The sequence below is a fragment of the Mastigoproctus giganteus genome, chromosome 2, assembly GCF_048544385.1.
Source record: "Mastigoproctus giganteus isolate SK-2022 chromosome 2, ASM4854438v1, whole genome shotgun sequence".
In the NCBI taxonomy this organism is placed as follows: Eukaryota; Metazoa; Arthropoda; class Arachnida; order Uropygi; family Thelyphonidae; genus Mastigoproctus; species Mastigoproctus giganteus.
The window spans coordinates 244,076,578-244,202,503 of NC_143576.1; the positions used below are offsets into that span (position 1 = coordinate 244,076,578).

The following is a 125,926-nucleotide window of genomic DNA, read 5'->3' on the forward strand; positions in this document are numbered from 1 at the left end:
CTACCAAACAACACTGCGGATCGCGTTCTCAATTCTTTCCGTGTGTGTGTCTACCGTCTCGGTCCTCCGAAGAAGGCAACACGTTCCACATAAAACCGGTGTTACCTGGACGCACGTGGTCGTCTAAACCTGCACGTTTTTCTCGACACCGCCAATAACGACCACGGTCTCCGATGACGTCAGCGCAATGCCAATTTAGGCCATGAGCTCGGCGGGAGAAAGGGAAGGGACCAGTTTGTAAAGCGGACAGGTAAGAATGTGGTAGTGAAGTTGCACGAACAACAGCTGTGACGGGATACCGAAATGGTGCGGGTGCTGTGAAGAGAACGCTGGAGTATCAACAAGTTCCATCAGCGCGGTTACCTAGCAACTGAGTGGAAGAAGTTGTTAAAAACAATCTTCCTCCTTCGTCTTCTATCACCTCCTTACGGTGACCACCCGATTAGGAATGGGAATTCGGATATATACGCGTCTGTTTCAGTACGGTGTGGCGTATGGGAGTCGACTTCTGTCGCTGATGTTATTCGTGAGTCAGGTGAGACTTATTGTAATTGAATACAGTGGACATCTTAGGATGTCATTTAAATTCTTTGCTGAAAGCCTCAGTCTTATTTATACTCTGGAACGTTATCCAAAGAGCCGGACTCTTCTTCATTAAATACACCCAAATCAATTTTAACTGAAAGTCAATGTCAGAGGGCCATAAAGATTTTTAAAAATGCTCTGTTTTTACTTTTTAATAGTCATTATGATGATGGTAAATGGACTCTGTATTTTAGTATTTTTTAACTGGGGAGTTATAACTCCAGGTGAGATTACCTTAGGTGGAGTGAGGCCACCAAATGGACTCTTCAAATATGTATATATAAATACACATATAGTTTTTACGTGAACACGTTATTCTCATCTGATATTTTCCCACTCCCCCTCCCGATCAATAAACTAGATTCGATATTTGCAAAAGAGTATTGATACGCCAATGGCTCACGAAGAATTTTCACCAACTGACCAGAAGGGGAAAATACGTCAAAGTAATTTATTTAATTTTATTGATAGGTTTTATTTATTTATTTTTGCCGAATATTTTGGTCAGTTAATCTTTTCAATTTTTGGGGGTAATAAAGAAATTTTATAAAGATTCTGCCCCTAAAGTATTGTTAGCCATTTCCCTCACAAATAATGAATTCACAACGCGTGTTCTTTGAAAAACAGTTCTGAATTTATATCGTAATTAGAATAATAAATGTTTTTTGTTTTACTTTGAGATAAGAGACAGATGACGGTTTTTGTTATCTGATAGCGACTTGTTGTTGTTGTCTTTGTTGTAAAGGCTTTATGGCTGCCAGGGCCATAATGCGCTAACAGCGCCTTCTACACCAACTATTTACAGGTGGGTTGTAATGGTTGTTTTGAGTTTGTGTGTCAATGAAGAGCAAGGCGTAATTTTGAACACGTCACTGCTTAAAGTTTAAAAGGCGTAAATCAGTTGTGTGCAGTGACTAAAAATGTCAACATAGCACTAAAGTAAACACAGCTGGTAGGCGTAGCCAGTTTGTCTTCACATCCTGTTTGTCTTTCTCACAAATTCGATAGCACATTTTTTATAAATTTTGACGTTAACGCTTTTAACTAACATTCGGTGTTAAAATTCTGATTTGGTATTTATTTAGGAGTTTTAGTAAGAGGAAAATGCAGCTGTTCAAGATATGTTGCATCATTTAGTTAAGAAGTTGCTATAGAAACAAGCTCGTGTTAAAAGGAAATATCGTTGGCTATCGTTGGATTATTCCGCATGACAATTCATCAGCTCACAAAACTTTTTGTATAACAATTTTTGGTAGAAAAACAATGAGACATAATATAAATTGATAATTTAGTTTCCTTCGACTTCTTTCTCTTTCCTAAGTTGAAACATTGATTGAAAGAAGAGAGTTTGTATTGGAGAAAAGCTATCTCCGCAATCCATAAAGCTGATGCCAAAGAGGAATTGGATAACTATAAGACAGTGAGTTTGACTTTTGTGGTAGGGAAGATGGTCACTATAGTTAAGGATGCTGTTCAGAACCATCTAGAAAACAGTGTATCTTGAATATATCTCAGTATGAGTTCTTTAAGGAGGAGGTCGTGCCTGGCCAATGTAGTAAATTATTATGATGTAACCATTAAACAGTTGGATGCAGCTAAGAGTTCTAGTGTATCAGTATATCCATATAGCGCAAGGAAGCCACAGGCTTTTGCTGCACCGGTCATAAAAAATGCTTCCCTCCTCATAGGTATGAGGTATGAGGTATGAGGTATTGAGGGTCTAGCGGCTCCTGGATTTCTCCCATCTCCGCGAATGTTCTATGTATCGGTGACAGTACCCTGTCAAAGCCAGAGATTTAGAAGTGTGTGGGTCATGAGTAGTGTTATATGTTGTGCCCATTGTTTATCCGGCTTATTGGCCGCCAGGCCCCTAATGGGACCAGACGTTGCCCATACCTCGCCACGTGGAGGCTAGCCGGGTGTTACCATTGAGTCAATTGTACTCTGGCAGGTCCTGCCACTTACTTTCCTGGGATTTTAGTGGCTAGGACCTAAAATAAAATTGGAACGACCGCGGTTGATTTTAAATCACTTACATTAAAGCACTAATATGGGGTTTGACGCTGAAAGCCTGTTTCTAAAGTGCCTAAAAGGTTGGGCGAAATTTTTTGGTGTATTTTAAATTTGGACGTGTAGGGCTGTGCAAGAAAAAGTGCTGGGAGGGGAGAGTGAAGGCTGGGGGGTGAAATAGGAAGAAGAGGGTCGATAGGGTAGGTGACCCCCAATTTTTCAGTGAGGCATGCCCATGCCCCACCAGAGGGAAGCAAATGGTGTGGCAGGGAAGAGAGGCGAGCAGCAAGCCGTCACCTCTCTCCCCTGCCGGGAGAGTGGGAGTAAAAGAATTGCACTGCACAAGAGAGCTGCAGAGCATAGAGCCAATATGGCTCCGTTGAGGCAGCAACTTGGAGTTTCTCTATCTTCGTTGGTCTTCTCTGTCATTGATAGCCATATTTTTTCCTCAGCTATGAACACTGGTCAGGTCCATTGTTGGTCTGTTAGCTATGGCTGTGGTTCTCTCTTCATCATGGAAGATCCGCAGCTCCATGGGGTTATTCTTGCGATCGCTGGTTTTAGATGATTAGTAGTAAGCAGGTTCCTGGGCGAGGTTCTCCTTGAGTCCTCTCCACGCGGGTTCTGTGTCTCTTTTTTTTTTTTTTTTAACTGGGGTTAACCTTTGAATTTCTTCAAGCTATCAGCCTCAACTACCTGCGAATACAACTTGTTCCACTAATCAACAACTCGCTGGCTAAAAGAAAACTTCCTACAATCTAATCTAAACCTCTTCCCCTGTAATTCTAATTTATGCCTCTTAGTTTTGGAATTCTTTATAGCAGTGAAATTCCGCCTTCATTTTACTGACCCCTCTGAGAACCCTATGAATCTCAATCAAGTCCCCTCTAAGATGCCTGGTTGCCATATTCTGTAGCCTACATGAGCGAAGGCTTTCTCATACGGTCGCTCTATTGCCGATCTCATCATACGAGTTGGCCTTCTTTGGACCTTTTCAAGAAGCTCAATGTCTTTTTTCAGATGAGGTCTTCATTCTTGGACACAGTATTCCAAATGCGGCCTTCCAATTGCCTTGAGCAGTGGGTTCATGACCTCCCTATCTCTACAGGATATTGTTCAATAAATCATCGATAGGATACCATGAGCTTTACACTGCCCAGAAAATTTCTTATCTGCCCATATCGTAATTCCCAATTTCCAACTCCCAGTTCTGATATTATAAGAGTATATTTCGATTTTAGCAAATCTTTTGATACTGTTCCTCATTGGAGAGCTACTTTTTTCGTGGAAGAAGTTGGAGTTGCTGATAAGATCCTACGATCCTTCACAGTTGTCATAAACGGTCAGTCTGCAGGGTGGACCGGCGTAACAATTGGGGTCCTTCAGGGATCAGTGTTGGGGTCGCTCCTATTTCTAATTTTCAGAAAGGATATTGACCAGGGAATCCAGGGTAGGGTATCAAAGTTTTATGATGATTTGAAGATGGCCGCTCATAAACAAATACAAATTGAAATTAAATGAACCAGCGACCTTGCACAAGATGGTGCAAAGTTCTACAGTAATTACAACATGATTGCAGCAATTTTTGCAATCAGGCTGTAATTGCTGAATATTTTTAATATGTTAGACCTTTGCTAATATGGAGAAGGACATCATTGTCTGAATGAATAACAAGTTTAACAGAAATGAAACCCGTGAAGTAACAAAGCTCTCCGTTTCCTTTGAAACATTCTTCTTCACCGGGAAGATTTAGTAATACCACCTTGAAGATAGCGACATCTGTGGATAACGTTAACATTCAGAGGACGTTAGCTGTCATTGCCTAATAGGTCTATGTATTGTCTGAAGGGTGTTGCGGGAAATAAGCCGATAACAGGAATGTTGAGATACAGTACTTTAATGACCATGGAGAGCATTAACAGATAGTACGATCCACAGACTGTTGATGGGATAGGCGACCCTGATACACCCGACTATGAAAGCAAAGGTTGTAATGAAAATGTTAAGCATCACTTCCGTTGTGCTCAGCATTTAATGAACGCCAAGATAGCATTAGATTAATGTATTTCTTTTGAATGAAGAAAACTCCTTACAGTTAAAGGAGACCAAATAATTATTCTCCATGTTTACAATTACAAAATAGGAATACAAAGAAAAATAATACATCAGACATTGTACAGAGTAAGTCAAAAAACGTAGAAAAATAACTATAATATGCGTTTCCTTTTGGGTGCAAAGAATTTAACAAGTCTGTAGATGTTTAAACTTGTTTTTCATTGCGTTACTCTTCTTACTAGCAACCTTTTATTTCCACTTCATTTAATTTTATTCACTTAAAAAAAAAAAGTATAAACAGATCAAGGTGAGAGAGAGGTGTGCTCAGCATCACTGATGAGGCAACCAGGAGTACACCAGAGTTGTGAGAGCACTGGGGTTGAAATATTGAATTTTGGTAAAGTGAGGCCTTTCTATTTATTCTTATAACTTAAGACGAGTCTTAAGACCTTAGATTCGCCCAATCCTCAGTCATTTTAATAAAACCGATGTCTGTTCTTTTATTTTTTCTGTCTACATTTTTTTCTAAACCATTTCCTTATCCCTCTCCCCGTAAGATTAATACCTCCCTCTCTCTATCTTCCCTCTCTGGAAGTCGTTGTACCAGGTTTCAAGCCAAACATGGGTTTGTTCCTAAACTTGAAGATAAGCAGCACATCAACTTGTACCCTGACCTACAAATAGGCCAAATTGGTCAGCTGGTTGACCTAAAGAAACCTTCTAAAATATATATCGAGAGATACGCTGGGTAGAGACATTGCCTGCGGTGGAAGTAGAAAGTAATCTTGCCTATCAATCACAGAGATAAAGAACACAGCCACTCGTGAAGCGGACCTGAAAGGTTATCAAAGATTCGATTATATGGATGGACTTTTTTAATGGTGTCTAAATTATACTCTTCGTGAACGTTTCGCTGTCTGTTCTGCTTAAAAAAAAAAAAAAAATAAATAAATAAAAAGCTGTCCAAGAATGCTAGATGACTTTCATTCATGGTGAGGTTTCTTGTAGATTTTGTTGTCTTAGAAATATTAGCGTACTATAAAATATAACTATAGAGTCCTCGGTGGCTTCTGTTTGAGGTTCAGTATTCTGGTATTAAAATCGATGGATATGATTGGGCGAAAGAAATGAATACGAATTCCTCTGATAGAACTACAAAACAAAAATTGCGTAGTTTTTAAAGTTGGTTTGTCTGAGAATTGAAATTCCCGGAATATTTCCATCACCACCTGAGGTAAATCAATTCAGCATCCGTCAAAAATATCTGAAAACAGTCCAGCGCATTATGGAGGAATTCGAATATGGACTTTTCTGAACGGGTGGAGACTAATGAATCTACTTAGCAACGGAGCTTCAAAAATACTTCTTGCCGAATTTAGTGTAATATAGATTCTAAAGGATTCTTCTTCTCAAGAGAATATTTTTGGTTACCAAATCAATATTTTGTTAAGGAGATGATCGTAATTAAACATTGAGAGCAGTTACTGATTATCTGTGAATAGCAGACAAGAAAATCATCGCGGTCATTCCAAGTTCAATATTTTTAGAGAGAGAGAGAGAGAGGAGGAAAATATTTGGGCTATCACATAACTAAAAAGTCTCAATAGTTGACCACATATTTAAAGATTGCACGGTTTTTGTTTGTTTAAAAAAATGGTTAAATTCTCATTAGTTAGATTTTGGTCTCTATCGCTCCCCTCCCCCTCTCTTTCAATTTTCTCTCCTCTTCGGATTTCTGTTATCCTTTCTTTTTTTCTCTTTCTTTCCTTTTGAAGTGTCGTTTCTAAAGAGCACATGCCCGAGTGCTGTTACCATCGCTGTCACTGGAGAGACCCCTGGTCGGTGAGTGCAAATGTTAACGCGGAGAAGCGTTATTTTATAAGCTGTTTCAAATATTGCACTAACCTGCGTTTGAAACGGTACCCCCCCCCCCTTTATTAATTTCTTTCCTTGTTTATTTCTCTCGTCTTCCATATTTCTCTCTTTTTCTCTCGCCCTTTCCCTCTTTCTTTAAATTTTTGTGTTCTCTCTCTTTCCTTTTTGTAGCAAATTCTCTCTCTCTCTCTCTCTCTCTCTCTCTCTCTCTCTCTCTCTCTCTCCCCCATTTCTTTCAATTTTTTGCGTTCTCTTTTTGTCTCTATCCGTCTTTCAAATTTCTGTTCTCTTTCTATTCCGATTTTTCTTTCTTTCTTCTTTCTCTCTTCTTCAGATTTCTAAATTTCTTTCTCTCTCTCTCTCTCTCTCTCTCTCTCTCTTTGTTTTTCTTCTCTCTCATTCAATTTTTATATTCTCTCTCTTTCCCCCCCCCATTTCTTTCAATTTTTTGCGTTCTCTTTTTGTCTCTATCCGTCTTTCAAATTTCTGTTCTCTTTCTTGTTTTCTCTTTCTATTGCGATTTTTCTTTCTTTCTTCTTTCTCTCTTCTTCAGATTTCTAAATTTCTTTCTCTCTCTCTCTCTCTTTGTTTTTTCTCCTCTCTCATTCAATTTTTATTCTCTCTCTCTCTCTCTCTCTCTCTTGCTCTTCTTTCATTTCCTCCTTTTCTCCTCTTCACTCCTCCTTTCTCTATCTTTCGGATTGCTTTTATTTTTCTTTCTTTCAGATTTCTATTCCAATTTTTACTTCTTTCTGTTCCCTTTTCTACCTCTTTCTATTTCGATTTTTCTCATTTCCCTTTTTTTATTTTTCTCTCCTTCCAAGTTTGTCTTGTCTTTTGTCTCTTGTCTCAAAAAAGCTCTCTTGTCTTTTATTCTCTTCTCTTTCTTTTCTCATTCTCTCTTTTTCTCGTTCTTTCGCTCTTCTCATATTTTCTCTGACTCACTCTTTCCGTGTTTCTTTCATTAACCAGCACTTTTCATTCGTTTGAAAAAGCTCTGAGTTTAAAATCTCTCAACGACTGGAGCAATTATTTCCATTGAGTTATTTTGGGTTTTCCAGCACTCCTCATATTCAGACGTAACACACACACACACACCTCATTAGGATCTTAAATGCTAATATGCTCTATGTAACCTCTTCCCCCTGTTCCATTTCTCTTTTTCTGTCTTCCCCTTCCTCTCCCCTCTTTGCACTTTTCTCTCTCTTTCTGTGCCCTCGGGGAGTAGAGTTAGTACAATCACCCTTCCCGGTGGAAAACATCTTCGAATTCCGTCGATGACACGAGGAATTTTTATGGGTCTTGTTCACAGCATGGCTGAGTTAGTCGGTCTCAGTTGAGGGTAGCATGTTTATTTCTCGCGGAAACTCGGGTTTTATTTGTCCAGAAAACAGCAAATCGACTGCAGAATACAATTTAAAGACGTGTTATTGACGGCTCAGTATGTTCTAAGTTCCTGATGCGCCTGAAACCGAACGATGAATGTTCCCATCCAATAAGGTAAATCTTGTGAACCGACTTGGCTTAGATATTGAGCAACTGTGTGCCAAATAAGACCTGGCACAGAACTGCCAATTTTCAGAAAACTTACCAACTGACAGAGAACCTCTTGATAGTTCCTTGTGCTAGTACTACCACGCTTCCTCTTTCGTTCTCTATTTTCTATTTCTGTCTTCCTTTCTGTTCTTCGAGCTCGTGAGTGCGTGTGTATGTATCGATACTATCATCCCTGGTAGGCATCTCTTTTCTGCGGCCACTGAGAGTTAATTATATGACCTGCCATCTAGTCCATAACCTCCGCTACACTGCGTTCTTTCTCTAACGACCTACAGTCTCATTAGCAGCACCACCGGGGGTATTCAGTGCACATTGGTGGTGAAAGGCATGATACACGCAAGCGGGTGGTAGGTCAAGTGTCCTCGACAGAGCAACACCTGCCGCTGTGTGACCCAGTTAACGACGGTGCCAGTGAACTTAATTTGCATAGCAGTACGATTGGAGCAAATCTCATTATGAAGTTTACATTTGGATACATGGTTGAGATGGATGTTAAACTGATGAGTCATATAAATGTATGAAATGCTGTCTATGTTGACTTTTATAGATACATTTTGCACGTGGGGATTTTACCATGTTCACGAACACGCAGAATTGACGCATGCGCACTTGTACACTTAATAAGCTCCTTCGAGAATGGAATCGTGGTACAAAAGTGAATTCATACTTCGCTAATTCGGACTGTCTTCTTTATTTATGCAGAACTCAGATCTTTGAACTTCTTTCAGAAAGGTGTACACTCATTTTGGGAAAGAAAAAGTTATTCAAAAGGAAAAATTAAACTCAAATGACAACTTTAAGGCATGATGGAGGAAAAGGGAATGCAATACAGCTTTACTCAACAGAAAATTTCCGATTTCTTCAAGAAAGGACAATAGGATTCGAAAGGGGCCTTCTACATCTAGTTAAATTTACAGTTATTAATGTTTAACACATTAATTAGTTTAATGAAGTCGCATTTTTCCTGCTGTATTTGTTTTCAACTCTTTAAATTCCATTTTGTTTTTAATATAATCATTTTCACATTTTTTTTCCCTTTCGTCATGCTTGTGTCCTAATACCATCTAAATGAACATATATTTGCTAGGAGAGCAGAAATGAAGAAATCCATAAACGAATGAGTAGAGTGTTTGAGGAAGTATCACCCAGCCATGCTACTGTTGCAAGATGGTTGGCAGAGTTCAAAAGAGGACGGGAGTCAGTTGAGAATGATGTAAGCTCTGGTTGGCCATCTGAAGCAATCAGTTCTGAAACAATTGCTATCGTTAAAGAAAATAATTTAGAAACAGAAAAATTGGTGGCTGAACTTGGAAAAAGTACTTAATGTTTCCCAGGGAAGCGTTTTAACAATAATACATGAGCATTTGGGAAATGTCCAAGGTTTACGCAACATTGGTTCTCAGAAGCCTCTCCATTCATGACCAACATCAGAAGTTGAATCATCAAAAGAAAATGTAAAATTAATTCTTGCAATTCCGAACAGATTTTTATCCCTTTTGGTTACTGGTGATGAAACTTATGACCTTGAATCCATATTAAAAAGCATGCAGTGAAAGCACAAAGGATCTCGAACCCCGAAAAAGTTTCAAACCCAACCATTATCTGGAAAAGTGTTGTCCTTAGTTTTTTTGAGGCACAATAAGGACTTATTAATTGATTACTTTGCACTTAAAACCACAATAACGGGAATATTATGCCAACCTTATGCCAAAGTTAAAAAGTGCGATTCGAGAAAAAAAGACAAGGGAAGTTGGGTAATCAGGTTTGCAATGCACCTATGCACAAAGCCCAGTTTGCACAGAATAAAATCCATGAATTTGGATATGAACAATTAAACCATCATCCTCGGTAAAGCTCATCTCTGGCACCGAGTGACTATTGTTTGCTGAGAAACCTCGTCTCGTCTTCGTGGAACTTATTTGAAAGATGGTGAAGAGCTAAAAGTAGCCATGGAAGCCTGGTTTTATGGTCTGAAGAGACAGGAACCTGAATAAATTTTCCGGTGAATTGTTGTTGTAGTATTTTAGGCGCATCAGCGACTTAGGCCATATTGCACTGTGTATTTTATGTTTGTAAGTTTTGTGTGTTCTGTGATCGATTTGTCTTTTTGTTCGGTTAAAATCCCGAGTTTTCGGGAGAAAAAACCGGGCTACCCTGACCTGAGACCAACTAACTCAGCTGAAGGGACATCAAAAATAATTTTGATGCTCCTTCAGCTTCAAATTATCCCAACTCTACTGTACATGTACATAATTTGTGCAACTTGTACTGATACAAGTATCGTTACATGTATCTCATGAACAGGTGCGGTCTCAGGATTTTCTAAAGATAGGGAGGTCTAAAGAAGTGTTTTAGGGATTCATTAAGCTTTAATCATCATGTAGCAGTAAAAAAAATCCAGATTATTTTGATTGTAACGGGGGATATGGCCCTTTAGTCCCTACTTGAGACCGCCCCTGCTCATAAACGTAGATTAAGGAAGTGACCTCTGCGAAGCATGACGAATGCAGAGGCGACACCTATTGATCAAGTGCTTACTTTGGAGTGTATTCTGTTGCTGTTTAATACATTTGTTATTACATGCCTGCCCAGAAAGTAAACACATGGTTTGGAATGTATCGGCATCGTATACAGCAGCAGATCGGTTTAAACAAATCAGAATTGGAACTGATTCCTTTGAGCGCTCGATTCATTCTTACCAACTCACTACAAGGCACGGCTGCATTGCACCTGAATGGAGAAAACCAGGGGTGGGTGGGGGAGAGAAAAAAACTAATCGTTTTAAATGATGTTAACGAAATCCTCTAGGCGCTTGTTGGACACAAATCATTTCTCTGATTTACTCCCTCCGCCATCCCCCTTCCCCCTAGTCGAACTTCATGGCTCGTTGCTTTTCCTGTAATGGTTAGGTGGGCACGCATGTCCCCTGATGGGAGACTACAGCCGATCACGAAAGCCAATGATCAGAGCTTGTCTTCTTTTTATTTATGTTTCATAGCGTTGTGTGCGAGTGGAGATGGAAGATAATTTCTCTTCCCTTTTCGTGCCAACAGTCAATACAGAAAACTCAACGCATCTTTCTACAAAGACCACTTCGTGTTCCGGTTGAAGGTTAAGTAATTACACTTAGCTTTAGACGATTTAATCCAATAGACCACCGGGATAGGGAACACAAACGAGTTTATTTGCTTTTTTTATGTATAAATTATACATATGTATTTTTTCTGTTTATTGTAGAACAGGTGCCCAGGTGCCTTTTCGTATTAGGTGGTGGTTTGATTTTATTTGAAGTTGCAAACCTGCATCGTCCACAAAGCGTAACAGGTTCGCCTTAGAACTCACAGGAAGATCAATCCTTTACCTAATTAGCAATCAGCTAATTAAACACTGTTGTATGTTCTAAAAGAGGTTCATTATAAACAACTCGGGACATTACTAATTCTGATGCCTTATACCACACGTTATCAATTAGCAAGATTATAAGCTGGGCTCTAGAAATACAATTTAAATCTACTAGCCACAAAAAAAAAAAAAAATTTACTCACCTAATTGGTGATTCATTCAGAGTGGAGGGATTCATTGATGACCTCAACTTCCCTTTTATTAGATTCATTTGACTAAAACCTCTTTCACATGATGATGTGTTGGTAAAACGGCTACAATTTCAAGCAGTTTTGAGAGAAGTGGAAACCTGTCCTTATTACTCGTTATTCTTTCAAGAATATCTTGTATATTTAAAAGCTTCCCCACACCTTTGAACTCATACCACTCTCTCATCAAATTTATTGAAACTGTTTTTTCATTATTATCAAAATATTTGCTGAAACATTTCGCCAAAATTTTAATTTCTTCCTTCCCAAGCTGTTCCAAATCTTCAGGCCACGTAATGTATCAAATACTCAGACAACTTTGGCAATTTGATTTATTTTCACCAAATCTTTTTTGTTTTATTCCTTCATCTGTTATTCTTTTTCGTTCATGATTCGAATAGTTCTCTGCATTCATTAACTGAATACCATTGTATACACCTAGACTATTACGTTACTTGAAAATTTCCTCTCAAAATGTCGTAGAGCTTCTCTCATCCTTTCAGGACATTCACGGTGCTGTCCACGTGGTATTGGCTAAGTAGCAGGTTTTCCTTTTGAAAAATCAGTGACAGTTGCTTGAATAAAGTTAAAAAATCTAAGAGGAAATGGATTCTTATTGCAAAGAATTGTCTTCATTTTCTTTCACAAGCCTTTTGATGATGCAGCATCATCTCCTTTTCCATTGCCTATTTCCTTCAAATGCATTACCACTACAAGCTGGGGCGCCTCCGTAGCCAGGTGGGCAGGAGCAGCAGTGCGTAACACACGCTTCTTGATTAGACCGGGGTTCGAGCCCGTGACCACCAAATATGGAGGATGCAGGAAGGTCAGGAAATGACCACCGCATATCCCCGGAGCAATATGGAGTAATTTAGTTGCTAATGCTTCTAAAAACCAAATAACAAAGCAAACTACAAGTTGTTAACAAGTGGTCAAAGCTCCCACTCTATGAGACACCTACCTTCTGAATGCAGGTAATCCGAAGTTAAAGATATTAGTTCGTAGCATGGCTGCTACTTTTTCCAGTTCTTTCAGTCTTTTTGGTGAATTCTAGTTAAAGATATATCATTTTTTACCACAGTTTCAATTTCAGCAACAAGCAACAATCTGACTGTTTTAAATCCTTAATAGGATTTAAAACAGTCAGATTCAACTTATGTGCAATACAGTGTGTTGATATAAATAAGATCTGGCATGTCTGTCTCTCTCTCTCTCTCTTTAATTTTCCCAGCATATTACCTGCTCCATCTGTACCAATACCTACTAACCAATAACCAGTCTTCCATGGCGAGAATAATTTGCCCATTTCACTCTCTAACATATCAAAGTATCCTGCAGCTGTTGAGTTTTGGAGAAGAATTATGGAAAAAAATGCCTCTTTCGGTTTTCAATTTTTATCTATGTATCTCATATAAAGAAAAAGTTCCTGGAGTCTTTGATTTCCTTAACTAATTCTTGACATCAGCAATAACTGACACAAATTCTTTACATTTCATGTAATTTTGGTACTCTCTACTACTGGGCCTGGACCTGTATGTACATCACGCTTATTTATTAGGACTATTAAGTTTTTGAAGGTTAATTGAATAAATCTTCAAACCTTAAAAAGGCACTTGAGGTGCTCAAACATTTTAGAATCCCTCCTTTGAATCCGAATTCTTTGAAGATTCAAAGATCACTGAATTTTTTGTAAGAATTAGATGCCTCATGAAACCTAAATGTCTCCACTTTGAAAGGTCCTCGAAAACCTTGTGGTAATCTAGAATTACTGTCAAGAGCCCCAGGATATTTTTACATACATTACAAAATGCAACTTCTTCGTAGCACAAGTTGAATTCCTTGAGCCATTTGTCTTGGAAAGCACGTCTTGCACAATTATTTTCTCTTGTGATACAACAGAAATTTTTTCTCCAGTGTTTTTTAACATTTTTTGGTGCCTTACCTTTGCACAGTTTCATAAAACCAAAAAGTGTAGTTGTTCATAATGAAGGGTGAATTTGCATAAATTATCCACAATGATTCAATGCCGAAGAGAGATAAAATTTTCGAAAACAACAAAAAAGTAGTTACAACTCCTAGGGTTCCAGACTTACTTATCACAATGTAATGTCGGTCACGGATCCGATCTTACCCTACCTCAATTTTCCACCTCCAGCAATAAGCCTTTTCATTATGTAGATACAGTGTACGATTAACGCACGAGCTAACAGGGCAGCCGCCCGGGGTGCCATTCTTATAGGGGAAAGAGAAGGATTTTTTTTTCAAAACCTCACGCAGATTTCTAGGATATCAGGGCGCCGAAATAATCTTTCTGGCCGGGAACCGGGAATACTTTAGTCCGGTCCTGTGTAAATGTTCAAGTATGTAATTACACTAAACTAATTGATGATGTGCTTTGTGAAAATAAGCTTATGCCAACACTATACACTACTCGACAAAATTAACAGAACAAAATGTTTTTCATGAAAATTTTATTGTGAACAGTGTCGTCGAAGGTAATATTTGATATAATAAGCGTCCTGGCATGTAAATTCTGAGTATCCAACAGAAATCGATCTACCACCTTACAGAGTCCCACATTATGCAAATTATTCATGCCTATAAAAACACGGGTTGCGACCACATCACTTCATTCCCATTTTTTTTTGGCTTGCTCAATGGGACAGCCACATCTCCAGTACTCAGGATGGCAAGTCATCGTCGTTTAGATGATTCTTTGAGATGGTGGACCGTTGAACGACTTGAAGCTGGGCAGTCACAAGCACTTTGGCTTAATGTTTCACGCAGTGTCGCAATGTTTCACGCAGTATGGAAGCAGTTTCAGAAGACAGGAACCATTACAAAAGGAGCTGGCCAAGTCGCTCGAAGGCTACGTCTACCTGAACAGACCACTATTTGGCTCTAACAGCAAGACGGAATCCTACGATGTCCCGTCATCAACTGTCTCTTGAGGTTGCTGTGGCCACAGGTGAAAACATTTCCAACCGAACTGTGCTAAGAAGGCTCAATTGAAGTGCACTCTACATAAGGACACCAGTGGTTTGTATCCCATTAACCCCAAGCCACCGCACAGCTCGATGATTTCATAATGTCATGATTTCAAAATCCAAGGCCCAAAAATTTCACCCCATCACCAAGCCCCAAAAAGTTTCGTTACCGCTGAACTGAACATTATCTGTTTGGCCGCCTTCTCTGACTCTTTTCAGAAACTCTTAGATGGTGTAATAAGTGCCTTCAATTGGTGATTACTTTGAATAAAAATAAATTCGATTATATCATTCCAATAATCTAATGATTTTCCATAATCGAATGATGTACTATAATTGAAATAATGATTATGACCTCTCGATTATGGCTCACTGTCATAAACAGTTTTTATGACCTAAAAACTATGGGGCTTATGGACCCGGTGTTTTGGCAGAGGTAGTTGACAGCTATTGATGAAGTTTGGTAGGGGGGGGATGGAGAGGAGTGCTTAAAGATCCGTGATCGCAATTCAAGTGAAGCATTTAATGAATAACATTAGCTTGTGTGCAGAGAAAATCACACTGTTGTTGTGAGAACATGTCGCCGCTCGCTGACGAGTTCAAAGTCGGGCGTGTTGTGCCTGAACAAATTAGACTGAAAGCTTTTCCCTTCTCCAACCCTGCAGAACTGGGAGCTCCCTTTCCACATGGCTCTGGAAATCACTACTGTACCGTATCACTGCCCATTCATGTGATTCGACACAATCGAGTAGTCCAAAGCTGCCGCCAGGGGGAGTGGACAAGAAGAGTGTCCTACTGAGCGAGATTCTGTCACGGAACGAAAAAAATTATCATCTCACTTCACGTGTGTTTGTTCATGGTGTACTAGGGGACGGTGACACTTGCAAATGACGACCCACACTTTTTCTGATATCTGACATTCGTAAACAACGTCGAGATGGTCGGATAGAAAGCAGCCATTTCGTCTCAGCGTGACCTCGTCAGAAGAAAGTCCACTCAACAAATTTCTTTTCAAGCCGATCCCAGTTTTATGCAGGCAGTCCAAGTCGAAGTACAATTTACGATTTTTTTTTACTTCTATTAGCTTCATTCAAACACCAAAGGAATGACGTCATCCTACCACGCGACACATGCGGTGCGTGACTCCCTCTAACAATGGTCGCAATGTTATCGTACAGAATTGCAGTTATCTGCAGACAGCAGACGTGTCACATGTCCAAATGAATGAAAGTCGCGTGCGATCGTTTTGTCATCTGCGATTGTCCTTTATGACGTGGCTTACACGAACATACGTTGCTTCTTCTATGAATGAGAAACAGCAAACGATGAAGACATATTGGCAAACGATCTTCGGATGAAAGTCACGAGGTTGGCTTTCGTCATTCAGTAATGCCAAACGACGTAGCTTTTGCGGATTGTTGCAATATTTTTGAAGTTTAATGTGTCGACACCCGTTTTGCGACACGAGCGTGGGATCTGCGTCTTGTCAAGCTGGTGACGCCCTTAACAAACTTTTTACTTGTCTGTCCTTCAGCCTACTTATCTGCACTTTGCTAGGCACTCCTTCTTCCCCTCTTTGTGCCGCTCTGCGGTTGCTGAAGTAATTGCTCACTTCATCCAGCGTACAAGAAGAATGCCAAAATGGAAGATACACACAGTTAGTACATTATTACTTTCCAGTCGACATTTCTGTCATTTACCGTATTTATTCGTGTATTAGTCGCCTTCCTCAATGGCTCTGCTGTGGGAGGGGGAAATGTAACGTTGTTCACTAATTAAAAATTCTTTTATAGTGGCGCTATTAATCATTTACCTGGAAAGTGGATAGTTCATGCCATCAGATGTGGACTGATTTAATTGAAAAGTGGAATACCAGGTGTGTGACGTCATTTAAGCCATTTTGAAAATTTCCTACCAATTGTCGCTTTTCTGTTTTCAGACCGTGAGCTTATGTGGCCAAGAAACCCTCGCGGAGAGCACATAAATTATGATTGCTGCCCTTCCACATCCCAGTAATTTTAAGTTCGGGTTCGAATCCCATGAAAACAAGAAGAATCTTTATAGGCTTTTTTCACACCGTCGTCGAGTTAGTCGATCTCGGATGTAACTCATTTTTCCTCCGAAACTCCGGATTTTCATCCAGAAAAACAAACCATAGCACACACAATTTAAATTGCATGTTTGCTTTATAGCCAGTATCATTTCTATCCCCTTTCTCCAAAACAGTATAAAAGTTACGATGATCACTTGTGTAAAAATGGTATTTTGGCCTTTCTAACTCTCTTTCCCTCTCCTTTTCTGCCTATCTTTTTCTTTCTCTGGCTCTTTCCTTCTCTCTGTCTATTTTCCTCTTTCTCTATCTTTTTTTCTGTTTGTCTATCGCTGTTTCCTTCTCTCCGTGTATTTTTCTCTTTATCTTTTTACTCTCTCTCACTCTCTCGTTCGCTTTCCCTCACGTTCTTTCTCTCTCTATCTCTTTCTTTCTCTTTCCTTCTCCCTTTCTCTTTTTTCTTTGTCTCCCCCTCTTTCCTTCTCTCTGTTTGCCTCTTCTCAAACTTATTTCTTTGTTACTCTCCCTCTCTCTTTTTCTCACTCTTTCCTTCTCTCTGTCAATTTTTCTCTTTCTCTATCTATTTTTCATCTTTCTCTACCTTTTTTTTCTGTTTGTCTCTCGCTGTTTCCTTCTCTCCGTGTATTTTTCTCTTTATCTTTGTCTCTCTCTCTCTCTCTCTCTCCCGTTTCGCTTTCTTTCTGTCCCCCTCTCTTTTTACGATCTCTCCCTTTCTCTCGTTAGCTTTCCCTCTCGTTCTTTCCTTCTCTCTCTCTATCTCTTTCTTTATCTCTCTCTCTCTTTCTCTTTTTTCCTCTTTCCCTCCCTCTTTCCCTCTTTCTATGTGTCTCTTCTCAAACTTATTTCTTTGTCACTCTCCCTTTCTCTGCCTGTCTCTTTATCATTCTCTATTTTTTCTCGCTTTTTACTTCTCTCTGCCTGTCTTTCTCATTCTCTGTTTTTTCTCCCTGTCTGTCTCTTTTCCTCTGTCTCTTTCTCGCTATTTCCTTATTTCTGTTTGTTTCTCTATTTTTTATTTTTCTCACTTTTTTTATTTATCTCTATCTCTCTCTTTTCTTTTTGCCCCTCTCTCTCTCTCTCTCTCTCTCTCTCTCTCTCTCTCTCTCTCTCTCTCTCTTTTCTTTGTCTCCCTCTTTTCCCTTTTTCCCTCCCTCTTTCCTTCTTTCTGTTTGTCTCTTCTCAAACTTATTTCTTTGTCACTCTCCCTCTCTTTTTCTCGCTTTCCTTTTCTCTGCCTGTCTCTTTCTCACTCTCTCTGTCTGTCTCTTTCTCACTCTTTCTGTCTGTCTCTTTCTAGCTATTTCCTTATTTCTGTCTGTTTCTCTGTTTTTTATTTTTCTCATTTTTTTTCTTTATCTCTCTCTCTCTTTTCTTTTTGCCCCTCTCTCTCTCTCTCTCTCTCTCTTTTCGCTTTCTTTCTATCACCCTCCCTTTTTACGATCTCCTTTTCTTTCTCTGTTTCTCTCTTTCTCTCGCCTCCTCTATTTGGGTTCTCTTTTTCTATTTCTCTCTCTCTCGTCCCCTCTCTATTCGCTTTCTCTTTCTCTCTCAACCCCTCTCTATTCGCTTGCTCTTTTCCTCCCTATCTCTTTCATTCCCTCTCTTTCTTTCTGTGTATCGTCCCCTCTCTTCTTCTTGCTAGTCCCGTTCTCTCTCTCTCTATTTCTTTCTTTCCCCTTTTTCTCTCACCATTATCTTTCTCTCGTTTCTCTTTGTCCATTTCTTTTCTATTCCCTTTCTCTTTTTCTCTCTCCCCTTTCTTTCTCTCTCTCTCTCTGCATCTCTCTTTCGTGCCTTCCCCTTCCTCCCTTTTTGCTCCCCCTTTGGATATTCATTAGAAACGACCTCTAGAGCAGTTCATTGACATCTCTCCACGAAGGTTCCTCCTTATCCCTATTCGACATTCGTTTTTCTCTCCTCCTTCAGTGAGTGTTCTGGGTGGTTACCTCACTCAAATGCACACTTCCTACCACATGCGGCTTTCTGGCTCTACATCCTCTTCCTGTATCACTAAAACACGGCACGCGTTTGAAGGACGCATTCATAACAGTTACATTTTTTCCTGAAATTCATCAAAAAAGGCTTCCTGTTCTACTTTCTGTCTTCTTTCACCCGCTCTGTCCTTCGCTAAGCATTCATAGGGGGATTAGCATCGGTAATATCCAAACGAACAAACTTATAATTTAATAATAAACAGGCGATCGCTGTTGGTACTTTAGCGCATGAGCATTAAAGCACAGTAACATTCCTTGAATTTTTTTTTTTAAATTATTATTATTATTTTTTTTTTTCAAAATCACAAATGAATATTTTCCGTTTATTTTTTTCAACAGATTTTTAAAAATTTACATCCAAAATTCTGAATCAAATATTATTCTGGAACATCTCTTATAATGAACTAGCGCAGGTGGCGCTTCTGTTAAACGTATTTGATTCTGTCTATTGGTGCTGTTACCAGTCAACCCTGACAAGGATGAGCACCCTCTATTTATTCGACGCTCTGTAATTTCCGAGAGCAGTTTAAATCTGAGAGTTTTTGTAAATAAAAAAAAAGAAAAAAACGAATTTTATGGTCTGCTAGTAAGTGGTTGGTAGGAAATTGTTCAGCGTGGCGGTAAATCCACTTGCATTGAATTTAACTTGAAATAAAGGCCTTTATCTTCGAGAAATAATGCCCGAATGAAGCAGAGCACGACTAATTTAGAATCCCCTTAAGGAAACGCACGGTGGTACACTTACATCTCACACATATGTACTAAATTTTGAAAGTAGTAGTCTCTATTTGAATGAATTTCTTTTAGAAAGAAAGAAAGAAAGAAAATAGAACTCTGGAAATTTGAATGACAAAGATAGGGATACGTGCCAACACCTATATCTTAGAAGATAGTGAACATTTATTGGATCAGCCTTCACAAAGTAATTTTAAGAGTTGGCAGTACCACTGAAACAGCTGTCAGAACGATAGCTGTCAATAGTTATCAAATCAAGAAAGTGGCAGCAATACCTCTTATTAAAAACTGATTTTCCACAGTTTTATGGGCCTTTTTTCAAAACCTGACTGAGTTAGTTGGTATCAGGCGAGGGTAGCATGGTTTTTTCCCCGGAAACTCGGGTTTTTCTTCCAACAAACAGAAAATCGATCCCAGAATACACGCAATTTACTGAAAATATACATGGAGCAATATGGCCCTAGTCCCCGATGCTCCTAAAAACCCTAAAGCAACAACAACAACAACTTTCCATGGTTTGTACATAGGGGATAATCTAGTACTTAAGTATATGATAACAACTGAATGTCTACTAGGCATATCATTCCCTGATTTTCAGAATTGCAAGGAAAGTTGGCCATTTAATGGCTGCCTACGAGTGAGACACTGCTGCTTCCCAGCTAGCGAAATAAATATCTGAATAAACTTCATCAGGCATAACTACACTGCTCGACAAAATTAATAGAACACGTACAAAACATGGTGTAACTCGTGATGTAGGGCGGAATAATGATCAATGACCGCACCCCTCTTCATGTTTTTGATAGGGACTCTGTAACTGAGCACACGTACCGAGAACAGATCCTCGAACCCTGTGTGCCACTTTTTAGTTGTGGGGTTGGCCCACGTTTTCTTTTCATTCACGACAGCGCCACTGCACAGAGAGCTCAAGTGGTGTAGGAATATCTTGAAACCGAAGATGTGTAACAACTGCCGTGGCCAGCGCGATCGCAGACTTAAATCCAATCGAACGTTTGTGGGCGTCGCATTACACGCCGACAGCCAAGGTCACTTGGTGAGCTGAGGTCTGCGCTAGTGGAAGAATGGGATTTGTTGCCACAGAATCTTATAGACACCCTTATATCGAGCATGGTTCACCGCTGTCACGCCTGTTTAGCCGTTGGAGGGATCATACGCCGTACTGATGTCATGTGACCACATTTTTGTGCGTCTTGTATTGACTTCTGGAATGTGACCTCTTTGTCCGTCTCCATCTTTCCTTCATCGTTATTCTATGGTACACCACCATACCGAATTTTTGTCCAACTTCATCGCAAGCTGCACGAGTTATACCACTTTTTCTACGTGTTCTGATAATTTTGTCGAGCAGTGTACGTTTATCAAAATGAGGTAGATTATAAATTTTGTGTTTGCAAGAAATGAAGGTAAGATGGATACGTAGAAAGAGGTGGACTATGTCCGAATAAATTTATAATGACCCAACACAGTTGGATTTAATCAGTTGAACAGTTAGTCTATTATGATTGGTATTGGGCAGTAAAGGAAAACAGGAAAGCTTCATTTGCCTCTATTGCATTTTGAGTCATTGGAATAAGAGGTCAAAAAGGAGTAATGTTGAAGAAGACGCGGGATGACTATTTGTATTTATATTTTATTTCAACTTATTAACAACTCAATGTGATCGAAAATCGCACAACCTTTTTTTTTCAGTTGGTATTAAAAATCTACATAAAGGAAAGTAGGTTTCCCCTTTCAGATCCTTTGTCCATAGTTCACCATGAAATTTCCCCTTCTTTTGTCTCATTTTCCCCCTACCTTAACGTCTTCAGGAGAGGATTCATTTTAGCATTTCCAGTTGGCTTGTGTTGCTTCCGGTGGGGTCCCCCACCTCCACCTCTTCTTCTGTATTGACAAGGGAATAAATATGGCACCAATATCGGTCGTTAGGGTTGGTCGAGTGTCGGGCCACGTACTAATGCTGCCAGTTCAGTAGGTAGCGTCATGCTCTACTAGATGGGATAAGCATCGCTACAGCCCGTTGCAGGCGCACAAAACCGAAGAATTTGTACCTTACAAATGAACAGAGTGTATTGAGCTACTCCAAGCCACATCTTCAACAGTTTTTTATTGTTTAAAATTTTTGGTATTGTTTTCTTTTATTTAAAATCGAATATTTCGATTAACGGATGACCTCGAATTTACCATTTTGTCTATCTTAAGGGTTATTGTCGTTAGGGAAGTAGGAAACGGTGAATATCTTTACGCTTCCTGAACAGTGCTTTGACACTGGTCTGTTCTTTGGTTCATATAAGATTCTCATTTTTAGACATACATATCCGTATTCTTGTATTCTCTGTCTCATGTGAACTCCTCTGACCCTGACCCTATGTGGCCGTCCTGGATTATAAACAGAAAAATAATAAACTTTGTGTGGCCTTCTTCCATCTTTCTACCTAATTTATCAACCTCTTGTTTCTCCCTCAACTTCTTAACCGCGGACTGAACTTAGGTGAAACACAACGGAAGAAACAATGAAATGGTATGCCTTCCAAGAACTCGAATGAGCCGAATCAATTACCACTACTCCTAACCCCCATCTCCATCCCCTTGCTTCCATATCGATGTTTAAGATAACCGTGTCCTTTTTTAGAAGTTGTTCAAATACCAGAACAGTAAAGTGATATCTCGTAGACCGACGCGAACTCCGATGGCCACTCCGAAGTATATTTTCTTGACGACCTTGGCCCGGTTACCTAAATTGACTTGCGCTCCATAGTTCGGGGCGGAGCTGTCATCACTGTAGGATGAGCGTCCTCAATCTGATCAACACCTGAAGGAAGTTAGCGGAGGTGTTCTTCAGTAATTTTGACACAACAAACCCACTTCTTCGACCAGAATGGAAGAAGATAGCTCTAGGAGCGTTTATTTACAGCGAGTGAGTAATTTTAGTCAAAGATCCTCCTTCTCACCAATCTGCAGATTCGTAATGTGGATTTGTTTTTTGGTTTCCTCAATGATTTACACAGCTGCGTAAACAGGAGTGGAAATTCTGTTTACTAATTTTCAGGAGAAAATTAGTAAACATTGTAATCTTTGTAAGAATACAACTTATAAGTAATGGGAGTGGACTGACCTGTTTTCTGGTCCCCTCCCTAGTGACGCCATGGGCTCACATAGGATGCGCACCTATAAATTATTCATATTAATACATTAGAATGGTAATAAAATTAATTTTTACGTAGTTTCAATGTCATCAATGACGTCATTAGTCTACAGATTTGCTTATATTGAGGTTTTTTCAACTCTACCAAATGTTTTCAAAATTCCTTAAATAATGACTCTAGCTAGCAGTGGGCACCACGCATCATTAGACCAATAATACGCTATACCCAGAAACTCCCTGAGATTTAGAAATATGAACCATACGGCCATCCACTTGTCAGGAATGGGTATAAAAGTACCTCTGTAGATGGCAGTTTTATAATCTGACCCTCATTCCATATTTCTATCTGTACTTCAGAATATTACATCCATGAAACATCTTAAAACATTTATAAAACTTTACTTGTACAAAATCACACATAAACACAAAATACCAATTTCTATCAGCCATCGCCTTCGTGGGTAGCACAGTTGTTAGGATCTCTGTCCTCCCAACACCGGGTGGAAAAGAGCTGAGTTAGAGTTTCCTCGATGACGTGAAGAATTTTCTTCTCCACTTTTTCACAAAGTGGCCGAGTTAGTCGGTCTCAGGCGAGGGTAGCATGCGTTTTTCTCCTCGAAACTAGGGTTTTTCATCCAGTAAACTGAAAAACGACCTCGGAACCCACATAATTTACAGCACAATACACAAAGCAGTATGGCCTCAGTTGTTGAATCGCCTATAACTACATCCATCAGCCATCTTGAAACAAGATGGTGGATAGAGATTTGTTGAAATATAAGCACAAAAATTATTTAATTAGGCGGAAGATGTGCAGACATGGTAGTTTCAAATCCGTTTTCCATTTTTGAAAAGTAGGCTAAAAATAAAATAAAAAACATTCTTCCAATACATTGGGAATCATATTTCAATCATTACTCGTGTACAAGGAAAAATAAACTTTGTTCGTGGAAAGAATGCAGTACTGCAGCTCTGAGTCCTGTTCTAGTAATGTCAGGTACGTTGGTTAGAAATTAAAGCAGGTCACACCCAGTCAGCTCCTTCCTACGGATAGGTTTCAAATTAGGGTGGATTATGCTTATTTATCAGCGTAATGACCAAACTGGTGGGAGGAAGGGAGTGGAGTGCGAAGAATTAATTTCTCTCCATTCAACATCCGGGATTTTGTTGTATACTGACACGAGAAATCCGACACTTCCTGTATGCTAAATGTCTGCCATTTCCCTCCCACTTCATTGTCTTAGAGCTGATTGTAGAGGTGCTCTAGTCGTGGTTGTCCTCATAACACCACCAAGCGATTGGGTTAAAGTGACCGGAGAATGTGAAATGATAAGATGGAAGAAAGACATAGAGGTCAGAGAAATAGGCTCGAAAAATAGAAAGAAATAGGCTCAAATGTTGTCTTTTTTTTAAATGAATGAAAATGGAAAATGGTAATCATGCAGCAGAAGAAATATATTTGCGACTGCTTATGGTAAAGTGGTTTCCATCATAAATCCACAATAACCAAGTCATTGTACATGAAGGGCATAACCTCATTCTGTACATAGCTTCGAGAAAACTAAGTTTTGCTATGTGCATCGATCTGATATTGCAGAAGAACTCCCAGGAGTTGTTTTGGTGTTGCACTACTCTAAATAAAGCGCGCTGCTCTAGTGGACAAGTACACTATCCAGTCAAAACATTATGATACCTGCCTAATAACGAATATGTCCTTGAGTCTGTAAGGCCCATGAACGTTGCAAGAGGTATGTTACCCCATGTGAACCATACTACGTTCTGTAGATCTGCGATAGTCCGTAGTGGAGAACCCAAACGTTGGATCTGTCGATCCACTTAATCCTAAAGATGGGATTCATATCCAGCCAATTCGAAGGCTAAGGTAGCACCTGGAAGTTGCTTTCCTGTTCGGCGAAGTAGCATTCAGAGTACGGTCAAGGGATATGAGGGTTCCCAGAAATTCCCACGAAAAGAACCCCAATACCAAAACAGTTCTTGTTTCTGTTGTGAGTATGGTGTTATGCAAGAACATCGGAGTGATTCCTCTCCGCAGTTTGTCCCTCTGCCCTCCATCTACCGTGCACGCGGTATAGCGGGAAACGTGATTCATTGGAAAAGACTACTGTTTTCCAGGCTTCACTGGGGGCCCATACGGACAACGATCCGTTGGATAGTGGTCTTGGAAACATCGCTGTTCTCCCTGGTTAAAGTCCGTAGTCATGTGTGAACATGTGTTGTGTCTTATGTATAGTGGCACTTAAACGTTAGTTCAACTCCACCATGGTACACTGTGATGAATACAGAGTTCTGTAAAATGACCAGATACGAGTATGGTGTTACGTCTGCGAAGTGTGTGTCTTGTTCTGTTGTATCTGGCCACTTAGCTACTACGGAGCAGCGATCACCAGGATGGCTGCTCTCTAGTACCCGTCCACGCCACTAGGAGGCGGGCCACAACAATACGCATGCAGTCAAACGAAAGTGACATCTAAGAATCCGGAATCCATTGGAAGAAAAATCATTTCCAATAGATACCAGCAGATCCCGTACCACTGGGAGCCCAACACGATGGCACCAGCAAAAAAATAAAATAAATAATAAAAAAAATAATAATAAATAATAAATAAAAAAATTATAAATAATAAAGAAAAAAATAAATAATAATAAAATAATAATAAAATAATAATAAAATAAAATAAAAATAAATAAAACAATGGTCAGTCGTTCCACCGTTTTCCGTCTATCGACTTTCACAAGACGGGAGAGCCTATGTTCATCACGACCTTCGATGAGGCGTGGGCACCGCCATTGGCCCTACTACTGCTGTTCTGGTCACTGTCCATCCACTCTTGGAACACCTCAACTCTTACCCTCCACGAACAGCCCAGAATTTCAATAATACTATCACACTTCAATCGATACTCGACAATCATCCCTTTTCCAAGTCCGTCAGATCACGTTCCTTTCCCATATTGATCAAAGTCCGTCATATGGACCGCATGCAACGAGCCTGTAGTATCACATTTATCGATTCTCACCATGGCACATGTGCCACCAGGCAGGAAGGAATGGCCGATTGCTAAAATTTAGTGTTGGTCGTAATATTTTGACTGGCCAGTATATGTGCTATGTACACACACACACACACACACACACACACACACACACACACACACACACACACACACACACACACACACACACACAGCGCATTCTTTAGAGAAGGGGATGTTAGAAGTTTATCAAACTCTAACGAGGAGCTAAATTATTTTGTAATAACTGAAGGGAAAGTAGAAGAAAAATTGTTAAAGCTAAACATAAAAAATGCGCCTGGGGTGGATGGGATATAGCCAATTATATTAAGGGAGGCAGAGCAAAGGAGTTAAGCAAACCCTTAGCCATAATTATGAGAGCATCCTTGTATTAAGGGAGCTCCCCATGGACTGGAGATGTGCGAATGTAGCCCCAACTCGCGAAGGGGATCAAAAGGTGACATGAGTAATTACAGACCTGTTGGCGTAAAGTCTGTTCCGGGTTAAAGAAGTAATGCAGGACCATCTGGTCGGGAATGCAATTATTCTGCAGTCACAGCATCGATTTGTTAAGGGGCGATCTTGTCTGACCCATCTGATTGGATACTGTGATGCAATAACAAAGGAACTGAATGCAAAAAAATATTTTTGATATCATATAGATGGATTTCAGGAAGACTTTTGATACTGTTGACTGTTATACAAACTGGAGTAATGTGGCATTAAGGGTAAGTTATTCCTCTGAATAGAAGGATGTGTAAGGACCCGTCCTTACATTAATTAATAAAATTTGTTAAATATTATGTGAATTTAACTGTAATACGAATAGTGGTTTTCTGATAAAAACAACATGGGTTAAGTAGCACTGGAATTCAAAAATACCTTCCAGTCACTCCCTGTTTAGTTGTAGTTTGTTTGTATGGAAATTCTTTGACGAGTCAGTAAAAGTAAATAACCGTGACAAATCCCCATTAAGACAGAGGCAGATGCACCATAGTAAGGGCCAAGAGCACTTAAGTTGGCTCTCTTAGAAATTTCACGGTGAAACGCCATTAGAGGTGGGCGACGTCACCAGGTGTGCGCGCGTGAGGTCACGGGAAGAGCTGTGACGTTTCTCAGTTAACCTGAACTTCCGCCTCTCGTTCTAGATGGTTCTCGTATATTCTAGGCCACGGAAGTTGGGAAGAAGACCCGCCCACGGAAGATGAGAGAAGACAAATGAGAGCACAGGAAAAGGGATGCGCAGATCTCCTATTGGCCAGGAAGAAAGTGGAGGGAATTTTGAGAGGGAGATTAGGAAGAAGTTTTCGTGGCATTCAGGGAGAAGCTTTCGTGGCATTCGGAAGACGTTTTCGGAGCATTCGGAAGAAGTTTTCGGAGGAGTCGGAAGAAGTTCTCGAAGCGGTCTGGAGAATGATTTGAATGAGTTGGAGAACGATACAAAGCAGAGCAGTAGTCTAATTTGGGTGATAGCTGCAGCCCTGAGGTAGATGGAAGCAATGATAGAAATTCTGCGTATCCCGACAGCCCGTAGGAATGTTCACCTGTAAGCATGGAAGCCGTAGCAAGGAAGAATCACATCCTGAAAATTATATAGGCAAAGCCAGTCTAATGAGTGGTCGAACCATTGACCTACTAGACAACTCCTCTATCCACGGAAGAAGAAATGCTGACCGGTAAAGAATATACGACCCTGATTGATTCCAGCCACGCAGTATCCGGTAGGGAGACACCATAAATCACCGAGATCCCCAAATGAGCGCCCCCGCATTCCAGTACCTGAATGACCGATATGAAAGGAAGCCGAGCAGAGAGGAAAGTTCCAGGCCAAACATGTAAGTGCTATAGAGTTTACCGAAATAGGTGTACCTAATTTATTAAGGAGAGGACTTTAGGAGAAATAAGTATATATATAGTTAAGGAGGGAGATTTAAGCAATGAATATATGTATAAAGGTGTAATGTATTTAAAACAGACGTAGCCTAAATTTGAAATGAAGCCCCTCATATAAATGCTTGATGGAAGGAGAGGGTATAATAGATAACTGAGAATTGTTTAAAGTTGGGAAAGGTTTTTATATTATATATGAAGTTAAAGGTTGGAATTTTGATTTATAATGAGTTGATTTGTGGAGAGTATTTCTGATTTGAGTAGGGGCTAATTAAAAGTGATATATATAAAGGTATAGGGGATTAACGGTCCTGAAGGGTAATGTTAAATTGAATTGATTAATATTTCCTGTTAACCTGATTGCAGTAAAGGTGTCTAATTGAATAAATGAAATTTTCTTACAAATTGAGACACGAACTCTGAAGGTTTTTGTGAGCCAGTTCATTGGCTGGTAGTTGTTGGTGTATTATATAGACTGTTCAGAAGAAGAGTTGGAAGAATCTATGTGAAGTGAATACCACGACCTATCCAAGTCCCTGTAAAGAACACGAAGAGACACCATTGCATAATGAATAATAATGTGTATTAGAATAGGATATCTGATGATAAAACATTGGAGTTTGAACAAAATATTTACACATATAAAGGTTAATGAAATAACAAGTCACTATTATTAGTTTCTGTATGATATGTTAATAAACATTGTTTTATTTTTCATTCATGTGTTGGAGTCTGTCATTCCGAAACTCAGCCAATCCTGTGGAGAAATACTTAAAGTAATTAAGGTCCCCTACGAGTCAGGTAATCTTCTGAGAACAAACAAGTCAGATGCTAAAGTGGGAGGATTGGACTACGGGGATGTACATATATAAAGAGGGGATATATAAGTAATAAAAAATTAAAATATTAATGCAAAAGGAAGATACAAGATACAAAAAAAAAATAACCCCATAAGTAATAAACCTTACCCCGCCCCCCACAATTGGCGATATGCCAGCCAGGAAAACTCCTCAATGGAAGGCTGTGTTTAGAAATGACAAAACAAAGATTCATTATAATCAGTTGCTGAAACTGTAAAATTCAGCTGGCGAGCCAGAAAGCGTAAGTTAGAATTATATATGTATTACTGAGTTGATTATTGTTGAATGAATTTAGATTGAACAAGTAAATAATGGTGGATTTTAGAGGCAAGTATTGATTTAGTGTTGAACTGGAAATTATTATTTATGTACAATTGAATTAATTAGTGAGACCGAACAGGGAAACTTCAAGGATAGATAGGTAAAACTTAAGGAGTTTTATAATTATTGGGTGTTGAACTTTTACTAATTGATTATTGACCAATCAGGTAAATGTTAATGATAGATTGAATTGGATTATCTAATATAGTTAAAGAATTGTAGAAAGATTAATCGGCAGACATATTGATTAGTTAAAGTTGATAGCTAGAGATTAATAGATATAAAATAAAAAAAATGCCAAGAAAGGGTAGGAAACGCGGCGAGGACTGCGAAAATTTTGGGAGAAGCGAAATCGAAGGGTTAGCTAAACATTTAAATAGCATCGAAAGAAAGATGGAGTGGATGATGGAAAGGCTCTCTTTAAGCAATGATGCTAGAGAAAATCAGCAACAAACGGAAGTGAAACAAAGATTGGGTACAGTTTCACGAACATACGAGGGGGGAGACAAGGATAGCGGTCGTAAATGGTGTTATAAGTGCCAGGACTCAGACCATTGGACCCGCTACTGCAAAGTGAAACAGGGTGCTAAAGAAAGCTGGGAAAGAGAAGAGTATTGGGAACGAGACAGGTACCCACACGTAAAAAAACCCCAGAAACATGGACAAGCACAGGGAGGAAAGGCATTGCGCAAAACAAGGGGGGTATCGGAATGAACAAGAGCGCATCAACAATGCCGTAGTCAAGAGACATGGATCTTTTAGACATGCCCGCTGCGGGAGGCCATCATTACACTCAAACACCGCCAAAGGAAAAACCATATCTTTAGGTGCGGTAAGTGATAATGGCAGTAGAAACGACCTATTATATGTGAGAGGCAGCTTAGGAGGGGTACCAGGTAAGTTTCTGGTGGACACAGGAGCCTCGAGGTCTATTTTAATGTGGGACTACCTCATTAAATACTGCAAAAGGCCGAGTAAGGGAGATATAAGATGTTGCCGCGATTTTCTTGTGGAGGGGGTAGGTGCTGGAGAAATTCACACCGATTACATTGTCAGAGACAAGGTAAGAATACAGGGGTGTGATAACTTGGTGGCCCATTCATATTTTGTGGCAAACAGAATAAACAGTCGTCGACACGACGCAATACTAGGCACGGACCTCCTAAGGAAGTTAAGAGCCAAGATAGATGTGAGAAATGGCCGCATTACCTTCGGCAGTAATACCCAGGCGAGTCCAAAGGTAGACAGGAGGCGAAAGGCAGGCGTCGGAGCCCAGTATGAGCCAGAGAAAGGGGAAACTCCAAAGGAAGCTAGTGGGAAAGAATTAGAAGGGTGTAAGGCAAGCACAGATAATAAAGTTCTGGTTACACAAAACAAATGGGAATTAAATAAGAACACCAAAACAAATAGGAATAATGAGGGAAGGTGCCAAGAAAAGGGGAGGGTGTTACACGTGGGAGTTTTGGAAACGAGAGAAAGGGTCGGTTTACATTCAGGAGAGAAAACACATGAAGGGGGAGAAAATGGCTGTGATGAGAAGGATCGCAAATTAAATGGAGCAACAGAAATTAAAGGAATCGAAGGATTGGGAAGTTACAGAACTGAAGCTTCCAGTGAGGAGAAGGCATACAAACTGAAGGAAATAAACAGGATGCAGCAAATGTATCTAGGAGCAGTATTCGACGAAAATATGGGATGGGAGTAAGTAATGAAGCTTAATATAAGTTTAAGTAATGTCTGGTATATGAGTGTAATTAGAAAGTATAGAAAGGCAATTAGAGGAGATTGGCTGTCAATTAAGTGGATCTGGGATAAAGGCATATCCGTCTGAGGAAAGAAAGAAAGAAAAAAATTTACATATGGAATATAAATTTTTTAGGGGAAGAGGAATGCTATGTAAGGACCCGTCCTTACATTAATTAATAAAATTTGTTAAATATTATGTGAATTTAACTGTAATACGAATAGTGGTTTTCTGATAAAAACAACATGGGTTAAGTAGCACTGGAATTCAAAAATACCTTCCAGTCACTCCCTGTTTAGTTGTAGTTTGTTTGTATGGAAATTCTTTGACGAGTCAGTAAAAGTAAATAACCGTGACAAATCCCCATTAAGACAGAGGCAGATGCACCATAGTAAGGGCCAAGAGCACTTAAGTTGGCTCTCTTAGAAATTTCACGGTGAAACGCCATTAGAGGTGGGCGACGTCACCAGGTGTGCGCGCGTGAGGTCACGGGAAGAGCTGTGACGTTTCTCAGTTAACCTGAACTTCCGCCTCTCGTTCTAGATGGTTCTCGTATATTCTAGGCCACGGAAGTTGGGAAGAAGACCCGCCCACGGAAGATGAGAGAAGACAAATGAGAGCACAGGAAAAGGGATGCGCAGATCTCCTATTGGCCAGGAAGAAAGTGGAGGGAATTTTGAGAGGGAGATTAGGAAGAAGTTTTCGTGGCATTCAGGGAGAAGCTTTCGTGGCATTCGGAAGACGTTTTCGGAGCATTCGGAAGAAGTTTTCGGAGGAGTCGGAAGAAGTTCTCGAAGCGGTCTGGAGAATGATTTGAATGAGTTGGAGAACGATACAAAGCAGAGCAGTAGTCTAATTTGGGTGATAGCTGCAGCCCTGAGGTAGATGGAAGCAATGATAGAAATTCTGCGTATCCCGACAGCCCGTAGGAATGTTCACCTGTAAGCATGGAAGCCGTAGCAAGGAAGAATCACATCCTGAAAATTATATAGGCAAAGCCAGTCTAATGAGTGGTCGAACCATTGACCTACTAGACAACTCCTCTATCCACGGAAGAAGAAATGCTGACCGGTAAAGAATATACGACCCTGATTGATTCCAGCCACGCAGTATCCGGTAGGGAGACACCATAAATCACCGAGATCCCCAAATGAGCGCCCCCGCATTCCAGTACCTGAATGACCGATATGAAAGGAAGCCGAGCAGAGAGGAAAGTTCCAGGCCAAACATGTAAGTGCTATAGAGTTTACCGAAATAGGTGTACCTAATTTATTAAGGAGAGGACTTTAGGAGAAATAAGTATATATATAGTTAAGGAGGGAGATTTAAGCAATGAATATATGTATAAAGGTGTAATGTATTTAAAACAGACGTAGCCTAAATTTGAAATGAAGCCCCTCATATAAATGCTTGATGGAAGGAGAGGGTATAATAGATAACTGAGAATTGTTTAAAGTTGGGAAAGGTTTTTATATTATATATGAAGTTAAAGGTTGGAATTTTGATTTATAATGAGTTGATTTGTGGAGAGTATTTCTGATTTGAGTAGGGGCTAATTAAAAGTGATATATATAAAGGTATAGGGGATTAACGGTCCTGAAGGGTAATGTTAAATTGAATTGATTAATATTTCCTGTTAACCTGATTGCAGTAAAGGTGTCTAATTGAATAAATGAAATTTTCTTACAAATTGAGACACGAACTCTGAAGGTTTTTGTGAGCCAGTTCATTGGCTGGTAGTTGTTGGTGTATTATATAGACTGTTCAGAAGAAGAGTTGGAAGAATCTATGTGAAGTGAATACCACGACCTATCCAAGTCCCTGTAAAGAACACGAAGAGACACCATTGCATAATGAATAATAATGTGTATTAGAATAGGATATCTGATGATAAAACATTGGAGTTTGAACAAAATATTTACACATATAAAGGTTAATGAAATAACAAGTCACTATTATTAGTTTCTGTATGATATGTTAATAAACATTGTTTTATTTTTCATTCATGTGTTGGAGTCTGTCATTCCGAAACTCAGCCAATCCTGTGGAGAAATACTTAAAGTAATTAAGGTCCCCTACGAGTCAGGTAATCTTCTGAGAACAAACAAGTCAGATGCTAAAGTGGGAGGATTGGACTACGGGGATGTACATATATAAAGAGGGGATATATAAGTAATAAAAAATTAAAATATTAATGCAAAAGGAAGATACAAGATACAAAAAAAAATAACCCCATAAGTAATAAACCTTACCCCGCCCCCCACAGATGGTTGAGTGGAAGATGATAGAGAGTGGTTACCAATGTGCACTGCTATCCATGGACTAATGTTATTAGAGTCCTCCTCCAGATTTCAGCGCTGGGTTCCTTGTTTTCAGTGTTTATTAATGATATTGATGAATGTATATGAGGACTAATGTCCAAGTTTGCAGATAATACAAAGGTTGGCAGTGTTTAATGACAAGGTAAGCAACTGCAAGAAGATCTAGAAAAATTAGGCCGATGGGCTGAGAAATGGCAGTGGAAGTTTGACATTGATAAATACAAGGTACTGCATATGGGTAGCAGTAATCCCAGAGTGACGTAGCAACTGTGTGGTACTACTCTTAGGATAGTGCAAAACGAAAAGGAGATCTGGGGTAATTTGTGCAGTGAGATATGAAGTTCTCTGAGCAGTGAATTCGGGCTGCTAGGACAGCTCATGTCAAGGATATGCAGGAACTTTACAGGATCTTAGCGGGGATATAGAGCTGCTGGAACGGGCAACGAGATTGCTGAAGGGTACAAAAGGGTGCTTTTACCAAGAAAGGCTTCAGTTCTGCAAATTGCAGGATCTGAGTTCTAGGCACCTGTGAGGAGACCTGATTCAGGTTTTAAGGCTTTGAATGGATTGAGTAAACTCAATGTTGATGGTATTCTTCCTTCTTTCGGTCCTCATGTAATCTTACTAATCGAGGAAGGATGGTTGCAGGAGAGATGTGCGGAAGTTTGCCTTCAATTAGCGGGTGGTTGATTGTTGGAACATACTTGTGCAAATTCTTAGAGGGGATAGACTTGGTTAGGTGGGTAGTTATTTATTTATTATTTTTAGGCTGATGCTAAACAAGCTTGCTTTCATGCATCATTTGTCACTACTAATACTAATACTAATAATTTAGGAAGTGATAAAAAGTTGTGAACATAATATATAACATTTAAATTTTATATACTTGCGATTCAAAGACCTTAGCCTCACGTCATATTAAGGATGGTAATTAACGTGTAATTTTTAGGATTATTAGAGAATCCATTTTTATAGAACCCAACCGAAAACTATCGCTGAGATAAACAGAAATTACAAAAAAAAAAAAAAAAAAAACCAACGAGGAAAGGAACAAACTGCAAAACAGTGCTAGCAAACTTCCAGGATCAGGAAAATCGAGTCTCGGAGGTTTTTAATTAACTTGTGAGTTTAAATCGGAATCCACAATACTTCGATGTCTACCTGATGTATTTATATAATGGGAACAGAGGAGTTGACCTTGGAATTGATTTATTTGAACAGTAGGAAAGAAATTTTAACTGGACTTGACACATGAGGAATTCTCTGAGCGATTCGTAGAGTCCAGTAATGTTGGGATTCTGGACGACTTTCTGATTGATTTGAGAAGTCGCCAGAAGGATTTGATGCAGGAGCAATGGACGATACTACTTCCGTGTCTTTTAACTTTCTTGAAAAACATCGCAATTTGTGAAGAATAAAATCTGTGATGTGCGACATTCATTTTTCTGATGAGAGAGAGTTTACATGTACCGTTAAATTATGATTGTGGTATTACAATTTAACAAAACTTTAGGGGCGGGAGAGAAATAAACAGAGAAAGGAGAAATAAAGAGAAGAAAAGAAAACATGACAAAAGAAAGAGAGAGAGAGAAAGAGATATAATAACCAGTCAGGGTATAATGCCAAGTTTAGTATAGCCGTAACATGATTTTGTGAAGAAGCTATGGACACAGAATCTTGCCCATCTTCTTCAAGATTCAAAACTTTCTGGAAATCAATTATCTTGCATGAAATGTAAAATCACCTTTGATTTCTATGCAACTTGCACCGACTTATTAAAAAAATTATTGACCCAAACGCCATCCATATTTCTTCAGTCTTTGGAGAAACATGGCCATCGTCATCCCAAAGAGACTGTACACGATGAAGACACATTTTTATCAATAGAAAACTTTGCTCTCTGCGTACAACACACACATCGAAAAGTCACTAAAAAAGGATATGCTTCTACATAGGATATGCAAGATTTCTTTAGAGAAGAAGGTAAAAAAAACCCAACTTTTCCAAATGGAGGGATTGTTCTTCCTGATCTTATCAACTTTGTTTCCTCCTCTAAGGGGAAAAAAAAAAAAAAAAAAAATATATATATATAATTCGTAAAATGAAAGAACTCACTTAAATATGATGTGGCGCTCTGTATAAAATATAAATATTGTTTTTCGAGAAGAGGAGAAAGAAGGATTGAAAAGGGGAAAAGATAAGGAAAAAAGAGAGGAAAAGAGAAGAGAATTAGAAAGATATAGAAGAGAAGGGATACAGAAAGGAAAAATTAAGAGGAAAGAAAAATAAAAAAGGATACAGAAAAGAAATGAAGAATAGAAGAAAGCAAAAAAGAATTAGAACAAAAATGGAAAAAAAAAAAAGTGAAGAATCTTGGAAAATGCGAAAAACACCGAAACAGAAAAGTGACGAAAAAAGAAAAACTGAGCGGAGAGAAAAAAATAAAATGGAAAAACGAAAAGGTAAAAGGAAAGAGAAAAAAGAAATTGAGAGAGAGAGAGAGAGAGAGAGAGAGAGAGAGAGAGAGAGCAAGAGAGGGAGAGAGCGATAAAGAAAACATAAGAAGAAGGATAGAGAAAAGGAGAAAAAAGAAAAAGAACGAAAATGGAAAAACAAAACAGTGAAAATGACAGAAAAAGAAAAGTAACAGAAAATGGGACAACTCAGAAAAGAGAAAAACTTGAAAAGGGACAAAAGAAAGGAAAAATATAAGAAGAAAGCGAGAGAGAGAGAGAGAGAGAGAGAGAGAGAGAGAGAGAAGTAGAAGGGAATCAAATCATCAAGAAAGAGAAGAATGATGATATCCAGCTCAGGACCCTGGGTGTGTCAAGCCCATACTCACCAGACGCGAGCCCCTGGGGTTAAATAAAAAGATTGAAAGTGAGAGACAGATAAAGAGAGGGACAGAGAAATAAAGAGAAGAGAAAAGGAGAAAGGAATAAAAAGAGAGTGAAAAGAAAAGCAGCTTGGATAACGAGAAAAAAGCAGAAAAAGAACTGTAGTAATGTTTTTAGTAGCGTTGTCACCAGCTATGGCCACAAGCTGCTGGCTTCATGCCAGTGCTCTGCTCACTCTCTTAATATGCGCGTTTTAATTTCGCTATCTGTTTCTCCAGAGCAGGTCCACGCTGGAGATATTTTTCGACCACAGATAGTCCGCGCTTACAGATCACACCAATCACTACTGCATTCTTTTACCCAGACCTCATTCGGCGTCTCATACGCGTGGGTCTTTGCGTCATTACCCCGAACATTATTGTTCTCGGCAGCCACTTGCCCGCTAATGTCCGTCTTCCACCGTATAATGGTGCTGAGTCACCATGACAACCATTTGCCAGGCACAAATCGTGTATCTCCGAAGAAGGCAATCAGACCTCTGAGCCAGGCCATTACTTCCAATTGTCACACAATCATTTGCTGTAATCACCTGCCGAAGTGCCGCTTAAATAACAACTTTTGTTTTCCCTAATTACCGAAATGGAGCAGTTCCGTCAATTGAAGGCGGAACTTGACGAAATTCTAATTAAAAAGTCTGCCGTAAATGAAAGACGAAGGTTCACCCGCTGTTCACCGTCATTACTTTTTTTCCAATTTTTTTTTCGATTACTTTTTACTTACACTGGTGTTCAAAGAAGTGCATCACCCAGGAATTTCACAAATCTAACCCGTTTTCGCGATGGTATGTTACATTAATGACTTGCATCACAAATAGAAATATAAACAAAAGATATTTATTAATAGTTAAGGTAAATATTTCTTAGCTTTGCCTTAACTTTCAAAATTTTCCAAAATGAGCATTTGCAATCTTTATACAACAGTTTTGGTAAACATGACAATTATGGCTGAAATGTTATCAGAAGCCCTCAATTTTCTTCAGTTTATCATTTTAAATGAAACACAAAATGAAAAGTTCACCAGGTGCAAACTAATATTTAGTTGAATCGCCTCTGGCCCTGATGACAGCAGCACACCGTCGAGGCATTGACAAGATCAATTTCTGAAGATAATCAACTGATAGTTCGTGGTTCCAAACACCAATTATGGCTTCCACGAAGGGTCTTTGGTTTCTTTCTGGCAACTGCAGATTCCACACGATGCCAACAGTTCTGTATAGGATTCAGGTCCGGGTTGTTTCCTGGCCAGCTAACAGTTGTAATGGACCGTTCTTCCAACCGTTTTTTCACCTGTAACAAATGTTAACACATTACTGTCGAACCTCTAATGCAGAAATGAAGCTAAAGTAACTACAGAAGTGCCTACTTACACTTTTCGCCCGATGACAAGGAGCAGAGTAGTCCTGAAAGATACAGTTACTTGGCAGGTTGAAACGGTCTCTAATGGTTGGCAACAATTTGCTTTCCAGTATAGCCAGGTATCCATTGGCAGCCAGACGGAACCTTTTATAAACTTCAGGTGATACGAAATGCACCCCCATATCATTTGGCTGGTAGGGAATTTCACTGTAGACACCATACAGTCTGGATGGTATTCTTCACCACGTCTACGGCGAATCGTTTGTCTCCCGTCAGAGCCATGCAGGTTGAATTCTTCTCATCCGAGAAAATAACTGACTTCCACTGCTCGGGGATCCATTTGACATGCTCCTTACACCAAATTAAACGGGCCCTTTTCATTTTTTGCATGAGGAGGGGCTTCTTCTTAGGACGGCAAGTCCATTTTTGAAGAGGCGTCTTCTGACTGCACTTGCTACCACTCCTGTATGTTCTTCCCATTCTCTTTTCAGCTAAGACGAAGAAGCTTCTGCGCTTGGTTCAGAAATGTATGACTGTAGATTTGTGGCTTGACAGTTTGTATCCATTTTGTGCCATCCATAATTCAATGTTATTAATGGATATTTGTACTCTCTCAATACAGTTCATAGTCTTAGAATGGCAGGATATGGTAAGATCATCTGCATAGAGATACGAATCAACAGTGTTTGGAATGCTGTTTGTGATGTTGTTTATTCGTATTGCAAACAGAGTGGGCCCCTGAGAACAGAGCCTTGTGGGACTCCTTCTTCTTGTATGTATGTTTTAGATAAAACCTGCCGGTACCTAACTTGGAAAGATCTGTGCCGAAGGAAGCTTTGAATAAAATATGGTAAATGGCCTCTCATATGAATAGAAATAGAAAGGGTGCAAGGGTTTTATAAGGCATAAGCGGTCCTGTTTTGGCGTAGAGACTCGTTTGAGTCCGGTTCCTTTTTCCCTATCAGCAGAACCAGTATTCTTGAGTTTAGAAAGAAATCTACTCACTGTCGACTGATTACAAGACACTCTATAAGCAATATGACAGGAAGAACATCCTTCCTCACGTAAAGCAACTCTTTCTTTGTGGCCTCAACTGCACGTAACTCGCCATCCTGACACAAGCAAGGAATGACTGCAACTCTTGCAGAGCGTGCTTATATAGCTGAAAGTAACGGCTGATGCAATATTACATCATCACCTACGCGTGTCAATCTTATCTGATGCAATCTGTAAGAAATATTGCCATATACGTGCGTTATTCGGACGACAACTACAATTTTAAGGGGTGATGCACTTTCTTTGAACACAAGTATATAAAGGCGATAATCCTCAAGTGGAGTATTTTTAATCTGGATTATGAGAGGGCTTTTATAATGAACTGCTTGCTAAATTACCATCCTCTCCCACACGGGGTGGAAGAGACCTGAGGTCGAATCTCATCGATGAGGTGATGAATTTTTATGGGCCTTTTTCACAATGTAGCTGAATTAGTCGGTCTTAGGTGATGGTAGCATGGTTTCTACTTCCGGAAACTCTGGTTTTCATCCAGAAAACAACTCAACCACAGAATCAATGCAATTTACAGAAATTATATACAGCGCAATATGGCCTAAGTTCCTGTTGCACCAAAGTCTTTAGCATTAGCATTAGCATTAGTAGAGGCATTTGATGCAAGAAAGCAAGCTTATGCAGCATCAGCCAAAAAAAAAAAAAAAAAAAAAACCCACTTCCACTTCACCCCTCTGTTCGTTCAAAATACCTGTCCAGCTGAGCCTTAAACTTATTTAGGCTATCAACCTCCACCACAAGGGATGGAAGTCTGTTCCACCAACCAACCACCCGCTGGCTAAAGGCAAATTTCCGCACGTCTATCCTACATCTGTCTTTCCTCAATTTGAATTTATGCCCTCTCAGGTGATTTTTCTGAGCTAGAGGAAGAATCCCATGAGCATTGAGCATGCTTAAACCATTCAAGGCTTTATACACCTCTATCAGATCACCTCGCTGGTGCCTAGTCTCCAGACACTGTAATTTGCAAAACTTAAGCCTTTCTTCGTAAGAGCACCCCTTTGTTCCATTCACTAATCTTGTTGCCCTTCTCTGTACTCGTTCCAGCAGCTCTACATCCTTCTTGAAATGAGGCCTCCAGACCTGTATACAGTACTCTAGGTGTGGCCTGACCATTGCCTTATACAATGGAATAATCACCTCCCTATCCCTGCTGGAAAAAGTCCTGTATATCATTGACAATACTCCATGAGCTACTCTTGCACCCGTCTGCACTGCTCAGAGAACTTCATATCTGCCTGCACAACCACCCCCAAGTCCTTTTCATTCTCTACCACTGTCAGTGTAGTACCACAGAGTTGATACGTTGCTCTGGGGTTGCTGTTTCCCATGTGTAGTACTTTACATTTGTCAATGTTAAACTTCATTTGCCACCTCTCAGCCCATCTGCTCAACCTTTCCAGATCCTGTTGCAGCAGCATAGTGTCAGTAGTGTCCTTGACAACCCTGCCAACCTTTGTATCATCTGCAAACTTGGACATTCCTGTCTTACAACAACAACAACAATATTTTCAAGCTGTTGTTGTTGTAGGGTTTTTGGGTGCAAATGGAACTTAGGCCATATGGCGCTGTATATAATGTCTGTAAATTGCATTTATTCTGTGGTCGATTTGCTGGATATAAAACCCGAGTTTCCGGGATAAAAACCATGCTACCCTCGCCTGAGATCGACTAACTCAGCCACGTTGTGAAAAAGGCCCATAAAATTCCTCACGCCATCGACGGGACTCGAACTCAGGTCTTTTCCACCCGGTGTGGGGAGGACGGCGATTCCACCAACTGTGCTACCACGAGGGCCTTGAAAATATTCAACTAATTTAGTGGGACTTTCGTGAAACAGAATATTTTTCATACGTAAAGTTCACGAACCCTATAGGACAAGGTGATTCAGTCCCTCTTTCCCCCTTGTAAAAGGGATGGGCTTACATTCTCCGTGTGGAGACAAGCGCAGCTAAATATTTTTAGAGTTCAGCCGCCTTTGGAGAGATTTTTTGTTAAAGCGTCATTTTCTTATCGGCAAATACAATCGGACGTTGTCGGTCAGCCATCTTGACTGGGTCGTGCGTTCCGGAGAATGGATCGAACGGCTCAGTGGATATCAGTGGATCATTTAGTGCCCCCCTCGATCGCTGTGTTCTTTATATAGTTCCTGGGTTGGAAAATTTTAACGAGAGATTATTGGCTTCGGTGGGATGAATCTGTGAAAGGAAAATTATGTCCACATTATGGATCTGAAATATTTCTCCTTTCCGTGTTTAGCACTCATTGTGATAGTGCTCTTGTTCGGATTTATTTACCTTCGAATGGACTTCATAGTCTGTTCGAAGGTAAATAAGGTGAAGGATGCGAAGTCCTTCTTCAGAACAAATTTTATAAAAGTGAACATAATCAACCATTTCGAATTTTCCTCTCCTTTGAACCTTTCATTCAGAAATTTCATCCTCCTTCAGCGAAACCTGGCTGATAGTCATCTAATTGTGGTGCCACCGATCAGTGACATCGATTGATGAAGCTATCTTTGTATCTGATCACAGAAATGACCCAAGTATAATGACAAATAAAGAGCCAGGACGAGGGTATCCTGATCGACGTACCTGCCTCGGGCTAGAAGAGTCACAAAGGAATTTAATTGTGTAAACTCATATACTATAGGTAGTTTGTGTCCATGTAAAGTCATTATCAATGACCGTCTGCCAATATTTTCTGATATGAATATTGCTGATATTTTATATGTTCATGTTCTACAGTCAAATCGAATCTTTCGATTTTTTACACAAAGGGTGTTCATATAGACACCCAACAACCAAATTCCCAGATTTTACAACTCCAGTTGCATAGATTCTACAACTCCAGTTGTTTGGAAATGGATCCTTCTTTGCCTATATTGAAATTTTCAGTCATCTGCTGCCCACTGAACCATCTTGGTTCATCCCACAGCGCCAGTTCTGCTTACCAAAAGTGGCCCACTGGGCACTCACATCCTTTCGTCCGGGCTTCGAGTCAAGCAAGCGGAATTCTCACCCATTTAAAGTTTGAGAATAGGTTGAGGTCGTTTCGGCCCCAAGGCCTCTAATCATTCGCTTTACCGGATGAGACTGATTCCCTCGAGCGCCAGCTATCCTGAGGGAAACTTCGGAGGGAACCAGCTACTAGATGGTTCGATTAGTCTTTCGCCCCTATACCCGGGTCTGACGATCGATTTGCACGTCAGAACCGCTGCGGACCTGCGAAGAAAATTAGTTGAACCTACTACGCACAATTCGGTCGTGAAATTTTGCACTGGGTACTCCCACTTCGACCTAATAACTAATGATAGGAAAGTGGAGGTTAAAGTATAAGGGCTTTAACCTCTTTCGGATCACTTTGAAATGGGGATCAAGTTCAGGTTCTTCCCCCCCCTCTTAACTTCAAAAAGAACTTTAAAATTAGCTCTCACGCCGTTCTGCTGGCTGTTACTGAGTTAATCCTGAAGAAAATAAATAACGAAAATAAAAATTGCCTTTCCAATATATGAAGATTAATTGCGGCCGAACGTGATAATAAATCAGGGAATACAGAAACGCGCTTAGAGATCCCAGTCATGATTTCACAGTCGGATGGGGGCGTGTAAGACAATGGCGACTCATTACATGTTGGCATCACGAAGCGGCGGCTCTTTTATGAGAGAAACTTGTTAAATATCAAAGATGAATCGCAAGTGAGGGCTTCACCATGCCAAGAGACGTGCTCTTTGCGTACACACACTGCCAGGGAAACGTGATCTTGTTCAGTATCAGGCGTAAGCAAAGCCGATGATGACAATGCGTGTGTTTATCTAGCAAAGGGTTACTGATACCCATCGGGGGGGGGGGTATCCTGCTTCGGGAGAACTCTTTGATGAAACAGATAAGATGGCCTTCACGGTACTTTTGAGTTTCCCATTGTTCATAAAATGCTTGTAATGAAAATTTCTAAGAAGGCCCAAGAAATCAGGTGGACGATGAATGAAATATCGAATGTTAGAACATCGTGAAGTCATTCACTATGTTCCGAAGCGAATTTCGTGCCGCAAACAGCACTGTTACCGTGAATAAGAAAGGAAGGAATTATAGATTCACTTCCCCATTCATTGATGCGTTCATCAAACGTTCCTCTTTCCTTCCGAAAGAGGAACGTTTGATGAACAGGTGGCCAGTTTGTTTCCTCAGTAATATAATTATGCCTATTGAGGTTGTTGTAAGTTTTGGTATTGATATCTTTTATTTTATTCACGGATAACTAGCCAGGCCAGCACAGATCCCGAAAAAAATCCTCATCGGGCTCGGCTTTCTCCTTAAATTCCTCTTTTATTTCCAGATCCAACCTGGGAGAAGGAAAGGTCCGTCCATTCTTTTCCTCTCGAAATCCCCGTATATTCAAAAAACATCCAAACCCTCTTGGGTTATTCCAAAAGTTGTTGCCATAACTTTACACAAATCATTAAGATTTACCCTTAGGCTTAAAGAGTTTGAGGATCCCCAACTCCATCGACTGTCCCTTAGTTTCTGTAATTCTTTTAGGGTTGAGTTTGGATTAGATTGTTTTAGATTTTTGAAGGAAAGGAGCCATAAGGACACCAACAAATTCTATGTCGGTTTTGCTGAATGAAAAATCCACCTTCTGGGAGTCAAAAAACTGTACAACCGTCGTCTAAGAATATCATTTGGCCACGGCTTGAAAAATACCTCCAGAAAAGCTCCTTCCGTTTAGACGAGATTAGCGCCGCAGCCATTTTCATAACTTAACGCACTTATTTCGAAATTCCATATCGTTAATGATTGTTTCAACTTCATTATTTCCACATCACATCTCTTGTCAGATCCCTTTGATAGTTATGCGTCTATCCCAAAGAAATATGTTGTCCTCTTTTCAGTTCTGTCACTGCAGTAGAAAACCTTCCAAGTCACCGTTGTCTTTTTCAGCTTTAAATTTTTCTTCCACCTTCCGACATTGAAAACATCCATTGTCTGTTCTCAATGCACATTAGTGAGTCTGTTATGGATGTCAACAGTGGTACATCCCACCTTGAACAGTAATTCAGTGACTACTCTTTTATTTAATTCAGAGACTTACAAAGATAAATAAATATACATATTAAATATTAAGTACACTAGGCCCTAATGGGTAACACAGTTGATAAAATTGCCGTCCTCTCCACACTGGGCGGAAAAGATCTGAGTTCGAATCCTGTCATTGACGAGATTCGAACTGAGATCTTTAAGGGCCTTTTTCAAAACATGGCCGAGTTAGTCGATCTCAGGCGAGGGTAGCATGGTTTTTTTCTCCTGGAAACTCGAGTTTTTCTTCCAGCAAAAAGCAAATCGACCACAGAACACACGCCATTTACAGACATATTATATACAGTGAAATATGCCCCAAGTTGCTGATGCGCCTAAAACGCTACAACAACCAACCGGCCAAGTACTCAATGTTTCATAAAAAATAAATCATTAAAATTCTTGAGTGAGTGCAAACTTTTTGCAAAATATTTGGGAACTTTTGATTAAATCCATGCACATATATCCATCAAACATATTGCTATGATGCCTAGCCCAAACCTATTGCAATTATACCTAGCCTAAACCTAATGCTATGCTTATCAATCAGAAAATTTGCTAGCAGGAGGTGATTATCCCTTTGGATAAGGCCATGGTTAGGCCGCATCTTGAGTGCTGTATGCAGGTCTGGAGGCCTCACTTTGGGAAGGACATAGATCTGCTGTAACGGGTACAGAGAAGGGCAACCATACTGGTGAAGGGAACAAAAGGATGTCCTTACCTAGAAAGGCTTCAGTTCTGCAAATTGCAGCGTCTCGAGACTAGGCACCTGCGGGGAGATCTGATTAACATGTTTAAAGCCTTGAATGGATTGAGTAAGCTGAATGTTAATAGCATTCTTCCACTTGCTGAGACTACACACATGAGGGAGCATAAATTTAAGTTGAGGAATGATGGATAGATATTACAGGATAGATATGCAGAAGTTTGCATTAGCCTGAGGGTTGTTGATTGCTGAAACAGTCTTCCATCTGTTGTTGTGGAAGTGGATGGGTTTCATAAATTCAAGGAAGAACTGGACAAATTCTTGGACGGTACGAATGGGTGAACTGTGTAGGTTCACCCATCCGCACTACTGCTACTCTCTCTTGGAAGTTTATTTAACAATAAGCAGACTCATAATAATAATAATCCGAACCACCAGTAACCTATCATCATAAGTACTTATTGGTATTCTGCTCTCTTGGTATTTCTAGAATTATTATGACATCGATATTCATAATGGAAAAAGACTGTATGAAAAAATCAAGCCACAGTCCAAATATATTTGTCTTTAATTCATTGAAATAGTACAGCTAAATCTGTAAAATGGGAGCTTGCCCACCACATGTACGGTTTACATCTAAAAATAAAACCAGAACATTGTAAAACAAACATGGAAGTCGTTAACTACCGATTTTGACAGAAGTAGCACGCACACACCACACACAACACACAGACATACACCACATACACTTGAACACGTGAGAGTTAAGGTCGGAACCAAAGGCTACGGTCCGATTGTAATAACCAGTTTCACTCCACAATGCATCCTTAAGCTTTTATTTGTGCAAATTTAAATACGAGTCACGTCTGTCGTCTGTATTTCCAACAGCGTTGCAAATGAAAGGGGGATGCGTGTCTCACGGTGGCAATCATTATTCTATAAAATGTCCTCATGCAGAGCCGTACCGATTGTGTTTTGCTACCTTCCGGCAGGTGGTACGGAAGCCTGAATAAACAACCTGTAGTGCTCACACTGTTTCTGGCAAACATAGGATCAGTTTTCATCGTACTCCAAAGATGGATTCCTGCATGGATAACAGCAGTTGGATTTGAACGTACATTGATATCCATAAGAGTTTTATGTTAGATGTGGTGCAGTATTTTATTGGAAAATGGGGATTCGATTTTTAAAAAAGAGACACGATCTCCACTGGTGCTCAAAAGATCAGACTGGAATCCTGCAGAACCAAATATTCACAATTTATGAAACGAAATAATCTCTGTCTGATCCTGTACATGAAGTTACGCACAACCTGGTATGACACGAAAATCAAGTAATCAGATAAAAATGTTCAATATTTATGGCTCACACTATCAGTTTCACGATAGCTATCATTGTGAAAATGTCACAAAGACACCGTTTGGTGATCCTTTGAGGTAAAGAGCATTGGAGACAGAGTTATTGTTGCTGTTTAGTAGGGATTTAGAACTAAGGCCATATTGCTCCGTGTCTGTAAATTGCGCGTGTTCTGTGATCGATTTTCTGTTTTTGGTGGACGAAAAACATTAGTTTCCGGGAGAAAAAATCATGCTACCCTCGATTGAGACCGACTAACTCAACTACCACGTTGTGAAAAAGGCCCATAAAAATTCCTCTCGTCATCGGTGGGATTCGAACTCAGATTTTTTCTACCTGGTGTGGTGCGGACGGTGGTTATACCAACTGGTGGCTGACCCACGAGGGCCAGCCAAGTAATAAAAAAGCCCATAAACATTCTTCGCGGCATTGACGTAATTCGAACCCGGGATATTTTTTTGCGAACAAGAGTTAAAGTCGATGTGGATTTTAGACATAGCCATTGAGTGTCAGTTTACACGTTTTCGAGAAATCAAAATTTTAACCTGGAATGTCTCTTATTTGAGTGTTTTTGCGATCTTTGGAATTGGACTGTTACCTTTCAGGAGTGGGAATACTATGAATATTCTGTTATTTTATTTTGGCTGACACAGTCATCTTCCTTCCATCATTTGCTCTTATTACTGTTGATACCTTCCTTCAGGAGAGTTCTTTAAAGTAGCGTATGCTAATTAATTGTCTTATATAGTTGGGGAAGAATATGTTAATTATCTTTAAAATATTCTTTCAGAGTCCCGAATAAAAAGAAAATTACTTTCTTTCGTGTGTTCCTATTAGACAACATCGGCATGAATAGAAAAATCAATCTAATAGGAGTGTTTTAATGCGGATATCCGCATCCGCCTCAACCCCTCCCATTGACTGATCTGAGTCAGTTTTAATTTCTATTTTTTTCCCCTTGATATTTTTAGTCTACGTTCACTTATTATTATGATCTATTTAGGGAAAATTAATTTTTAATATCGAGTATGATCCCCATGGGCTTTAAATTACATTTGTAACTCTCTGGGGCCACTTTATACAAGTTTTGATTGTGGGGGAGCTGGAATCCTGCCGCATTTCTTCTAAATCTGAGGTTGCTATCTGTTTGGACCAGGTTGATTGCTATGGTTGTCAGGTGTTGTTCCAAAGCATCTCAGGATTCATTTCGATTCAAATTTGGGTTCTGGAAAATGGCAGATTCATCACATTATTCTCCCAAAAGCACTGCAATCACCGCCGAACTTCTTTTTTTGGTGAATACAGTCAAGATGAAAGTGTTCTTATCCCAGTTCTGTCAGTTGTCTCTCGAGCTCACAAGGATGCCTTTCCGATTTCCTCTCACCATCCATTTCAAATGTCGACATGTTGTAGGGATCATTAATGATTGCCTGCTTAGTTTGATCGAATGGCCATGTTACCTTCTGTTTTCATTGGTGTACTTTCCAGCGGTTGATTTCGGGTGTTCTAATCTTTGTGTTCTCTATCGAATGGACACAGTTGCTACGTGGCAACCTAACTTACTCCTAGATCACTTGCTAAAAATAGTCTGCGCGGTAGCACAGTGGTATTGTCACCGTCCTCCACATATCGGGTGGAAAATGCCTGGGTTCGAATCCCGTCGAGGGACTTTAATGGGCTTTTTCACTCCGTGGCTGAGTTAGTCGGGCTCAGGTGTAGATAGCAAGGGTTTTTTTGTCCAGAAAAACAGGCAAATCGACCAGAGAACCACAAATTGGGTGACCTCGATCCAATTGAACACCTGTTTGTTCTTTTGAAATGGAAAGTGTGGCGTATGGACACTCAACAGTCACCTATCCCGACAGTATAGAAAATTGCAAGTAGCATGTTTGAAGACATACTTCGGATGTCTTATTATGCTGGAACCTGTTAGACCCATTTTCGTAGAACTGATAAGAGTGAGTGTATCAAAATTTTCTAAGGTGTACGACTCATTATTGATGATTTTTGGTACTGTATCCAACAGTCCAAACCCGAACTACGAGTAGCAGCCTCGCACTGTGATCGCACCTCTTTCTTATTTCATTGTGGATACAATACCCTACGTACATTACAATCCCCATCTTTTCCTATATCCACACAACATCCTTATCTGAAGAGTGTATAACGCGACTCGTTGTTGTCTGCGCGGATAGCACACTGGTAATAACCACCCTACGCTGGTTTCGAACTCTGACAGTGACAGGAACTTTTATTGACTTTTTCACCCCTCGGCTGAGTTAATCGGTCTCAGGCGAGAAAGCAAGGCTTTTTCCTCCCAGAAACTCAGGTTTTTCATCCAAGAAAACAGGTGACACAAGATTACAGTGTTTAAGGATACCCCCGTGGACATATGGTGCTCAAATTTAATGTTCGAGATTTAATGTTTAATGTCCCAGATTTAATGTTCTCTTTCAAGGGCATTGCTTCATAAAGGGGATAAGGAATAACCGTAAGTGAAACCACCATTTTTCTGTTTGTGTTACAGTCTGGACTTTTGAGTAGTTCGAGAAGACCATGATATTGGTGCTCCTGTTCATGAAAAATGGACATTGGGCTTTGAACTCAGCTTAGTGATTGGCATGGCTTAATAAATCAATAAAGGTGCACAGATTGTAAACATATCAGGATAAGAATAAAGTATAGATAGAGAGAAGATGAAAGTGGTCACACTGAAAAGGAGATTTGCTGGAGAGTTAAAAAAAAACTGGCGTCGCATGGCTTTGAACATCTGATAGTGGAGAATTAGGTCGTCGACATGTTATGCCTTGAGTGCACACCATTTGCGCCTTAAGCCACACAAACTTCCGGCTACCTCCCACACGCCAAAGTAGGCCAGGTTAAGAAGGGTTGCACTACGAAGGAGATATGCCTCAGGGAGATGTGTGAAAGGGGGAAGGGGGTGAAGACCTTATACAACGCATTAATTGGGTTTGTTTCTACACGCTGATAGCAGCTGTCACGTTAACTTTTTAATGACGAAGAAAGCGAGCCGCAAAGGAGAAATTGTTATCGGTCCGTTGCTTCACAACGGGGAAATTAAATAATTCAAGTGTGTCGTGTAACAACAACTGGGGGCGCCTCTGTAGGCATTGGACAGCTAGCTAAAACACCAAAAGAAAGCTGCTTTGGATTGTGGTGTTGGTGAAAAAACCATGGACCGTTGAAAAATATCTTAAGCGGTTCGCAGGAACTCGGGCCACGAGATTGTTAGTGTTCTAAGGCTGGTTTCGTTCTGGTTGCGGAATCAGAAAAAGAACTGGGGAAAATCGCGGTGTCCGTATTCCTGGTGAGATCAGCTAACACAGCTCACTCTAAAAAGGCATGAATATATTCCTATTTGTGATTCCTGGATCTTTCTAATTGTTTGTCGTTAGTTAATACAGTCACATGAAATGGTCTTCTGTAGAATGGAAGCAATCAACCAGGGAGTTTGATCTTATTTTCTTTTTACCAATCTCTTTTAATGTGATCAAGGCGTTATATGCTCAAAACCATCCATTTTTATAAAACGATATTTCTGGAACAATGTTTCTTTCAAATGAGTCAGAGAAGAATGTCTGATACTGCGCTTGAAGAATACTTCAAGTTCTTGATGTCCAGATGGCACTGTGTTGGATGCATAACGAGCTGGTAAACCATGCTCTTCCAGAAGGAAGATACACTTTGAAGAGGTACGCGAAAGGTTATTGAAACAGTACAGAGAAATCAAGAAGGCGATCCTTGGAATTTTGGTTGTTAGAATGATCTCTAAGAAGAATTTAAAAACAGAATTTGAATAGTTTTTCGTATAAAGTTTAGATGGTTAGGGCCAAAAGTCTCAGGACAACACAGTTTGTTGGAAATTGCTGAACAAAACGATGACCTCATCTTCTAGCTCATGAGTGTTGAAAGAAATTTATCCCAATCACTCTGTTACAGACCTCTTTTTATGAAGACTTCTGAAGATAAAAATTAATCGGAGTAATATGGCCTTAGTTGCTAATGCTCCTAAAAACCAAATAACATAAAAATTAACCTCAATAATCCAGTCCATCATGGAAATCACTGGAAGAAATAAAGGCCATCAAGAAAAGACCCAACAGTTTTGCGTGCTCATATTTTTTTGATGTATTGGGATGGCATTCGTGCAATCAGTGCCATTAAACACATAGGATCATGGAAGTTTTTTCAACGGTTAATGAGCCAACCACAGCTGTCGTTGATGCAGGGTTTAGGCGCATCAGCAACTTGGGATATATTGCGCCGTATATAATATTTCTGTAAAGTGGCCTGAGTACTGGAGTCGGTTTGAAGTTATATGGACAAAAAAAAACTCTAGTTTCCAGATTAAAAAAAAAAAAAAACATGCTACCCTCGCCCGAGACTGGCTAGCTCAGCCACGTTGTGAAAAAAAAGCCCATAAAAATTCCTCTTGTCATTGACGGGTTTCGGACTTAGGTCTTTTATATCGGTTGGTTGGTTGTCGTTGGATTTTAGGAGCATTGGCGACTAAGGCCATGTTCTTAGGTCTATTTTCTGTTTTCTAGACGAAAAACACGAGTTTCCAGGAGAAAAAAACCATGCTACCCTCGCCTGAGACCGACTAATTCAACCATGTTGTGAAAAAGTCCCACAAAAGTTGTTCACGTCATCCACGGGATTCAAACTCAGATCTTTTCCATCCGGTGTGGGGAGGACGGGGATCCTACCAACGGTGCTAACCACGAGGCCACCCTAACAGCAAAATTCTGTAGGAAACTAATGAATTTTTTTTTTTAATTTCTGAACAACGTCTTTTTTAAAGGTCTTATCAAACTGGCCGTTTCGTTACATTGCAGTGTGAGTTGCAGTGTTGATCTTTAAGATCAACAATTTCGAAATTAGTAAAAGGAATTTGAACAGCCTTGTTCTTGGAGGATGTGAATGTCATTTTTCTGAACGACACAGTTAATGAGGCACACTGCCCGAAACTCCTTCAAGACCACTTGGTTTCAATTCTTCAAAGCATGGGGAATGAACAATGAAGAAACATTTCCCCGATAAGATGGAACAAGACCACATACCGCGAATGCAGTTCTTCATTTCAAGTTTGCAAACTTTCAGTTTTGCATATAACTTTCCTAAGTGTCTAGAAAAAAAAAAAAAAAAAACCAGACATTGGTTTATAAAATATTTGTGGAAAAGAATTTAAAAAAAAAGTATCTTTTTGATTTCCGACCAGTCCTCGTCAAGTATGAAAAGGGAAAGTTCAAGTGCAAGGATGAATTGAGAACTTCGTAGATTTTCAAGTCATCTGCGAATAGTTTCCACTGAACGCAGGCAGCTCATAACGCTGACAATCTTTAAGATACAGGAAAAACCGAAGAGGGCGCTACCTATACAGCACAAAACAGGACCTGAAGTCTTGTGATACTCCTTGTGATTGATGACAGGTAGATGGCAGGAGAGTATACATCCATGAATACGCTGACACAGTTGTACAGTTGCAAGCTCTGTCACGTTGTGTGGTGGTTGAAAAGTTGGCCTTATCTTACCGTGCTGTCAGTGTAAACCATTTTGTGAGCTACATGATGGAAGATGTGAAAAGAGAGCAACGTTTTATTATTCACTATAGTGTCCGAAGTGGTATGAGTGGCCATAGAGACTGTGACAGAAACGTCAGAAGTGTTGCAAGCTTTCTTCAAACACTGGTTAGTTGAGACAAACGTTTGAAGAACTCTTGTGTTAGTTGAGTTATTGGGTATTCATTGACAATAAGAAGAGTGCAAACATTTCATTCGTTAACAATGGCCGCGTATTTTTGTGGAGTCGTGCCGATTCCAACACGCAACGTGCGTGACTTTGAACACGCACGTGGTCGGCTTCCAGTCACATTTATACCACGCGTTTATCAGTCAAGGTCATCTGTGAGCAGCATGTAAGATTCCAGGGATCACCAGCCTCTCTCTTCGTCCTCTGAGGAGTCCTAGGGAGATTTAAAGTGATGATGGACGCGAACTAATTTTTGCAAAAAGTTATCCTTTTGAAAAAAAAGAAAAAGTACTTTAACGAGTCTCCGAAGGTTTAAAAGCAGTCTAAATGACAGAAAAAATATATGTTGTTTTAATTAATCAAAAATAAATCAGAAAGAATCAGCAAAGCGTGGCCCTCGTGAATAGCACTGCTGGTATAATCATTATCCTCCAACACTTGGTGGAAAAGGTCCGGGTTTGAATCCCGTTAAAATGATGCGAGGAATTTTTATGGGCCTTTTTCACAACATGGCTGAGTTAGGCGGTCTCAGGCGCAGGTAGCATGGCTTTTTCTCCCGGAAAATCGCCTAAAAATCCTACAACAACAACAACCAACAACCTATGACTGCCTCTCGTGATGTCGCTGGATTGCGCGCCTTTCCCATGGTTCAGTTTTATTGGCTACATCGAAGCACAACAGTTCTTTTTATAGGTGTCTTATACTACGTCATTCATTCTTTTATTTGCCTACGGCGGATGGCATGCAGATATCGTATGCCACCTGTATACGTATGCAGATATCTGTATGCCATATGCAACAAAAAATAATAAAAATAAATGTATAGTCAACGTTTTTAACATAAATGATGCACAGGTCCCTACCGAATGTCCGGACACCCCTCCATTCATAGTAAGAAAAGGGCCCATAAAAATTCCTCGCGTCATTGACAAGTTTCCACCCCAGGTCTTTTCACGCGGTGTGAGGGGGAACAGTTTATACCCACGTGCTATCCGCGAGGGCACAACTGAACAAAAGGGGTGGGAGAACCCTGTGCCAAGCTTTTTGTTGATATGACAGCGACAACGCCAAAAATACAGCCATTATGAACTGTTTTCCTTCTTTTTACAAATGCACGATCTTACCAAAATATTGGTCACATCCTACTAAAGCACGACATGTTAGACAACTCTAAATATGCTGGTAGGCCTTCGAGGAAACGTAGTACGATTTTGAAGTCAAGAAGACACGATGGAATTAACAAACTTCCAGTGAGGATTGATAGTAGAATGCCACATAAGCAATTAGTCTGTACTTGACATTTCAACGGAATTGAAGATCACTAGATCCACGATTGGTGATGTGATCTGCAAATGGAAGTAGACTGGTGCTAAAACCCTCACGAAATGACTGGGAAATCCTACAAAGCTGAAGGAACGTGACAGGTGAGTTTTGCAAATAATAATTTGCTCGAAATGCAGGTCGATGTTGTCGCAGCACACAGACGCACATACACATACTCTCAACGAGACGATTGGACACATTGGCACTAGTATAGTGCGCAGAACTGCTTGTTACTGCTTGGTGTGTTGCCCACCGTTCTTGGACCGCAGACCAATGGAAAGATGTTCTTGGGAGTAATGATTCGCAGTGCATGGTCTAGAGTTCGACGGTCGTGGTTGGTTGGATATGGCGGATGCCTGGAAAACCTGCCAGACTGTATCGTCCCTACAATAAAGTTTAGTAGAGGCAGCCTGATGGTCTGGGGCTGTTTATCATAGTTTGGCCTTGAACCATTGGTTGCTTTGGACAAAACCATGAAATAATAATGTATTACCTAAGTTGTGGCAGCAAATCGGGGAAGGCCTGTATTAGGAAAACAACGCTCCATCCCATACTACTCGCATTGTGACGGATTGGTTAGAGGACATGAATGTAGAAAAGTTGGACTGGCCAGCCCACAGCCGTGCCCTTAATCCTCTAGAAACCTGTGAGTTGAAGAATTGGATCGTCGTGTGCGTGTGAGGAGAGACTGTCCAAAAAAACAGATCTGACTTTTCGCTGCTTTGAAGGCCGAATGGGGGAAAATATCGGAGGATATTTTACAAAAAATTGGTGGAGAGCGTTCCTCGAGTACTAGAGGCTGTCATAAAAGCTAAAGGTTTCAACACAATTTTCCTGCAAGTAAATTTTATTTTTAGATATGCAGGCGTCCGGGTATTAATGGTAGGGTAGTGTACATCACTGGTTTGAATAGTTATTGTCGATACTAGGGCAACCAGCGCATTGTAGTCACGTGTACAGTGCACGGGACTAGATGGCGTTGATAAATCGAAGGCTTTCTTCTGGACATATTTAGTTGTTGTAAGAGCATCAGCAAATAAGACCATATTGCACTGATTTTAAAAATTGTGTGTTCTGTGGTCGATTTTCTGTCTTTGATGGACAAAAAACCCGAGTTTCCGGGAGAAAAACCATGCTACCCACGCCTGAGACCGACTAACTCAGCCACGGTGTGAAAATGGCCCATAAAAATTGCTCACGTCATCGATGGGACTCGATCTCAGGTCTCAGGTCTCGATCTCAGGTTTTCCACGCGGTGTGGGAGGACGGCGGTGTTAGAAACTGTGCTACCCACGAGGGCACATTTTTAATCTAGCGATGATAAAACATGGCAAATTAACTGAAGATTTAGGATAAAAATAAACAAAAGTGTAATTTCACTAAATATTATAAATCTCTGTATTTAATAGTGAATGTTTTATTTTTTCAGGTGAGTGGTCAACAAATTCAGCAAATCGAAGAACAGGATTTCACACCAATAGGTAATAAGAGATTTCTTAGTTTGCCCTTTTGATTATAGTACCTTTCTTTTGTATACCCAATAATTTTAATCTCTGAATGAAACGCTTTCAATCATTGACACCAGGTTGCGCTCACGCCAATCGTTTGCCTTGAAGATACACAGCGAGAGAAACGTGTCCATTTAATTGCGTAGTAATCCTTACTGGATGCTTTAAATTTATGATGAGAGTGAGCAAACTAACGCCTGCGCGCAGGTTGCTGAGTCACCTCTAACCTGCGTATAAACGTCGATATTAAACGCAACATGAAGCCGAGGAGGGACCACGATGAGTCATTTCGCTACAACGCTGTCGGCCTCGGCGGGGGCACCTGACTTCGAGATGCGAAGAGATATTTGACTATATTACGGGAGATGATTTAGTGGAAGGATCACGTGATCGCAGTACCACCGATGGGTTGCAAAGCGGCACTCTTGATAGAACGGATGGTAGTGGTGCACCCACAGAACTTCAACGCATCAATTTTGGAAAGCAGCGCCACCTGGCACGCTATTTGTTATGTAAGTTAATATCTGCACGCGGCATTAGTAACGTGGTAGTAATTGCCAGTAATCGGGCTAATTAGACAACATATTGATGTTAGTAATAAACATATAAATGGGTGATCGGATAGTAAAATACACTGGCAAAAAAGTTAAGGATCGATGACAAAAGATCAATCTATTTTAAATTATTATTATTCAGTCTATTAAGTTTTATTTAACTTCCTGTACAGCTTGTTGGCTAGAAGGGTGTACACAGAATTAAAAAAAACAACGTATACATTAAAAGGACGATTGATAATGTTTGATTTGCAATGAATTCAGTTACACTCTATTAAAAAGACAGCCAAAGTCTTCAAGTACTGGAGTTCCTGAATGTATGCGTCCATAGATGGTATGTGATAGACTGGTAGATGGAGTGACACGATCGTGTCAGGATTAACTGTAGGCCAAGGCTTCGATACAAGTCTTCCTGCATTTCTTGTTATCCAATAGTTTGTTGGGGTAAATTTGCAGCTGGTTGAAATGTTCGATAATATTTTCTGGGAACATGTCTCTAAGGTAGAAGAAGTTGGCAAGAGTCGACCTATAACGTCCATTATGTCGCTCTCCAGGATGGATACTTTATGCTGAGATGATTTCTCGCACGTTGGGGGGAATCAGTACCTTGGCAAGAGTGATGAAGTTCTTTTCCAGAATTTTGATTTTTCATGGTGTCATATTCATGTTTGTATGTAGTATAGATCTAGAGATGGTGAATGGGTTACCATGGATCCTGTTCAACCACCTCAGAATGTTCAATTACCAGGAATTTACTTGCAATACTTGATGGGGCTGAGGACCATAGCCCAGATGCGTATAAAGCGATGGGTGCGAGACACTTTTCAATGTATTTGCAAATGAGGGATGTATTCTGACATCCAACGAACTAATGGCGGATCGCCCCGAAGGCCACACCGTTTCTTAACTATGTGTTGGTCAATGAACTGAACCTCGTGTTTTGCATCTACAACAGCATCATCCTTTTTTTTTTAAATAAAAAATATATTTATTCGACCTGAAATGATGTCATTTAACTAAATCACGTGATTTCAGGAAATTACAAAATTCCGACCCGAAAACAGAATGTAAACTACAGTAGAAAGCCAATTTTGTAAAGCCAGTGTTGGACAATTTTGAATCTTGTGGAAATTGCCAGTTCTGTGTTTTGTACAAAAACAATGGAATTAAAAAAAAAATGAGTATATAAAGCTTTGTATGTAACCATTCAGGGTGAACGCCCCATGGACCATGTAACCTCATGCTTATGCAGGTTCGTTTCGTACCAAGAATGTAAACCACACCCTTCCAGCCAATGGCTAACCCTGGGGTGTATCCTCAAGTGGGAAATAGCTTGATAACAATGACACAGTTCAGTTTATATCAAATCTGTTGAAATAACGAACAGAATTTCTTGGAAACGTACTGAAGACAGCTGTAACTATGTGTTCCTGTGCCCCGGGCAAAAAAAATTTGCGTCTTCTAGTGCCCCCATAAATAAACATTATTAATTTCAAAATGAATTCATAAATAATGCGATTTGCAGGATAAGTACGACATTATAATAGAAGAATCTGTGTACCAAAGAAGCCATTTTTTAAAAATTAATTATAAAACTAATACTAATTACCATTTTTATACATTGATGGGCACTTTGTCGGGGACCAATACCCATCGATGCATAAACAATAAGTAATTAGCTTAATTATTATCTGTTTCTGTGCATCCTCTACCAGTATTACATAGTCTTGATTATGAAAGGTTAGGACATATAATTTTTGTTTTTAAATTTCCATAATTTAAAAATAAAAATTTGATTTCGTGTCCTTTTTCCTCTCTCTCTCTCCACTGAAGATACTTCGAGATTCGGACTATAGGCTTCTAGATTCATTCTTGTTGTTGGATTCAATTGACGCAGCACCATTTAAAATGGATTCTTCTGTGTGATTAGGTGAGAGGGTCACAGTAACGTGGATGGACACTATCTTGGACACTATCCTTGAATAAATTTCTGATTTCCTGTTTATACTCTACAACAGCTATATAGAATCAGAGGAGTTTACAAGATTATGAAAGTGACAGAGGAGAACATTACCTTGCTTTTTGATATTACGCAGATGGTTGGGAATAGATAAAATTATTTCACGACAGTTAACTCAAGAACAAAGACACTACCTCTAAAAATAATGGACTGGCACATCTTGTATTATTCATAAAACTTTTATTTGTCTGAAAAGGTGAGTGGACGCAACTTAGTAACTTGGAGATCAGAAAATCCACCACATTGTAGGAAAATACATACAACACAGTCCAAATGGAGATTACTTGACCATTAAGTCCTAGGATCGGATTCCTTGCCCACTACGTTCATGGTACATTACTGTATTAAATTATTTTGTGGAACTACGTTAAAGATTTAGTTTACAGAACTAAATGGCAAATACACGAAAACATGATTTATCATAGCAACTGAGACTCGATGACTGATTACTGATATGGGCCTGGTCTGAAGTGGACTGTCGACTGGATGTGTTGAGAACATATATAATGTTTTCGTATGGCCATAAAACTTTTCAAAATTGCGAAAGGGAAACTGTTTTTCATTGTCTTATTACATTTTTTTTTTAAAATTTAGTTGCAAAGTTGTAAAGTTGTAAAGGTCACTTTGTAGAATGGACGTGAGTCGTGATAAATTAATTAAAATGTATTCACAATTTTAATAGTATTTATTTATTCATTTATTATCTTATATTATAAAGTCCACTTTCCATCTTACAACTCCTAAACCTCTCACCCTCGTTAAAGTCGATGTGGCCGAGTAGTCAAAGCGAGAGTGAACTGGTACGCGCGTTTGAGTTCACTCTGGTTCAAGCCTGTGTGGCCCTCATTGGTAGCACAGTTGGTAGAATCGCGCATCGAGTGGAAAAGACCCGAGTTCGAGTCCCTTCGATGACGAGAGAAATTTTTATGGGGCGTTTTTTTTCACAATGTGGCTAAGTTAGTCGGTGTCAGGCGAGGGGTGCAGGATTATTTCTACTGGAAACTCGGGTTTTTCGTCCAGCAAAACAGAAGCCGACCACAGAACACACGCAATTTACAGACAATACACACGGAGCAATGTGGCCTTAGTTTCTAATGCTCCTAAAACCCTATTACAACAACAACAACCACTTGAATACCGCATTCACATATAGCATAACCCCTAGCATGGTACCATGAAGAGCTTGCAAAGCAATGGTACCTGTGTGTACTTTGTATCTTACAATAAAGAACATTTATTTATTTTACTTACCTAACATCCATCATTTACATTATTTCCTATTGCGATAATTTGTTCGCTTAACGCATTTTCACTTTAAATAATTATTCCTTATTTATATTAAATACTTATTTCGTATTTTTTATTAAATAATTGTTATTTAAATATTAAATATTATTTGCGGTTAAATATTTATTGACATCAATAAAGTTGATGCTGTCGATTTGTGACTCCCACTTTCAACTTCATCATGGCAACTTGTCAGTGGCAAACATTTTTAAGCTCTTTGATTTCAACACACACTGGACGGACGTGCAAGAAATTCTGAATGAGTTACCGACTAAATCTGATGAATAAGAAGATCCATACGAACCCCCAACCCCACTGGCATCCGACTGACATTGGACACTCATTTTAAAATTCAATTGCGCAGCTTTTGCTCATTTGCAAATGCTCATTTCGGTCTCGTGTACGGCTAACTGCGAACGCTGGACGAATAGCGGTACCGGCGAGGTCCATCCACCCCGTGTTTATGACCCCCACTCGGTGCGACCTCCTACTAAATTACTGGTATCGATGACCCGAATAATTAATGGGCTTCCTACGCTTTGCGTGACGGACACTTGCCTTAAGGGCTGACACGTGCATCGGTAGAGCTATGATGAGGGCAAGGTGACCTTCCCGGAAACGGAGTTCGAAGTAGCAACCTCTCCGGTTAAAGAGACAGTTTAGCTGCAGGTGAAGCCTGCTCTGGGATCACTTTTGCTCCACGACATCTTTGCCGACTTTGCAGCTAGACGATCACACGTTTTTAGGTAAGTGACAATGCATGATTGCAGCTTTTCTTTCTTTCTTGTCAGATATAAGGTAAATGCTTATCAGATACGAGCCAGCCATTAACAGATAAATCAATAAGATTCTGGACCTACAATCAAACAGTGTTTTCAGAATGATGCCTTCCACCCAATTGAGATTCGCATTGATCAGTGCCATTGACTGCTTACATAATTCGGCTGTTCTGGCATTATCATTTCCATATATACTACCCTCCAAAAACTATCTGAGCACCCCCTTGACTCAGACCGGTATATAGCAAAGGTGTATCATCCACACAAATTTGTTCTCATCATGGCACGTAGAACCGAGCTCATTGATTTCGAGAGGGATGTTATTGTCGAATGATACATCACCAGCCTATCGATTAGTGCAATTTCTGACAGCCTATACAATCCAAAGTCGACCTTCTGCAATGTTATTGCGAAACAGTAGCTAGTACCAACATTGTCAAGCAACATACAGACCACGGAAGCTCATACTACGTGGCCACAGGGTACTCGGAAGGCTAGTACAATAATCTCATCAGATATCTCTGCAGAATATCAACCAAGAGTTTAAAGCATCAACAAGGGTCTGTACGAACGAACACATAATGGACATAATGTTATTGTTATGCGGTTCCTGTGGTTTCCTACAAGTCCGCTTTAAGTACTCTGTGATTCTGCACAACATTGCAAAGCCATTCGATGGTGGGTAGTGTGGGTTGTTTGACTGGCCTGTTCGTTACTGGGAAGCACCAGGAAGGAGCTTCACAGCATCCGTCCACTGGCACAAGGAGCCGAGCTATGACGTAGAAAGACATCTGACTGGCCGTCCACACCCCTGAAGGAGCGAAAGTGGAGAGCGGCCAAGGAAAGAGCACAGAAAATACAGAAAAGTGGAAGACAGGGAAGATGGCGGGGTATGGCAGAGTGTAAGGCATCCCCCCCCCCAGGCGAAAAGGAGCAAGAAAAGTGGTGCAGTTGGGGGTACTGAAGGAGGACTGTGGTAGAGAGAAGAGAACAGGTCAAGTTCAAATAAAGAGTTAGAGATTGCCCCACGGCGTCCGCAGGACTCCTGATTGGTGGCTGTACGAACTCAGCACCCTGCACGAAAGAACTCTGTACGAACACAGTAAGTACGGCGCTCCACAGCCTCGATTTTTTAAAGAAGGGAAGCGGGACAATGCATATCGCCAACCGCAATCGGTAGTCTCACCTTGCATGGTACAATGGACCCCGTAATTGGTCCCTAGAGAAGTGGAATCGGTTCTTTGCAGTGACGAATCCTGCTATGCTCTATTCTGATCACATGGGCGAATTTGGGTGTGGAGAATGCCTAGAAAACGTCTATTATCGAATGCATTGTGCCAACAATGAATGCTCCTTACGATGTAGCAGTTATTTGGTATAGACCCAATGTTTGAGTCAACAGGATAATGCCGCATGCCATAGAGTTTGTACCGTTCTAGAATGGGTATGTATCTACAAAAGTTGGAATGGTCGGTGTATGGTTCCCATTTGAATCCTATGGGATGAACTGGAACATCGACTGAGTGCCAGTCCAACGTGCCCACATCGGTAGCTAACTGAACTTGTCACTATTCGCCAGAAGGAATGGAGGACTATACCTGGTATATAGTCTGTAGGTCATTGGTGGGAAAGCCTTCCCAGGAGGTCAAAGTGGGACCAATTCGTGTTAAAAAAAATATATATATATATTTTATACTCCAGAACCATAAAAGTTCACAAGGTAGAGAATAAAAGAATACCATCGGCTATGACGACGGTGAGTGGCAGTGACGTAAGTGTGCCTGTGTTCCTATACTTTTTGAGAGTGGTGTAGTTTTGAACTATATATAATTTGTCTTTTTAACACTCTTTACACAGACTCAATCAATTCAAGTCCATTGAGAAACTTTTCGATAGATTTATGTTGGCTATGTTACTAACAGATCTATTTTGCTAACGGATTTAGCTTAAATAGCTGATGCATTCCCATCTCCGGTGGATGTTGGAAGGTGTCCATGCAAGTTATGTTCTGTAATGTTTTCACTAGCCTTAAAACTTTTAAGGAAATTTTCAACGAGAGGGCGGTTTGACCTTAATTTTCGAGAATCGAGCAGACAGAATTTGTCAGAGGCCTTCCACTGACCTCCAGCGCAGCTGCGGCCTTACTTTCATTTGAACAACCTTTATAGCATATTGAATTGTTCTTAAAAGAACATTTTAAAAATTGGATTTCTCTAATGATTGTGTACCTACTTTAACAACAGGGACTATCAGTTGATCTGCCTCTCTTGGCTGTACCATCCGATGGTGTGGTGTAAAATCGATATTTCGATATTCTACACCACACTAAACACCCAAAAAACAGGGGGAAAGAAAGAAAGGGGAAGAAAAAAAAGAGAGAGCAGAAAGGAAACTGGCGGAATCAAACCGGGTTGGCCAAGACTCTTATTTCTTGGAAAATGAGTCAGCACCTCACCGAAGATCTCAAGTGATTTCTTGCCTTCCCCCGCCATCGGCAACTCGAACCTGTTATTGAAAACCAACCCCACAACTACCCTTCCGAACAGCTGAGAGCGAAGTATCCGGAACAGTAATCACCACCGAAATTATCCAAAAAGTGAGGACCTCCCTGGTCCAGAGGGTTGGGATATATTTTTATGCTTTAGGTCCACTTTTCTTCTCTTTTTTTCTCCCCTTCCCTGTATTTATTTTCTCGATCCGTCCTAGCCTTAATAACATGTTAAGTGCGATGTAGCCATTATTAGGTACAACTCACTGACTCAAACTGGACCGTTGCCATGGTACAGAGTTTAAAAATCCCTCTTGTCAAAACAAAACTTGGAAATAAAATTTGAAAACTTGGAAACATATCTTTCATTTAATGAATATTTATATTTTTGCATTATATTCATATACTTCTATGATTTGATTTTGCTTTTACTATAAAAGTGATTAAAACAAGATTCTTTTAGTGTACGCCATCCACAAAATTGTTAAAAGCAATATGTACACTCCCGCCCAAAAGTTTGGAATCACAGCGTATGACAACAGTTTTCGTTATTATTATTATTATTAAAATATTAATATTATAAAAAATGTCCAGTGCTAATGAGCTACTTGCTTTGGTCACTCTAAATTGAAAATATTTGCATTGGGCACTCATAAACTATCCTCTCCTGTTGTTTAGTTGTTATTGTTGTTGTTATCTTACAATATAAAATTTCTTCCACAAAGTCCAGAGGATATTGCATTATGTTCAAGAATGTTTTATAGCCTTTTCTTAAAATTATTTCAATTCTGAAGATGTCATCCACTCCAGAAAAACAGAAGTAACCACAAATGATGATGGAACCACCACCGTGCTTGACTATAGGCACTAAACAATGTTCCACCATTTTTAAATCTGTTGATCGTCTCATATATACGCTTGGATCCAAAAAATTCAAATTTGGATTCAACTGTCCCACTGTACGTTTTCCACTCTTAAATCGTCCAAATTTATGGTTAAGAACCATCAAGATTGGACAACTGCCAACTGTTTCTTTCGATTTTCGGTTTTTAATAAGGGTTTTCGGAATGCTACACGACCACGAAGTCCTGATTGTTTAAGATTAAGTTTTACAGTGGATGTAGATATGGGAGTTTTCTCTGTTCCTGTTGAACTCAGCTCGGATTTCACGTGCAGTAAGTCGTCGATTGCGTTTAGAATTCAGTGTTACGGATCTTATCTTGTGCTTCTGTAGTTACGCGCAGTCATCTTGATCGTGATTTGCCCTTTAAACTCCTGGTCTTCTTGAATCATCGAATGGTAGTTTGTACACCTTTAAATGAAACACGTTGTTTTTTTCCATTATCGTTGTAGGAGCATCAGCGACTAAGGCCATATTGCTTGTTATTGCCTGCAAATTGCGTGTATTCTGTGGTCGATTTTCTCTGTGCTGGACGAAAAACCCCGGGAGAAAAAACCATTCTACCATCGCCTGAGACCGATTAACTCAGCCACGTTGTTAAAAAGGTCCATAAAAATTCCTCACGTTATCGACGGGACTCGAACCCGAAGTCTTTTCCACCCAGTGTGGGGAGAATGGCGATTCTACCAACTGTCCAACCTACGAGGGCATGGTTTTTTTCCCAATACTTTTCATGGAATAACTTTCTTTATATGGAGAGTTTTAATAGCACTTCTTCTTTCAACACTCAGTTCCTTATATCTTGCCAAGTTTATAACGAAACACACGAAATTTACACCACTCTGAACGAGGGGTGTTAGATTTTATAAGTTGCAGCTTTTACTCCTCAATTTATATTATTGCAAAACACCTCTAGAATCATCTACAATCTTCTGTAATTTCGAAACAATACTCCCACTTCATAGAATATTCTAGGATCATCTACAAGTTTCAGGAGTCTTCTACAGTGATCTACCACATCCACTAGTCTTCCACACCTTTCTGGAATATTCTCGTAGATTCCAAAAAGTTGTAGAAGACTCCAAACTTCTAGGTGGAACTGTACGTAGTCCGGGTAAAAAAAATCGTGAAAATTTTAAATAAACATTATAGAAAAAAATTAACAATGAACAAATTGTCATGTCCGAATTGTTTTTCTTTTTTCAGTCAATCATCGCTGCGAACGAGGGCAAATGACCATTGTGGTCACTACGCAATACCCTTTCAATGGAGTCATACATCCGCGTGATTACAGACAGGATCCGTGTGTTGCGTACGGCCGAGGTTTATTCAATACCAGTCTTCTGGTAGAACTCTTAGCTAATAAAGACGATCCAAAATACTGTGGAGTTCAAATCCCTAAGGTAAGGCCGGGACAGAATCTACTTTTTTCACAGCATTGAGTTATTTTACAACCCTTCAGTTGCTGTGTAATCAGGGAGTTATGTTAAAGTATTTCATTTGTTCTCTTCCCTTTTTTTATTTCTATAGAAAAATTCGGGAGAGGTGTCTCTAGCTTTGGCCGTTAGAGTCCATCCAAATCTCGAGTTGTCCGAAGATAAATATTTTTTCCTAACGTGCGGAAAAACTGGATTTCGAAACGCAAGGTATTGTTTAATAATAATTAATTAATAAAAATATTATTAATAATTTTGGTCAAAATATTTCATTGCATATATATAGAAATACAAATTCACACGAACTTGTTTTATTCTAAGAACAAGACATCGTATAGTCCATAAAATACGGTAATCAATTTAATAATAAAACCTTTTGATTTTATTTCACAGATGGCAGCACCAGTGGATTGTTCTTTTGACATCTGATGTATTAGGCATACGATCTGTTAAAAATTTAAATATTTTATTTTTATTTCACTCAGAAAATTATAAAAGATTTTGTGTCCTATTTAATGATTAGCCGATGATTCTTTTGATCCTTTAACATTAATCATTAATGACTCTACTGATCATTTAACGAGTTATGAATAGTTTATTTCATAACGAGTGATTAATGATTTCTTGGATCGTTAGGGACGGATTACTCAATGCTCCTTGTGAGTTATGCCGACGAATTTAAATGGCAGCGGGGTCCCAAAGCGCCCTGCAGACAAATCATTGAGATAAAAAGCAGTTCTATTCGTCGCATTTTCCCATATTTGGGAAAGGCATCGACCTAATCCAGTTAGTCGAGTTCAGCTTGCTTACCATCAAGGCTACCCACGCACGCGCGTCATAGTGACCCTGACAGTCAGGTGGGAGATGAAGAGTACGACCTGATCCGAAATGAAATTGTCCGTTCTAGCTAGTGCAGCATCTCATACTTTATTAGGAAGAAGAGAACCACTTCGCCGCATACCCAAGTCGATCAAAGAAAAAGCAAAGACGCAGAAAAAAAAAAGAAAGAAAGAAGGGAAAATAAAATGCTAAAATCGTAAAACTCGGAAAAATAAATAGTTTATAATTATATAAGCATTTCCAATGGACAGGTTGCCTAGATGATACCTAATTATTTATTTATTTTCCTCATTCATTTATTTATATATATTTTTTCTATTTATTATTCTTATTATTAGATTTTTTTTTTTTTTTTTTTTTTACATTTCGCACATTTTACAGTTTATTATACAAGGAACTTATGGGGTATTTCAAAAAAATAAGGTAACAAACCGCGCTATATGAAGAACTTTATTCCTACATAGATGGATGAATGACACATAGAAAACTTTGGTACGCATCACTTTTCCACATATTCATGGTCACCAAGCGTTGGTTCCACCGAGACACTAAGGCATCCTTCCCAGACATTTACAACCATTGGTTGCAAATTCCTTGGGTCTTTTTCACAGCGTGGTTGAGTCGAGGGTTGCATGACTTTTCATCCAACAAACAGAAAATTGACCACAAAACCTATCAATTTGTTGGAAACCCGTCAATGAATTGGAAATCACTTAGTGCAAGAAGATCTGGCTGTGTGGTGGGTGATCCAGACCATCCTGATGTTAAACAACTTGCTGCTGCTGCTGTTGGCAGTGCATTGCCTATCGTTTTTGCAGCATGATAACTCGTTCACCAAACAATCCAGATCGTTTCCGAAGAATAGCTACCCGTAACTGATGGTAACTCCCAGCACTCACTGTGTTAGCCCGATTAAGAAAATCAACAAGAAACACACTGCTATTGTCCCAGAACACCGTTATCATGATTTTATTGCTGATAGTGTTACTCTGAATTTCTTTACATGGAAAGATGATGGGTGTTTCCACATCATGGAAGCTTTTCCATGACACGATACGACATTTGGTTCTTCCATATCCAGCAGTAGACGATTAATTTCCTCCAGACTGGTACCCTTAACATGATGAAATTGGATCCCTTTGCACAAGTGTACATTTGACATTGTTTTCAATAATCTTGCCATCTTGCAACTGATGGTGCAGTTTCGCTAGCGTGTTAGGTAACAGACGCGATCTACACGCCCCTTGTACCTGGTAAACTTGCTTTAAAAATATATCCGATGTTCTGTTACCATATATTTTGAAACACCCTTGTATTTACTAAAAATGCGTTATAATCCAGTATGCTTATGTATACAGTTTCTTAAAGGAAAAAAAAATTAACCTACACCATCAAGGTCCCGTTTATGTGAGTTACTTCACATGTATAGAGTATATCTCTGTATCATTGCAACCGGTATCATAAAAGAGTCCACTAATTCTGAACATCTTAAAGAGTTATGGTCATGGCTTTGAAAATATTTTCCTCAAACATTCCAGGTCCAGATTCAAAACGCGGATTTCTGTTTCATGGGAATTTCTCTTTTACAGTATTTGGAATTGAATTTTTTTGCTTTTATCCTCACTTGTGAAAGGGGTGGGAGAATAGGAGAGATCGCCCCAGGCGCTTAGGGATTGGGGCATACCTCGAAACTCATTTTTTTTTATAAATGCTGCCAAAGTCACATTGAGTCGATTCATCGGGACGGTGGTTCCAGGCATGAAGCACTGGGAAAGAGGAAAAAGTCCGCTAGTTCTATATCAGGAGAATATAATGGATAGTTGATCTGTACAATGCCATGTTTCGTCAAAAATGTCTTCACAACAGGTGCGGAATGGGCGAGAGCAGTGTCCTGCAACAAGAACCAGCTGTCTTTCTCTAGAAATTGTGGCCTCACCCGGGAAATGCGCTTCAATAGTCTTTGAAGCACTTGAACGTAGGACGCAGCATTGGCTGTTCGCCTTCAGGTATAAATTCCTTGTAAATCACAACCTGTTTGTCGAAAAACATGATCAGCATCGTCTTGGTCCTAGATTTCGATAAACGAAAGATTTTCGGCCTTGGTGATGATTTTGAAGTCCACCGCACTTGGGTCCTACCGAGACACCCAATGCTCATCTCCAGTGACAATACAGTCAAGGAAATTAGGATTCTCTTGAGAAGTCTTGATGAAGCCGTCGCATGATGGCACTCTTTGTTGTTTCTGCTCATTCTTGAGGCTGTGCGGCACATATTTTGCACAGACGTTCTTTTTCCTTAAATTTTCATACACAATTTGATGAATCGCCTCCTTATTCATATCCAACTCATCAGCCATCATTCTGAGGGTCAAACGACGATCTCTTGCAACAATTTCCCTACCTTTTGCAACTCTGTCCTCATTTCGAGAGGTTGACGGACGCCTACTTCTTTGGTCATCGGGAACGTCCTCGCGTCCGTCTTTGAACTGCTTATACCATTCAAACGCACTGATACGACTTAATGTTTTATTGTCATAAATAATTTTTAACATTTGATACGTTTCTGTTGCAAATTTTTCCTGGTTGTTGCAATTTAAAGCAAAATTTGGTATTCTTTCGTTGCTTTGGTATTCTTTCATGACACGGAATATTAAAACTACTAATGAAACTGGTTGTTACTTGCAACTTGTCAGCGTACTGGACAATTGCTTTTCCATCATCTATCGGAGGAAGTTTGAACTACAACATACCACTTCCGTTTAGTTTCAAACTCATCGAACCACCACCAGTCCAGGAACTTTACTGCCACATCTCGTATAGTTTTCATTTGGCTCTCGGATCAACGATTTATATTTATAGTTGAGCCCCTTTTCTCTTTGCATGCCACTGATATAGTCCTTATTTTAACTTATGCGTTTTGTTTACGTGTTTCGAATTCGGAATGATAGCTAACTTGAATTTTCGGAGCAGCAAACAAAACAAAATCTGATTAAAAATCATGAATATGTAAACAGATGACCAAAAGGATAAAACCACAGAGCCAGAAAGAACTGTTTGTAATACATCGGTGCCTAGTTTTTATAAGATTATTCTAATTAGGTATCACCATAAACGTGACGTTTACTAAGTTCAGTTGAAGCCTGTTTTGCATATCAGTTAGTCGCATATCAGTTATGCGGTTCCAGGAGTGCTCCCTAGACTTGTTAATTTAAAACATGTGTTGTGATAAACGAACACCAACCAAATTCGTTACAATTTCGATACAATTTATCTTATTATCATGTCGAAGTTAATTTAGGTGGACAGATTTCTTACTACAGGCAAGATTCCTAGATTTAAAAAGTGTCGATCTTGTTCAACTTAACCTCGTTATGCAAAAAGTCAATTGAGTGAAATAGCTTTTAGGACATCTGATAAGGCAGAACGTTGGAAGGCGCCTGGAAGTCCATGTGGTCCTCGATAATTATGTAATTGGCACAGTGTTTTACAAGTGAAATCATTTTGGAGAATGACATAATCTTAATAGGCCATAATTAATTGCATGAGAAGAATAGTCCGATAAGAGTCATTGTACAAAGACGAAGGGAATGACAGAGAAAATGGAAGAAAGACGCTTGCAAACTTAGAAAATGCTTGGGAAAGTGCTTCTTTTGTCGCTGTTGAACTTCTTACCCCTCCCTCGAAGACAGTCCCTTCCTTAAAGCTTGAAAAAGGAAAAATATGATCGCATGATCAGATGAATACTAAAAATCCAGGAACAACTACGAGCAATGTTGATTTAAAACGATGATAAACCTTCGTCTGGTTATACTGAGAGGTTAATGCTCTTTGCGTGTCATAACTAGGCAAAATATTCTGCCCAGAAGTTTATTTTATATCTATTTCCCCTGTTCCTTACCCTGTTTAACATTTTTTTTCCATTTCCCCTTCGTCCATATCATCAATAATAATCTTTGGTGTGTTCTCCAGTCCAGACAGCGTCTACTTAACATCAGTTAGTATTCACTCGCTTTCGGCTATTCCTAGCTGCAGGGGGCGCTTTGCTAAACAACGCTACCATTTCTGGGTGCTCCATTTACACACTCATCAACAACAGCGTCAAAACCCTCCGTGGCAGTGTAGTGGCTAAGCCATTTGCCTTTCGTTTAGAAAGATCAACTGATCATAGAATAACGATGCCTCATGACCTTAGTTGCTTGATCTTTATTAAATAGAGCCGCCGAAAACTCACTAATCCCTTATTATTATTATTTTCCCTTAGGAACGAAGTGTCCCGAGTGTCACTGAACTTTGTAGAAGATGAGAAGCGGGTAAACGAACTAGTCTACGGCCATGAATACCTTCTGAGGGCGGCCATGAGCAGACCCGACAGTAAGTGTGATACCCTTATAAAAATAAGTTCGATGATTTTAAAATAAATATCGCAAATAAAATTTTACATTAATTTTTAAATACCGTATTTCTCTGGTATTAGTTATAATATTTCAAAATTTGAATTACCATTTTTGAATATAACCGAGGGAAATAGTTAACAAATATTGTAAAATTATTTTAAAATATCAAATCAAATGCATTTAATTTCTTGGTAAACAAACTAGCCAGATATTTGTTTGCTTAAATATAAATTTTCAGCTTTATTATTTATTTCTTGTTTTATATGTAAAATATATGGAATATTCGTGCGTGGAAGAGTCAGTAAGTCACCAAGAAAGAAAAACAGTCAGCAGGAAGCTGACCTGAACCCAGCATTTATTTTTCAGGATTGGAAGTTGGAGTCTTTTTAAAGACTCCAATCCCGAAAAAATTATGCCTCTTTAAAAAGATTCCAACTTCCAATTCAACCTTCGTATCACCAAAAAACCTTTTCCACTAAACTAATTAAAGTGAATAAAAAAAAAAGCAAATCCCCAGCGGCAAGGTCAGGCTGTAGGGAGGATGTTCAAGACATTCCAAACACAGTGTCCTCTTCTGTAGCACAGTGTTTATAATCACCATCCGTCCACACCGGGTGGAAAAGGGCAGGGTTCGAATTCCGTCAATGACACGACGGATTTTTACGGGCGTTGTCGCAACGTGGCCGAGTTAGTCGGTCTCGAGAAAGAGTTGGTGTTTTCTCCCAGAAATTCGATTTTTGTGTCCAGCAAACCGACCAAAGAATACACACGATTAAAGACAATATACTGGTGCCATAATGGATTTGAACTCAGATTTGAATTGGAATACTGCTATTGTAGCACTCCACATCAACAAGTTTTATAGCAACTTTTTCTATATTTTCTTTAAGAAAACTTAAATAAAAAATATTCGTGTATAAAATTTCCTCTAATAAATCTCCTTCTTTATTTTTTTTTTTATTTTTTCTTTTGTTTTAACGTAGTCAGGAACCAGGTTCACGACGGTATTATTGCTGTGGGAAGCAATAATTTTTTATAAAAATTTATCTTATTATTGCAGTTGTTGTTGTAATAGGGCTTTAGGAGCATCAACGACCAGGCCGTATTTCTCCGCGTATATTGTCTGTAAATTGTATTCTGAGGTCAATTTTCTGTTTGCTGGACGAAAAACCCGAGTTTCCGGGAGAAAAAACCATGCTACCCTCGTGTGAAACCGACTAATTCAACCACGTTGTGAAAAAGGTCAATAAAAATTCCTCCACCTCATCAAGTGGACTCAGTTCTTTTCCATCCAGTGTGGGAAGGACGGTGATCTTATCAACCGTACTACCCACGAGGGTTTTTTATTTTTGAAATACAAATATTATTTTAAAAATTCTAAATTTTATTGTATGGAACCGTTATCTCAAGTGTCTGGGATCTATTGTCCCATGAGACGAGCCCTAACTTCACGTTAATCCATGGAAGATTACGCAGATGTCTGGAATTTTTCATTAGCCCAATACATACGGTTGTGAAAATTTAAATGCCCTTTTAATCTGATTAAAACCTCTTACCATGCAGTTCCGTTATGGAAATCATCTCTTTTGCCTTTCTCATGGCAGTACGGCTCATGGAACTGGGGCCGGCAGTATCTTCCCCCATATGAGCCGATTTTAAATTAACAAGGTCTGCAGATGGACTTAAATGACATATGCCGGTTGTAGAATTTTAATTTTTAATCCCGAAAAATACATTACGTTAGTACATAAAAATTGAAATAAATTAAAAATCTAAATCAGGATAGTAATTAATAGGATTTCGGGCACAAGTGTTCTCTAGAAAATTATATTTTTATTTCTATGCACCTGATCGACCAAAATATGTTTTACGGACGAGTGGATTATGATCGACCATTTCTGGTAACTGATCTATATCATCTTCCTGGATTGCATGAAACAGCTCAAGTATGTAAGCTTTCCACTAAAATTCTAAAAACACTCCACTGATTCATTCACAGTTCTCGAGAATATTATCCTGTTGAAATCTCAGGTGAACGTTCGTGGATAATTGTAATAGCTTGGATATTTTCGGTACTGTCTGAAGTTCTTTACCTACCGCATGGCTTCACTGAAGTTGTTACCAGTTCCATGCTGCTGAAATTTATCACGTAGAAGGGGTTACTGTCAGATGTGTCGGCGCTTTTATTTGTTATTAACATTCCAATGCACACTCCATGTTTATCGGTAACTGGTTTGCCTGAAACACAAAAGATTGTTAAATAGATGGCTCAGCTATAAAATGTAAATGTTTTTATACAATTGATCATGACATCAAGACACACAGCAATTTAGAGAATTTATACATAATTCTGACTCATCCTTTACACGTGTGCTCTAAAACCACCTGAGTTCAAGCCCCTCGATGAAGAGAGGAATTTTTACAGTCCTTTTTCACATTAGTCGGTCTCAGGCGAGGGGAGAACGATTTTTCATCCCGGAAACACGGGTTTTTCATCCAGCAAACAGAAAATCGACCACAGAACACACGCAATTTACAGGCAGTATACACGGAGCAATATGGTCTTAGTCGCTGATGCTCCTAAAACCCTACTCCAACGACAACAACCACAATGTACAGACATTTAAGTCTAGTGTTTAAAAGTTTCATCCAAATTTAAAATGTGAGATTTTAAAATTTAAAACATCTACTGGTATCTGAAGAAACTCAGTAGATAAATTTAAGTCTTTAAATTTAAGGGGTGTTTCTTAAAAGGTTGGAACCAGTCTTTTAAGAAACGGTATTTGATTGTCGCCTCTGCTTATCTTCTTCAAGGGTGATTAAAACAGGGATTCGAGTCCCGAAAACTCCTCTCTAAACAGGAGAAATTTTTAGAGGCTTTTTTTTCACACCATTGCCAAGTTAATCTGTTCTTCGTCAGTCTCAGATAAAGATTCATGGTTTTTCCTCCCAGTAAATCAGGATTTCATCCACCAAAACAAGCAGACCAACCATAGAATACACGCAATTTATAGACGTAATACGCTGAAGCCTCATGGCTTTAGTTGTCTTGGCGCAAAAATCAACCATCCAATTTCAGTAGTGTATATAGTAATCGTAATAGAGCATGTGATCCAACAAAGCAAGCGTATGCGCTCTTGTAGCATCAGCCAAAATATAATAATAAATAAATAAAAAATAATAATAAATAAAAAAAATTCACACAACCATTCCCTCTAAAAGTTCGTTCACTTCCTCCTTGAATTTATTTAACCTATCAACTTCCACAACGACAGATGGAAGTTTCTTCCAGCAATTAACCACCCGCTGGCTAAAGACAAATTTCCGCACATCTATCCTACAACTGTCTTTCCTCAATTTGAAACTGTGTCCCCTCAGGTTCTTAAGAGGAAGAATCTGAGGGGGCACAGGTTCTTAAGAATCCCATCAGCATTCAGCGTGCTCAACCCATTCAAGGCCTTATACACCTCAATCAGATCACCTCGCAGTGCCTAGTCTCCGGCCGCTGCAATTTGCAGAACTTAAGCCTCTCTTGGTAAGAGGATCCCTTCATTCCTCTCATCAATCTTGTTGCCCTTCTCTGTACACGCTCAAGAAAATCTACATCCTTCCTAAAATCGACGCGGCTTGATCATTTTTGTACTTATATTAGAAAATTGCTATAATGTTATTGGTTTTTTGAAACGACAGAATTTCAAATTGATATATAACTGGAAGTTTAGTTTTCTCAAGTGATGAACTGCATTAGTCAACCATCCATCGTATTACTTCGTGCAAATATTTATGTCACTAAATTAACGTCCAAGAAAGACCCTGAACTCGAACACAAAATCCTTTTAAAAAGTTAGAAACTGGTTGATTGTATTAGTCGTACTGCATATGAATCGTCCTACGTACGACATTCTTAGATAACAGCACTTCTAAAATGTGACCTTACTCTACTTTAGGAGGAAAATTGAATCATTAACATTGAGAACAACTTGTAAACCAGATTTAGCTGATTTCGCATTTGATATCTAGCAATGTAAAAACTACATTGGGAAAAAAGCAGATACATTTGAATGAAATTTTCGATCGTGCTGATCATACATTTAGGACTGGAATTCAGTATATTTTTTTAAATATCCAAGAGCGTTCCAACTGCCTTCGTGGGTAGCATAGATGGTAGAATTGCCATCCTCCTCGCATTGGGTGGAAAAGACTGGAGTTCGAATGCTGTCGATGACGTGAAGAATTTATATAGGCCTTTATCACAACGTGGCCGAGTTAGTCGGTTTCCGGTGGGGATAGGTACCATGGTTTTTTTCTCCTGGAAGCTCGAGTTTTTCGTCCAGCAAACAGAAAATCGATCTCAAAACACACACAATTTACGGACAGTATACGGAGCAATATGGCCTTAGTTGCTAATGCTCCTAAAACTCAATAACAACAACATTCCAGCTCGTAGATAATTAAATATTTAGTTATAATGAAAATTTTATTAATAAATTAAAATTGGGAAAAAGGAAAAAATGTATACTGTAGTGGGTCAAACTCATTATCAAATACAAACATACACTCAGTGATCACCCCATTCGTAATGACCTATGCCACATAGCTCACAATATAAAAAGCCCAAGTTTCGTACGTTAGAGCAGTGGTAATTTGCATCTGGTCGGGCAAATAAGTATAAAGTAGCAGTTATAGGATGTAGTAAAGTTATCATGGATTTTCAAAAGGGCATGATTATGGAAACTCGTGTGTTGGGCTCTTCCATATCGAAAACGACCAGTCTTATCGGTTGCGCAGGGTCCACTATGGTTAAGGTGTACAAAGAATGGTGTAGAAGGTGTAGAATCAAACGACCTCCTTCCGACAGAACTGTAAAGGATTAAACTATTATATTAGGGTCACCTAGAAAGTCACTTCAACTATCCATGTGTATTGTGTCTGTGAATTGCATGTGTTCTCTGGTTGATTTGCTTGCTTTGCTGGACGAAAAAGTCCAGTTTTTCCAGGGGGAAACCTTGCTATCTACGCCTGAGACCGACTAACTCAGCCACAGAGTGAAAAATATCGTGCCTTTTTCACCCAGTGTGGGGAGGACGATGACGAATACTACTGTGTTACCCGTGCAGACGAACTTAAAATTTCAAATTATTTTCAATATATATATATATATATATATATATATATGAAATATGAAAACAAAGATGTGGAAAAACAGGAAAAATAAGGAAAAACAGTACGTGTACCTGAATGCGCAAAGCAGCAAAACAGGATACATGTATATAAATAATATAAAATAAAAATATATAAAAATAAAATAAAAATATAGATGGAGAAGTTATTAAACACAAAATGCCGAGCCTAGTTGAAGAAAAAAGAGAAAAAGAATGTTAAGATCCTATAAAAAAAAAAAAAAAAAATTAATTATTAAGTAGAATTAAATCCGAATTAATGCCGAATTAACAGGCCAATTATATGTACAAAAGCTGAAAGAAAAAGAGGGGAGGGTGATAGAGATAAAAATTATAAAATAAAAATTATAAAATAAAAATTAAAAATTGGTACATAGATCAGGTATTTCATCAGGGGGCTACACCTGATCATGTACCAAACACTGTGTTTCTATGCAAACTCATGTTGATGGAGAAGCTGAAGAAATGAAAAGGAAATAAAAAGGAAATAAAAAATATAAAATTTTTTTTTTTTTTTTTTTTATAAAAATTTTTTATAGCTCCAGAAACATGAGTGAGGTAGCCCCAACGCAGTGTATTTAGATTAATAAATTAAGTAACGTAGTGTATTTGGAAATAAATTGAATAACGCAACCGCAGTGTATTTAGATTAATAAATTAAGAAAATTGAGTAACGCAGTGTATTTGGAAATAAATTGAGTCGATAGTATGTAAGAACGCCAGTTTAAATCGAAAGTATGTAATAAATAAATAAATAACAAGGTAGCGGTATAGAAAAAGGAAGCAATGCAAGGTAGGGGAGGGAAAAGAAGTTAAAAATACAGAGGCGAAGATAGTGAGAAAGAGGAAAGTGAGAATGTCCGAATCACCCTCGTATTACACTAATAGTTCAACGGACGGAAAAACGAAGAGTAGAAAGTAGAAAGATGTAAAGAGAAGGAAAAGAGTTTAAAGGATACTAGGCAAGCTGGGGGTGTAAGTACCCAACCTCATAGAGAGGGCCTTGGCTGTGAGAGTGTTAGTAGAAGTGGAAATTAATACCGCTAGCTTGTATTGTATATTTTACGAAATAAAATAAAATAAAAATATGAACAGGAGGAAAATTAAATACATACGATAACTGGCAGAAACAAGTTGAGTGAAATATAATTAAGAAATGACAATAAAATATGCAATCATGATTAATAAGGTACAATTATGTGAATATGATTAATAAGAATGGAATGCAAACAGAGGGAAAACTATGACAACGATGGTGGAGTTGCTCAGAAGAGAAGAACTATGGGAGCCCTCTGTGGTCAAAATAAAATAGAGAAAATAAAAGATTGGACATAAATAATTATTGATATTAAATTACGAAAATGAAAAGAAAACTTAGGAAGTGAAAGAACACGAACATCGTTCTAATAGAAGTTATAATAGAAGTCATTATGTGTGATCACTTTCCAAGTGGTGGAAATACCACCATTCAAATGTACAACTATACAACTATACAAGTATCGAATTAACCCTAATCAAGGTGGAACATGGTGAAACCGAATTTTTCTTTAATGTAATCAGAGAGAATTTTTATAATAAAATTTAAGAAATTAATAGGAATGTCATTATTGCGAAGTTTGGTATAAAGATCATTTAATGCACCAGCGAAAAGTGATTGATTGCTACTAATATTAGCTAAACGGATAATCTGTGTGCAGATAATATTTTTATGAACCTTAATCGAAATGTTCGAGTTCCAATTTGTTAAATAGATAATATTAAAATTAAATTCGCTTCTTTTGTCAAATAGTTCCAAATTATGACGAAGAGGAGGACTATTTAAAGTAATACTTAAATCCAAAAAATTTGCATGTTGGTTGCCAAAGTTTTCTTTATTGAGAGTGAGTTCAGTTGGATATATAGATTTAGCAATATTTTCAAAATGAATGTTGAGAATAAGAATGTCATCAACATAGCGGAATGCATAAAAATTAAGGTTCGGGTTGTTATCAATAAATAGATGTTCGTAATAATGGAGAAATAGATTAGATACTATGCTAGAAATTTGTGAACCCACGGGAACTCCTATGGATTGTTTATAAGCATATCTACCATCATAGATATAATTGTTTAGGATACAGAGGTTGATGTAGTTATTCCAAGTGACCTCATCTGTTGATATAACGTTTTTGTATTTGAGGAACAATTGATGAAGTACATTAACAATCAGGTGATGCGGTAAGGAGGTAAATAAGTTGGTGAAGTCATATGTTTCAATACTAAATATGCTGGAATATGCATTGGAATTAAAATTTTTAATGATACTGTGGTTGTTGTTAATGATCCAGGTGGTAGGGATATTAATAAGGATAGTAGTTAACAATTTGAAAAATTGTTTACCTGGATGATAACAGCCACTTTTTTTGGCACTAGTGATGAATCTGAAGCTAACTGGATGTTTATGGAATTTGGCTATCATATACAAGAAAGGCAAAGTAGAATTGCGAATTTTGGTATGCAATTTTTTATGCAAATGCATGACAAGTGGGGTAAAAATTAAATAGGGCAAATTGTGTTAGCAACGAATCCATCTAAAGGGAAGGAGTGGGGGTTGCATAAAAAATTGCATACCAAAATTCGCAATTCTACTTTGCCTTTCTTGTATATGATAGCCAAATTCCATAAACATCCAGTTAGCTTCAGATTCATCACTAGTGCCAAAAAAAGTGGCTGTTATCATCCAGGTAAACAATTTTTCAAATTGTTAACTACTATCCTTATTAATATCCCTACCACCTGGATCATTAACAACAACCACAGTATCATTAAAATTTTTAATTCCAATGCATATTCCAGCATATTTAGTATTGAAACATATGACTTCACCAACTTATTTACCTCCTTACCGCATCACCTGATTGTTAATGTACTTCATCAATTGTTCCTCAAATACAAAAACGTTATATCAACAGATGAGGTCACTTGGAATAACTACATCAACCTCTGTATCCTAAACAATTATATCTATGATGGTAGATATGCTTATAAACAATCCATAGGAGTTCCCGTGGGTTCACAAATTTCTAGCATAGTATCTAATCTATTTCTCCATTATTACGAACATCTATTTATTGATAACAACCCGAACCTTAATTTTTATGCATTCCGCTATGTTGATGACATTCTTATTCTCAACATTCATTTTGAAAATATTGCTAAATCTATATATCCAACTGAACTCACTCTCAATAAAGAAAACTTTGGCAACCAACATGCAAATTTTTTGGATTTAAGTATTACTTTAAATAGTCCTCCTCTTCGTCATAATTTGGAACTATTTGACAAAAGAAGCGAATTTAATTTTAATATTATCTATTTAACAAATTGGAACTCGAACATTTCGATTAAGGTTCATAAAAATATTATCTGCACACAGATTATCCGTTTAGCTAATATTAGTAGCAATCAATCACTTTTCGCTGGTGCATTAAATGATCTTTATACCAAACTTCGCAATAATGACATTCCTATTAATTTCTTAAATTTTATTATAAAAATTCTCTCTGATTACATTAAAGAAAAATTCGGTTTCACCATGTTCCACCTTGATTAGGGTTAATTCGATACTTGTATAGTTGTATAGTTGTACATTTGAATGGTGGTATTTCCACCACTTGGAAAGTGATCACACATAATGACTTCTATTATAACTTCTATTAGAACGATGTTCGTGTTCTTTCACTTCCTAAGTTTTCTTTTCATTTTCGTAATTTAATATCAATAATTATTTATGTCCAATCTTTTATTTTCTCTATTTTATTTTGACCACAGAGGGCTCCCATAGTTCTTCTCTTCTGAGCAACTCCACCATCGTTGTCATAGTTTTCCCTCTGTTTGCATTCCATTCTTATTAATCATATTCACATAATTGTACCTTATTAATCATGATTGCATATTTTATTGTCATTTCTTAATTATATTTCACTCAACTTGTTTCTGCCAGTTATCGTATGTATTTAATTTTCCTCCTGTTCATATTTTTATTTTATTTTATTTCGTAAAATATACAATACAAGCTAGCGGTATTAATTTCCACTTCTACTAACACTCTCACAGCCAAGGCCCTCTCTATGAGGTTGGGTACTTACACCCCCAGCTTGCCTAGTATCCTTTAAACTCTTTTCCTTCTCTTTACATCTTTCTACTTTCTACTCTTCGTTTTTCCGTCCGTTGAACTATTAGTGTAATACGAGGGTGATTCGGACATTCTCACTTTCCTCTTTCTCACTATCTTCGCCTCTGTATTTTTAACTTCTTTTCCCTCCCCTACCTTGCATTGCTTCCTTTTTCTATACCGCTACCTTGTTATTTATTTATTTATTACATACTTTCGATTTAAACTGGCGTTCTTACATACTATCGACTCAATTTATTTCCAAATACACTGCGTTACTCAATTTTCTTAATTTATTAATCTAAATACACTGCGGTTGCGTTATTCAATTTATTTCCAAATACACTACGTTACTTAATTTATTAATCTAAATACACTGCGTTGGGGCTACCTCACTCATGTTTCTGGAGCTATAAAAAATTTTTATAAAAAAAAAAAAAAAAAAAAATTTTATATTTTTTATTTCCTTTTTATTTCCTTTTCATTTCTTCAGCTTCTCCATCAACATGAGTTTGCATAGAAACACAGTGTTTGGTACATGATCAGGTGTAGCCCCCTGATGAAATACCTGATCTATGTACCAATTTTTAATTTTTATTTTATAATTTTTATTTTATAATTTTTATCTCTATCACCCTCCCCTCTTTTTCTTTCAGCTTTTGTACATATAATTGGCCTGTTAATTCGGCATTAATTCGGATTTAATTCTACTTAATAATTAATTTTTTTTTTTTTTTATAGGATCTTAACATTCTTTTTCTCTTTTTTCTTCAACTAGGCTCGGCATTTTGTGTTTAATAACTTCTCCATCTATATTTTTATTTTATTTTTATTTTATTTTTATATATTTTTATTTTATATTATATATATATATATATATATATATATATAATTAGATAGTATGAATCAGAGCTGTAATACTCTACGTACTATATTGAGGTAAACTCCTCTTATTAATTTACTAATATATGTATATAAATAAAATAAAATAAAAAATAATTAAAAATAAATTAAAAAATAATAAAAAATACATTAAAATAATAAAATAAAATAACTAAATAAATTAATTAAAAATATAAAATAAAAAATAAATAAATTAATTAATTAAAAAATAAATAAAATAAAAAAATAGATAAATAAAAATTCCCGCATTCCTCGCAAAGAGGGACTAATCCCACATCAGTAAACTCTCTGATGCCAGCAAAAAAAAGAAGAAGAAAAAAAAGTCTATGTTGGGGGGAGAAGGTTAAAAAATGTACAGGAACAACTGATACAAAGTTATATATATATTCAGCAAGCACATTGTGGCATAGTATTTAGGGTCAGCGCCATCGGTGGTTCCCCACATCTGCGCCGTATGTACTCTGTGATGGAATGCAGAACTATTGCAAAGCCAGAAAAAAGTGTAATGTCTGGTTTATGTAGTATTGTGCTTTGTTCTGTTGTTGTGTCTCTGGCTGCTTGGCCGCAGGGCCCCTAGTGACACCCAACGTTGCCCGCCACAATTACTGGGAGGTGAGCCAGGCTGCCCATCATATCCTAGTTGGCCTCTGCCAGGGTCGCCTGAGCTTCCTGACAGAGGCCATAAAATTAATAAAAATAGTTTTTTTTTTGAAGAGAGCATATGGGGGAGTTAGAAGAAGAAGAGGTCAGAATGTGGGGAACATTAGTTTGAGTGGACCAATAGGGAAGGCAGTCCACCCTAAGTTAGGCGAAGGTAGGGGATAGAGAAGGGGATTGAAAGTCACAGGAGCACCTGCTCCTGTGTGAGCGCCTTGCTCTCTCTGAGTATTCTGCACTCTGAGGAGTGCTAGCACGAATCCTACCCTTATCGGGTTAGCAGGGCAACCTGCCTTTGAAATCCTGCACCCAGGATGCTTGCATTATCCTACCCCAGTCGGGATTCGCAGGGGGTGGCACGTTATTCTGTTCTGTCCTGAGTTCTGCAAGTCTAGCTCTTCTAGACTTGAATACAGCCTGGGCGTAGCGTGGTATGTGGCCTCATCTTGTAGTAAAGTTGACTCCTGATTGCTGGGGTTTCCTTGTATTTCTGTGAGGAATTGAAGTCTGGTGTTGTCGTAAGTAAGACACTCATACATAAGGTGTTCCCAGGACTCATCTTCACCACAGTGGCAATATGGGTTATTTTATATTGCCATGGCTGTCAGTTTTTTTCTGAAACGGTCCATGGCCTGTAATCAGGAAGGTGACTTGTAATCCAGGCGTGTACCAGGAAGGAGACTTTGGAAAAGTGCGAGTTATTGAGGGAATAAAACCTTTGGTGATTTCCCCTTTCGGTGTCATGTCCCATGTTTCTTGCAGAGGTTTTGTAGGTGGTCTGCAATTTTTCTTCTTTCTTGTTTAGGGTCATTTGCATTTTCCAACTGCAGATTCAACAATTGCGTTGGGATTCCCTTCTTCAGCCGCTGGAAGAGACCCCTCTTGACAACTTCCAGATAGGTACGTATCCTGCAATGACTTGTAATGCGGGGGTGCTGACAGTACATCACGCCCTGGTAACCGATAGTAACATAAATCTTTGAATGAATTCAAGCTTGCGCTTGTTCCTTTCGAGGATTGCCTTTTCACACCAGATGGAGACTCCGTAGCACACAATTGGAACATATACTACCTTATTTATTAATTATAGAGTTTTATTCTTTAGGCCCCAATCCGCTCTACTAAACCGCCTTATCATTGCGGTGTATTTTTGGATTTTATCTGACAAGTATTTTAAGTCGGGGTGGAAGGATAAGTTGGCGTCTAGATACAGACCCAGATATTTGATTTCTGTGTAGAGACGAATCGGGGTGTTGTTAATTTTCATCACTGGTGGCTTTCGGATTTGGAGCTTTCCTTTTAAAAGGATTGACTTTGTTTTTTCAATTAGGGTTGAGTCACCATCTTTCGTAAAGGAAACACGGCGCCGACCTCAGAGTGATATAGAGTTTGTGTATTTTGGAATTATTCCTATAGTCTGCTTACAACAGCGAGTCACATTCAGCCAACTGGCTTGTCTTTAACTCCATTGTCTTCAGTGCTTTCCTCTCAAATAATCATTTAAGCAGTTTCTTTATGATATTTTCATAGCGATGACTATCTCGAAATTGAGTCTGAGCGGGAAGCTCAATGGTAGCCCAAGTGGAAAAGGCCCGGGTTTGAATCCCGTCGATTCGCATGGGACTTTTATAGGCTTTTTTAAACTCCGTGGCAGAGTTAGTCAGTCTCAGACTTGGACGGCAAGGTTTCTTCGGCAGTGAAACAGGCAAACCGACCAGGGAACATACACAATTTACGGACATAATACACATGGGTAGATGAGGTTGTTCTTGGTTAACCTTAATATGACTCTTAAATTTCGAAAACGATAGCGCAAGATAAATGCGAAATAAAGCGGTTCCTAAAACAGGCTGTTTTTGTCCGCATACCCGATTTGTGTTTTGTAACAGGTTGCACGCGATTTTGTTTAGGGGGTTGGACATCGAATGATTTTCAAAAATGACGAATATTTTATTCTATTTTTATCTGTATTTTTAAAAATGTATTCGTAATTTTGGAATGTATATACAGCTGCTCAAAATCATGCCCATGGAATTAAATTATTTTGAGCTGTTGTGAAATTTTGAATGACACGTGATTTAAACACATTGTAAATGAGAAGGCTAAACGAGCTTTTTTTCTCTCTGTAGATATCCACCGACTGAAAGTGAAGTCGTGCCTTAGTTTCGCTCCGAACAATACCGAAGTCCATCTCATCGACTCTAGAGGGTGAGTATTATGAATGTACAGTTGTGCCATGCACGTATATCTAGATGCTACACATATACTTTGTCTGGCATCTGGAAATATCACTCCACACTTGCCCTGAAATCTTGTATCTTCCTTAAAGTTATGATTATTTCAGCTTTTGGAGCTTTACGTATATCAGTTGAAGTACCAGATGTAAGAGATGAAAGAGTTGGATTGAGGCGTTTAAAAATTAGTGTCGATTATCTAAGGCGATGACGTAGTGAAATTGAAGATCCCTGGAGTTCATGGTTGGTCTGTGTAAGTGAAGTCTTAAGTCCAGCAGATGTAGTAGTGATTCCACTATCCGTGGAGTCACGATTACGATCGTCCTTCCAAACTTTGTGGAAAAGGCCAAGATTCCATCCCTATCTAGACGGGGGGGGGAATTTTTATCGTCGTTATTCATCGGTAGACGAGATAGTTGGTCTCTTAAGAGGGTTACTAATTATTAATTCCGGATTATCGGTTTTTCATCCGGAAAAAAACAGGGTCTGATGCCTTATGGCCTTAGCAAGGCGCCTCCGTAGCCAGGTGAGCAGGAGCAGCAGTGCGTAGCACACGCTTCTTGATTAGACTGGGGTTCGAGCCCGTGACCACCAAATCGAAAAGGTCAGGGAATGACCACCGGAAAGGTCAGGGAATGATCACCGCATATCCCCGGAGCAATATGGCCTTAGTTGCTAATGCTCCTAAAAACCGAATAACAAACAAACAAACAACATGGCCTTAGCTGCTTTGGCGTAAAATCAAAACAACCAAGGGAGTTGCATGCCCTTGATTTTCAAGCTAGAACATTAGTCCACAAGAGTAACCAAGCATTAACATATGACAAGTAGATTTGAAGAGTTCTTTGAGAACGTTACTCACCTCAATTCACGTCGGTTTTGCTATATATTTAAAACTTTTTAAAGAAAAAATGCTGTTAAAAACAGTGAATATCTTAAGATCGATCTCATTGTGCTACCGGTAGACAAGTTTTGTATTTGTGTAGTGTCCAACCGATCGGGTTGTCCGAAGATAACTCTTGACTACTGCTTAGTGAGAGAAATTGTTATCTACTGGAGTGTCATAAGAAGAGGCAAACGATTAGTAATGTATCTTCCCAATGAATCCCATATATCCTCATTCAAGTTATGGTCACATTACAGGATGTCCATCAACTTCACGGTACTCTCCTCATTATCATGTTATCAACCAATCATGCCCTTTGAGGCAGAACATTACCATCAACAACATTACCAAACTGGTGTCATTCTTTCCCAAGGGGCACCTCCCATAACCGATATTGCAATATCCAGCAATTGTTTTCAGCATTTTAAGTTGCGATTTTTATAATAAAAAGATACCATTAAAAGTTTGTTGTTTAGTGTGGGAAGTGCAGTTTATTTGTTTTTTTTTTGGAAGTATTAAAGTGGAGAGGGAAATTTCATTGTAACTACAGAGATGGTTGCAAATGATTTTTCTAATTTTAAAAATTTTTGAAAAAACTAAAAACCAACTAATAAAACTAATAAAGGAAAATACATTTTTTAACCTATTGGTTTAATCTGTGTTGTTCTTTTGTTTTTGGATACATCAAAGTCCACGCACGTATTCTTTCACTCAAGCTGAAATAAGGCAGTGGGGGTAGGCGGTACCTGGTGAAAAATCCCGCCAAGGAATGGGCCCTTCCACCTCCTGTCCATTGGTCAAGTAATTACTCGTTTAAGAAAAGTGTTACCTCACTGTGAAAATGTACCCGCGTAGCACCGTGCTGAAACCATGCATCTGGTCTTTCCCTCTATCTAATGCATATCGTGGTTCGTGATACCGTTGATCGTTGGTTTGGCAAAAAAGAAGAATGGGCCAGCGAAGTGCCGGCCCATTCTTCTTTTCTCAGTGATAACAGCACAAAATACCAGTTTTATTAAGGTTCTGACAGCATTCACAAAGGGAACGTCGAAGTAGTTGATCTTTTTCTATTTTTCTTAGTGGAACAACAATTATCGTCGTTAGACTCCATTTTCACTCAGGACAATCGGCGTCCTCACACGGAAGAATGCAGTAACTGTCAATATCTGGAACAAAACTTGAGTTTTTCTTTTCTTTATTAATTTTCCTTTTTTTTTTAATAAAGTTTTAAAATCAGGAAGATCATTTGTAACCACTTTGCATAGTATTTACAGGAGTGAAGCAGGTTTGTAACGTTAGAAAATGGCAACTCAACTCACAACTGCAAATAATTCATTATTTTTTCTAATATCTTATCTTTCTATATCCACAGATGCCCGCAGACCAATTTCCTCAGCCAGTTCAAGTACAACGAGACGATCAGTGCTGCCGATGCCACCCTGTCCTCCATGTTTAAATTTCCAGACAGCAACAGAGTCCATGTACAGTGCGATATTGTATTGTGTCGTGGAGCAGGCTGCGATCAGGTGAGTCCTGGATTCATCATTCTTTTCTATGTTATGTACAAGGTATGATCAAAAATTACAGGGAGTAATTTTGCAATTTGAAATTACGGGTCATAGCGAGTTCCGACTTGTTGCAACATGTAACTCATCTAGACATGGTTAACTGACGAATCACCAGTTATCTGTAGTCAGCCTGAATTAGGACACGTTGAATAGATGTGTCTCGAAACGTGCTTTGGATGAGAACGTATTTTGAGTGATTTTACTGAGAACCGAATCCACACCAAATTTTGTTTCGAACTACGAAAACTTAAGACCTTGGACTTTAACAGTAATGATTCGATGGCTTGCGTCCGACATGTGCCTGTGGTGTAGTGGTTATCACATCCGCCTAACACGCGGAAGATCCCAGGTTCGATACCTGGCAGGCACAGGATAATTCCAATTTTTGTAAATCCCCTGGCATTTACTGCCGTGAAGGGAATTTGTCACTCACCAATGTAACACTTCACTTTGGTAGCACAAATAAAGATTTATTTATATGATTAGGACTAATCGATGTTTAACTATCCGCAAGGTTGCTGGTGAAATTGGTATTTTTTAGGACATGTCAATCAATTTTATCACAAGATTTGGGAATGAGACATGGTTTAGCCACGTTTCTGCATCGTACAAACTTTCCTAAAACGTGTCTCATTCCTTGGCTGATTTTGATTTGACTGTGGGGATATATTTATTGAAATCAATAATATTGCTTAATTTAAGAAACTGAAAGAGGAGAATAGAAATAAATATAATTTGGTAGAGACGAAGTGCAAAGAGAAGCTGAGTTGTATTTAGCTTTTGATCTGGGAACGTGAAAATCTGTTTTAGTCAGAAATTCAAGAGAATATATTAGATTATGAAACATTTTGGAATAAAAAATATTCTACGATAATTTCTCCTCTAGGAGGAGAGTAACATATTACGCACGTGGATGTGTAATTAGTAGGATTAATAGTGTGATTTCGCAAACATAAAATACACTGGACAAATTTGAAGCTTTCGTTTTCACTCCAGAAATATGGTATTTCACATTTTGATGAGCTGAATCCAAATTTTGGTGTTAGATATTGATCCAAATTTTGAAAGAAGCCATCTAAGTACTTTTAAATTTTAATTGTTATTTTATTTTTTAGGTACAGTGTCCTGGAAGGTCAGAGCAACTTCCTCAAGCATTACCGAGAACCCGAAATGGTACCGATGAAGGCCAACTAATGGCCTCAACAACCGTTTTTGTGCTGGATCCAGGGGATTATATACGTGAGTATATTTTCGGCCATGAATTAAGGACCGTGTTTACAGCTAGCGACCCGCGAGTTACTGGATACCGCTGCTCACACATTAATAAAATAAAATAATAAAATTTATTAAATTAAATTAATAGAATAAATTAAATATAAAATTTGTAAAACATCTGCGAGCTCATGGGCTGCCCAATATGGTCATATGTTAAGCATACGACCATCTCACTGGGTGGAGCTGCAATCGTTACTGCTGTTTTTCATTTTCATTTGTGTTCTTGTTTTGGGAGATTTTTTTGGCTATTTAGACCATACTGTCCCGATTCCTATGATATTATCATAGATCTATCACGTATTATGTCTCGTGAATATATTGTTTTCGCTGGCTGATATCTGCATGTAATGCTAGTCGAAAAACCCGAAAGAACTCAAGGTCATAACAGCCCCGATTGAAGAGGCGTTTAAGAAAGTCTTCAGTTTCCAGTGCGATTTGAACTCAGACCTCTCCAAACGAGTGGTAGATGGTGATATATCTTGCTGATCAAGGTTCCAGGCGAACTGTACTGATACAACCACACTTGTCGCAGTCCAGGAGTAAACCTCTGTTTGATCTGAATTAATTCTTTAGTAATGGATTAATTCAGATTAAACGACAATGTGTGAAATAAATTTGGATTAAAGCTTACTGTATGGAGTAAATTTAGATTAAAAACTTGTTTTAAATGGAAGTCTGTTCCACCAATCAACCACCTGCTGGCTAAAGTCAAATTCCGCACATCTATTCTACAACTATCTTTCCTCAGTTTGAATTTATGCCCCTCAGGTTCTTAATCTGAGCAAGAGGAAGAATCCCATCAGCATTCAGCTTGCTCAACCCATTCAAGGCCTTATACACCTCAATCAGATCACCTCTTTTAATTTAATCGAAATTACTCCACAGAATGGTACTGACGACGGTACAGAGTAAATCAGATTAAAATTAAATTTATGAAAATTATATATCTGCGGGGAAAGCAGTCTGTAAATAATTCATTTATTCAATATAGTTGCCTCTAAGGACCATACACAGCTGATGCGACGTTGCATGAATAACATCATTTATCCCCAAGTTTTGTCTTCTTATCAAATAGTTTTCCGTTGCAGGAAACAAACAGTGATTCGAAGGGGCCGTATCTGGGAAAAACAGGGTGGGTATGACAACAACTATTAGCCTAGATGGATGATTGTCTCTGTGACGTGTTAGCATGTTCCGAAACTGACTCAAGTGTGGCACACTAACATCGACCTAATACAGTACTCCAGTTGGAGCAGAAACATTTGACAATTTCAATCTGCTGACGAGCTTATTTACAAAAGTGACATTTGGGCGAAATTTTTGTTCCCCTGCATGCTTCTCAAAGGCATGTTCCCCCGGTGGGGGCACTATTGTGCACCAGGATAGCATCAGAGGTTAGTTGTCCCGATGGAGAACAACCTCCCCCCCACAATCTTTTAACTTCAGATTTTCGAATGTTCGGGCTACTTAAAGATGTACGTATTTCGTTGACATATGGTCAAGGTAGATGCAGAAGTTCAAATGCTATAGATAATTGGCTACATTCTTTAACAAACTCTTTCTTTCACTGATGGAATTAAAGTGCTTGTCAGTCGCTGATATAAATGTTTATACATATATCGGAGGCTACAAAGTTGATGTGGTCCCTTGCCATCGAAACTGAAGAGACTGTGAGAAGAGAATCCTAAAAAGGAAAACTATCTCCAAAGAAGAAACAGCAGTTATAAAAGCCATCAAGGGAGACATCCATTTATATCTCTAAAGCTGACAAAGTAAATGCCGTTGTTGTAATCAACCAAGACATTCGCAAAATAGATCACTTGGTGGACAAAGAAATCTACCAACCAACAGTTAAGAAAGGCCCAACCACCTCTCTAGAAAACAAAAGAAAAAGTCAAGGTTCCTCCTAGAACAAAAGAACACGGATAAAGACCTCTTCATATCCGGGCTCAGCATGGGGGAGTTCTCCATTCCCCCTTCTTGGTGAAATCTTCGTTGGCAACCTATAACTCCTTTTTAGGAGCAAAGGTCCATATCGGAGGAGATTACATGGAAGTCAATCCCAACGGATCGGAAGCCCCACCTTCTTTGCAAAATTAAAAGCCCATAAGGCAGGATTCCCAGCGAAACCCATAATCAACGGAATATTTGATCCTGAATGACAGATCCAGATGACTTACAGAAATTCTAATACCCCTAATTCTCAAAAGTACCTATTCCATCGAAGTCATACTTAGAATTCCAGACCTCGATTGCCATTCAAATGATCTACTTGTGTCATTTGACATCAACACTATGTATGTAATAATTCCGCTCGAAGAAACAAAAAACCTAATACTCGGCATTCTAGCTAGCCAGATACTCATACGAATTTCCAAGTCTCTGTCAACCAGAGACATTTTGGAGCACATCGACTTCATCAGTCAGCTAATCATACTTCACGTTCAATGGCTCTTTCTACAAACAAATATCCGGGCTCAGCATGGGGGAGTTCTCCATTCCCCCTTCTTGATGAAATCTTCGTTGGCAACCTATAACTCCTTTTTAGGAGCAAAGGTCCATATCGGAGGAGATTACATTGAAAAGTAGGGAATTCCATGTTTCTTGAATTTGTTCCGTTTGAATCCATCACCAGACCATGCTGCTGTCATCAGCAGCATGGTCTGATGATGGGTGTCAGTAAGATGCCTGAAACGTCACCTTAAATATATAGTGGTTTGGGAAATCAGCTTAATAAAATATATTATTAATTTCACAGAGTACAAGAGTGATTATTAATTACAGTAATTGATAATTTATGTTTCGCTGTATTCTGTAATCATTTTTAAAAATGTTTTCATTTAAGTGGCTGAATCCAGTACCAGCTGCACAGAATGGAGGTTTCCATGGTTAATAGGCCTGTGTATCTGTCTAGCTATTCTACTACTGGTGATGTTGATAGTCAACATATTTCTATGTTCCTCACTCACCTGTACGTGCACCAAGACAGAGGTTAGTAAGAATGCAGTTTTTATAAACCCTTTAACTTGGAAAGTAGTGTACTTTTAAATGTAATATTTGGTATTATTATGGTTGAACTCAGTACTCGAATCATTTGTAATGATTTTGATCATACTAATTCCTGTGAACAATGAATTTTAAATTCCTATATGCATCAGTTCTAATAATTTCGAAGACAGCCTTTTATAAATGAGATTTTTCAACAAACCTCATCCAGAAGTCAAGGATTTAAAAGGGCATTCCGTGGAGGCCATTTTTTTAAATCAAAACTCAGGCCAATGAAATTATTTCCAATGCATTCTTGAGAAGACTGGTTACACTACAACAGAAATCAGGTAGCTAGCTTACCATCTTGCACGACCATGTCTCTGTCAAGATCGTGTATTAATTTATTAATTTTTATGGAACTGTTTATGATTTTAAATTTGCTCAGTGATTGTGATGTGGTGGTCTCACCACATCACAATGACCGAATTCGAAAAATTATTTACTGCGCACAAAAAATATATGAACCTTTGTATTAAGGCAGCCACAGACAGAAGAAATTCAAATAGATGCAAAGAAAAGTATGAAGTGGGGTGATGACTCTTTGAGTATAAAGACTACAGAGGGTGTTCGACAGTAGTAATGTGAAGCTAGAATAGAGAAAACGTGTGACCCATCTGACTTTCAAAATGTTTTTACCGTGGGTGCACGTTCAGCAGGAGCCACGATCCAAGAAGCGAAAGACATAACACGTATCTCAAAAGCATCCATCTGAAAGTTTTTTAATGGCTGGAAAGCAATCGGTTCTTCCACATCTAAATGGCGTAAATATGACAGAAAAATAATACTTCAAGAGTGAAGCCGTCGTATTCTAAATAGTACTGTACGAAAAAATAGGACATTCAGTGTGCAGCAAATAACATATGAATTCAACCAAGCCCCAGAACTGCCCTGTTTCAACCCGTACCATGCACATGGAATTGAACAAATTGGGTATTGGCAGTCGCCTGTCTTTTCGGAAGCCAATTATTTCAGAGAAAAACAGAAAAAATCCGCTTGCAGTGGTGCCGAGAACGTCGTGATTGGAATAATGGAATAAAGTCATGTGGTCACACGAATCACAATACACTTTGTTTTTGGATGGTAGGAAGAGAGTGTGGCGAGAACCTCACGAAGCAATGTACCCTGCTTGCCTTGATAAGACAACCCAAACATCTGGAGGTGGTATCATAGCATGGAGAATGTTTTGTTGGCACGGAATGGGTCCGTTGATACTGGTGGCAGGTCGAATGTAGGGAGTACTTCAATTTTGTATCAGATCTATTGCACCCTGCAATGTTACATTTTTATCTCGAAGGTGATGACCACTTTGTGGATGACAATGCAACAGCGCATCGTGCTAGTATCGTTCAAGAATGGTTCGGAGAACCTGACACAAATTTCCACCATCTTTCCGGGTCCCGACATTCACCTGGCTGTCCTATTGAGATTGTGTGGTATATACTGTAGAGAGAGCTATTCGGCAACGAATTCCTCTTCCTTCAACTTTGTAGCAGCTACTCGATATTTTTTCTGAAAGAATGGGTACAATTAGACCAAAATTCACTAGAACACCTTATAGAATCCATGCCACTCCACACACTTGCTGTTATTCGAAACAAAGGCAGGCGATTCGATACTGAATATTGATTAAGGGTTCGTATTTTTTTGGCCAGCGTGTGCACCTGATTCATATTCAGTTTAAGATCTTAACTGTAAATGATCGAGATTGTTGCTATAATAAGCAATCGTTTTCGGAAAGATCATCGATGATGTGCCATCAACGAATCTTTGATACAACTCAAGGCAATTCATACATTAGCTGTATAATTTTTCATATTGGCCAGAAGTCTATGTACAATTTATCTAAATATATATGTATATCTGTTAAGGTTACCTTCAAAGATAGAAAATGTCCCTTGTTAGCGGGTTGCTTATTGGCATTTTGTCAATTTTCAATTCCTTGTTTTTATTTATGATTTGGATTTTATATCTTTTTAATTTTTTTTTTTTTTCACAAGAAAGGTTATTTTCAAAATTTTGTTTTTAGCACTTTACAAGACATACAGCATTGCATGATTTAAAAAAAAAAAAAAAACATGGAATTTGTTTTGAAAGTTTTTCATATTAGGTATACTCCTTGTTTATTATTTATTATATAAGTTTATTATTTTTAAAGTTATTATTTCCGTTTTTTTCTAACAGGTGGTGGAGAAAGAACCATCCGAAATGGAGGACTATGATCCCTATCGAGTAGGCTGGGTACCTAGCTCACATTATGGTTCTCGTACATCTCTCCACAAGCCGGGATACACATCCGGTGGATCAACGCTGAACTCTACAGCTCGATCCATTAGCAATGCCAGTGACCACTATGCAATTGTACATTCTCGTCCAGGCAGCCGATATTCCCAACATTCCAGTAAGGAGCCTCTCCATATCAATCACAGAGGTCCAGGGTCCACTTTATCAAATGGACATCACTCTTCAAGGATGTGAACGTCCATATCTTATTCGCCTTTTCCCCTTTTCCCAACGGTTTTGCAGTCAATGGCCAAAATGGGTGCGCTTTGCGAGTGTGGACAGTGACACAGATACACGCTATCAACGTATCGTTTGTTACATAACCACAGTTTCAAGTGTTTTCTCAGAGGGAATACTCCAGAGATCAAATAATACATCCCCCTCATCTCTTGAGAAAACCAAATTCACATTCAGTAGATAATACTTAAGAGAAAGTCCTCGATAAGAAACATCCAACAGCCAGGACAGTTTTGCGTTGGATTGCAATAGCGTGCCCTGAAAGACTACAAAGGGGCAGCGGGAGGTTGCGGTATAACAATAAGATGCATAACGGAGTCTGCACCCTGGTGATAGTAGGTCATGAAATGATCCTACCAGAAGCTGTGAATAAAAAAAAAGAAAAAAAAAGAAACAATACACATAATTTGACCCATAATTTTTATCAACTTACTGTAGAATGATGGATTTCATGAACACTTTGCCACTTAAACTAAGAGCACAACCGTCCTTCCAGCGATTTGCCTTACAGTATGACCGACATTCACGTAAATGGGCGAAGACTCGTAAGAGCTGTATACTGTAAACTACCCAAGGTGAACAATAACATAAGTTACCATAGGTTACTTTACAGTTAAATGGTGGTACGTTATCCGTCAAGTAAATTAATAAAGATAGCCTAATAGCGCTAAGGATTAGGACACGTTATCATAGTTATTTAAAATTTACGTGGGATGAAAAACCCACAGTAACTCACGGGAAAAACAATTACTCCATCGATTGAGATGGAAGGAACTGCAGCCACGATTGAAGAGAACTTTAGAAATTCCTCCAGTCGTTGACAGAAATCGGATCCAGACTCCGCCAAACGATTGGAACACTTAGCGATGTGTCGTGCCACTAGCTTGTCACGAACAGTTTTGCTAAAAAGTGTCATATTAGGGCCACTCGAAAACTAATTCATCTGCCCATGTGTATTATATCCATAAATTGCATGTGTTCTCTGGTCGATTTTCTTGTTTTTCTGAACGAACAATCCCAGTTGCTGGGGAAACAACCTTCCTATTTTTAAAAAAGCCTATAAAAGTTCCTTGCGCCATTGACCGGATTTGAATCCGCGCCATTGACCGGATTTGAATCCGCGCCATTGACCAGATTTGAATCCGCGCCTTTTCCATTCGGCATGGAGAGCACGGTGTTCTCTGGTCAATCAGATGATTGAGCGCTTGAGGGACTTCATCCATTGCCTTGCAAGACTGTAGCACTGTAAGCCTGATCGTTGGAAGGACATTTCAAAAACAAAACAAAACAAAAAAGTAATTTTACAAATAACAATATATCCAATGAATATGACAAATGACATTCGGCCTTGTCTTCAGCTGATTATTTCCCAAGGAAAATTCATCACCACTAAATAATAGCATGAGGCTCTAAATTTCAAATATTTCTGAAACATTATTTTAGTACGATTTCAACCGTATCTTTTTAGTGTTTTCGAACCTTTTTGTAGTTCTGTAACAAACATAAAAAAAACATTCTGAAAAAAAAAATATGTCAGCTATTTAACGAGCTTTTAAAAATAAATAAATGTATATATTTATATACAAGTACATATATTTTCTCCAGAGCTTGGATCACTGTTTTTGACATGTACAACAATCAAGTCACATTTTCTAATTACACTGCTCCACAAAATTAACAGAACACGTAGAAAACGTGGTGACTCGTGTAGTTTGGGTTGAAGTGAGATAAAATTTGGTATGGTGGTGTACCATAGAATAACGATGAAGCGAGAAACTTCGGACAGGTATAAAGGACGTTTATAGAGGTTGTATAAGAATTGCCAATAGGTCACATTACAGAAGTCGATACAAGATGTTCGAAAATATGGTCACATGACAGTACGGCGTATAATCCCCTCCAACGGCTAAAGGCCTGACAGCAGTGAACCATGCTCGATACAAGGGTGTCTTATAAGATTCTGTGGCAACAAATCCCATTCTTCCATCAGCGCAGACCTTAGCTCACCACGTGACCGAAGAGTTGGCTGTCGGCGGATTTAAGTCTTGTGATCTAGCACAGCCACAGCAGTCGTCGAATATCATGTTTCAAGATATTTCTCCACCACTTGGGCTCTATGTGCAGTGGCGTTGAAAATGTGGACCAACCGTACCCCTAATAAGTCGCACATAATGATCTCGGTACCGAAGAGGGGTGAGGCCGATGATCATTATTCCACCTCACACGAAAACACCGCCTCCACTACAAGAAACCCTTTCTCTGATGTTGGGGGGGTGATGGTACCGCATTCCTAGTTGTCTCCAAATGAAACGTCTAGAATGTGTTTGTAGGCTAAAGCGGGATGCATCAGAGAAAAGAACTGTACCCAAATTTGTACCACTTCATCTTAAGCTGCACGAGCTATACCACGTTTTTTTATGTGCTCTGTTAATTTTGTCGAACAGTGTACTTCGAATATGAGTTCTTTAACTCATATTCGAAGGTGGGGGATGATATTTTCGGCTACACACAAATTCCTCGTAAACAATTCTTGGGTACACGAACATTAATTTTTTATAAGTTTGTTTTTTTTCTTCTTCTTCTTTTTATTGTTATAGTAAAGTTTTGAGGGATAAGCATAATAATGTAAATAAAGTTAACAACCCCGTTCCAATTACAGTATGTAATTGTAATTATGCAGTTCGACGAGGAAAAACTTTAGAGAGAAATTAATTAAGAATATTGCAGCTTTTGGTAACTTTCTCTCAACGAAAGCTTAATACAGAAATTAGAAAGTCTATATAGCGAGAAATATTTTCTAATTATTTAATTAATAATTTCCATAGAAATGAAAATCACGAAAGCAGAAATAACAATAATTAACCCTTACCTCCTAGGCATAATGTGTACTCTACTGAATTGCTTAGCAGTGCTACCTGGTGGTAATACTTGTACACATTAATATATTAATGTATGATAAAATTATATATTTAAACCAATCGTCTCATAAACAAATCATCACCTACTATTAAATATAACAAACTAATTTTATAATTAAAAAACAAAACAACATCATCGCTTTTATTTATGAAACAAATGAACTGTTAATAATTTTAGCATCGAAAATGGTAATTATCTTTGCCGGATAATAAAATTGGACAGTAACATAGCCTAAAATGAAACCGTTGGCTACTTCTTTAGTGTCGCTTTTCAGCACCCATACTGTATATTGCTCAGGACATACTCAGGTGAAGTCTAATATAGCGTGTAGTTTGTGACTGCAGCTTTTATGCCTGAATTAACCTTGGTAAAGACTTTTGTGTTAATATTTCATCCAGTTCTGTGTACAGAAGGAAGATGGTGAAACATTACATCTAACTAGTTTTTAATGGTTTCATAGCAAATGTAAATATGTCATTTTTCACAAATAAAACGTTCATTATGAAGTGTGTGTTTAATTACCTTAACGTAGGCTGTTAGATCTCCAACACTTGTTAATTAGTGTAAAAATTGAATGTTAAATTAATATTAAATTATTAAACAAACATTAAAGTTTATGTAATTTCCACTTTGGATGATTATGCCTGGATAAAATAACATCGGAGTTCTACTGAAATAGTTTATTAACTTACATAGAAACACCAGAAGATAAATTCGCGGGTATACGTGAGCTTTGTTTACAAAATTTTAGAAATTAACTCAGATAATCCACTAATTCGTCATCTAAGCAGTGATATTACACTATGAATTCAAGTTGTAGAGTGCTGGGACAAATTTTACTTGAGCTGGGTGACGAATAATAAGTATTAATTATTATTATTTTCTAATTTTGAGACAGGATCTCGACCCTCCAAAAACTCCCAGATACACCACTGTCTTTAATATAATCTCTACTAATTAAAACTTACTGAGAGTACAAAATTCTGCAATGTATACTAAACAGGACAAGCTATTAATTATCTTTGGAGATACCACTGTCTTATAATAGATTTTTTTTTAATATGTGACAGATCAAAGAGTGGTTCTTTACACTCAATGTCAGAAAATTTATCCTACTCTGAAAAGGGTAGATTGATTTATCTGAGTTTTGGTATAAAAATCAGTAAGAGTAAAGGAAATATAAATTATCAAAACATCAGAAGAAAAGATCTTACATGTGGAAAAGTACTACAGTATACATCAGTTCGTAATATTCGCTATTCCCCTTAACAGTATTGTAAGCCGTTATGCGTCTTGAAATGAATTCAGAAGATGGCAGGAATATATCTTCATCCCTGTGTTAACTATTCCTTTATTTTAAACCGGTATAGTTCTGGCTAGTTGAGTTACTGTCCCATTACGTTACATACATTTTCAATGGGAAAACGAATTAACATAAGCAGAAAGCAAGCCAGTGAAGCATATCGACATTGCAGAGAAACTCTCACATTAGGGTGCGGGAATGATCATTGTCCAGTTACAATAAATGGTTATGCAGCTGTTGGAGAAATAGCAATCAGACAGATCTAAGTACAATTTTCACGTAATGTCGACCCTTGAGATTTCTTTGAACCAGCGGCTATCATTACAGAAGACATCCCATATCATGATTTTTTGGAAAGTTCGATTTGTGTGCCTTTATAGAATACAGGCAGGGCTACATCTTTCATCAGAACTTCGACTTATGCGGATCATTCTGCCATCGCTCCCCGTCAGAAGCTTGGCCCATAACTAAAAACAATCGGAATCCAATTTTTATTTCAGTTGGCTGTGTCCCAGCACCATTGAGATCTCCGTACATGATAAGATACGGTTAGAAAAGGTCGAGGCAATGCTCAAAGTGACTGCATTTTCTCTTCAAGTTGTCTGCTAATACTGCTTCTTGATGGTAGATGCCCAACGGTCAATTAATATCACTTCTAATCCTCGTCGAAGAGACAAATCTATCGGCCGGCCACACCTTGATAGCAAATTATCCAATCCTAACGGTCTAATATTTGTTGTGATGTCCACTGATGCCACTATCGACCAACCGTCCTAGGTTCTCGACCAACGTGACAGCAATTTTCCCAGTCCACAATCCAACCTCACAAAGCATATATATAACTCCTTTAAAATGGATTAATTTCAGTATATTCTGTTCGTATAAGTGGTCTGAGTATCTTAAAAGCCTTTCAGACAAATTTACTCATCAAGAGCCATTTAGAGTATCTTCTTTTGTGATTAATGATAACATATCATGCTCAATAATTAAATGGCATTTCATCCTGCTTATTTTTCTTCTAGGTTATAGATTGTTAATCATTTCCTATATCATCATAGTGTACCGATATTCGAAATTTAAAACTACCGTTTACTCTTTTCTGGTCTATAGCAAAATTGAGTTAAATGAAATGTGAATAAACTGACATCTCATTTTAGGTATCAAACTAAAAAAATACTAAAGAATACTAAATTAAAGAATACGAGCATATTTTCTTAGTATTGGCTAATTAGGAGGCACAAGGGGGCTTAGGTTTCTCTTCCTTTCCACGATATTCTTCAGTTTATGTGTTCAATTGAGTTCTATTCTTGCCTTGGATACTAAAACCCACAAATTTTATATTCCAATATAAAAACTACTGGTACTGCATGAATGGGCATCAGGACTGAGAAGGAAGTGTGCATGAGCCGGAGAACATGACTTCGTGTGATGCAGTCACGGAAGGACACGTTACAACTTAGTGTTTCTCAATTGGTGGCATTAAAAATCTTGTTGGAAAACTGGGCCAGAGTTCATTTAGATTTGTATGTATTATTGTTTCAGTTGTATGCCCAAGGGAGTGATGGCAATTTTCTTGAAATATAACATATCAAAAAATATAATAACAATAATAATAATAAAAAACATAATCGATATATTAATCAAGATTAATATGAACCGCGCAGGACCTCATTGGCTTCAACGTGCAGACAAAAATTATTCCAGTTTTTCTAATTTTAAACAAGGACATGTGGGAAGACAAATTATTCATAATCTGACAACCTTCGCCAGGTTCTGAAGCAGTAGTTGGATTATCTTTTGGAATTAAGTATGCGTTAGTATTTACTTTGGACCACAGTACAGTTAACAGTTATATCATTTTTAGATACAAAATACATAAACTACCTATAGTCTTCATCGTGTCCATCCACATATAACTTTACTCCCAATGTCCATTACCATTCCTTCAAAACAGATTTCCACGACATTTTTATATTTGGGTCTTTCAGAAATTTTTGTTAGACTATTCCAAATCGCATTAAAATTTGGACAAACATAAATCCTAAAATTAAACCATTTAATTTTTCACACATACATGAATGTGAAAAATAAAATGGAGGAATGAGTGCGAAATATGGCGGATGGGCAGAAAAGAAAAGTTCGCGATTTAAATCAGTGGACACATTAAAACTGCTTTTTGTGGAATTTGTTCCTTGCTATTAATTAACTAAACATAATTAATTGAAAACTCGGTTTCATCCACATAGTCGAATAAATCACCAGTATTCAATGCCTGCTAACATCAACAAGAATAAAAAAAAGTCTCCTCCAATAAACATTAATATTATAATCATATTATAATCCCTAATTGCGATAATTATGTTCTCTAAAATTATAACATTCTTTACTCCAAATTTGGATTTTGTTCTGCTACTCCTTCGAAATGGAACTTGCATTTTATACTGATTTACCTTGGGCAATTCAACATTCAGGTTGAAGTGGTTCTGACACAGATGGATTACTAGAATATTTTTGTCTACAAGGTTCTTTGATCTGTCTTGTCATTGACAGAGATGCATTTCATTATACTTAGCTACTCATTTGCTATTAAAATTCAGAACATGTCATGCATTGCTCAAATGGCATATCAGTCTACTTTGATAACCGGACGACACATGAGTAGAAACAATGTCGGCACGTTGTGACAAAAAGTGATTGCATAATGTCAAATGTCAGGTTTCTTCTTGCTGTCCATCTGGTCTAAATTAGTATTCTACTCAACCTTGAAACGTAAGTCATGTCGACTGTTATACGCAGCTGGCCATCAGCTCTAATCTCATTAAAGGCGTTGTCTGAGGACTATTTTACACGCAAGCCATCGTTCCAGTTTGAGTCAAATGATTTTTAATTGTTTCTGACTTCATTAAATTAAAGTCATTGACTGCAGTTTTCATGGTAAAGTTTTTCGTCTACGCGTGGAAAAGAGAGGTATAAATCAAATCGATGACATCATGTATTAACCACACCTATACCACTCCTCAGAAGCAGTCAAAGGAAAAGAATGTAGAGCGTCACTAAAATGAAAAAGTTATAAAAGTTAAAAAATGGAGTGATCAAGAAACTGATTGATACTGCAGGTGGCAAGAATAAGAAAACAAAGACAAGTGCAGATCGAAACGCACACCGAACAGTATAATACATTAAAAAAAAAGGTTACTTAACTTTTGGGCACTGTATTATTATAAATATTCTTGGGCACTGTATTATTATAATATTATAAATACGTTATAAGAGGAAACCTGCTTATTTTCTAAACTGTGAACGTTATCTGATACAAACTGTTCAATATAAATAATACCTAAATAACATTATCTTAATATTATCATCACTTCAATTTTGTTCAGGTATGTGAAACGATAAGCCTTTCAAGATGATGAGGAGAAATATTGTAGGTCAGTCAGTCACACGGCAAGGCATTGAGTCCATTAGTTCACGAAACCGTTCCAAGGTATTTCCATCCATTTTTGCTGCACCATCATCATCACCAGCCATTTTGACTCCACTGTAGGATGAAGCCCTCTCCAGCAACTTTACAATTCCTTCTGTTTTGTGCAATGGCCATCCATTTACTACCCACAAACTCGTGAATTTCATCTATCCATCTCTGCCGTTGTCTTCCAGGTTTTCTTCTAGCTCCTCTTGGGTACCATTCTGTTATTTTCTTAGTCCATCATGTCTTCGAGCTATGTGTCCTGCCCAAGACCATTTTAGTTCTTTAGTTTTGATAAGAATGTCCTTTACTTGAGTTTGCTGCCCAATCCATGTGTTTCTCTTCTTATCTAACAGTCTGATTCCCAATATAATTCGTTTCATTCTTCGCTGTGTTCCATTCTTAGCTGCACCACTGTCCATAATTCCGTCGCATTCCTGGGTGCAGAATCAAAGCTCGAACGGACCTTTCCACAGCATCCCAAAGATGCTCCACAGGGTTCATTGCCGGTGAATCGGGAGGCCATTCCATGGTGGTAAAATTTGCGGAATGCTCTTCGAACCATATTCTAGTCACCACGGCTCTGTGTGGAGGTGCATTGCCCTGTTAATAGAGTCCATTGCCCTGTGGGTTCACAATGACCCTGAAGGAATGCAGATGGTCTGCAAGGATGGACACGTAACCTGAACCGTTTAAAGATGCGTCTAGACGTACCAGAGATCCCAACGTGTGCTAATTGAACACGCCCCAGACCATTACCGACCGTCCACCTGCCTGAACAGTTCCTTGTTGACATGAAGGGTGCATAGCTTCGTGCGGTTTCCGCCAGAAACGTGCCCTCGCGATATAACTGGAAACGGCACTTATCAGACCAGAAGAACTGCCTCCAATCATCCAAGGTCCAGTGCCGATGTTCTTTCACCCATTTGAGGCGTAGAGTCCTGTTTCGTGGTGTTAGCAATGGGACTCTGGTGAGTGGGTGGGTACCCTGGTATTGCCAATAAGACAACCCAGTTTCAAGCTCTTATGATATTATCTCTAGTTGCATTTAGTTTTATTATTATGTATACCTTTTGGTATCTCTCATATTGTGAGATTAACTTCACAACTGGGTTGTCATATTGTCAATACAAGGATACTGCCGACCCACCGATGAAAGGCTAACAAGCCTTGCAACGGTGCCCGTCTGGGTGGTGGTACCCATCGAGAATAAGTAGCAATAGACTTCTTTATTAGTGAAGAGTTGCTTATTCGATGTAGTGCAATGCATAGTGACTCGTTGTGAAGGATGATAACAATATGACAGGTGTCGGCAAAGTGCGGCTCTTTGAATATGTAAATGCGGCTCCTTTTAGCCCACATGAAGCACAATTTGAAATAGAGTTAGAGGACTTAAAACTCAAGGACATGTAGACTGCAAGTCTAGTGTGCTTTAAAACTGAAATTGAGGTTTTGGAGAGGCAAAAGGCAGCTGCCCTTGCAATTCTACACAAATGGACGGCGATAGATGAGTTAAAAAAGAAAGACCAAATTGTGTTCGATGCGTGGAGAAGCTTACCGGACACGTATATAAATTTGAAAATATTTGCGTTTGGACTTCTCTCAGTGTTTGGTTCGACGTATTTCTTCGGGCAAATATTGTTGAACATGAACTATATTAAAAATAAATGAAGAAACCGTCTGAACAATGCAGGTCTCGCAGCATGCTTAAATTAAATTTTAATTTAATTTTTAAAATTAAATCAAAAATGGTTCTTAACTCAATAAAGGTTGCCGACCCCTGCAATATGAGATACAGATGAAATGATGGCTTTTCCCTACTTTTGTAGTTTTTTTTTTAAGAGCTCTTTATGGTGTATCTACACTGATATTAAATATACAGATATTATATACGACACAATATGGCCTTAGTTGCTGATGCGCCTAAAACCATATAACTACAACAACAAAAACAGCCACCAGATTTCGAACATCATAAAGTCAGACTTGTTACAATTTACAGACACAATACCCAATGTGTAATTGAAAGGTATTTTCCAGATGACCCTACACTGAGTAGACAGAAATCATGGGACAACTACCTAGTCGTTACTAGGTAGTTGTCCCATGAACGGGTAGGCTCACCTTTCTCCCGGATAATGGCAGTCACATGGCATCCACAGGTATTTCCATCCATTTTTGCTGCACCACTGTCCATAATTCCGTCGCATTCCTGGGTGCAGAATCCAAAGCTCGAAAGGACCTTTCCAAGCATCCTAAAGATGCTCCATAGAGTTCATGTCAGGTGAATGGGGAGGCCTTTCCATGGTGGTAAAAGCTGCAGAATGCTCTTCAAACCATGCTCTAGTCACCACAGTTCTGTGTGGAGGTGCATTTTCCTGCTGGTATAGTCCATTGCCCTGTGGGTACATGATGACCATGAAGGGATGCAGATGGTCTGCAAGGATGGACACGTTACTGGACCGTTCAGAGATGCGACTAGATGTTCCAGAGGACCCAACATGTGCCAAATAAACACGCGCCAGACCATTACCGACCATCCACCTGCCCAAACAGTTCCTTGTTGACATGACGGATGCATTTCGTGCGGTTTCTGCCAGGTACCCACCTCCCGTCAGCTCGAAATAGGTGGAAACGGGACTCATCGGACCAGGAGACCAGTCTCCAATCATCCAAGGTCCAGTGACGATGTTCTTTCGCCCAGTTGAGGCGTAGAGTCGTGTCATTGTGTTAGCAATGTGTCTCTGGTGGGTCGGCGGCTTCCATAACCTTGTGCTGATAATGATTGCCTGATGGTCTTGGTGGAGACGTTTTTGGCACCTCCCTCGTTGAAGTTGGCAGTGATTTGTGCCACTGTCCCTCTCCATCGACGTCTGTCTCGGATTGTTTCAATTCGAGACAGACGTCGATGACCACGTTCATCCACTACCTTTCTCCGATTTGACTCTTAGCGCAGTCCACTAAAAATGTTATACCGGAAATGGCATATTCCCGATACGCTTTTGATAAAATCTAGAATTTCTGTACCACCTCCACGATACAGTGACACATGCTTCGAGCACCCGTTATCATTCCTCTTTCAAAGTCAGTTAACTCATGATGTTTATCCATACTGACATCGAATTACCGTCTACGTGAATGCAATGTACCTAATAACCTGCCAAGCAGTGGGTTCATCCAATAGCGAGAGGGGTGACAGCGTCGCGTTGCCAAGGAACCAGGAATCCCACGAATTCTGTCCTTTCAGTGTACTATGCTTCTTATGGTTTACTGAAATGATAAAACTATAAATTATGTGCCACTCCTTACTAGTCTACGGAAGAGCTACCATGTGATCTTTAACAACCATTCGAAATCAGCTGTTAGGCCACTGACTCTTCGGTGGCCCGGGGTAGCGAACATGGTAGTACTGTAATTTCGCCACTGGATTTTCGTGGGCGACCGAGGAACACCGCCTTTCTTAGCACTCAAAATATCATAAAGTCATCGGGACAAGAGTTCCAAAAGGTGTCGGTAGCATTCCACGGAGATTCTGGTCCACTAAAACTCGATCTTGTCCCTGTAGTTCCCTCAAATTAAACGGCAGTGGATTTCTGCTATGACCAGCTCATTCTGCCTCATCTCACAGATGCTCAATTCAATACATGAATCCTGGCCTGCGCATGTAGCACAGTGGTCATAATCACCATCATTCCGACACCGGTGAAAATTCACCGAGCTCGAATCTCGTCAATGACACAAGGAACTTTATGGGCCTTTTTCAGTCAGTCTCAGGCCGTGATAGAGAGATACCCACTCCGAAATTAGGGTGGAACTCTCAGGTAGGGGCTATAGCTCCTCTCAAAATAATGTGAATTTTCAGCGCAGACAAACGCATAACCAAATAGTTGATCAAATGTTCCTCACAGAGACTGTCCCTGCAGTTAATGTCATTCTTCCAAGCACCTTCCAATTCTTCCAAGAGCTGAATGATCTGCCATTCTAGTTTCATCGAAAGGCATTCGATCGTGTTAAGGTGTAGGCTGAGGAACGTCCAGGCAGTTTGAATCCATTTTCCTTCAAACGAAGATTTCAGACAGTTTGCTTTATAGGATAGAGTTTTGCCGTCTGATTGAGGGAGCCCATTTCTATGGAAATGACAGACTATGGATACAATAGAATTGTCCAAGTCACTGTGCGAACGTCTGTGGACATCTACATCGCCTTCGTTCTTCACGTTTCAGCAAATTGGTCACAGTTGACTGTGAAAGGTTCAAACTTACAACATGCAATGGCAAGAACTCAATGGTAAGGAGAACTCAATTTCAACTACTATTGATGCAATCGGAAGTTGATATCACCCTTGTAGGTAGCACCGTGGTAATAATAATTGTCCTTTCACACTGCGTGGAAAGGATTGGGTTTGAATAATGTCAACGAAGCAAGGAAAGTTCATGGGCTTTTTCAAACTGTGGTATAGTTGGTCTTGGGAGAAGAAGATTTTTCTAACCGAATTGTTTTTTTTTTTTTTTTTTTTTGTCTAGCAAATAAGCAAATCGCACTCAATCGACAGACTTAAAAAAACACATGGGTATATGAGTTTTGGTCCAGGTAACCGTAAGGATCTTTACTAGGAGTAAGGAGGTGATTATTCCATTTTATAAGACATTGAATAGTTAGGAACTGCCTACAGGGTTGGAGGCCACATTTTAGGACGGATGTAGAGCTGCTGGAACGGATGCAGAGAAGTCAACAAGATTGATGAAGGAAACAAACAGGTGGTCTTAGCAGGAAAGCCTTTAGTTCTGCAAATTGCAGCATCTGGAGATGGCAACTGCGAATTGATCTGATTTAGCTGTTCAAGGCTTTGAATGGATCGAGCAAGCTCAATCATGTGAGGGAGAAATGAAGTCAATTGAAGAAGGATGGTTGCAAAATAGAAATGCGGAAGTTTGCCTTCAGTCAGCAGGTGGTTGATTGTCAGAAAGATCTTCCATCTATTATTGTGGAAGTGGATAGCTTAAATTCGAGGGAGAACTAGATTTTAAGTCAAAGAAATAATGACACATACCCAATTTAAACATGACAGTGGGAACCATATTTTTGATAAACTGTATCACGCAGGGGAACTGTTTCGATGATGCCTATTAAGAGCACATTCCTTTGTTTCACATTCGAGCTGTGTTTGAAGTCGTTTTATATCGCAGACTAGTAAGTACAGAGAGCCAACTTCTATAGTACCCCCGCTTTACAACTTGATGATACATACTCATTTCTTTTGCGTGTACTGTACTTAAGGGGAAGTCGTATATTTGGAATTTCGAATATGAATAAATTACATCGAATGTTTTTGAAAGAAGGGAGTGATATATCTTGAACAGCTGATCAATTGTTGTGGTGTTAGTAAAAGATTGGCTAAATACAGGAAGAGGAAAAACAAACTGCACCGTGGCAGTCTGTAGCTCATTGCTGATCTATTCTATATGTAGTCACCACAAACAGTACTGAGGGAATGTTCTGAATTGTGGGCTTCGGAACTTTTGGAATTTCAGTAACCTAACTCTAATACAATAACACTTGTGTATAGTTAATTTGTGGAAATTGGCTAAAGAATGAAATGAAAATAAGTGAAGCTCACTGTTGATGCATTCACCATACTGCAAATTGAGCTGTGGTAACTACAGTACTTAGCTAAAAAATGTCCTATAAAAGCCTATTTCCCTTGGTAACTAGTGGCAGTGCTGAAATCGTGTTTGTACTACAATGGTTGATTATGGGAATTGACTATCTATATTAATCTCTGGTTTTATATTGGGTCTTTTTAAAAAGATTTGTCAACCGTTCCAAATTTCAAAATTGGAACCAAAACCATTCCAAAATTGGACCAAGAGAAATCTAGCAAATATTACTTCTTTATCCTTCTTGTACATATGTAATAACTGGACTCCCATTGGATGTAATTTCATGAAATTTTATATTTGGGACTTTTAGAATGATGCCAACTTTTCTCAAATTTCATTTACATCGGACAAATAGAAATCTGACAATCATTATTATTTCTTATATAAATGTCAAATAGGTTATCCACCTACCACATATCGCAGGAAGCACTAGCTGTTTCTTGGCGTATGCTGATTGGAGGAATGAACAGGCAATATGGCGGATGTATAGTAGTAGTAGCAGTGGCATTTGATGCAAGAAAGCAAGTGTATGAGCTCATGCAGCATCAGCGAAAAAAAAAAAAAAAAAAAAATCACACCATTTTCTCCAAATGCCTGTCCAGTTCCTCCTTAAATTTATTCAACCTATCAACTTTTCCACAACGACAGATGGAATTTTTTCCAGCAATTAACCACCCGCTGGCTAAAGGCAAATTTCTGCACATCTATTCTACATCTGTCCTTTCTTAATTTGAATTTATGCCCCCTTAGGTTCGTAATCTGAACAAGCGGAAGAATCCCATCAGAATTCAGCGTGCTCAACCCATTCAAGGCCTTATATACCTCAATCAGATCACCGCGCAGGTGCCTAGTCTCCAGCCACTGCAATTTTCAGCACTCAAGCCTCTCTTGGTAAGAGGGTCCCTTCATTCCCCTCACCATTCTTGTTGCCCTTCTCTGTACACGCTCAAGTAAATCTACATCCTTCCTAAAATGAGGCCTCCAGACCTGTACGCAGTACTCAAGGCGTGGCCTGACCATTGCCTTATACAGAGGGATAATCACCTCCTTTTCCCTGCTAGCAAAATTCTTATATATCATTGACAAAACCCCATGACCTGTCCTGGCAGCTTGTCTGCATTGCTCAGAAAACTATATAAACAAAATGTTCTCAATTAGCACGTCTTTATAGGGTACGTAGTCTAACGAAGGACTCTTATAATGTCACTCGGTTGTCTGTCTGTCCGTCCGTCTGTCACAGCATTGTATCTCTGGAACCACTCAACCTATTGGCTCATGTGGGCAACCTAACGCCATATTGATCGTTGTTGACAAAAATTTGGCTGAGAAATGGGGCGGGGAGGTAAAATGTAGGAAGGAACAAAAAATGTTGTCGACAACCTAAGTTTGAAATATAATTTTAAAATATTTTTAAAATTAAAAATGGCGGCGCCAGACAGGAAAGTGCCAGTAATTTTTGTGTCCCCCCCCATTTCCATCGCTAATGGAGCTAAAAATTTAAAAAGCACATTAGTTATACCTGGAAATCTTGTCTCACAGTGGTATCGTCACCGTCCTCCCCACACCGGGTGGAAAAGGCCTGGGTTCGAATCCTGTCGATGACGCGAAGAACTTTAATGGGCTTTTTTCACTCCCTGGCTGAGTTAGTCAGTCTCAGGCGTAGATAGCAAGGTTTTTATCCCCCGTAACTGGGGTTTTTTCATCCAGCAAAACAGGCAAATCAACCATAGAACATACGCAATTTACAGACACAAATACGGGTTAATGTATTTAATTACGGGCAACCCTAAAATAATAATTTGTTTTTTTTTTAAATACCTGGAAATCTATGTATATAACATCATGGAGTCCTACTTCTCTGGAAGGAAAATCACAGTGAAAACGCCATATAGAAGCCTCACTAGACTCGTCTGCAGGGGCTGCCTCTAGGGCTCGGTTCTGAGGCCGCTCCTATGGAACATGGTCATGGATGAATTCCTAACCCTCGACTTGGGTGAAGCCGGCTCCCAGGTCTTCGCGGACGATCTAATCACCACGATAATGGTTGACTCTAGAGCCGAACTTGAGGTTATCGCTAACTCAGCACTGACAAAACTCCAGGAAAAGGTTTCGACCCATTTTTTAAGAATTTCTTCTGCAAAAACCAGTACAATTCTCTTGAAGGGCAAATTGCAACTACGAAGAACGCCACAAATCAAGATTGGAGTAACCACCTTGAAACTCACCACGCAACTCAAATATCTAGGAGTTATACTGGAGACAAACCTGTCTTTTCTACCACACCTCCAGTATATAAGAAGCAAAATAAGAAAGTATTCGACATTCGTTGCAAGTGTCACCAAAAAGGACTACGGACTTAAGAAACGCACCCTGTCATTATACTATAAAACGATCTTTACTCCCGTAATTACATACGCCGCACCGATCTGATACAATAAAACCACAATGACAGTAAACAGAAGACAACTATACTCAATCCAAAGAACTATCCTCCTTGTATTCACCTGAGCATGCCCTACAGGTCACAGTGGGAGCCCTTCCCGTGGACCTTGTGGTTATTAAGACTGCCTTCATGTATTATTACACCAGAGGAACACCCATCACCTTTTCTGGATTCACTGTCAACCCTGCAAACGGCCAGTAAATAGAAAAAACTAGACTAACACAACACCTGCAGCAGACATGGCAGGATAGGTGGGAAAACTCCACCAAAGAAGAAATTATGAAGAAATTCCTTCCACATATTGACAGGGTGTACTCAAAAGACCCCCCCCCCCACCGGTTCTTCCCAGGACTAAACACGACATTTTTTATTACAAGACACGGTCCATTCCAAGCCAAACTAATGACTTTTGGTCTGGTAGATTGTGCACGTGTGGGGAGGAAGAGACGTGGAACCACTTAATGCACCAATGCGACCCCTACACCAACCTACGATGCCTACTCATAACGAAGATCAGATACTCCCCAGTTAACTAAGAGGCACACCTTGACACCGAGGAGGAATAGAGAGCACTCACAAACTTTGCCCTACAATTGTTTTCCAGCAGACGATGCTATCCATAGGCCAAGACGCTATCCATAGGCCATAGACGATGCTACCCAATGCTATCCATAGGCCAAGAGACTGGGCCGACCCAGAAATTATCCAGATTAGGAAATGGAACACTAAATACTGTATGGGATTTCATTCCATGAATCAATCCACAACTGGGCAGATCCCTGCTGGGATTGGACTGAGACCACCAAACCCGAGTTCTGCTGCTAAACGTCATTTGGCGATCTGAATAGGGCACCCTAGCCCTAATCACTTTTATTCTAAATCTCTAGCGGGAGGAGACAATATATTTCGTTCCCCCTCTCCCGCCGCCCCTTCTTTCGTTTGGTGAGGCAAGCCTACCTCGCTGCTGTTTTAGGGCCGCCTTCCCTATTGACCCCATACTTCTGTCTTTTCCCTCCAGTCTTCAGTCTCCCTCCATTCCTCTGTCTATCCTGCAATGCACAAAACCCACACACAGCTTACTAAAATTAAACATGCCTAAATTTAAACTGAGATTATAAAAAATAACTTTCGGCTTTCCTACTTCTAGTGCACCTCCCACTTTTTTTTTTTTTTTTACATAGGCTTTAGACACTGAAATCCCAGAAAACTAGGTGACAGGACCTGCCAGAGTAAAAATTTTAAACTACTGTGTACCAGGTCTGCCTCCACGAGGCTAAACATTGTTGGGCCGCAGCAGGGGTCTAGTGGCTAAATGGCCAGATGAACGATACATAACAATACACTTACAAAAGCCATACACTTTTAAATCTCTGGCCTTTGAGCTACACCCACAATGAAAGCAACATGGAGATGGGGGAAACCCCTGGTGCCGTTTGACATCAATATACTTTACACTTAGCTATGCGTTAATCGATGCTTATCAAGGGAAAACTATTCCGATTGAAATTTATCGTTTACTTTTTGTGTTAAAATTAAAAAAACAATTTTTTATTGCACTTCGATAGCGCAGTCTGTACAAAGTAACTCTCCTTTTGGTGGCAAAAAGGTTGCTAAATAGTTAGTTAATAATTCTATAAAGGCATTTATAAATTATGCAACAAGTATTTTTTAACAATTTTCAAAGCTGGAGTTGTCCTGGCAAGGAGGTACTCAGAGAGAAAGTGTTGAAGCGGCGGTGATGGAGAGGCATCTGCACTGAGTTTTGCACGGCCCTCACCTGCCAATTGCTTCTCCCCCAAAGGTTTTAATCGCTTCTCCAGGAAGAAGTCGGAGTCACTTGTCTTTCACAACTGGGAAGACTCAAATAGACGTTTTCGTTAGTTCCTCAGTTTTAGGCCAAGCTGGGGTACTATAAACTTTTTTCATTTACCATAAAGCTATTTGAGATACTACACTAATGACCATTCGTGACTACGAACCCTTCATTCTGAGTGCCCAGCACTTAGTAGTTGACCGATTTATTTTGTTATAAATCATGTTTTCCTATTTGTTAACATACCTGAAATGTAATGCACTGCGTACATTATTCTTTTTGCCTCACTGTGGTTATAAATTAAGTAATTACCATTGAGAGACATAACACTGAGCTATGGACGACTCTTTGAGTGATTTTTGTTCTAGATGGAGAGGGAGAAATGGTGTTTCCAAGCCCAAACAACTGACATGCCTGCACCTCTACTGTCCCTTGACACTGTACCCCATGGATATCGACCGTCAAAGTAAAATGGCTGTCGGTGTCCATTCACCATTTAGTACGAAATGACTTTTATTCACGATATGGCTGAAGAAATAGGCATTTATGACACTTCATGCCATTTTAATTACAGATGTTGAGAATAGGGAACATCCCTCATTTACAGACTGCTGATTGGTTTCATGTCAGAGCAAATAAGGTATCAGTGTATGTGTGTGTGTTAAGCACTGAAGAACTAAGGCTGAGGTTATATGTTTGTAAATTGCGTGTATTCTAGTAATTTGGCTGTTTGCTGGACAAAAAATCCAGTTCCTGGGAGATAAAACCATGCAACCTTCACCTGAGACCGACTAATCTCAGCCACATGCACTGATAGAACAGAATTTGAACCTTGGCATTCTCCACCCAGTGTGGGAGGGATGGTGACAGAGCACATAGGATGCACTTCAACACTATGCCACTCACAAGGGCAGGTGTTAGTGTATTATTTCTGTAAACTGTACATATTTTATGGTCGTTGGCTTTGCCTGTTTTGTTGAATGAACTGCTGACAGATTATCTCTACATTGTGTAGTTTTATCGAAGCAACCATTAACTTTAACTTGTCCCTAACCGCATACTGGAGCAGTATGCCATTAGAGAGAAGTTACCACTATGGATGAAGTGGAAGAAGACAGAGAATGGTTATCAATGGGCATTGCTCTTCTTGGACTAAAGTTATTAGTGGGCATCCCAGAGTTCACTGCTAGGCCCATTGTTGTTTTCCGTATATATCAATGATATTCATGAAGGCGTATTAGGATTAATGTATAAGTTTATAGGTGATACAAAGTTTGGCAGGGTGGTTGGCGACAGTAATCAGGCTATGTTACTGCAACAAGATCCAAAAAATAAATTAGGCAGATGGAGTTAGAAACATGTCCCTTGGAATTTAAAATTGACATATGCAAGGGTACTGCATATGGGTAGCAGTAATCCCAGAATAACATACAAACTGTGTGGTACAATACCAAAATAATATATAATTGTGTGGTAGAATGAAAAAGACCTGGAGTAATTTTGTAGTTCAACATTAAATTCTCTGAGCAGGCTGCTAGAAGAACAACTTATAGCATTCTATCAATGATACACAGTAACGTTTCCATCAGGGACAAGGAGGTGATCATCCCATTGCACAAGGCAATGGTTAGGCTACATTTTAAGTACAGCATACTGGTTGGAAGCCTCATTTTAAGAAAGATGCAGATCTCCTGGAATGGTTCAGAGAAGAGTAACCAGATTAGTCAAGAACGCAAAGGGTGTACTGACAAAAGACTGGTTCTGCAAATTGCAGTGAATGGAAACTAGGAGACCTGATTAAGTGTTTATGGCTTTAAATGGGTTGAGTAAACATATTGATGATGGTATTCTGACTTTCTCAGAAAATGCACACAAAGAGCATAAATTGAAAACAGATGATTTCAAGATAGATGTGCAAAATTTGCTTTCAGCCTGAGAGACTCATTGTTGGGACAAACCATCTGGCATTGTGGAAGCGGGCAGTTTGAATCAATTTAAGGAAGAATTAGACGTATTATTAGAAGGCATGGCCAGATGAGATAGCCAGTTTGTTCTTTTTTGACTGATGCTGCATAAGCTTGCTTCCTTGCATTTGCTAGTGCTAATAATGTTCTCTTAGAAATAACACAAATAGCAGTACTTTGCTTCCTGCGTATTTTCATGAATTTAAAATGTTCACCTCCAGATAAAAGGGTCCCATTATTGTGGCCTTTTGTGATAAGCCCATTGCACAAATCTCTTACATAGATCCACAGAGCAAAATAAAGACTTGGGAAATAGCGTCACAGAATAATCTTTTATATGCAGGATATGGTTATTGTAATGATACAGGAAATACAGTAGTGCAGAATTAATGAGGGATGCCAAGTCTGAAAAATTTGCACACCAGATGCAAGGAAGGCCTGCTGAAGAATAAAACATGCTGAAAAGAAATTAAAAGGACCTTCAGTTCCATTACCCACTTCCATCTATAAGGACTTTATTGGATTCTGGTATATTGTCATTAGAATCAGATACAGTAAGACCCCCGTATCCGCGGGGGATACATTCCAAGACCTACCGTGGATGGCTGAAACCGCAGATATAAGCGAATACCCGCTGACTCCATATATAACGCGATTTTCTTGAACATACATATGTTTAATAAAGTTTAATTGATAAATTAAACACACAGTAAGACAGTACCAACATTAAATACGGCAATAATAAAGTACAGCAAACTCTCGATTTACCAGGATTGGATTAACCGAGACACTTCAAGACTCCAAATTAAAAAAAAAAAAAAAACAACCACCAGAAATCATAAAATTCAAATAATAACTAGAATAGGTATAAATAGATATTTTGCAAGTCGTAAATAAGCGACAAGAACCAGCGTTATAAGTCGTCATTGGGAGATTAGTGTACCTATTACATTGGTGTGCAAAATTTAAGGATCAGTCAGGTTTTGACATGTAGCTTCTCATAGGAGTGGCCTGGATATGGGAAAAGCACACGAAAGGAACCTCGTGAGGTACAAAAATGATGAAGGAAACAACACCGACACAACGGAAACAGAACGGTACAGAGGAACTTCATTCAAAAATGGCAACATAGCACTGACTGCCATGATACAGATGCATCACTGCCAGAGAAAGAACAAAGGGAAGAGGTGGTCCTCAGTAGGAGATATGGCCACCCCTAATGTCAATGCAGGCTTTCCACCGCCTGTCCATACTATCTACCCCTTTCAGTGATGTCTGCGGGGTGATACCGTGTGCCAACCTCTCGCCAGATTAGCTGACGTCCAGAATCGCTGATGAGACTGAATCTACTGTCATCAGTAAAGATTTTTTGGTTGTAATCTTTCGAAACAGTGTTGGTCCTTAAGTTTTGCACACCATTGTATCTTGCAACCCCCACTGTCTTCACACCTACTGCTCAAAACAAACAAAAAAAAAAAAAAAAGGAGACCAAATGTTTAGTTTTGATTTAGTGCGTAGCATCGATTATTGTTCTGTCGCACCGCAAAAGTTCAAATTTTGTGTCATTATATATGTCATTGATGTCGTAATTTTTTATTTTTATAGTAACTATTTTTTATTTATTTATTATTTTGCTTAGAAATCGCAAAAATAATGGGCAAACGCAAGAGTTGTGCTTTCATTTAAACAAAAACTTGAAATTATTCAAAAGTTTGAAAACGGTGCATCCGTTATATCTCTAAAGAACCATTATAATGGTGCTAACCAAACCATACGCGACATTGTAAAAAATAAAGGATAGCATCATATTGGACACGCGAGTAATACGTGTTAGGATTTTTTGGTTTTTTTCCGTGGTTAACCGCGGGTAACTGAATCAGTGGATACCGAATCAGCGGATACGGGGACACGACTGTACAAAAAAAGAAAAAAAAAAAAGTATAATATAAACTTATAATCAATTTAAAAATAAAACATTTTCAAAATGAAAGCAGCTGTGAGCTAGTACTTTTTAAATCTGATTTATCACTATGGATAAAAAAAAAAATGAGATTTTTGCTACCAAAACCAAACTGCAAAACATGGTCTGTTCATTTTGTGGGACAGTAAAGGAAACATGCTTGTTTATTATCCGGTGAAAGGGACAACTATCACAGAGACAGTTACTTCAGTGGCATAGTATAATAGGAAGAGCAATGCAGCAGGGTTCCAGTCAATGGAGTCTTAAACATTCCTACTGAGGTCCATACGAGTTTCTATGCGACTGAATTACTATGAACAGTTAACTGAAAAACTGCATCAGGGAAGACAAGTACAGGGCATTTCAATACCATGTGTCATTATATCAAGATTTTAATGCATTTTGTAGATGAGGCATATATAAACTATATATAGATACCAATATCACAACCCATTTTTTACTGGAATGTATGGTGCCTCCGTAGCCAGGAGCAGCAGTGCGTAGCACACGCTTCTTGATTATACGGGGGTTCGAGCCCGTGCCCACCAAATACGGAGGATGCGAAAAGGTCAGGGAATGACCACTGCATATCCCCGGAGCAATATGGCCTTAGTTGCTAATGCTCCTAAAAACCAAACAACAACTGGAATGTATCAGAATGTCTTGGCTTATATTTTCAGTAAATTTATCTTGTTCTTGATGTAAAGCCATTAATTTTTTAAACTTTCACATTAATTTGTGAGATATTTCTTCTGTCAGACTGCATTTTTTTTTTTTTTTTTGAAATTTTTATTGCTTCAGTGTATTCCATGGAAATTTTTCTCTATTTCTCCAGGGATCTTATGAATTTCAATTTATGTCTTGAGATGTCTAGACACAAGGAATTCATGCCAGAAAATACTTATAACATATAAAAAATGAGCAGAACCACAGAAAGCAAGGCAATGGAGATTTCCAGGACTGTTGGGAGTGATAGTAAAACAAATAAATACATGGGCTGTGTTAGGGTAACTAAGAGTTGAAACAGGTGCATGTATATTTGCATGTACACCAATGCTAGGAGTATAGTTAATAAATTTGATGAGCTTGAAGCGCTAGTCAAGACATCAAAGGCAGATATTGTTGGGATATCAGAGACGTGGTGTCACACAGATATAAGCAGTGCAGAATTGGAATTTCGGGAGTAAAATGTGTACATAAAGGATAGAGAAGGGAGGAAGGGGGAAGTGCATCTTATTGATGTTGGTGAACAATGCAATGTTGAGTCTGTTTGGTGTGACATAAGCACTGGGGAAGTAAAAATGAGAGTAGGTGTTTGTTATAGGCCTAATGACTCTGATGGCTATAATGAGCAATTGTGCAGAAAAATAGAGTGGGCCAGTAAATAAGAATGTTTTACAATGGGGGATTTTAACTTTCTAGATATTTACTGGAACTTGTGGGTTGGTCACTCCACTAGCAAGACCTTTTTGGATTTATTGGATGACTGTTTACAGCAGCATGTTCGAGAGGCAACCAGAGGGAGTAATACTCTTTATCTAATTGTCAGCAGTGATTATTCATGCATTAAGAATTTTCAGATAAAGTAACCACTGGGTGACAGTGATCACAATGTACTGATATAGGAATTACTTAAAGATGTAACTAACATCAAGGCTAAAGGGCTTTTGCTTTCGTAAAGGTGACTACAGGGGTCTCAGACAGTTTTTAAATTCTATACAGTGGGATCAACTGATGATGTTACCAAAGTTGAATTCTAAATGGGAGGCCTTCAGGGACTTAGTCTTGGAGGCTATTAGGCTTTTCATTCCAACTAAGAAATACTGTTCAAGGTTTAGGCTGTCAGATGGATTAATGAGGCTCGTGGCAGAGAAGAATGTATGGGATATCAGGTGACACAGAAGCCTATGGCAGGTATAAACTAGTCTGTAATCAAGTCACAAAGGAGGTTAGGGAGGCGAAGGCAGATTACGAGAAATCTTTGGCAAAGGATGCAATGAAGAACAGCAAAGAGTTCTTTACTCTAGAAGGAAAAGGATGAATCAGATTGGACCACTTAACATAGATGGGTTGACTATTGATGATCATGCTCAGGTAACTGATAAACTGAATGAGTATTTTGCATCTACATTCACACGAGTTATTCAATGAGAGGAGTGCCAGAAGTTTATCAAAAGCTAACAGGGAGCTAAGTGATTTTGTAATAACTGAGAGCAAAGTGGAGGAGAAATTGTTGAAGTTAAACATAAGGAAGGCACCTAAGGTGGATGGGATCTATCCAGTTATATTAAAGGAGGCAGCAAAGGAAGTAAGCAAATCCTTAGCCATAATTATGAGCTTCCATGGACTCAGGGGAGGTCCCCATGGACTGGAGGTGTGTATATGTATCACCAATTCACTAAGGGGGTTCAAAAGGTGACACATGTAACTATAGACCTGTTAGTTTAACTTGTGTTCCAGGGGAAATAATGGAATCACTGGTTAAAGCATTGCAGGATCACCTAGACAAGACTGCAGTAATAGTTAAGATACAGCATGGGTTTTTAAAGGGAGGTCTTGTCTGAACAATTTGAATGGATACTATGATGTGGTCACAAAGGAACTGAATGTCAAAAATAATTTTGATAATATCATATACTTGGATTTCAGGAAATCTTTTGATACTGTTTCACATGTAGGACTGCTATAAAAATTGGAGAGGTATGGCATTAAGGGTAAGTTGCTACAATGGATAAAGGGATGGTTGAGTGGGAGATGGACACTGAATCAATGGACACTGCTCTTCGTGGACAAATGTTATTAGTGGAGTTCCCCAGGGTTCAGTGCTGGGCCCATTGTTGTTTTGTGTATTCATCAATGATATTAATGAAGGTATATCAAGATTAATGTCCAAGTTTCGAGATGATACAAAGGTTGACAGAGTTGTTAATGACAGTAAAGATGGCATGCTACTCCAACTGGATTTATATAAGTTGGGAAAATGGGCTGAGAAGTGGCAACTGAAGTTTAACATTGACAAATGCAAAGTTCTGCATATGGGTAGCAATAACCCAAGAGAAACGTACCAACTCTGTGGTACTATACTCAGGGAAGTGGAAAGTGAAAAAGACCTGGGGGTAATTGTGCAGTCAAATATGAAGTTTGCTGAGCAGTGCAGATGGGCTGCCAGGGAAGGTCATGGAGTCTTGTCAATGATATATAGGAATTTTGCTAGTAGGGTCAGGGAGGTGATTATCCCGTTGTACAAGGCACTGGTCAGGCCACACCTAGAGTACTGTGTACAGGTCTCATTTTTTGAAGGATGTAGAGTTGCTAGAACAAGTACAAAGAAGGGCAACAAAGGGGGTACTCTTACCAAGAAAGGCTTAAGTTCTGCAAATTGCAGCACCTGGAGAGTAGGCACGTGTGAGGTGTTCTGACTGAGGTGTATAAGGCCTTGAATGGGTTGAGCAAGCTGAATGCTGATGGGATTGTTTCTCTTGCTCGGATTAAGAACCTGAGGGGGCATAGATTCAAATTGAGGAAAGACAGTTGTAGAATGGATGTGCGGAAGTTTGCCTTTTGCCAGCATGTGGTTGGTGGAACAGACTTCCATCTGTTGTTGTGGAAGTTGATAGCATAAATAAATTTAAGGCTAACCTGGATAGGCATTTGGAACGAATGGAGGGGTGAAATGAGATTTTTTTTTTTTTTTTTTTTTTCTTTTTTGCTGATGCTGTATAAGCTTGCTTTCTTGCATCGTATGCTTCTACTAATGCTAAAATACATTCAAGCTAAAATAAATCCTTTTTTATCTTACAGCAGTTCCAAAGACATGGCAACTATGCTAGCCAATGTCTCTTCTACTAAGCAGTAAATATCTCCCTTTATGTGCTCAGTGTATTTATAACTTAACATGAGAGAGAATGGTATCTTGGTATATGCTTGAAAGTGCTTGATTGAAATAACCATAAATGAACAATCATATTATTGCCAGCTGTTATATTATAATTGCAGCTCAACAGGTAAAAGCACATTTGTTGGAAGATGTTCCACTGGTTCACCATCACAGAGGTAAAAAAAGGATATTTACTGGTGGCACTTTGTAATATGGCATTCAAGGACCCACTTCATTAAGACCCTTTGCTGTGATCTTCATAAACCAGAAACTATGAAAATTAATTTATTTAACAATTTTTATTTTTTGAAATCTGGTTAATGCTTTTATATAAAGAAATTTATCCATATTGTATTAAATCAAACAGTCCTGGTCTCTAGAAATATAAATTCATTAATTTATATTTCTATATTTAACTTGATCTAGAAAAACTCTATTTCTTTTGAAACTCACCAGTTTGTGAAATGGTTTTCTACTGCTCAAACGTAATTTATATTATGTCGGTAACAATCCTCCAAAAGAAAAAAGAAAAGATGCTTAAAAAAAAATTCAGTGCATTATTGAAAATAAATATACATGACATTCAAGGTAAAAATTTATTAATAAAAGGAATTCTTTTTCAAATTTAACACCAAAGAGTTACTCTCATGAATTAACTCATAACTTTAGAGAAATAAAATTAAATTGTTTAGATCTGAATGGAGCATATCAAGAATGAAGACATTTCTCCATTTTTTCTGAATATATATATATATATATATCCATCTGTTTTAATATATAATATTCCCTGCACTCTTCTTTGGAAGAAACTGTTAGGGAAAATTTAATGTACTTCCTTGTCAAAAATTTTACAAGGTTCTGTCTACCATAAAATGCATTTTCAATTTTCTTCTGTTATGTGCAATGCAATTTCTATAAAACTTCATACTAGGGAATGAGTAATTATGGAAGTAATTACAGCTGCTACATAGCTTCGGTATTACATACTTACTCACACAAGGAGCTATGCTTTACTACAATACAAAATTCATTCTTTCCATCTAATTGGCAAATTATTTTTTTGATTTCTTACAACTGTAGAATTTGGTTTAAAAAATGCACTATCTTCTTATCTGAACTGAGCTTTCTGTTTGATGTTATGTCAATTAATGCAGACTCAAGCTAATATATACAGAAAAATATTTTCACTTTGTCTAAAAACATAATGCTTTACAATGTTAGTTCTTTGATTTAATTACAGTTAATGAAAAATGAGATGAAAAAATATCTTAAATGTTTTAAAAGCTGCGACAGGGGTACAGCACAATCAGATTTGATTGTGGCACATCCCCAACAACTATTTTGATACCGATGATGATTATCCTACTCATAAAAAAAGAAAATTTTTTTTTGGAATAAATGGCAAAATCATAAAAATTATGACTTTACTTAACAATCATAAATAATGATTTATTTTACAATCATAAATCATAAAAACTGTGGCTTATGACTATAAAAAATATAAAAATTATGATTTATTTTAAAATCATGTTATGATTGTAAAATCATAATAATCGTGATTTTTCAATGTTTCTAAAATACATTTTAACTTCCAAGTAATTTTCAAGGTATGTACTTTGGGAAAACAACAAACAAATTATTGTAGAATTCATATTGAAGATGAATTCTGAATTTAAATGACTTCCAGAATTTAATCATGATGTTCAATGAATTAACATTAGATGTTTAAGACTACATATATATATATATTTATATATACAAACCACAAATCACTGCTGCTCAGTTTTCTTTATTTTGGTCCTTCACTTGAGGGTACATAGGCCTACAATAGCAGCCACTGGTTACACCGGACCCCTTGGCACTGGGTCCTCTATACCCTAAAACATCTACAGACAGAAGTCTCTACTATTTATTGCTGTAATCTCCTCCTATCCCTAAACTGGGTGGGGAATTTACTCTATCCCTGTCACCCCACCCACTAAATCCCCCTTAGGTCATCATCCTAAACCTAGCACTCCTTTCAATAAAATCTTCATGTAAAAACAGCATACACCAGTGCAATTACATGGTGCTATGCAGCTGCAGAGGAACCCATAAATTCTACAGCAACAAGAATGCAAATGTGAGTGCATATTTTGTAATGTCTTATAAATTTATGGAATTCCGTTTCAACATTTAATTCTCTCTAAACCTCAAGCAGAAATTTTTATGAAAGACTAGAAAATTCTGGCAAAATTCCTGCTGTTCAAAGGAAGAAACATATAGAGAGAAATGGAAGACCACCAAAGGTTTCTAAATAAGCCATCATCATAATGCAGTTCAAATCGTATTTATATGTTGCATTAATGTAATAAAGAACTGGAATCTTCCATAATATGAATTGAACTTGTGTAAAACAAAACAAGGATGAATAACAGATATATTTTTTTGAACCATTTTCAAAATGAGATGGTTACAATTTTCTTTAAAAGTACACTGAATCTAGTCAGAATCTCTATTTTTTTCACAAAGTTGTTTCATCTGATGCAATTTGATTTTAACTATAAAAAAAAGCAGAACATCTTTAGTTTGGAGAAATATATAATTCAATTAAAAGCATCTTTCAACTCGTGAAATATTACTGCTAATTTATAAACTCAACCAATTATACTGAGTTGAACATAAAACAAAGCAAACCTTTTCTATTATGGAAAATTTCTTTAACCAAATTACATTTATGTATTTGTAATGCACAATATTTAATTGGATAAAAAAAAACAAAGCCAGTCTTGAATATCTAAAATGCTTTCTTTTCACTGGTTCCTGTAGAATTCTAGGAATCATCTGCATGAGGTAGTTTTTAATTTGTTTGTACTGTTAGTTTTTATAATTTATTTTTATTATTTTTTTTCAAGGCCAATGAGAATTTGTGCCACAGGTATGGAAAATAATTCCAGAGGAACTCTTCTAGGACTAGAATACAAAATTAGTGAGCCAATGAATAATAGCTCAGACTTTCTCAAGAAAGGAGTGCCTATCTAGGAGAGTAATTAAAAGCCATTTCAGTATTATTTGTGTGTATATATGTGTAATATATTACTAGTATGGACTGTCACTGCCATATATTACAAAGTTTTGATATTTAGATGTTTTGAGATAGTGACAATAAATGAGGCAGCTGTGCTTATGTGGATATCAAACATCTAATCATGATCCATTAATTTTAAGCATCAAAGCTATTTAGGGCAATATCTACATAGTCAGTTATAACTTATTACAGTAAGAGAAAAACTTTCTCTACTTTCGTTATTATTCACCCATTTTAAATAATTACCATATTTATGGGTATATAAGGCACAAGTTTTTGAAACCTTCTGTTTCTTATAATTTTGGTAACCCAATTTCCCAATATTTTGTAGCTAATAAACTGCTTTTAAAGAAAACTATGGATACATATGCTAAATTTCAATCTTAAAAAAATTTATACCAGTTACAATTGGACAGATATTAAAGGTAGATAAAATAATGAAAAAAAAAAAAAAATCCAAAAATTCATGCAAGTTTCAATAGGAATGACATTGCAAACAATTTTTCTGATAAAAAAAAAATAAATCAATTTGAATTAATGTAAGGTATTTCAATGAAAGGCTTAATATTTTTTCAATGAAATGAGGGCATTGTTGAAATAAACTGAAATAAATGTTGAAATAAACTGAAATAAATGTTGAAATAAACTTACACACACTATTGTGAAAGTTCAAAATTCATCTTAATAGAAATGCCAAAATAGGAAGGACTGGACAAATACATGAGAGAAGAGGGTAAATAAAGTGGAGGAACGTGACATTAGTTACTCAGTTTTTTTTTTTTTTTTCTGATGCTACATAAGCTTATTTCAGTGGCAAAACTACCACACCACCATGTCCGCCACCACCATGAGGGAGGAGGGGGAGTCGATGGTTGCCTTTTTATGGTTGTTAAAGAGCAGGGCAGGAGCCTTGTTTCAGAATTTTGTGGAATGGAAGTGCTGTTTCGGTTCACTGAGGAGGGCCCAGAATTTATAGTTTGGTTACTGACTTGTTTCCTTGTATAATTTTGCTAATATTAATACAGTGAAGTGTCAGTATAACAAATTTGTGAGGGTGACCAAAACATATATGTTATAATGAAATTTCATTGCGCTAAAATGCAATACAAAATGCCGGAGGGATAGTTACATATTACAAAATAATTATAACAAATTAAACTTACTTATGTAATTTTATATTTTTTAATGAATAATTTAAAAATGCATGTTTTTTATGCTTATTATTTTAAACACAACAAAACTTTATTTATTCTAATGAGAAAAGAAAAACATTATTATCGTGAAACTACAATCCCTTCCATTTCAAATTTTTAAAACCAGAATAGTGCATCAGATGATATGATGTGAACAACCATACTTCTTCATACAAAGCTGCAACAAACATAATTTCAATAATTATGGTGCTTCATCTATCAGACATTAATGTTCCACATAATGTGTAACTCTTTGTAAACAACTGCTGCCACTGCCAATATTGCTCCAGTAAGCCTTTAGGAAGGGAGACACATCAAAAGCCATTAATCTTGAATAGGCAATTAAATATAGTAAATCATTGCAGCATTTCCAGATGCTAAAGACCAAAGATCAAAAAACTGTATAAGGATTTTCTTATTACAAATTTCATTATAATGGTTATATTTTTTTTTTTTATAGAGGGATGAATTTTCCTTGCCAATATTTTAATTATAGTGATATTTGTTAAAATGAAACATTTTTACATAAAAAATATATAGTAAATTCGCATGAGATGAGAGGGAAAGTAATTTTGTTCTACTGAATATTTTGTTACTGGCATTCATTATACTGACATTATACTGTATCAAATTTAATTGAAAATAACAGATGCAACAGATGATACAAGGATACAAGGAGTAATCATTCCTTGGAGAAAAGGAAGCCAAAAAATGGTCAACGTTGAATACAAAAGGATTGATATTTTGGAATTGAAAGAAAACTACCATAGGATGAACGACACTGTATGGGAGGAAAATGAAAATAAGAAAGTTGTGAAAGAGAACATAAATATGGCCATATAAGGTAGAAACTTGTAAAGGAAAGTAAGTAGAATGAATAACTACTGATTATAGCCATCTCCTTAAAGTTGACTGAAAAAGTTCATTTGCAATTGTACTATTTTGCAAATATTTTGGGAAAACTTCAGATTCAGTTCTTTTGGATGCTTTCAGCATCAAATTAAAAATATTAACTCGAAAATAAACTTCCTTGAAGATAATTTACAGATGTCATATATATTACCCACAGTATTAACACAATGAACATAAAGAGTTTGATTCACATTTCTGTATACACTATAATAAGCAAATTTATGCTCAACTTTCTTTTCATTTCTATCATTGTAATGATGTCTTGTGTGACATGATATTGAGTAATATTCTACCATCTTTCAATTGCCATTACAGTAATGTACTGCTGCTATGTAGAAATTACGCCATAATATAATTGAATCAAATACTATTTTGGATATCACAGTATCCAACAAAACACAGTTGCCACTTTAGAATAAGTCAGTGGAATATTTATAATTTTATACAGTCAGCCAATTACTCTACATTTTAAAATAGGACAGTGAAGTGCACATGGTTAAAAAACAATATTTTCCCCTCCCAGCAACAGTCATAAATTCAACTCCCCATATTTTTGTTAAATGATACTCAAACAATTTCTTTTTCCACATTTACCTTCCCTCACCCAGCTTTTTCTTATATAACTATGTGACCTAGTAGAGGATTTTTATAGTGAGACAAGGTACACAAAACTTGCTTCATGGACTTGTTACACAACATGGGCCACTTTTACAGACTTGATGGCCTCTATGGCTAGTTTTCTGTGCAAGCTACAAAAATACCATTGTTCAACAAGATCTCTACAGTACAAACATGTAGTATGGTACACCAGAGTAATGCACAAGACAGTACAATACAGTACAACTACACTGCTCAACAAGGTATGTGCTTGGACTCTAATTATAAGTACAGTGGTAGTGGTGGAAAAATGGGGGGAGAGGTTACAGGTTACAATATTTCTTGGTATCTGGCAAGGTGGTGCCCCATATACACCCAACAGTTACCTTATCTTCAGATTTGTAATCACTTTCATCATCCAATTATATAACAACAGTTGAACACATTTAAGCTGTCTCAACAAGTAGCAAACCTTGCAAAAATACATTTTCATTGACAGAAAAGATTATATTTATTTATCCATCAAAATTATGACCAATAGTTTAAAATTATCTAATCATTTATCTCAATGTTAATAGATAAAAATTCAGATGAGTGACTGAGTGCTGTTTTAAAAAAATACTTTGCTTTGTAAAACCAATTTCAAACAGATCTCTCACATAACAGGAATGTATTAAACAGTATCAAAATACATCCATCTTAAAAACAGGGAATAGTGCAGAACATTCAGCAGAAGGAGGAGGAATTATATAAAATCTTTTACTGCTTTTAAAAACCACATATAGTTATTCAAAGGTGTCTTTAAAATTCAATAAAAATTTTGATAAACAACTAAAATAAAACACTACTTTTAAGAAATTAGATTAATATAATAATTGGCAATTAGCGATATTTTCATGTTTTTTTTTTTTTTTTTTTAATACATTGAAATTCGAAGATTAAAGTTGTCCTGAAAAGTTAGAGGATTTTCATCACTTATATAATATCAGTAGCTAAAACACGTATAATAGAAAGTAAATAGAGAGATGCTATGAGAATCACTTAACATACAATATTAAAAAAAACACCACTAAACTACTTAGATATATGCTTTTCAACTTCTAAAAGTTTAATTTTTTTAATGTCACATTTAAATTTATGGCAGTTATTAAAATGAAAGGTAAAAACTTTTTGCAAACACAAATAACTGTTTCAGTTATAAAAGGTATATCTCTTTACATACATCAGCATGAAAGTGATGATCAGAAATAAGGATACTAGGAAGAAGTTCACAAACTACAAATAAACAGAACATTGGAACATGACAGAATAACATGCACATGCTCATGCATTAATAAACACATTCACATTTGGACTAACAAAAACAAATATTAGTTTAGTTACAGTTATACAATATTTACATAATGTTAAGACAAAACAGAAACAGAAAATCATGAAGCAAGCATCTGCAGGCAGTTATATTTATTTTCTAGAAATAAAACAAAAGCTTAACTATCTAATATATCTTCTAAACAGAAATATTTAATCTTCTACGTAAATTTTATACTGTGAGGAGGTAATAAATTATCTGCTATTTTGTTCTGTGTTTAAATATGTTAATCAGTATTAAAAATCTGAAAATAAATATTTTTCTAACATTTCTCCTGTAAAAGACATTTTCATTTTATTTTATTGCATTTTTTATTATTTTTATTATTATTTTTTTCACTTTTGAAACTCATCACAAAATGTCAATCTCTTTTTAGAGAAGAATACTGGGTAGTTGCAAGCATGGTTGTATTAGATATTGTTATATATATACATAAACCTAATTCAGAATGATGCTACATATATGGTAAATATTAATTCTAGACAAATATAATTTAATTCTAACTTTATAAAACAAAAAAAAAAGATAAGAAATATAGTAAGCTGCAGATGAATATTTAAAATCTAATAAGGGAAATTATGAAAGAAACCGTGATATATCATCCATGATTTATAACATCATCAAGTTTCATGGGGGAGAAAATTCTACATAAAGGATCACAACAACCAGCTTCTTATAGTTCAATATCAACCTTACTTGTGGTCCTACCATCCACCTCAGAAACTGTGCGTGCACTGTTTTGTGGGCATAGGCATGCATGTGTGCATATGTGTTTTTAGATCTATGTGTAACAAAATGTAGCAACTTGCTAAAAGTCAAGGAGGTTGATTTGAGAGCGGCATGTGAGTGGCAATGGGACAGATCCTGCAAAAAAGCTTGCAAGAAGAAAAGTTGTGCCTATATATGTATGTAAATAAAAATAGAAAGAGTATTGTGTTAATAGTGACTGAGTTATTTATCAGGTAGTCATCTGAAAACAGAGAGAAGAGAAGAAGCTTGAAACCCTCTGTCATTTTATAATATATACTGATGCTGTATATGATATATATGTTCCTGGAAAACCCTGAAGTCAGTAAATTAAAGAATTTATCAGTTTTGAGTGGTAAAAGTCCAAAATATCAACCACACTTCACCAACATGGACTGGTAAATCCGAGGATTTACCAGTCCATGTTGGTTTGATAATTTCATTTGTTAATTCTCTCTTATTTTCTGAATGAAGTACTGTTTATTACGTGCACCAAATATAGTGAATATGCTACCCCCCAGACAACTTTTCTGGGATAGGGGATATATCTCCCCTATGAATATTTAAAAATCAGAAAAGTGAATGAACCATTAATATGAGGCATTTCTGAAATTGTCATTGCTTCCCTTTTTGCTGTTACCAGCAATCTTTTGGGAATCGGAAGTATATCTGTCCTCTATGCTGCTGTTTAAAAATAGAACAGAGGCTTGTGATAATCACAAATGCGATTATCACTTTTTCAATTTTTTAAATAAAGGTGCTGTGTGGGGAGAGGGAGAATATATATCTCTTATCTCCACAATTCTATCTGGGTAAGATATCCACTATATTCAGAGTGCCTAATATAAAGTACTTCACTCAATGCAAGAGAATTTGCAAATGCAATTATCAAACAAGCTTTTATCAAAATAAACTGTTAAATACTAGAATTTACCACATCAGAGTGGTAAAAGTCTGAAATAAAGTGAAATGTGTTAATATTTCAGGCTTTTACCACTCAAAACTGGTAAATCCTTGGATTTATTGGGATTTGAGGTTTTTACAGTAACATATATATATATATATATATATATATATATACGACATATTCATTATGATTAAATAATTATATACTTAGGTTTTTTCCCCCCAATTTTTTTTAAAAATCAGTTAATGATTTGGATATCAAGAAAAAAATTATTTAATATTAATTATGAAAAAACCATGAAAAGCTCTGAGTATTGTGCTAGTTTTTTAATATGGGCATGAAACCAGTTTTTTAACATGTTTATCACATTTTTTCAATTGACTGAGACAGCATCTATAAACTGAGTTGTTATCAACGTGGAAAATTTATATTTATTTAATTTTAAATTAAAAACAAATAAGAGCAATTATATAATAGAATTTATAATTTATAACAGAATTTTTATCTACTTATTAATCATTATGCTTTTTTTTTTTTTAAAGCTCTCCACAGAAATCAAAGTTCTGCCATCCCTAAGAATTTTAGTCTGAAGAATTAATTATGCATTTTGTCAGTATATACAATTGTGCATATTTTTAAAGAAATCTCAAGGGAATACAATTTATTTTTTATTTAAAAAAAAAGAATTTTGTGAAATAAAAAATTCACCGGATAAATTATGCTTTATTAGAACCAAAAATAGTTCATAAAAACAAAT

General features: G+C 38.2%; 1 protein-coding gene and 1 non-coding gene across 2 annotated transcripts; both read left to right on the forward strand.

Moving 5' to 3' along the window:
- Nucleotides 1-231: 231 nt before the first annotated feature.
- Nucleotides 232-91,366, forward strand: LOC150090336 (uncharacterized). The gene is made up of 10 exons (XM_090389810.1): nucleotides 232-535; nucleotides 53,772-53,823; nucleotides 63,086-63,282; nucleotides 63,410-63,525; nucleotides 68,416-68,525; nucleotides 81,571-81,649; nucleotides 83,934-84,087; nucleotides 85,245-85,368; nucleotides 88,250-88,395; nucleotides 90,634-91,366. The coding sequence occupies exons 1-10, from the start codon at nucleotides 449-451 to the stop codon at nucleotides 90,925-90,927; spliced, it is 1,359 nt and encodes a 452-aa protein (XP_090245936.1). The 5' UTR covers nucleotides 232-448; the 3' UTR covers nucleotides 90,928-91,366.
- TRNAV-AAC (transfer RNA valine (anticodon AAC)) lies at nucleotides 84,427-84,499 on the forward strand. Its single transcript has one exon. It is a non-coding gene; the product is annotated as a tRNA-Val (tRNA).
- Nucleotides 91,367-125,926: the final 34,560 nt, after the last annotated feature.

What these genes read in the sequence shown, in the direction of transcription:
- LOC150090336 (XM_090389810.1), top strand. Translation starts at nt 449, where the DNA reads ATGGGAATTCGGATATATACGCGTCTGTTTCAGTACGGTGTGGCGTAT. An exon ending in GTGGAGCAGGCTGCGATCAG is followed by an intron (nt 84,088 to 85,244) that starts GTGAGTCCTGGA and finishes TTTATTTTTTAG; the next exon opens with GTACAGTGTCCTGGAAGGTC. An exon ending in GGATCCAGGGGATTATATAC is followed by an intron (nt 85,369 to 88,249) that starts GTGAGTATATTT and finishes TTTTCATTTAAG; the next exon opens with TGGCTGAATCCAGTACCAGC.